This window comes from Mytilus californianus, unplaced genomic scaffold, assembly GCF_021869535.1.
Source record: "Mytilus californianus isolate M0D057914Y unplaced genomic scaffold, xbMytCali1.0.p SCAF_11, whole genome shotgun sequence".
NCBI classification, from domain to species: Eukaryota; Metazoa; Mollusca; class Bivalvia; order Mytilida; family Mytilidae; genus Mytilus; species Mytilus californianus.
Window position 1 is genome coordinate 52,819,960 of NW_026262593.1, and position 144,179 is coordinate 52,964,138.

The window sequence follows — 144,179 nt, forward strand, 5'->3', positions numbered from 1 at the left end:
ATTTATCTTATCAGATATTTTTATTATTATACATTTCATATTATACATTTTATATTCGAATTTCAATTTGAAGGGTGGTGCATTTCTTTTTTGTCGGGTATAATACTAGGTACATTTAAAGTGATAATTATTATTCGAACACACCTACGATGTTCCAAAATTCTAAACAAGTGTATATTATGATACTTTAACGTGGACTACATTGGTGAGTACGATTTTTCATATTAAACGATTAATCGTTTAAATATAATAATCATCATATTTTATTTCAAAAGTTTATTCGAACGATCTATCGAAAAAAAAATATGACTAAACTTAAGCAGTTAAGAGCTCATGTTCCTTGTTATTATGTATATATGCAACCCGAATTTAAACAAGATTACTTTTACTTTACTTTACTTTACTTGCTTTGACTTATTGACCAGGGCTGATATGCATAAAACTACTTAAGTTTAGATTTATCCCGAACGAACGGATTTTTTTGGCATGTCATAAGATAAATTATTACTACGATTGGATATGTTAACTTGAGAGGTTTTATACATATCAGCCCAAAACTTTTAAAATCACAGACCTAGATTTTAATGTTTACAACGGATGCCTAATGAACTTCAAAAAGGGGGTATGTTTTTTTTTTCTAAAAAAAAAATATTCTGGTCCCCAATTTGATGAAAAAAATACTTTGGTCTAGCAGATGGCAAAGAAAATATTCTGAATCTAGATTTCCCCAATACCTTATGGTGTAATATTTAAAAAAAAAACACCAATTTGATTGATAGCGTCGAAAATCTAGAAAAACTGTTAACACAGAGATATGTCTCGCCTATTTGTTATTTTGATAATGGATATGTTGAAATTAAAATAGCAATACTTTAACATGTAAGTTATGCAAATATTTAAAGTCAATGAACCATGACTGAAGGTACAGGGCTAAACAATATCCATGGAAATCAGATGTGCCAATGCTAATACAACTGCATACCAAATACCATTGACTTTTCATGTGTCGTTCTCTTTACACAAACCTAAACACAAACATTAACTTGTAAACTATGCAAAAGTTTCAAAGTCAATAAACCATAATGATGGGGTGGGGTTATATAATCTCAGTGGAAATGAAACTTGCAAATACCTATACCCTTGTATACCAAATATCATTGACTTAATATTAATGGTTCATCTTAAACTGACCTAATCACAAACTAATACATGTAAACTAAGCAAAAGTTTCAAAGTCAATAGACCGTGACTGAGGGGTAAGGACCATATATACTCCATGGAAATGAGATCTGCTAATGATTATACAACTGCATACCAATTATCATTGACCTACCACTAACAGTTCCCCTTAAACTGATCTAATCACAAACTAATACATGAAAACTAAGCAAAAATTTAAAAGTCAATAGACCATGACAGAGGGGGCGTGGCCAAATAATCTCCATGGAAATGAGATAATCCAATGCTTATACAACTGCATACCAAATATCATTGACCTACCACTAGTGGTTAACCAGAAACTGACCTAATCACAAACTAATACATGAAAACTAAGCAAAAATGTCAAAGTCAATAGACGATGACAGAGGGGGTGTGGCCAAATAATCTTCATGGAAATGAGATATGCCAATGCTTATACAACTGCATATCAAATATCATTGACCTACCACTAGTGGTTCCGCAGAAACTGACCTAATCACAAACTAATACATGTAAACTAAGCAAAGTTTCAAAGTCAATAAACCATGACTGAGGGGGCGGGGCCAAATAATCTCCATGGTAATGAGATGTGCCAATGCTTATACAACTGCATACCAAATATCATTGACCTACCACTAGTGGTTCACCATAAACTAGACCTAATCACAAACTGATACATTGTTGACGCCGCCGCCGACGCCGGAAACAGCATACCTATGTCTCGCTTTTTGACTCCGTCAAGGCGAGGCAATAAAAATGTTCTGAATCAGTAATTTCATATACAGTTTAAGGAGCCAAAGGTGTTTACAAAATTTTGAGAAAATCTGACAAATTTGTAGCTTTTGAATCATATCACATCTCCATCTTTTATATCTATTTTTTTTAATTAAAGGACTTTCTCGTTTTCGAATTTTTAAGCTATTTGATTCAACCCGTGGCTTGCTAATATTATTGTTTAAAAATTGACATGTAGAATATGGAAAGGGTCGGATTTCATGTCGGACCCTTTTATAATCAACTATACGGTATAGGTTCTCATTGTTAAAGGTCTAACAGTTACCCATAATTTCCTTACATTCACTTCATTACATTTCTGGAAGATAGTTGTCTCATTGGCAGTCATACCACATTTCCTTATTTTTTATACGGAACGGTGTTAGAATAACAAGTTGAATAGGGTAAATCTTTTTTCGTGTTAAATACAATCATGCATTTCCTTTTGGGCTCGGTTAATGTTACCAATATATTAATCTTGGTTAGAAGTAGTAAAGAATTTATAAGAAGTAGTGGATTCGGAAACGATAATCGAACAATCAAAATCTAATGTTTTGTTTTTTTAGTTATTTGTGGTACTTTGTTAAGTTTTTCCCATAATATCTTTTCATATTTCTTTGTAATTGTTAAGTTAAAAGAAGAGAAAATACAGGTTAAAAATTCAGTTTTAAACGGACTTTGTTTTAGCAAACTTTTCATAACAGTCATGCAACTGGAAACTTATCGAGTGAGTTCTTTCTGTAACTTTTTTTCATCCATTTTCCTTTATTTGTAGACATAAGTATCTTGATAATTTCCCCCCAAAAATGAATGCCAAACATATTATTTCACTTACTCTGGACTCGTTTTCTCAAAAAATTCAATCCTAATCAGGTTTAGTACTGAACGGGGTCTATCAAGCGTAATCTTGTAATTTTTTGTATAAAGGCAAAAAAAAAGGGGGGGTGGTATTTAAAAATAATGTATATAGCACAATACAATTTCGAATAAATATAATACTGACCTCCTAACAGAAAGTTCCTCTATTTTGTTGTCGGACACAATCTTGCTTAACCTTGATGGTCCTGGCTTACTGCGTAAGTCAGAGTCTACACGATCTACTAAAGTACACATTAATTCTTCATCTGACGCAGACGATATATCTTCATAAATCGGCTTTTTGGGAAGAGTGGCTTCATTTTCAGAAGCAGATGATATATCCTCATACATAAGAAGAAAATTTCCACTTATATCCTCATCACTTATCGTAGAATTATCACAAAACTTTGACTGAGTTATAAATATATCCTCATCGTCCGATTCCATTGTCATACAATTTTTGATGAGCTGTTTTTACTCAAACTTATACATTTATACATTTTCTTTTAAGGGGTGAGTTCAAAACTTTTTAATTCCAATTATCTTTACATAGTGATGAATATATTATTACATAGTGATGAATATAGCATCGTTTTTAAATATATTTTTGATATATGCTTATTATTTGTATCTTCAATAAAATAAATATGGTTAATATTCTGTTCTAGAAATTCGTATTTTTTTTAATTCAGACCATAAAATTATTTTGTGAACAGTTTTTTATTTTCAGCTTTGAAATAATCCATCCATGAAAGAAAACAAATCAGTTCGAATAGTGAATATTTAATCACTTTATGTGAAAAATTGATTGAGAATATGTGATTCGTAAGGGATACGTTTTACTAGGTTCCGAGTAAAAAATGTTGAAATAATCGTAGGGGGAGGATACTGTTCCTCATCCTAAAAAAGAATTGTACAAAGAATCCATAGCAATGGTTTAAGTAAGAGAATTGATAAGAAGTAGTGGATTCGGAATCGATAATCAACTCGCGACTGACGTCGCTCGTTGATTATCGTTTCCGAATCCACTACTTCTTATCAATTCTCTACTACATAACCAACCAATTATATTTTAAAAGTTGTTGATTTGTTCTTTGTACGAATACATGAAATATTTGTCACTGGACGTTATGCATGCAATCAATGATCAAATACAAATCTACAGTATTTATAAACATACTGCAATTGTATATATGAAAGAGACTAAATAATATAAATGTTTATTATTTTACACGTATTTGAAGGATCGAAATAATCAGTTCTACAAATGGTTGTTATTGAAAGACTTAATGCAAATTTTACAAATATTACATGCCTCTGTGAAATGTCATATCGACGCACCAAACTATTCCCTTTTATCGTGCATAGCTCATTTTCCGGTTCACTTAAGGTTTTTAACGATCTTCTTACTTGTTCACTACATTCTAAAATTAAAATCCTACACAAATTGCCAAAACTTTTATTTTCAGGCTAGACAGCGTAAAAGATAAATGTTAGTGTACAAACGGTGTTTTGAAGGCCGATATCCATTTGCGCTGAAAAAAGAATTAATTTGCGCCACAACTTAATTACGCCAATTCTTCTTTTGCGTCACTTCATTTTGAAAACTGCAGCATTCATTTGCGCCAATAAAACAAGCATTTAATTGCGCAAATGTTATAGACTTATTTGCAATTTTTTGTTCTTATTGCACTAAGGACAAAAATTTGCACTAAGGACCTGATGGAATGATAGAATTGACACAAAGAACATGGCATATAGAAGGAGCCTTTTTAAAAGTACATAATTTCAAATTTTATAATCATATCTTTAGTCAAGGATTTGTATAGTGAATATATCTCACTATACAAATCCTTGCTTTAGTAATTATAAAGTTATTTAATGTTTTTTAGCACATACTTACAACTTCTCGTCCAATCAAATTGCTTATATTTGCCTTCTAATTTTCATAGTACATACTTTTTCCGTGTACTAAGTAACTACGCATGAATGACCACAAGGGTAAGATTTCATTGTATCGTAATCAAGATATTAAAACAAAAATTGCTACTGGCTATTTTGAAATAAATGCTGTGTTCCAAATTAAACTAAATAGTGTGTAATTAGTTTTCAAATTGATTTATAAACATCCTACTATTTAATCTTTGGATCTAAAAATGTTTTTGACGATTAAAAGTTTCTTTCATTTAAATAAAGAGTAACACATATGTTTTTTTTTATACCTAGAGTACAACGCCATCTGAAAATTGTAATCATTTATCTTCCATGCAATTACTTTGTACACAAAAAAGAGTGAACCATGAAACCTTGTGAAGGAAAATTACAGCAATTTGATATATTTCGTCATGAATTGATTGATTATTGGTTGCTTAATGTCCAGTGACAAATATTTCATGCATGTAAACTATCCACTAGACTACCTATGGGTACATACCAGGGCAGATCCAGTCATTTTTAAAAGGGGTTCCAACCCAAGATAAAAGGGGGGGGGGTCCAACTGTATGTCCTCATTCAAAAGCATTGATCATCACAAAAAGGGCGTTTTCCATCCCCCTCCCCCTTTTTGGATCCGCCAGTGCAAACTATCTATATGTGTAAAATTTATTATAGTTTTTAGTTTTTAGGTGAAATTGAAAAAATGTTTTCAAGAATGTAAAGCTTCCACTGCCTACTTTTGGTCAATTTATTTTGTCATCTTACCATGTGAAGAAGTACATGAATAGTAAAACACCGCTTTATGTCAATAAACATACTTACACCAGCAGCTACCATCTTTTCATTCTGGATTCAATATTTTACAATGATACTAGTGAGTAGATTTACAAAACTACGTACATGAGCTACACCTAGTCAGCCAAAACATATCAATAGACTAATTACAGGATTACTCAAGTTGTAAATATGTGCTAAATTGGATAGTGTATGGAAAGGTATATACTATGAAATTAAGAGCTCGGGGCAAGCCCCTCGCTCTAAATTTCATAGTATATACCTTTCCATACACTAACCGACACATCGACACGCGCCACACTCCGTTGATTGTCACCTGTGTAATCGATAGAAATTCATGTTCGTTTAACCTTGACCCGTTTTGGATACACTTATATACTGATTAAACATGTTTATGGTATTTCAATTGCCTCTGATTTTTTTCGTTTGTTTGTTACTGCCGTATTTTTTTTTTTGTGGCACGCGCTGATTAAATAGTCATTTAACTTCAAAATAATAATATCGATTGACACCAATCTTTATATTTATGAGTTATATACTCATATCTTCTTATATTCATGTTCTTTGTGGTCTTAAAACATCGTGTTAGTGTCCTTAGTGCAAAAACTTTGTGCTCAGTCCTTTGAGGTATTTCTACACACCGTTTTGATATTTAATTAATAACTGGATTCCCTCCTCCTATTTACGGGCTTGTTTCTGAGTTCTGAATTCATATTTAATCTACTGCTCCAAGGAAAGTTTTCTTGTATGGTAAAAGAAGGGGGAAAATAGACCTCTAAGGAGTAAAACTTTAAAATTGGTAACCTTTAAATTGTTTAACTTTTCATATTCAGGCTTTCTCCTCAATTGTTAATATGGAGAATCGCGTTTTAATGCCAGATCTTTTATTATTGTTTCTGTTAAATCAAAGACATGTAATACATGTATTCTATTTTTCTGGATAAACTAATTCACATTGATATATTTGATATATGGAAATTCGGGACGATTTAGAAATTGGCATGTTGTGTATACACCTTTCTATTGGTAAACACTATATATGTTGCCCACTTGATGTCCTTATGTTTTTTTTGTTGTTTGATTGCTGTCTTGTTGTCGTTAAACCCACCGTGATCTCCTACTGTTTAAGTTCTGTTTAATGTACGTTCAAATCGGTTTAAAACAAACTAAGTTTTGCTCAGAGGAAGAGTAATAGAAGAGGTTTGTATATAAATTCTTAGTGCAAAGTAAACAATAAAAAAAAAGTTTCATTTTTCAATTTTCAACTCCCCAAAATTATAAACTGTATTGATTTTGAAGACGTGTCTCATCTAAACGAAGTCTGAATGGTCTCCAACTTACCATTTTATTGTTTCCCTGTTTGGCACATACCTAATTATAAACCTCATCACATTTGATCCAAAAATTATCAATAAAATTGAATGTGTCGTAGTAAATTCCATTGAGCACAAAACAAATCCAAAACCAGATTTGAATTATATGGAAATTAAATTTTTATGCCCCTGCCGTAGCGGAGGGGGCATTAAGTTATACCCTTGTCCGTCTGTACGTACGTCCGTACGTCCGTACGTCCCAAACTTGGTTTCCGTTCTCTAACTTGAGCTTGCCTCAACCAAATGTTATGAAACTTATACACAATGCTTATTACCACAAAACACAGATCAAGTTTGAATTTTGGTGCGTCACTTTAACCGTTCTAGAGTTATGCTCCTTTATGAATGGAAAAATTGCATATTTTTTAGTTTCCGTTCTCTAACTTAAGTTTGCCTCAACCAAATGTTATGAAACTTATACACAATGCTTTTTACCACAAAACACAGATCAAGTTGAATTTTGATAGCGTCATTTTAATCATTATTGAGTTATATGCCCCTTTATAAATCGAAAAATTGCAAAATTTTTAGTTTCGAAACCGTTCTGTAACTTAAGTTTGCCCCAACCAAACATTATGAAACCTATACACAATACTCATTACCTTAAAACTCAAATCAAGTACAAATTTGGGTAGCGTCACTTTTATCGTTCTTGAGTCCCTTTATAATGTTGTATGCAAGCGGGGGCATCATCTGTGTCCCCATGGACACATTCTTCATTTATTTTTTAAGAAATATGAAGAAAAATAATAATTATCTTGTTTGACTTTGAAACACGGAGTTAATACTTTTAATTACATTGTGCAAAAATATCATAAAATATTCCTAGGAATGAGAAACTCTTTCTTCATAGAAATGTATGAAATAGTTTACACTGGACATGAAACAACCAACAATCAGTCAATCAACTAAAATATATCCAAGGGATTATTATTATGCATGTACATGTATATAAATGCCAGGTACCATATAAATATATTGAATAGTCAACAAAATATAGTGCTGTCAAAAAGAAACATTATCATTAGGATATCAAAATAATTCACGTTTTTTTTTCAAAATGATTAGCAAACAATCCGCTTTCCGAAGCATTTTTCAGTTTCCGTACTATCGCTCCGTGTCGGTTAATAATTTTTAGAATGAAGTTAATAAATCGATCTACGTAAAATTGAGAATGGAAATGGGGAATGTGTCAAAGAGACAACAACCCGACCATAGAACAGACAACAGCAGAAGGTCACCAACAGGTCTTCAATGCAGCGAGAAATTCCCGCACCCGGAGGCGTCCTTCAGCTGGCCCCTAAACAAATATATATACTAGTTCAGTGATAATGAACGCCATACTAAACTCCAAATTGTACACAAGAAACTAAAATTAAAAATATTACAAGACTAACAAAGGCCAGAGGCTCCTGACTTGGGACAGGCGCAAAAATGCGGCGGGGTTAAACATGTTTATGAGATCTCAACCCTCCCCCTATGCCTCTAGCCAATGTAGAAAAGTAAACGCATAACAATACGCACATTAAAATTCAGTTCAAGAGAAGTCCGAGTCTGATGTCAGAAGATGTAACCAAAGAAAATAAACAAAATGACAATAATACATAAATAACAACAGACTACTAGCAGTTAACTGACATGCCAGCTCCACACTTCAATTAAACTGATTGAAAGATTAGTGTAACACACTATATAATATATATAGAAGCCACAGTAGATATTAAACTTATGCATGGCGGAAAAGAAATATACGAAAACAATAGGTACAATGTCCATGCAGCCTCGCAAAGGGTGCGTCTAAACACTGCTAAGGAGTCCTTAGTGCACTAAGGACTTTTGATATGCCACTAAGGACTAGATATGGTGCTATTACATGTAATGTCTTTTCATATTATTGTAGATATTGATATTTAATGCATAAATTTCAAGTTTTATAGAAAAATAATCACAAATAAATGAGTTATTCAACATTGTTTAGACACGTGCCTGTTTTTCTATGATATGCCGAAAATCAATGAACCGTTAGACACGTGTCAAATTACATAACTGATTACACGGGAATCCTGCTATCTGTTGTGTTTAATTGACAATATTGGAAAAGTTGGATACCAATAAATGAATAGTTTTTTTCAGATTATATTTCAGTGATCAATTTTGATTTCACTTCGCACTGAATAAGTTGTTAAAATTTTATTCATGTTGTTTTTTATCAGATTCTAAAGAGTATTTTGTAATTATTTCTTGTAAATAATAGATTTGTTTCCAGAGCAATATATCTAAATTTATATTCATATATGAAGACGTTAAGCAATGTATTACTGGACAAAAACGAATTCAATATGATAATAAATTTTTACTACATGCAACCAATATAAGAAAGAAGATGTGGTATGATTGGCGATGAGACAACTCTTCACAAGAGACAAAATGACACAGAAATTAATAACTACAAGTCACCGTACGGCCTTCAACAATGAGTAAAGCACATACAACATAGTCATTATTTCATACAATATCTTAAACAGACAATTTGGTTAAAAAAAGTACAAATCGGATTTCCTTCTGACATACTTGTTCTTCTTAAAGCAAAATAGATTTAAAGAAATTATTTTTGAAAATATTTCTGTTAGTTTTTTCAAGGATTTGTATAGTAATATACTATACAAATCCTTGGTTTTTTTTTCATTTTTACACGTGATACATTTAGGTATAAAGTATTCAAATTATCTTGTATTACAAAAAATGATTATTTTCACATCATGAAAAAGCATATTTTCACATCATGAAAAAGCATATTTTCAAGGCATTCGTACTGTGGAACATTTAAAAAAAAACCATTTGTCTCCTTCATATATTTGAAAATGAAACTTCAAAGTTCGATAATGATATTTAAACTTCTTATACTTTGAGAAAAAAACAAATGTCGAACAATTACAAAAAAAAAATAAGTACGGTATGAAGCCTTTGTAAACAGCTATCAAACTAGTTGAAAACTAGTGGTTTTGAATAACCCCAAGGACGTCACATGATTTTTTTTCAATTCAATCGTAATTCGTACTAAGTATGAAGCAGTAATAGGAAATGGAAAAGCAAATACCAGGTTTTGATATTTTTTTCAGAATTTACTCATAAGTTTTAATGAAACACGCATCTTTGTCGGAATTAAAATTAAAACAAAAAACTTATAAATATATCTATTCTTTTTGTCTTGATATCTCTAAATATTACTTCCATGCTCTTACATAAACATTTAACAAGCTGACCACACTCTTAACTTATTAGTTGGCGCACATCAAAGTCGTGCACAAATGGCAAATAACTTTGTCGAGAAAGAAATAAAAAATAAATAAAATTATTGTCCTTTTAATCATTGCAAATAAGAACAACATATTTAATTATAAATTATTAAGCATTAATCTTTTCGATACAATTGTTAATTACTTAAAATAAAAAGATTATGATTGTTTATTCAGTTGTTAAGTTATATGGCACTTGTCAATCGGTTCACTGATTTTCGGCATATCAAAGAAAAATGGGCACGTGCTTAAACAATGCTTAATAACTCGTTTATTTGTGATTATTTTTCTATAAAACTTTTAATTTATGCATTAAATATCAATCTCTAACTTAATATGGAAAAATAATACATGTAACAGCACCCAATCTAGTCCTTAGTGGCATAGTATACGTCCTTGGACTCCTTAGCAGTGTTTAGACGTACCGGCCTCGCAAATAATATTTAAAAAAATGACATTTAATTTATAAAACTTAGGACTTTAATTTTTGTATTTTTGATGGGATGTTGAAGTTTCTAGAATATAGAAAATACACGAGAAAACCTCTTAGTACACTATCAAAATGTGATTGGAGTCCATTGTACTATATATTGTTTATGCATTTAGTGTATTCTTATTCATTTGGACATCTGTGTCCCTGGCTCTGAACAAGAAATTGCGAGGACGTTATGCTTATCAATTTACCTTTAAAATGATTTTTTAACAGAATGTTATATATATAATTTTTAAATTGGTGTTTTTCTTTGTGAAAACAAAATGGTCCTAAAGCTAAATGTCATCGTCCGATGTCTATTGTCTCATAAGCCTATCTAGGCTGGGTATTTGTCTTATTTTATTATTGTGCAATGTATATTACAAATGTATATAATTTGTATATAACTTGGTAGACAAGTATGTGACACTTTAATAAAATGAATTATCTCTGTATAATGGAAGGCGCTAAACACTTTAGAATATATATCACCTGCTGGTTCTTTTTACCTGGACACAGATCTTATTACGTAACAAGTACGAATGTAAAATTGTCGATATGGTATATTCAGTAGAATATACATGGTATCTATGGACTTGGGTATTTATGATATTTTGATCTGACAATGGATGTACATTTATTTGTGTTTTATGATAAAAAAAAAAATGCACATTACCATAGTATTTTCACAAAATCTTTAAAATGTGTTGACTTGGAGCATTTATATATTTTCAAAACCGGAGACAAATCACTGATTTCCAATTATAGACCAATCTCATTATTATCAGCAGTGGGCAAAGTATTTGAAAGAATTGTATTTGAAAATGTATTTAGACGTTACGCACGTTCCCAATAAAACTACGCTTTTGACGTTGTTCCAAAGAAAGTTTCAAACGTTAAAGCTTACAACCTACTCATGTGAAAATGCCGCTTAAAAAGACCGTAGAATTAACATTCTTCCAACAAGTATTCATTTTGCCGAGATTTTCTAAGTTGCTTCTTTATATGGTTTCATTTTTTAAGCTGGGCATAGCATTAATAAATGCAACAATTTTATGTCTTGCAATATGATTTAAAATCTGTTTTGTTTATTATTAAGCGTCTTTTATTTTCAAAATTCAAAATGTTTTGAAATTTTAAAACTGAATTTGATACTATGAGTGAAACAAATGCCGAAAAATCTGAGGCTACCTCTAAGGACGAGCGTGCTTCCAACACGGTACGTCTAAACACCGCTCAGGACCTCCTGAGTGCACTCAGGACATACAAAGTGCACTCAGGACATGAAATATATGTTTTAGTGAGTGGTGAAGGTATGCATTCGATAGATAATTTAATTCTTCATCTAATAATTTTTGTTTTGATAAAATCATTTTAACATTTGAGGAGTTATTGAAGTGTTCATCGGCACGCGCCGTTTTTGTGAAATATGTCAGGCATGACCGAGGATTATATTGAATGCCAATTATCATGCTGATTAGGTCGTTTGATCTTTAATAATTAGGAGAGATTAATGATGGTGATAACCTCATACAAGTAAGCTTGGCAAACAAACAAAATCAAGATGTCTTTTGAAAAATAAAGAACAATGAAGATATATTGTTTTAGAAAAAAACCGTTAAATAAACATTTTTCTTTTCGTTTGTAATAATTGAAGTCAGTCGAGAAATATGAGAAATCTACATATATAGTTGGGAAATTTTCATTCAATTCATTTCATTTCATTAACTTACTAGATAAAAAAATATCGTTATTATTTTCTTTGTATAGATTTTCGTATTTTATTAACAATTCGTGCAATAAAAAGTTTAGTTTTTTTTCTTATTTCAAAAATTAAGAAGAACAATTCTTTCGTATTTTCATATCTCTAGATATATTATAAAAGACTTTAATTGCATTGTTCCAATGAACATTGTTCGTAAGTTTTTTTTCTTATTTCAAAAATTAAGAAGAACAATTCTTTCGTATTTTCATATCTCTAGATATATTATAATAGACTTTAATTGCATTGTTCCATGGTAAAAAAAAGAATCGGTGAAACACCATTTATAATTTACCTTCAAGCTAACAGTTAATCTGATCACTCACTAAAAATAAAGTTGTTCTTGTCTAGATATAATACAAGCCTTGAACGAATTCTAAAGTGAAAATAAATTCAGAAAAATTAATTTGTCTCTGTTTTCTGAAAATTATCGTATTTGGGTATTATTTCTAAATAATTTGTAAGTCCGTTCAAACCACGACTAACCCCAGAAACTTGCTCGTAAGCCAAACCAAAGGAAAAGACCAAGGACAGCACGTACGCAGCCAAGATATTAGACTTAGCAAATCATATAATTAAATACTGATCTGTCTTATTAAGGTTACATTCTAAATATTGTCATTGAAAATATAGGACCAGTTCATAATTTCAATAAATTTGTTATCTATATCAAGTCTGTGAAAATCTTGAATAAATTTTGAACATTTATGAAAAAGGTTATATCGAATATCGTCATAAAGTGTGCATTCCATAAGAAAATGTTTTTCAGTCTCTACACTGCAACTTTCACAAAACTTAATAACATCGTGTTATTCATTTTAGACGTAACCAGGTAACACAGTACTAACAACACAATGCATAAACAACAATAAAGATAATCCAATCAATTTTGTTGATTGGATAATTCACGGCTCAGTAGTTGTGTAGTAAGTGACACGTGCCCTCATTATTTCATAAGAATTAACATATCTATCCAAGTTCGATTTCAAATTCTACCAAAATTTAACTCTTTAATAAGCAGCGTGTAACGAATATATTCATCCATCCTGTGTGCAAATACGATGACTAGAAAGAGTCCTGAGTGCACATTGTATGTCCTGAGTGCACTCAGGATGTCCTGAGCGGTGTTTAGACGTACCCCTTCCAACATATCACATTGACTGTCTTTGCTTATAACCTTTCATGTCTTATTTTCTTAATTTTCTTTTACTATTTGTGTATTGTCAGTTTCTTCTCTTTCTTAAAATTTAGCAATGTTCTCCTTGCCAGAAGACGTCTCCAATCTTGTCTTGTGAAATTGTTATTATCTAAGAAGTACGTTTTATTTATTTTTTAATAAAATGTGGCTTATATACTAGTATTATAATCCATAGTATTTATTTTATCAGTTAGTACTCGAATAAGTCAACAATCTTAACATCAATTACGATTTTATGGAAAGTGTTAAAAATTGCATTTTTTTTTAATTAATTGTAGGTCCCTATATGTAGTGCATTTCATATATATTGAACGTGTAAAAGACCACCAGTCATATGAAACCACAATTTTGCTCTCCCTTTAGTGGTCTCTTATGACAGTTTTCAATTTATATACACAGCGGATTCAATGTAGTCTATTTATTAGAATTTGAATTCTCTCTTCCTTGTTTTATAGATTGGATATTCATGTAAAAAAAACCAAGCTTCACGCAAAGTATACGCTTTGAAAAAATAAGGAAATGAAGAAATTTTGGAAGATGTGGGGTCCAGTAAATGGGGATTTTTTTTTCGAACGATTTGGGAGTGTCTGTTAATTATATACTGGAGCCTGCTACATGTTTGTGTGCAATCCATCATATTTGTCGGACAACTATACTCTCTCTCTCTCAAATAAATGTAAAAGAAAAGTTTCAATCTTAATATACTAGTCTCATCGCATGCCTATGTAACAGGCAATTCTGTTGGAGATTCGAGAAAATAAACTCCATTCTGCCTTACTACTTCTAGATGTAATAAATTATAACCTTCTCACTTTTGATCGCATTTTCATCTTCAATGTATCTTGCCTTTCTAAAAGTGAGAGTGTGATCATATGAAAACGGTTGACTGCGGATCATTGTCTTTATGCAGCATCCGAGTTAAATATTTCGACATCTTAAATCCTTGATAAAATGCGGATCTATATATTAATGCATATTTGACGAGAAATTTATCTTATATAGATCAGACCATTTCATGAAATTATTTTATGCCAAATATGCAAGGAAAGTCATATACAGTTTAGCGTTATTATAACGCGAACGTTAAATTAAGGCTATGGGGACATGTCATTGGACATCTTAGATCGTTTCAGATTTTCTATCTGCAGCTCAAACAAAAGTACATATCATATCATTTTAGAGGAAATTGAATGTTTTTTCCATCCATATCAGTTAACAGGTGTGAAAAATTTGAGATCTATAGTAGAATTTCGTTTAATAAAAAGCCTCTGAATTATACTTTGTATTATTTTGTCCATCAGGACATTTCATTGGACACGGGGAAAAACTGACGATATTTTTAAAGTAACACCGCAGTTACATAATGATGACTTCAGAGAGCTTCTTTAGGACATGTATATATTTTCTGATATTAATAAAATCCATTTTCAACCGTTAAATCTTATAAAAGTGAAGGCAGAAAGTTTGTGTACGGGTTGAGTAGCTAATTTGGACATTTTTTCTCTTCCTTCTCTAAACTCTTCTGACGATCTTCCTTCTCTAACAGTTAAAAACGTCTAAAACGCCATTTTACGTTTAAGGTATAAAATAGAGTTGTAAAATTATATAATATTCTACTTACTATTTTATCCGCACTGGGATTTCAAAGACGGGCACAAAACAAAATTGTAACAGCGGGACACCCTTAAAATGACGTTATAGGCATCGAAATGAGCAGAATTTTTCATTACATAACGTACAAAGCACAAACTCATCTATGTTATCGATTTCTTTGGTTTATTTCCTTTCGAATGATATGCAGAACATGGATATTTATTGTATAGGAAAAGAGCTTGAATTTGAATAACCCGCCATCTATCGTATATTTCCAAAGAGACACCAATACCGTGCGCAACGTCTTAATCACTTTTAAAATTAGTTATATTTCAAATAGAAAAAAAAGCGTTTCGCCTTTTGAGAATACTAATGCAGGAGTTCCGCAAGGCTCTGTATTGGGTCCCCTACTATTCCTTATTCATGTAAATGACATAGCTGGTAATTTTTCTAACTCGATTGTGTGCTGATGAAATATCCCTTTCTTATTCAAGTAATAGTCCTTACACAATAGAGGATGTCTTAAATAGCGATTTAGAACAAATCTTAGCATGGTCTTAAGATTTGCTTATTGGTTTTAACCCTTACAAGACAAATGCTATGCTATGGGTGTACTCAACAATTTAGAACATGTTTAGTTAGAAGCAGGAATATTAGTTACTGGGTTGCCCGTGTTTGTTAGTCGGGAAGTTATATATTCTAAGTGAGCCAGGCTGACATTTGCTAGTGGACAGAAGAAAGTCCAGAAAGCTCACTATGTTCTATTCTTTATATAATGTGACTGCCTCTACGATTTAATGCCACTTTTTGGTCAAATATCTAATTATAATTTGCGAAACAGTAATGATTATGTGATACCCAGTTATAGATAGATATAACCAGAAAAATCCTTTTTTTTCCATCTACTACTATTGAATGGAATAGCATAAACCCCGACATACGTACGTCCAGAAATAAGAATATATTTAAACGAAAGATGAAGTCTAAATTGATACAGACACCTAAGGTGGCGTATAGCTAGGCATTTTTTTAGTGTACGCCCGAACTTCGAAGAGGCGCCTAGTGGCCACAACATACCCCAGCGTGTCCGTGACAGAGCTAGTGTACATGGGTTCCAGAGATCGAAGCCCCCAGGAAGCTCACGCGTTATCAAGAAAGATATACCGGTATCATCTTTGAAAAAAATCATCAATAGCAACATACTTTGGAGACGTATTTGTTTATTTCTTATCTTTACTGTATGCAAAGTAAAGTAAAAGAGACTACCATAGATTTGTTATTAATCCCAAATGCTTGATGGGTACCAATGCAGTATTCAGGACTTACATTTTTGCATTAAACCACATTTCAGCAGAAATTGGAAAACTGAGCCTGGAAGTATTTCTAAGACACTGATTTTTCCTGTTCTATGTAGCTTTCTTACTGGCAAAAATGAAAATAGATTTTATAAATGCTGTCAGGCACCGACCATTGAAAAACAATCGATCTGTATAAAAAAAGAAATGAAAATAACTGTTTTTTTTTTGACAAATTAGTAAAATGACCGTTTGATTTAGAATCATTTGAAATTATTTTGAAATAGATTAATGATAATAATTTATTTACATGTGAAAAAGCTAGACTTTGTGGCGTAGTGATGTGATTGAGTGGTTTTGTGTGCAATTATTTCCCATTATTTCGGCAGTGAAAATCTGCAAGTATTTCATTATGTTGTTTGATTTCCACATTATAACAAAACTAAGAATATGACGGATAAATCTATAGTTAGCTGTTTAACGTCCAGTGGAAACTATTAGATGTATTATTAGGAGGACATTTAAAATGTTATAAATATGTACAAGGACATCCTTTGTTATGCAAACATGTGTATCACGGCACAATCGATGACCTATAGACCCTGTGTAGCATATGTATATTTAGGGTGGGTTGCTCCGAATAAAGGGGATATAGATACAGGAAAATAAAGTAAAAAATATAGAATAAGAATAGAGTATAACGGGCAAAATAAAGAATAGAGGAAAATGGTCTCAGAAAATTTAAGAATAGAGGGAAACGTTCTAGTTATTGTTGTTGTTAGAAAATACAAAAATGGAGACGCTCAATTATAATTTCACTTAAGAATTCGAAATTTTTCATTTGCCGAACTCGCTCTTTTTTTATGATTGTTTAAAATCAAGTGCATTTGTAGTAAAAATAATACACTATCGTTTGTACATTGGTATGGATTTATGTTTGGTGTTGATGAGGCACATAACGGGTAATTGTTTTTATTTGAAATTTCTCGAATATTTGATTTTTTTCGACTGATTTGATAGATGAATAAAAATATATCTATAATCTATATAATCTTAAAAAAAAGTTTAATTACGATATACAGATGAAACTTATTCAGTCGATGTTTAAATACATGCGATAAAAGAGAATATACAAATATGATTAACAAACTTTTTGAACAAAAGGCAAACCTTAAGACCCCGAATGTGCTTTTGTAAGAACATTAGATTAATTCCGAATTCTATCTAAAATACATTGTTCATTTAGGTCAAAAGAATGTTAATAACTTAGGCTATTTTCAAAAAATGTTGACTGAAAACCCTGCAGACTGCAGTTTACCCGCACATTCACCAAGTACGTATTTCCACGGCTAAAAAAATTCATAAATCGTATCTTTTAATTTGTTTAAATTTATTTCAGCGTTTATTTTTCAAACTGTTTATGTAAATAATTTGGGATCAACATCGAGTCAGATTAAATTATAATTTATTAAATGATTAATTAAAAACTGAAATATGCATCCAATCTAAATTTTACGCATATGATCACCTATATTAAAAGATTTAACAGAACACAATTCATGTTTTATATATTTTAAAAAACCATATACGCTAAACGAAACTATGTATGCCAAGAAACGATGTACGCTAAACGATACGATATACGCTAAACGAAACGATGTACGCTAAACGATACGATATACGCTAAACGAAACGATGTACGCTAAACGATACGATTTACACTAAACGAAAAGATTTACGCAAAACCATACGATGTACGATAAAAGGGTGCTTATGTTATCGTTTATGGTATGGTTTATGGTACATGGTTTCGTTCGTACATCATTCGTTCAGCGTTCGTACAACGTTCGGTCAGCGTTTCGTTTGCATTCGTACACCGTTCGGGAAGCGTACGTACATCGTCCGGGCATCGTCCGTACATGATTCGGGCATCGTTCGTATTGTTAACTTTTACGTTACACGGACTGTATGTGAGTCTACTTTGATGAGTTGTAGATCGAGCTTACGATTTGGTTCCGCTCCGCTGAAAATAGCTTCATTTTTTTTTGCAAGTGGAGCCATTTGTGTCATTCCGACACATTTAGTCTAAAACTACTAAAATAAGGTTTACATTTCATGTAGACTTCTACATACTTACGATGTACATGTATTTCACAAAAAGTTATTTTGTTCTAAAATCCATCCATTTCAATTCCTTACAATTCAGACCAGATTATTTCAGTCAGAACGAATTTCAGAATACGTTATAGTTATAGTAGCAAGCAAACTGGTCTATGTCATTTATTCTGCACGGCTCGATGACACTACCTACGGCGGTGTTCGGGTTAAAGGGCAGATTGTGCAAGGGCTGTATAGCCAGTCAAGGTCGTTAAAAACTTCCATTTGTTGTTGGTTAAAGGGTGATCTCGAACATGCAGGTTAATCAAATATATATATATAATGTTTTACATTTTGCTTTCATAATGAAGTCAAATTGCTCATTTCCGTTTTCACTAAAAACATATATTAAGTATTTTTAGCGGGAGTGTAGTTATAGCTTTTCTTAAAGTTTGACAAAAATCATTCAAATGATGCATATAATTGGTATATATCAGATTCATTAATTCATATACATTCTGTTCTATAACTTGACTTTATTCAGAAAAAAATACAATAACGTAAATTATAACTTGTACTGCACGTGTTTAATATTTATCTTCTCTCAAGTGGGTTAAAAATTGGGTTAAATTATTGTTAATGACATAGACGTTACGCAAAGCGTTAGATATATCTATCATATTTCCAATTACTGATCTGTCTGTGCATATCGAAGTATTTAAGCAACTGGTTTTCAAAGCGTTAACATATATTGCGTTTGAAGAAAGAAAAAAGTAAAATAACAGAAATATCGAACTCCAAAGAAAATTCAAAACGGATAGTATCAAATGGCAAAATCAAAAGCTCAAACACATCAAACTAATTGAAAACAACTGTCAAATTCCTGACTTGGGTACAAGCATTTCCTTATGTTGAAAATGGAGGATTAAACCTGGTTTTATAGCTACCTAAACCTCTCACTTGAAGGTTACCGTTAAGCGTTTGACTAATGACCTTCTTTATGATTTTACTATTTTTCTAATGAAAATAACACTTTATAAATTGAATGCGTCTACAGCGCATTTCTATATTTTCCTTCAGCAGGAACGCTCAAAGCCAAAAAATTGGAAGCCAAGAATGCATAGGTACCGAAACATGTGAAGAGCTATACAGGTATGACCGACAAGAACACAGAATAAAAGCCAAATCCATCTAAGGTGAACTTTGTGTGAGGGAGTTGGAACCTTAGTTTCGTAATAATATCTAAATTGATCGAGCCGATGTGTATTATATAATTAAAATCACTGTGGCTGACTGACTGACCGTCTCTTCATGCAGCGAAATCCATACAAAAGAGGGTGTCCATTTGACTGTAAGATATGTTAAACATATCCAACCACGTGAATGTCTTATAGAAATTGGGACGTTTAATCTCTTGTCCCGAATAAAGAGAATGTCTGTTCTCTACATAATAAAGAAGACTCTTTATATGGTGGGAAGATGATCTTTTGCAAGAGAAAATATACGACCCTATCTTGCTTACCGTCTTTTTCAGTGGAATTTTAAATTTCCCATTGTTCGTCCTGCTCAACTCACTATCCATAACCTTCCAGATTGATTTATGGTTTATTTCATTTTATCTCAAATATTATGCATAGGATGCTAGTATATTTGTTTTTTACATAAATCATGCCGTTACCTTTCTTGTTTGAAGTGTTTTACATTTGTCATGGCTGGGCCTTTTATACCTTACTATGCGGTATGGGTTGTGTTCATTGTTGAAGGCCGTATGGTGACCTATAATTGTTTACACATACGTCATTTTATCTGTGGTGAATAGTTGTCTCATTGGCAATGATACCTCATGTGGAGCAGGATCTGCTTACCCTTCCGGAGCAGCTGAGATTACCTGAGTTTTTGGTGGGATTCGTGTTGCTCAGTCTTAATTTAGTTTCTATGTTGTGTTTTGTGTACTATTGTTTGACTGTTGGTCTTTTTCTTTTTTAGCCATGGCGTTGTCAGTTTATTTTCGACTTATGAGTTTGAATGTCCCTTTGGTATCTTTCGCCTCTTTTCTTATTTTTATAAGAAATAATTTCCATAATAATCATAAACAATCGATCGGTCAATTTATAATTCACTTTCATTGAGTGTGACCGATGGAAATATTGTCTGTAGATGGATTATTGTCTGTAGATGGATTATTGTCATAATTCCAGGATTATGTGTCCCTTGTCGAATCTTTATGATCTTTTATTAATCTGAATTATAAGATGAGTAGTATTGAGAAAAACTAAAACATCACTGTAAATCATGAAAATATTTTGCTAATATAATTTCACAGAAATTAAGGATTTGTTAGTGTGAGGACACGGATATTCAATTGTTTTATTCATAGTTATCGACATTGTGTTGATTAATTTAAGGATGTTCGCTACTCTGTTTCAAAATAACAAGCTTTTTAAAAGACTATTATAAATTGATAGTATATAGATAAAGGAACTGAAAAAGCATAAAACAATGTAGGGTCCGTGTGCTTGTTTTAGAGATATAAGCCATGGAAAATTTGGCGGGAAATAATTCTCTCTAGACTTTTCTTTCATTTAACATAAGCACCCTTTTTCTTTCAAAATTTATGAAAAAATAACAAGAATCTTATAAGATTTTCAAATATGGCTTTTTAAACTATTTGTAATAAAATTATAAAAAGAAAAGTAGGGGTTAGCGGGGAAATTTTTTTAATGACACTACATGGATAAAACCAGAGGATTCCGAATATCTGGCAATAATTTCAAACCCAATAGGAGCGAACATCCTTAAAGCATACTTTTTGCCAAAATGTAGTCCAAAGTAAAACAACAAAAATACCGAATTCCAAGGAAAATTCAAAACGGAAAGTCTCTTATCAAATGGCAAAATCAAAAGCTCAAACACATCAAACATCAAGTCATTAGCATCGGTTAATTTCTGTTACATTTTGTAAAACACCTACATGTATATAATATAAGCTAGTACCACTGCCAACAGTTAAGCAGGAACATCGCTAAGTTTCGTTTAGATTCCTGTGAATCGACATCAACTTTTATATATAGTGTTTTCTGGATATTGCACTCATTTTCTTACATACATGTTTGTTTCATTTTATTTTAATCATAGTTTTGCAGCAGCATTGCATTTGTTAATAATATTCTAATGTTCAAAATGTGTCAATTAACCGAAATGTGTGTGAAAAACTAGTTAAAAAGAGTAAACCTGACAGTGGTAATCACTACATAAAATTAATACTTATCTTGAATCACTTCTAAACAACTAAGAGGTACATATAATTTATCTTAATAATTGTTTATTATTTAGGAACCAATCCATTTTCTTCGCATATGCTTCATATTTATTTTAATCATTTCATTTATTTTATACATTTCATTCGTTAACAATTCAAATAATCAAAATGTATAGCTTAATTAGCATGTATATAGCAAACTGTTTTAATCAAGAAAACCTCATAGCGGTGATCAGTACAAAATAAGACATGTCAAAAAATCAATTGTTTTGAATTAAAAGGTACATGTTTCTAACAAATGTTATTTTTTTAGTCGCCAAACCATTTTCACACATTTGCATCATTTTTATTTTAATCATAACTTTGTACATTGTTTTCCTATACATTCTTATTGTCAAATTGTGTCACTAATAACTGACATGAATGTGAATAACTGCTTTAATCCAGTAAACCTGGCGGCGGTTATCACTACAAATTAGGACATGTCAAAACTCGTGGCAGTTTTGTTTCTTGGTTTTCCCTAAACACATCAAACTTGAAAGCTGAAGTAACTATAAATGACGAAATTGGATACATTTATTATTGATGTATGACAAACAGATGTCTTGTGCTAATTTGGTGGATAGAATGACAAATTTGTATTGTGTAAATTTCGAATCTGAGATGCCAAACAAGTGGTTTGGTTTGCAGATCATATCTAAGACTGATTTTATTTTTGTTTTTTGCAGTAGTTACAAACAAACTGAATTAGTGCACTACGTGTACACTTGTAATCAATTACGAGGAACACGAACATGCAAATGTATCTTCCATGTTTTTGTTCCAATATTTCAATTCCTTACAGTTCATACCAGATAGTCAAAACGAATGCCAGGATATATTTTTTTTCAAGGATGTATAAATTACTCCTTTCTAATCTATTTATCTTTATTTTTTAAATTAGAAGACACGATAGAAAAAAAGCATGTTTGCGTGGATCGTTGCTGCCTAAAAGCACTAATGATATCTAAAAGAGGCGGAAGATACCATGGCGACTGGATATTCAAAACGCATTTTTCGTAAAAAAAAATGACAACGTCTAACCCGAATAATTCAGTTCCTCTCCGTAATCGATCTCTCCTATTTGTGAGGGCCTGAATTCCTAACATGCTAAAAACTTTTCACGAATCCTGAATTTTGATTGGAGCCCTGTAGGAATGATTGATTGACGATTTTTCATTGTCTATGCTTGTAGGCGTTAATGAAGTAACCGTAGAAATATAACAACTGAATTATTCGGGTTAGACAACGTCATGGCAAAAAAAAATCGACAAAATACTTACAAATCCATAACACAAACTACATAGAAAACTCAAGATAGAAAAACACGAACCCCACTTACCACCGGAAGTGAACTCAGATGCCCGGAAGGGTTAAAAGTACCTGCTCTACATGTTGCACCCGTCGTGTTGCTCATACATGTACAAAGTCTCGTTCGCATACAAATGTACATAAACTAATCAATACCTTAATGTAGGCAGTTTCATATAATTCAAACCAGATTGTACTTGCCTGGAATATGGCAACCCAACGCCATAAAATCCCAAGGAGATCAAAACACGGTTTTTCAACAATCTGTTTAAAATTAACTAAGCTCTAAATCGTCCCGATTCTTGAAAATATATTAATGATTTTGTGAGGGGTAATCAGAAGTCTTCCATCAACTTTAAATTCTCTGGATAATTAATTAATCGATTGCTGTTGTTTCACGCAACTTTCAGTACTCATGGCTATATCGTGGTGGCTAGTTTTTATTAGTGGAGGAAGTCATAGTGCCCGCAAAGAACCACCGACCTTCGGCAGGAAAACTGGCAATCCTAATTAAGTAAGGTTAGAGTCGAATGCACTTGCCACATCCGGGTTTCGAACGCAATACCTCAGTGTTGGAAGCCTTGTGATACTGTAGATGAACTACTTAGACAACTCGGCCACCAATACCCACTGAAAGTAAAATATTTGATTTAAGATCCTGGCTATGAACCAAAATAACAGTGATAAACGATCGAAATCTTTAAGGGATTGGTTCTTTTTTTAACACATAGTACGTGAGTTATTGAGAAATAATACTGAAATTATTTTGCTGTTTTTGATGACATTTTGGTACGCTGCCGCCTTCATGTTTTCTTATATGATATGTATTTCGAATCTTAAACAGATTATCTTTTTGATTAACATAAAACAGTACTTTGCCTAATTTTAAAGGTGAATTTTAGGAAGTTATCCGGATATATGTGTGATAAACAAAAGTTCCCCGCAATATGTATGACATTGATGTATACCTCAATGCACTATTCTTATGCCTCAAAACCGCATTAGTTTTTGATTTTCTGTCGAAAAGGAAGCAAGGATCCAAGTCTAAAAATATTTTCATATCAAGTATGGACTAAACGTCTTCTAGTTTATTATATCCGGTGATCGAATTGCTTTATGTACTTCAGTTTTGTGTGATCTTTAATCTGATTGAAAATATTAAACTTTCAATAGGAAATTTATAAGTTGCTTGTAATATGATCAAACAGTTCTGACGGGAGGCGTATGTATAATTTACGTTATATTAAAAGACATAATTGTTTCTGTAGCTCCTGTCTTATTCATCTCGATATATATAACGCCTGCCTTTGTTAACACTTCAGCTCCAAAAGTTATCGTTGGCGTTGATGACTTTCAAAGATTTGATAAATTATATATATTTCTATACTTTGAATTCTATATAAAAACAGACATGATTATGGGTTTTTTACGTACACTTATATAAAATTGTCAGCAACTTAGTTTGTTTGACATATTACGAAAAGAATTAAACAAATTTGAAAAATATCATAAAAAGGGTTTTCAACACAGCATAATCAATCATTTCGTGGGTTCTTGTGTGATTGCAATTTAAATCTCTATTATGTGCTTTGGGGCTTATTTGGAAAATGTTGGCATAAAGCAAAATCAGCTTTTAATAAAATGTTCATTTCCCATTTTCCCCAATTCGAATGTTCGGTATTAAAGACACTATTTATTGCTATTAAAGATTAATAAACGCGTTATCAATGGTGAATTAAAAAAAATAACCATGTTCAAAGGATAATTTTGCATACTTCCTTAATTCTTCCAAGAAATCCTTATTATGTTTTTGTTTAAATATAATATTCATATCGTATCTTTGGCTATAAGTAATTGTAATTGTATATTTGCTTTAAATATAAAATTAAATTAAATTAACAAAGGGTAATGTATTATGAAACAAATCTACCTTTGAAATGATCTTCAAACAACCGTTTCCGTCTTTATTTCTATGCATCTTATCTAAATTATACAGACAATCTTATATAACAGAGGTTAATGAAACGTATCTCTGATATTTGTATCTGAAGCACGATCGCCTTGCAATCCCCATCGAGCAAAACATCCAAGTTCCGAGATAAGATCTAATCTATTTCATGCAGATTATGTTCCAATAGTTCTGTTAATTTCTCATTTGTCTCCATTTTGGCTGACAGTTCTTCAATACACGTTTTCATTTGAATTTGCAGTGATATAATCAAACATCAAATAATTTTCTCAGCTTGAACTGCAGACATTTTATACCAAATTAATCGAGTTGGTCATGAAAAATACGAATATTTTGTCAAAGGTCTCTAAAAATACGCCGCTTTTAATTTCGTTTCCTGTTCAAATCTGGATAATTTTTTACTCACACGACGTGATTTGAAATTGGAAATATAAAACAATTCAATCATGTTTGGGAATTAGAATTTAACATGATATGGTACTCTATATAACCTAGAGAAAGAAAATTGCGCAGAATTCTTAATTATATAGTTGGACAATTAAAACTATATAAGTACAGGTAGTTGTACAAAATAAGTCATATAAGATATAAGTACAGGTAAATGTATATAATATATCATAAGAAAAACATCTTATATATCCACAAGTCGTTGGATAAGTAATATATAGTCTCGCATAACCTCCAATAGATGAAATTAAAATGAATAAATTTACAAACCAGAGAAATTTCAGTAAGTGCTTAACTCTGGAAGGGGAAATGATGAGTTATCCTAATAATCTCACTCGTTAGGAAGCTTATAAGTACATGTATACTATAATGAACAAATGTATACACGAAGACCTGATTAATATATCATTTGCTTGTGTTGTCTACTATACCAATATAAGGCAGTTGAATGGGATTTTTTTTAGCAAAAAAAAAAACTATTCAGAAAATCAAAGGAAACATTGGTTCAAATTATAGTTAATCAAATGGATATTTATCCGGCAGATTTAAAGGACTACAATATTTAATTTTGTTAGCTTTATACAAAATATTAGCTCTAAACTGAATGACAAATACTACTTTTTATTAAATCACTTCACTAGGAATCACAGTTCCACAAGACATCTCTATATTGTTGATAACATTTAGTAAAGTTTTGACCAATTTATGATATCTATATCCCTGTTGTAACAGTTCTTTTTAAGTATATCTACATACGTGTATTATTTTGATAATTTTTATCAAAATAAAACCATATTATAATCTATCTCTATCTGATTGATTGATCGTTTCTTGCATATTTAGGGAGCTACCATTTGATTTTTATGGGGGGGGGGGGGGGGGGGGGGGGGCTAGGATGAAATGTGAAAAAAAATAGGCAGGACAGGAGTTTTGAGGGAAAAAAAAAGGCATGATGAGCAACTTGGCAAAAAAAAAAAGGCAGGATGACAATTTATGTAAAAAAAAGTTAGGATAAACTAATAAAAAAAAATGCAAGACCGAATAGAGTGGAAAAAAAGGCAGGACAGAGATTTCATCCTAACCCCCCCCCCCCCCCCCATAAAAATCAAATGGTAGCTCCCTTAACATCCGGTGGCAAATACTGCATGCATAGTCAGGATGAGAACAAAGTAGTAATTAACGCAAGGTATGTTCTTCAGCAAGGGTCAACCTGTATGACGGTCTGGAAATTTAGACTGCCACTGGCAAATGAGGGCAAGTTGAATATGGGCAATCATTTAGCCTTACACCAGACAACCTACAGATCGGCAAAAAACTGTAGCAATAGTGCATAAATATGCAGGGAGCGTGGCACTATCCTCGTATTATCTGTAACAGAAATCAAGTGTTTCATAATCTTAATAGTATGTTATCTCCTAGATTGGAAATGTTTTAAAATATGAAGTAAAATTGTAGTGGCCTCGCATAACTAATAATAAATTTGCTAAAACCGGGGTCACACATTCACGATTTCAACTGTCGTTTTGTACCATGCGAAAGATACAAATCGGATTAGAATCGGATTAAGAACGGGTTAATCGGGACAAATTCGTTTGGAAACGGCTGAATTTGGACGCTTCCTGAACAATATCTGATTGTTGTGGTGATTCAATAAATGTTTTTACAGATTTTAATTAAAGTTTGAATTTCCAGCCACGATTCACAGGATCTTGATCAGACATTTGACAATTTTTAATCGGGAATGGTCCTGGCAAGGACGGCAGTAAAAATCGTGAATGTGTGACCCCAGTTTAAGCGTGTAAAATCGGTGTTATTAAAAGATAGTACTGAAAATAGTTGCAAAGAAACTTTTAGATTAAGTTAAATGATGTAAAGTAGTTTAGATTAATAGAAATTCACCATGCCAAATGAACGATAAAGGTCTTCAGCAGGTATGTTTGGGCCAAACTCTGAAATGATCTGACAAATGACAATCACAATTAAACGATTTCAAAAGTGTGTGATTTACAACAGAATGGAAGCTCTCAGGTTTGGCTCCTGAAGATTTATATCATTAGGTAATATTATTTATTATTATTGAAAATTATGATTTTTTAGTAGGTGCTTTTTGTCTTAATATGTGCTGCCTATATTTGTCAAAAATATATTGCATGTGTTACTTACATGGCAGACGTTGCTTTAGTGTCTGAAATGATGTAAGTGCTCATAAGAAATATACCTACTTACTGTTTTACCTATGATACATGTATACTATTACTGCTATACAGTGTTATAATTGATTTGATTTTGGTGTTTTAACGCCACTTTTAAGCACCGCTTTTGGGCTATTTCGTGGCGGCCAGTTTTTATTGGTGGAGGAAGCCGGAGTGCCCGGAGAAAACCACCGATCTTCGATAGGAAAACTGACAATCCTAGTCAATTAAGATTGGAGTCGAGTGCACCCGCACGTGCGGGGTTCGAACTCACAACCTCAGTGTTGACTGGCTAGTGATTACAGTAGTAACTACTTAGACCACTCGGCCACCGAGGCCCCTACAGTGTTATATGAAAATGAGAAGATTTGGTATGATTGGCAATGAGACAAATCTCAACCAAAGACCAAATGACGTAGAAGTTAGCAACTATAGGTCACCGAAAGGAACGGTCGTCAACAATGAGCAAAACCCATTACGCAAAGCCAGCTATTAAAAAAGGGCCCGAAATGACAAATGTAAATTTATTTATCGACTTGATTAATGCACAAAATAAAACAAAAAAAATAAATGAAATAAAAATAAATATGACACATGTATACTGCAACAAACGACAACCATTGAATTATAAACTCCTGACTTTGAACAGGCGTATACACAATAATGTGGAGGGTTTAAACATGTTTGCGGACGCCCAACCGTCCTCTAACCTGGTACAGTTGGATAACAGCACAACATTAGAAAAAAATATATAAAAATCAACTTGACAAAAGAGCTTAACTTATCAGATCGATTCAAAGCACAAAAAACAACAAACAAAAACACTTCAAACACTAAGTAAAGATCTTCGAGTACTCGCAGTTACTGAAAGCTAGTTCAAAGCCAATAACAACTAATAAAACAGTCATGTATCTACGACTAAATTATCAATCAGTACACATGTATTATGCATGGTTGCAATGCTGACAGTATTGTATTGTCATTATGTGTCGGTTAAAATCTCTACAAAGCGTATGCAACTTGTAAATTATGCGTATCGACCTTAAATAAAACATCAATGTCTATTTCTATGATAATGTATGTAAAAAGGCATTAATTATCTTTAGACTGATAAATCTGTCTCAAATCTGAGCGTAGGTATCAAGCCAGGGGACAGCACTCATCAGTCTTTAATTATCTTCTCAGTATGTTAATCGACGCGCTGTATTCTTTTGTAACAGAAAAATGAAGTTTGATAGGATTTGTGATTGATTGTTTAAATAACGTTTGATTAACGTCCAGTGGCAAACATTTCAATCATATTTTGTACGAATACAATGAAAACATTGAATGAATAAGAGCAAGAGGTATTTTTAAATGGACAGATTAAGATGAAGGACGGATTGGCCAAGAAGGTTTAATCCACAATGCCTGTACCAAGTCATGAATATGACAATTGTTTTCCATTCGTTTGATGTGTTTGAGCTTTTAATTTTGCCATTTGATAAGGGACTTTCCCTTTTGAATTTTCATTGGAGTTTGGTATTTTTGTCATTTTACTTTTTGGATATAATGCCACTTATTATTCTGAACGTGCAACAGCCCGCCTACTTATTCCAGAAAGAGTTATATAAATGATTCTTTAATGTGCTTAGATGGAACCCTCTCCAAGCATTTGGGCGGATGAACGTAATTATTTCCGTCTAGACCTGAATGCGTATTTATAAATCCCACATAGCTCAACGGACGTCTCTCAATTCAACTCTAACCACTGGACGGAAACAGTTCATTTAGCCATGATGTTTCTAATACTGGTACCTGGCTGTTATTTGACAAGTTTGACTTAATAATTGCATAATGAATATTTTACGGAAGGGGCTAACCTACGTGTTTCTATATTAAAGTCAATTATTCGAATACATGCTTTGTGAGAACGATTTAAATAAAGGGTTGCTGTTGTCGTACATTGTTAAATCATTTTGTTTGTTTTAATATTACCCTGCGTATTTTCCGCAAGGTTAAGCAGGTGCAGGATAGATATGCCAAAGTATGGCGTGTGACACGTCACGTGTCCATTTATACGGTGGTAACTATTCGTCTGATGACACGGAGTTATTACGTATACTCTTTCCGAATGCATATGACAGTTACATTATCAAATTTAAGTCACTTTGGTTGTAGTATATCGCCCGATGAAAGGACGTTTCATTTATCTTGCCAAATGTTAATGACAGCCAAAAAGAAAATATTATTTTAGTTTAGCGTTTTTTACTCAAAACTACTGTCCTGCCTATTTTTTTCTAATTTCATCCTAGCCCACCCCCCCCCCCCCCCCCCCCCCCCCCCCATAAAAAAACAAATGGTAGCTCCCTAAAACTCAAACATGGAAGTTAGAGTGAATAATTGAACCATGTCAGACAGTGATGGTAAAAACCAAGTTGGTATTAAAAATTTGGGCATTAGCGGTTTTGAAAGACATAAACTGGACAGTTTGGATGCTTTTAAGAGCGTGTTCTCAAAACGCTAATTCAGTCATACAAAAATGAAAACTGTTACATTTGTAATTATCAGACAAGAATACAATACAATGTATTATGTATATCACTATTACTGTTTTTATTCGAGCGCCATTGTTAATTCGCATCACTGATATAGATCTGACATACTAAATTGTATCATTATGCCTGCTACAATGTATCTGTAAAGTGTTTTACAATGAATTACATGTATAAATCAGTAGAGCTTATATATGATAACGTGTAAACCCGATCAGTCAGATCAAGTGTTACGTATATGCATAAATTTAACTAACGATTTATATTTTGATGTATCAATTTTGCACAGCTTCTTGTGGATCAATATCCTTACTCACACGAAGGAGAAATAATCCCAGGGTTATATATAAAGCAATGGAAATACGAAAGTCTTCAATATCAATAAATAGCTTCCAAAAATGAAATAAGATAAACCTCATTTGAATAGTAATTTAGAATGATCTGCTTGTTATCTATACAATGTGCTAGAATCTGTGGACCTACTGAAACGACAGTATCTTCTTTCTAGCTCGAATTACAACAAGTGTACGTGTACATGACTTATCAAAAGTAATCTAAGTTTAAGACTTTAGACTTTATATTGTTGTTTGTGCAGCAATATCATTGAATCATCTGCTTCCGGTGAATAAGTAACACAGTTAGGTCACTTCTTTAAAGCTATTGTCCACTTCAAGAATGTATTAAAGGAGCACACACACTGATAGACAGGTTTAATGTCTGAATTGACTAAATATGATTTGCCTGGCCGATAAGTTGTTCATTTACAGTTATCACTATCATGTCAACTTTGATGGTTTGATTTCGAATTCTTGCTCGTGGCGAGGTGTGTTCGACTCCGATATGAATGGAAAAGGATTGCCAGTGGTAACGTTGCCGAAGGTCGTTGGTTCTCGCTTGGTACTCCGGCTTTCTGCACCAATAAAAACTGACCGCAACTGTACATACATGGTTGCTGAAAGTGACGTTCGTTCGACACCAACAAACAAACAGATTATAAAATATTTCAGATTCTGTTATTGGTTTCAATGATAACCAAATTTTACTCATTTCCAAATTTGACATCTTCGGAAGGCTGCATGCTGGCATCACCTCTTTTGTTGGTAATTCACATTGCCAAAGCATCAATGCATGTATGTGTCTGTCAGCTGTGGTACATACATGTACGAATAAAATTATATGTGAGGTAATTGTAAAACAAGAGCAACTCAGCAACTATATATAGAGGTTAACAAACAATTTCCCATAGACAAATAGGAATGAAATAATGTCAAGCACTGAAAAGTAAAACAACAAAAATACCGATCTCCACTGAAAATTCAAAACAGAAAATCCCTTAACAATTGGCAAAACACATCAAACGAATGGAAAACAACTGTCACATTCCTGACTTGGTACAGGCATTTCCTTATGTAGAAAATGGTGGATTAAACCTGGTTTTAAAGCTAGCTAAACTTCACTTGTATGACAGTCGTATAAAAACCTCACCAGAGGCAAATTCCCAAAAGGGGCTATTAAAATCCATACACAGAAAAAACAAACAACGCCATTGCCAAAATAATTCGAAACAAGATAAACAATAGTACCTTCTCTAATTTTTTCACTATTTTCACATTTCTCAACCAATTGTGAAACAATTGTTCTCCTCACTAATGAAGTAACTGTTCTCGACAAATGATTGGTTGAAATTTAATTATGACGTCAATTTTTTTTTGGTTTCTTCAGAATTTTTTATTGTGACGTCATTAAAAAAGGCGACCATGCCTGATGACGTCACATATAAAGAACACAACTTTCTGCAAATCTTTGAAAAAGAAAAATAAAAATCATTAGAGAAACAGATTCCACCACTATTATCAGGCTTATTATGATATTTCTCGGCCTCGCGCTTTAAATAGCAAATTTTAACTGTCTCGAGTGGGGAAATATCGTAACACAGTTGTTACAGTGATGGAATCTATTTCTCCACTATCGAAACTCATCGCGTATCTCCTGTTAAAGTAGATATATGACTCATATCCAGTGACTAAGTCCAGAAGTTTTTGTTATAGACGTTGAGAAATCTTTGGCGACCCCATGCGTAAATGTCCTTTTTTAAAACAACTTAATAAGTGAGATGAACGTTAACCTGATCTGACCCAGCCAATGAATGGTCATGTCCAAGCTGTTATGGCGTTGATAATATATATGATATGATATGAATATGATACTTTATAAGCTTGGTGCGTCCGAAGCGCTTTTCTAGATTAAATTTCATCAGGAATTCCCAAACTTAATATTTGAAAGCCAAGGATTTATAAATACTAGCTGACTACAAGAGGAATCATCTTTAAACGTTTCAATATAATGGATATTGTATAAAATTATCGGTGATTTTGTCGTATCACCAGCTTCGGATGAAATTGCTTATGGTGGTACCAAACACCTTGACTAAAATGAATTTGGCTGGTTTAATTTTCATAAAATTTTGACAAAACATTTACTTTGACCCGTTGACAAAAAAAAAAAAAAAAAAGATGATTTAAAAAATTTGAACCACACACTTTATCGGAAAAATTTCATTGGATATATAGCAGTTTGACAAACATTAATTTTGATCATTGAGAAGCTTAGTATTTCCTTAACAATAGGACGTGATTGAAACGTTCAGCTGACTTTTACAGAGTTATCTCCTTGTAGTGTTATGTACAAATGTATCACCTTAAGACCTGTGTGTGCTGTAATCACCAATACCATAAATCTTGGTAAATCAGCAGTATGTCTCTTTTTGTCATTTTTGGATTGCGGTTGCAAGATCAAACACTCAGTTATTGAAACTTATTTATTTTGAAAGCAAATGAGTAAATACAGACACTGAATTACAACTTTAGGAACACATTCACATTAAAATAGGCATTTCCTATAGGCAAGTAATGTTTCAGTAAGTTCATGAAGATACCTGAAGTAAACTGAAATAAATAAAAAACTTAACTATTTTTTTTTTATTCAAATATATACTGAGTGCCAATAGAAACGCAAAACATCTCGTTCAAAGTCACGTTTGGTCACATTCTAAACCCGTTTGGTCCCTTTTGAATACACATTTTAAAATGTTGGTTCAATGCATTCTTCAAAACATTGGTTACATGTTCGGGAGCTGCCATTTGATTTTATGTCTTGCATTTTTTTAGTTGTAATCTCTGTCCTGCCTTTTTATTTTCCACTCTATTCGGTCCTGCCTTTTTTTTTTAGTTTATCCTGACTTTTTTTTACATAAATTGCCATCCTGCCCTTTTTTTTTGCAAAGTGTCTCATCCTGCCTTTTTTTTACTCAAAACTCCTGTCCTGCCTATTTTTTTCAAATTTCATTCTAGCCCCCCCCCCCCCCCCCCCCTATAAAAATCAAATGGTAGCTCCCTTACTTTACAACTTGAACTTTCATTAATTTGTTTTAATTTTAGAAACTTGCAATTAACCCCATAGGCGTCAAAATAAAACTCACAAATGTTCTTCCAAATGTATATACACTGGACCAGATTCAAGAGAAAATTCTTAAAAACATTACTTTTTTGTTTTTATCAATTTTCATATTTTTGGAGGTGACATGTACTAATATGGAATTTGCAAACGTTAAAATTAACAAGCTCAGGAAATTCAGTGAAATGATCAGTGGGCATATCCTTAGAAATCTTAGAACCATTGATCAACTTCCAAAGAAGATCTGTCGGTTTGAATTTTTCAGTAAATTAATGGGATAGCTTTTCTACATGTGTATTAGTACTCACAATAATACATATGTTTACACAAATCTTTCACATTTTGTACAACGTGTTGCTTCGTTAGATTTGTTCTGAACCATCAAATGGCAACATAAAGTTTGCTTGAAGTACTTCAACTAAATATATTGAATTTTATGTTTATACGCTGAGTAATGATAATACTTGCTTGATGATTTTAACGAAAAATCAATCGAAACTACTCGGCCATTCTCGCTTCGCCCGAGAATGACCGAGTAATTACGATTGAACGAATAGCTTCATCTCATCTGGTATTTCTAATTGTTAGTGCACTATTATAATAATATGACTTTGTTAACACTTTGTTGGACGGTATATTCACAAGGGGTTCTGGTTTTTAGTGTTTATCATTGCATGAACAAAAATGTACATTAAAAGTCTTAAAATGACCTGTTTGTGAGTGCTCAAGTCAGATATATTTAGATTGTCTATGTTTAGATTCAGTTCTATGGTAACTTTAACGAAATATGTTTAAAGTCAGGGTACTTTCCGCCATGTTTTAAATATGTCAATCATCTGCTTCCGAAAATCAGGATTCATAAAAGCATACACGAACGGATTACTGACGTTGTACGTAAAATATAAATAAAATATTGTCACATTAAAATCAATAAGGTCATGCATCATCAACCATGCAGGTAAAAATACAATTATAAAAATAACGGCCACTATTGAAAGCATCAATGCAGTTTTGATATTATTCATTCGGATCTTCTCTAGTTTACTGTGTAAGACACCTTTCGTACGATCGGTAAATCCATTTTTAAATTTTCCGGAGCATGACGATTCGTTCAGATTGATATCTTCCGTTTGTGTTGTAGCATCATTTCCAAGGTACACTATTTCGGTATTGTCGTTTTCTCCAATGGGACTCTGTTTGAAAGTGCAACACGGAAATGACTCATTGCGTAACCGTCGCCTCCGTCGTTTTAGAATAAAGCCGTAAATTATACAGTAAATGAAGATAACGGCAATGACACAGACAGCGTAAAATGCCGAATGGATGGTTTTGAATGTTTGTGCACCTTTCTTTCCAAATGTTAAATAGTTGAAATAGCAATGACCAAACATAACAATGTGTCTCTTTAATTCATCGGTTTTGTTGTGTAATCCAGATTCATTCATATGCAAATTATGGGCTTTCATTAGGTTGTTTTCTATTTCTTCGGGACTCAGATTCGGATCTATTGTTGATGTTTCGTTGAGCAAAGATGTCAAATTAGATTGCCGATCATCAATTTCATAAATATAAACTCCATAACTAAGACATATAAAAATTCCAATAACAAAGGCAATGATTACCGACATGCAAATTAGAACCCCAGCACGCGATACAGTCATAACTCTCATAAATGGACGACAAATGCAGAAATATCTGTCAATTGCAATCATTACCATTGTTAGAGCTGAAAATGAAATAGTACTCGTTGTCAAGAAATGAAAAATTTTGCACAAAATATCATTTTCCATTTCAAATTTATTCAATTCCATTGCAATTGTGGCGGGGATTGTTATCAAACATGTTGTGAAATCCGTCCCGGCGAGCGTAAGAATAAAAATAGTGGATGTGTACTTTGACCTAGCACGTGTAAATCCATAGAGAACTAAGCCGTTTCCAATAACGCCAATTACAGAAAACGCACACATGATCCCGACTGCAATTTTGATGTCAGTTTCAAGTTCTTTCGGCTCCTCCCCCTCCATGTCTTCCGAACAGTAATACGTCACAGATGTAACAAGTGCAGAACGTCACAATATCTGAAGAAGAAAGATGAGAATTTGACAAACTGTCAGTTTTACATTAAACATGACGAACTAATCGTAAATTGATACAAATCTGTTTTAGATCAAGGCTGAAAAAGTATTTGATAGTTTGTTTACTTGATGCTAGGGATCACTATTGGCTATTTTATACGTTTCACGTCCCGTTATTCAAATCTCATAAATTACTATATGATTGGTTGTTGGTAAATGTTCTTGTTGACAACAAGTGCTGGACTTAAGGATCGGACTGAATTTGGTCGACTATAGGCATTATGCCAGGGTTGTTTTTTTTATGTCAACTTAAATTTGCAAAACCTACATTTCTTTTAAACCAACTTCGTCAGGAAAATAACACAAAAATATAAACACGCTCATAGATTAAACATTTTTAACATATAAATATTTTTCTGTTCAATGATATTATGTAATCAGCTTCATATCAGTAGTGGATGTTTTTATTTGGAACCAAACAATGATATACGGCACACATTGAAATGATCCCATAATATTGTAATACTAGGCTTTATTTTTCGCAGATACTAGACATCTCGATTTCAAAGACCAAACTTCTTCGCGAGGTTTTATTTTTAAACTTTTTAATATTTTTGGCAAATTGTCTTGTACAAGTTGAAATATTGAATCAAGGGAAAATTTATCTTTTCAAAGACGTAAGGGAAAATACGATAAAGAATTCATTCGAATTTGTTTTTCGGATCTACATGTCGTTTGTCTAGTTTACGGTTGGAAGGTCGTAAGGCGGTTAAAGATATTTATTAGAATCAAATGTTAGGCGGTTATTTATATAAATACGTTTTTATTAATCATCTCGCACATATCGAATCGAAAAATGTACACTTCTTTAGAAGAAATAGATATAACCTCTCCATAAAGGAAATGAAATTTTACAAAGGGAACGGACAGTCGTCTCGAAGTTCATCAATATTGTGGAAACATCTTAGAAAAGACAACGAGCACTTATAACTGTTCTTTCCATGGCATGGTTAATGTGAAAATATGGAGATACGGTACATTTGCTAATGATACAACTGTCCACCAACGTTCAAATGGAGTGGATGTAAGCAATTATAGGCAACTGTACGGCTTTCAACAATGAGAAAACCCCATACCGTATAGTCGGCTATAAAAGGCACCGACATGAAAAATACGAAACTATTCAATTGAGAAAATTGAATTTGTTTTCAACTTACAAAATGTATGAGTTGGAATGTCCTTTTTGATATCTTTCCCCTGTTTTTGATAACTTCGGATAAATCATACTTAACAACACAAATAACGCATTATATCTTTCAAAATATAGCAGTTTCAAAATTTCTTGTTTTGCCCAAAATTTGTAGAAATTTAGTATATTTGAAGCATATCCTTGAAAAGAATGCTGAGTTTACAGAGAGATTTTCATTTTCATAGCGACAATTTAGATTTATCAACGGTTTATGTAGAAAAATCTGAATTATTTACAGAGATTGTGTCGTCTAAATATTTGTATGTATTAGCAGATGTATTGTTAAAATTTCTATAAAGTATTGTTAAGTTGGGTCTTGATATGCGTGTAATTTAGTCATTATATAAATAACACATAGCTGAGAGGGTGATAGAGCAGATTGTTACCCCGAGAAAACATTGTCAACTGAGACGAAGCCAATTAAAGTTGACAATGTCTTTTCGAGGGGTAACAATCTGCTCTATCACCCTCTCAGATATGTGTTATTTAATTTATACTGAATGTTCTGTTATTACTGTTTATCAAATTTCAAATTCAAATTAAGTAATAAACTATGACGTCTTGTACATAACAACCATCCTTATCTAATAAAGCGCACACTTGATCAAGCATCTCCGTGAAGGATAATAGAGTATTTACCATAGGATAGAGTAAATTGTCTCCCTCGTATCAACCAATCAAAATCTGGCATTTTGACATGAAGTATAATAAAATCTTTTATTCATAAGAGTTAATAAGAAACACAGCTGGTCCGCATTGAATACCAAACACATGACAATAGAATTTATTTCAGGCTAGGGGTTCCTAACTCAGGACAGGCGCAAAAAAGCTAGAAATTTTCGGAAATTAAAGTATCACACAGTCTAAAACATAGCAGAATAAATATTGTTTCATGTTTAGTTTTATGTTGAAAAAAAAATGTTTTAATTGTATTCAGATGTATATTATTGTGTTAATGCCAATTTTCACATAATATTAATAATTAAGATATTGGTAAATTTCATTGATACTTGAATAAAAAGGATGTCCTACTAAAAAGTGAACTTTCTCGATCATGTTAAGAAGTTTAATCTCGTTTCACATTGGTAATCTTTGTTTTTCTTACTGTGTACCTGACAGATATGCACTGTTCAATGTCGTAAATCTCACAATTGTTGCCTAGAATTATTAAACTAATCCGCTTAAACAAAGTTCTTTCAAGTGAACAATAAACAATCATGATTAAGGCGTTTAAGCGTTTATGCAAGATTTTAATGAGTCAGTTTTTCTTCCAAATCTGCGTCTTTAGACTTTATTGCATTTTTATAAAATTGTATAACGTAGAACTAATTTTCACATGTGTTTAAAATAATAAAAAAAAACATTTAAAAGACAAACAAGATGAAGATTTGTCCTCCGTGTTTTTCTTTCTTGGCTTAACAGTCTTGTTGTAAAGTTTATAATCAATACATCTTGTAAAGACTTGTAATGTTTTTTTTATTAATATCGATTCGCTCATTTAAATTTTCCTCTTTATTGTATCAAAATTCTGTATACAAATCGGCCAAGCAAAAGATCGTGTTTTTCGCACTTATTCATGGTGTTGCTTCATAGTACATGAAAATACAGCCAGAGATGTGTGAGTGTAAGAAGTCGAATTCTATTCATCAAATTAATTACTTTGCGGTTGTTTTTCTTGAAATTTTATTCTGCTACATTTTACAACGGTATGCTTTTTTTTATTTGTTGACATTTATAAAACAAAATACGATTTTTCATGTGTTAGCATTTATATAAGTTCGGAAGCTTACCGGTATAATGCCTTTGACAAATTAATTAGTCTTGTCTTATTAATGCAAAATATCAAGGTTTAATCTCTATATATATATTTGTATTTTATGATTGTTTAGCCTTTAGGCATAATCAAAATACTAAGTTGTCGTGTATCTAGATCTAGTCTAAAACCGCAGAGATTGGAATTTGGTTCATCAGATTATTTTTTTATGCTACTGTTTTGTTTGACCACGGCTTTTAAACCATCCAGAATGATTTCTTGTGTATAAGTTGATTTACTCTTCTGTCGATACAAGCAGTATAAATTTGCCATTGAAAATTACATAAAAAGGAATGAAAGGAATCGCTATCAATACCACAACAGGTATAAAAACTAGGACAAACAACAACGAACAACGCATGTTATAAAAAAAAAAAAAAACAGAAGCAGAAGAAATCTAAGAGACCCGATGATAAAAAATGATTGACTCAACACAATGACCAAAAGAAACAAAGACTAACAACATACAACGATTTAGATGGTATTATCGACATTGTGGGACATTCTTGTATATTCTACGTACAGTTATGCAACTCCTGTACTCTCTTAAGGAAATTGAATAATGTCCTGTTACATCTAAGTATGTTTAAAACACTGACTGACCGGAAGTAAATGAAAAAGTATTCGCTTTAGAAATCGGAGAAAAACATGTTACCAATTTCTAATAATGTGGCGATATTTTTGGTATTTTTATATGTGTTCAGACTCTTTTATTGGATATTTTTCATGCGTTTTCTTTTGAAAACTGTTGTGTTTTATATTCACTTAATTTGTGGAATAAATATAGCCAATTCAAGTGAAAGGAAATATTGTTTGTTTTATTTCGAAATAATTTCTTTTATAGATTGATCAAACTAACATCATTAGCTAGCACGCTTGCACCTTTAAGCAACAGGTTCTATTCATACTGACTGTGTGTGGGCGAAGAAGTCGCCATATAAGAGTTAGCTTAGAGTTGGGCCTCTAAAACGTTTATTTCCGTTTTTTATTCACGCATTTTGTAATAAAATAATTCCTTCAAAAACTAATTAGATGAAGAAAATTCCTGAAATAATCGATTACGTCTTCAGTGTACAACAAAAGCGTAATAAAGAAGGCATAAAACTTAAAACAACCCTCAGGTAAAAGCCAAAAAAAGATTTCTGGTAGACTCATGAATTCTATAGGAAGAATTAATTGTTCACGCGGACTGTTGTCCGTACATGTATCATTCCTGGTTTTGTTTTTTTTACGCCATAATAGTCTAGATAACCATAGGTGGTTTGTTCACACGTGAGGCTCATTTAATATAGTCTGGCTCCCGTCCGGTATTTGACTATGTTCGTTTATGTATCATTCAGGGTTTGTATTTTTGTTTTACGCCATATAGATTAGATAACCAAAGGAAGTGATTTGTGCACACATTAGTTTCTTTTAAAGAGTCAAGTTTTCGTCCGGTATTTGACTACTCGCCAACAGTTTTTTGTTAGGCATACTGAATATTTACAGAGGAAACGAACCTAGATAAATCTGATCTTACCAAAGTCAGGCAACCTCTGTCAACATATATTTGAACGTCTAACAGATGTTCACATGGAAACTTTGTTGCCAACAATGCCATAATATCTGTTTATATTGGTAACAAATATTCTATACCCTTTGTGCCGTTCGGAACACATACTGTTCAACAAATATTTGTTCCAGGAGAAATAATATTACATAATATTTCTTCCATTTGGAACTTCTATTATGAAGGAACTTCTATTTCATGACACCCTGACCATGTATTGTTCATTGTTTTTTGTCTTTCTTTAGAAGAGACCTCGGTGACCGAGTTGTCTAACTAGTTTAACAACTGTATCACTAGCATGACAACACTGCTGAAGTAATGAGTTCAAACCCCGCACGTGGCAAATGAATTACACTCCAATCTTAATTGACTTAGATTATCAGTTTTCCTACCGAAGGTCGGTTGTTCTCTACGGACACTCCAGCTTCCTCCGGCAATAAAACTAACCGCCACAATTTAGCCAATTGTGCTGAAAGAGGAGTTAAAAGCACCGACAATCAATCAATCAATCATCTTTCTTTGAATGTGTATTTTCGTTTTACAGTTCGTGGATGTTAGTAACTATAATAGATCAACTGACGGACTTCGATAATGAGCAAAAAGAAGTCATATCGTATAGTAAGCTGTAAAAGAGTCCGACATGACAAAATGTGAAACAACTCAAACGATAAAACTAACGACTCGATTTATCCACTACTGGCCATAAGTGATTCCCGTTTTAAGCTAATGCATCAGGTCTGACAATCAAATGTAAACTATCTTGTTATCCATACATTCTTGTTTGTAATATTTAGTTCTGACTATAAGATAAATTTAAGTTAGAAACCCTTGAAGTTCTTTAAATATGTGACATCTAGGCTGACAATGAGACATTTTTTTGATAGAAACATCTTTTTAATTTGTCGAATCCAGGCCTGAAAATAAGATGTACTACAATGTAGCTAGTATTTAATCAAGTAAAAAACAAACAACGTTTTTTAGTATCTTTATGGGAAAAAAATTATCAAAGATCAAATTTGCGTTTTTTATACATCTGTTTACAAAACAGTTGTACCGATGGTGCTCATTTCTAAGGTAATTAGATTTAAAAAGAATTATTTATTAGATTATGAAAGAGTCTTCGGAGTTCCGTGTTAAAGTATTTGTACATTGTAAAGTATTGGGAGTGAAAAGTTCGTCTATAATCTACGCGTTGTTTTTTTTTCTACAGACGTAAGCACAATATAATTCCATTGCACTCACAATAGCAATGGGATTATGCAGATTAAGCGAAATACGTTTCTTTTCTGGTTTCTTGGAAACAGTATTCTTGACAGACAAGTTTTAATCGATGTATAGGTAATTATGCAGTTCAAAACTAGACGACATATCTCGAAGAAATGTTCAGCAAACAAAATTAATTGAAAACCTGTCATTTAAATAAGTTCTGATAACAATAGATATAAGATAAATGTACAAGAACTGATTCACATGAAAGTAATTCTCACGGCATTTTTTGGATATAACAACGGGTATGTTTGGTCTTGAAGTATGAAGTTTTACCGGCATATTCTATTCCTAGAATTTTGAAAAATTAACTTTACATAGCAAAGGTTTTTTTTTTAAAAAAAAGATAGAAAAATAAAACGAATAGTCAAAAGTACCAAATAAAAAATAACGTCAAGTGGTATGCATGTTCAGGACGATAAGGATGTGTGAAAAAAACTATTCTTTGTATAACCTTTTGTATTTCGTACAAGGCTGTGTGAAGCAACCAATAATCAATCAATCACACAGCATTGTTACCAGGAAGTCTCATTTATACATATACAAACCGATACAGATCTGCAGGCCGTTGGTTTTCTCGTTCGAATTGTTTCATATTTTGTCATCATGTCGGGGACTTTTATAGATTACTATACGGTCTGGGTTTTGGTCATTGTTGAAGGCCTCATGGTGGTCTATAGTTGCCTACTTCCACTTCATTTTGGCCTATGGTGGTAAGTTGTCTCATTGACACTCATACAACATAAACCGCATACAATATTTACGATAGCTTCAACAAATATTGTAATCTTAAGGACTTGAGTCATTTCAAGTTTAGGAATTTTTGTCAGATGTTCGGACTCCTTGGGTTTTTCCCTACGAAACAGGCTTGAATATTTTGCCCCATATCACCTACTTTTCTTTTCATAGAAGATTTCAATAGCTCATAATAGGTCATTACCAAAATTGAAGCAAATTCTTGTTTTCTTTTCTTACGATTTGCTAAATATAAGGAGTTCGATAACTTATCAATATTTTTAGCTTTTTTTGTTCCTGAACTAATGCTCTTCTGATTTAAAGTATCAGTTTTAAATTGCAGATTTTTAGAATTTCACCTGACTTCATCCTTAAAGTAAGATTATTTTAGTATTTAGATGAATTTAAATAAATAATGTGTACTTAGTACTTTCGGATAATAGTTTTCTTAGTATACAAAATCTAGCCAGCAAGTTGCCTCGTTGCCTTAATGGAAGCTACACAATTAGTTCGTAAGCGATTAACAGATGTTTTATCGACTGCAAAACACAGATTAAAGTCACGTGTAAGAAGACCTGCCAATCAACTACTAGCAATAGAAACACATGGCAAAATTAAAAGGTAGCTATGTTACAAACTTTGTAGTTTTTAATCTGATAACTAACTATCAGTAATGTATCAATTTCAGTATTTATGTAAATATATATCTTCATTAGTTATTTGAGATTGAAATGTTAGTTTAGCACTGATAATTCGCGCATTAAATTGTCTCAAACAGTGATAAATTCGAGCATTAATTTTTCGGTATTAGCAGACATGAGTTTAACAGAGATTTGTTTTGTAAATAACAATGCCTTTGTAGATAAGCCTAAGTATAGTGACAGTATGAGAGGATGTTCAACTTCATTTGCATCGTTACTTAAGTACTGTAACTAAAGTTCAAGTATACACGTACATGTAAGACGATGTGACAAACATGTTTCAATAAAATATTTTGGAATTTGAGTCAGCTTTTATGATCTGTCATTGGCTATCGTCTAAAGGTATTTATATACTCGAACACATTTATGAAAAATAATACTGTAGTTTTAAATCCAGATAATTCTTCATTACAAGATTTAAATTTTCTCATCACAAAATACAATTTGACAAAATTATAGCCTCTATTGACACCTCTATGAATCAGGTGAAAACAACAACAATTAGAAAAAATTGTATACAGGTTTAAAATGAATGTTTGAGAAGTTTTTTAATTTCACTTTTGCATTAAAAAAAAAGACCTAAGATACTAGTGCTTTGTGTTTATTAAATCATAAGATAACGCGGTCAGCTTGCATATTCACAAATATATTTCTGAATGAAATTGTGAAGAAATTCATTTAAAAACAGTAAACAGTACTAATTTTGCTGCATTAGATGCGGATTTTGACAACTAATTTCTATTCAGTGATTCTCGACGCCAAAATAAATTGAATTTCGATAATCGAATACAACCAAATTTATAAAAAATAAAGCAAAACCAGGAAATGGAATATGAGCTATGTATCATGAGATCCAATCCTTAATTTCAAAAGTTTTTTAACTTTTCCAACAGCAAATTACAATTTTGATGTATGTTCTTGGTAAAATGCGTACATTTATCCCTATGGCCATGAAAATACTATAGTTACCACTTTTATTCTCTTTTATCTATTTGACGGATTTGTTTTCAACTTTTTGTTATTGTTTTTTTCTATATATTGTGTCCTTTTACACAACTAATGCATCTTCAGTAATGTTAGTGGTCAGAGGCGGATTTAGGGGGGGGCCAAGGGGCCCGCCCCCCCCCCCCCCCCCCTTGTGGGAAAAATTTGGTTGATTATAAAGGGAATCACTGAAGCATGACTGCAGCGGGTCCCCTCTTAGGCAGTCAGTGGGCCCCCGCTTATGAAAATTTCTGGATCCGCCACTGAGTGGTTTAACTAAAACGCCCAAAAATAGAGCATAATCGTCAAAAAGAATATGAGCTATGTGTGAAAGAGATACGTACATCCCATATACTTAATTTCGAATGATTTCCTGAGTTTAATTACAGCAAATTTCAACTTTATTGTAGGTTATTGGTAGAATTGGTACAATTATAAATATCACCAAGAAAATACTAATTCAAATTAATGTTATATATAGTCACAACTATATTCTATTTTATCTATTTGGTAGATTTTTCATCTTTTTCTTACTGTTTTTATTTATATATTTTGTCAATTGACTCTGCGACTGAGTGGGAACTAATTCCAATCGAATTGGAAGAATTATCTCCGGTAATCAGCGGAAATTGCTGGTAACGCAATAACCAGCAACCCTTTGTAATTTTGATCAAGTTTAATGACATACTCACAAGTAACCGACTGATGAGAAGAGGATAAGAAACAATTGATTGTTAAAATGGTCAACTTGATTGACATTTTTATTGTACATCATACAAATTTGATTTACATAAGCCAGACGGGGTTTGTAAACGTCAATTAAACGTAATCGAAAACAACTTGGTGATATGAGAACTAGTATTTAGTATTAATAATATGCCCGGATGTAAAATTATAACAAGAATAAAATTAATAAAGACGCAAATAAAGCGTGCTGTTGCATAGAATACATTGTAGCTGTTGCATAGAACAAATTGTAGCTGTTGCATAGAATACATTGTATTTGTTGCATAGAATACCTTATATGTGTTGTATAGAATACATTGTAGCTGTTGCATAAAATACATTGTAGTTGTTGCATGTAATACATTGTAGCTGTTACTGTGTAGCTGTTACCTAGAATAGATTGTAGTATTTTCCATGTATTTAGAGAATTTAAAGACATTATAGAAAAATAAAAAATGAGATTAAGTGCCATGGATACAGTCTCTTTGGTGACAGTGACCAAACGCCATTTTAACTGCATGTGACAACGTCAACACAATTGTCTATACAAGTCTATTTCAGTCTTGAAAACTTCAGAATACATTGTTTCGGCAAATTCTATAGACTATACAAAAAATGTCTTAAGTAAAGCTGTAAATTCTTTGAAAAAGGTTTAAAAAGAGGCGGAAGATGCTAAGGGGATATTTAAAACTGATAATATTGACTTGTCTGACGAGTGACTGGAAAGAACAGGATTGACTGCAAGCAAAATATCTGAACTATTTTTGATTTAAGTCCAGGAAAATATTAAAATAAACTCTTAACAAGATGTTTATTCTTTTATCCAGAAAATCCAGATTATGAGACAAAACTATAGTAAAAAAAATGTTTTACGAGTGCAATAAATTTCAACTTCTGTACTTGAACGTTATTTCCCAATATTTGATAGATTGATTGATTGATTTTTGGTGTTTTAACGCCACTTTTAAGCACCGCTTTTGGGCTATTTCGTGGCGGCCAGAGAAAACCACCGACCTTCGATAGGAAAACTGGTAATCCTAGTCAATTAAGATTGGAGTCGAGTGCACCCGCACGAGCGGGGTTCGAACTCACAACCTCAGTGTTGACTGGCTAGTGATTACAGTAGTAACTACTTAGACCACTCGGCCACCGAGGCCCCAATATTTGATAGACAGATCACAGAAGATTGTGTACAGTACTGCTAGTTTTTATTGTTTTATTGCCCAAATCTATCAAATTTGCAATCTTGTACTATAGGCATTTATAATTTGGTCAAATATTTAGAAAGATATTGTTGCATCCCCTTAGAACTGTAAACATTCGTACCTTGTCATAGCTTGCTATGCGTATGTGTTTTACTCATTGCTGTAGGCCGTACGGTGACCTATAGTTGCTAACATCTCCATCGCATGGTGTGGTGGATAATAGTATCATTGGCACTCTTATCACGTGTCCTTAATTTATAATGAAGCTGCGGTGCAATGAATATTCATACATCGCCACTACAATCATTTAATCAGTTTTATTCTAAAATGTGAAGTTAATTGAAGTCTGTGTTTCCGCTGTACAATATATGTATATACATGTACATGTATAAGGGTATTAGACATTTCCGAAAACTATTTTAAACTTTTATGTTTAAATTGATGGTGACATTAACAGATATTCTAAAAGGGGCCATCTCAAAATGTACAATTTTGACAATTTGAAAAGCGAATAACGCAAAATATTTATTTCTATTTAAATCAACGAAAAATGTTGACGCCTGCATACAAAAACAGCACAAATATTTACAATTTGACGGAGTTTTCTCCTGGGATACATCCAATAACTCTATTATTCTTCAATTCTACCAAGTCAGGAATATAACAGTTGTTTTCCATTCGTTTAATGTGTTTGAGCTTTTGATTTTGCCATTTGATAAGGGACTTTCCGTTTTGAATTTTCCTTGGAGTTTGGTAATTTTGTAATTTTACTTTTTTCATTCATTTAGAGATGGCCACAGAACCAGATTATGGAAATATTGATAAGACACGGGAATGTAAATGCACAAAAAAAAAAAAAATTAATAACATTTCTCTCAATGTTTTCGTTTTTTTAAGCATGTAGCCACATCTTTCAAGACATTGTGTATTTTGAGATGACCCACATATAAGTTTACCATCAACTTAAAAGTCATAGTGAACTTTAGTTTACGATTTAAAACTTACAAAGACTCCTTACGACAAGGTCATACATGATATTGAGGCGTTAAACAGTAAGAATTAAAAAAAAAAAAACACATTTAGGCTTTTTTTTATAAAGTTTCCGTTCTCTTAGGTCGATCGAAAATTGAAATTATCAAACTATTATATGGAATATCTTCAATATAAAATTCAAAGTCAAGTAATCATGCCATTAAAATGTGCATGTTGCGCTGTAACTATTAGAATTACATGAAAAATTACTTGGGATTAGGTTTTCGTAATCAGAATCAAATAACTCGATGGTTTTCTAATGATGACGCTGCCATGTTGATGAAATAACGTACAATCTAGGTTACTTGATTTCATGAACTGAATAACGCGCATTTGAATATTTCCAAACTCTTTTAAAATACTGTCTACAATACATTATATTGTTTTCCCAGAATAATGTATTATTCATGCATAATAACTTGTCTCTAGTTAATGATTTCCATTGTGTTTAACACAATAGAAGCAAAAGGCTTTGCCGGTGCCTGGATAATATTACAACGATTTTGAAGTGACATGGTTAAACGAACTATTTTCATGTTTTATGTAGTTTTATGTTTTGCATGGTTAAAAGGTTACTTATGCACTTTACCGATGTATCTATATACATAAACCAAATGTCGTTTTGACACATTTTGATTTTTACGGATTTTATATGTATTGATTCGGACTTTCACCTACACACTTAATATTCGCTTTGTGAGTGAGTGAGTTGGCAGATAAATAAATAAATAACCAATAAACACCTTCAAAATAATCTGCATTGCTAAATTGTATCAGATCAAAGGATACGTATATGACTTGCACGCATAGCAAACACATAGATAGGTGATAAAAATGATATACACTTCAACACGCATTATGATTTGAAAATCATTATAATTAAGATGTATAGAAAATTAGCAGTCAAACAAAAGTCACGAAGTAACAGCCAATAGATAAGTATATAGGTACCTGTTGCTAGGTAGATAACAAATATACTATACATTCCAACATGCGTAATTTACTTACGTTTGATGATTATTATTAAGTTGCATATACGAAATAAGAAAATAGATAAATGTAACAAGACAGTAAATAATTATGCTTTGTGGATACATGTAGCTAGATTATTAAACAAAACGAATGTTATAAACATCAATATGGATCACGATTTGTTTACAATTAGTAAGCTGATTATGATCAGGTCTGAACGCACAATGCAAAACAAGGAGATGTGGATTACCAATGGTACAACTATTTGTTTAACTAGGCCAAGGTCAGCTTATTTTAAGAAATCATTATAAGGCAATATTTCTATAAATGGTATTTATAATAACTGTCGGTACTTCATTATTTAAAATCAATTATACAGTTAATGAATTGCGTCAGTTTTCAACAAAACATTTGACACGACATTTACATTATAAATAAGTAAAGAAGTTTTCTGTAATAACAATCATCACAATTCATGAATTTGTGTTCTAGGATTTCTGGCTTATTAATATGAAAAGCAATGCAATTCCATTGAGAGCTACATTTTTGTTCATGAATTATAGCTTTGTGCATTCATAACATTTGTTTCTGATTTGGAATGCCCAGCGGAAATAGCGTGTATGTATTAAATTATGTTTGGTAAATTAGAATTTTTTTAATGAAAATTGAACCGACTATTAAAAAAAGAGTTAAAGAAAACAAATAACTCCTTAGGTTTTTTTGTTTTTTTGTTGTTGTTTTTTTTTTTTTTTTTTAACTTTTGAATTTTTTAAAGATTCGAAAAAAATAAAAAAAAGTCAGTTAGTACTATACTTTGGTACAGTAGACATGAATTTTGATAAAACATTTATCGTATTTGTAAAATTTTGTTTCCGTAACCAAATTTTGAAAAACAGTTCAGAAGCAAAATTAGTACATTTAACTTTCGATATGATTCTACTTTTGACTGGCAGTGTCGTTCATTTTATATTGTTTTTTCGTTCATTAATACTCAAAATTTGCTAAAACCTTAGGCTATCCAAATTACATATGTTTGTTGTCTAGAACGCGTTTATATTCAGAAATGTAAAATAATGTCAGAATCGCGAAGGACCTTAGTCCTGCACGATGCTATAAATGTATTCGTTTAATACGTCATTATACAATTAAAAGATCTAAGAATTAATTTTCATCAAAATAACACTGATGGTAAAATAAAAACAACGATATTGGTGCCATCTATTTAAATATGACCTTAAAGGTGCCATGATGTCACGGAGAGGAACTGTTTACCTTTTTGGAGAAACTGATCTCACTCTCGGTTTTTGGTGAGTTTCGTGTTATTGCATCTGTAGTCTTAAGTGTAGTGTTGTGTGAAATGTTGTTTTTTCTTCCGTCTTTCTTCGTTTAACCATGGTGTTGTCTGCTTTCGTCGACCTTACGGTTTTAATTGGCCCCTTTGTATTTTTTTCACCTTTCTTTTACTTTTTTGGAATACTTTTTTTATATGCAACATCAAATTCTATATACATGATATATTGATATTTCATTGTATCATTGTGACGTTTAAGCACCGGTTCTTATTTAATATATTTAGTTCAAACAGCATTTTATTCAAATAAATTGAATTGGATTGGCCAACACCTATGTAAGCCCTCTCCTCATAGATGACTGGAAGGATGCTTCAAATAGCCCTCTCCATAAAACAAGGTACAATATATTCATTCAAACAAAACAACACATACACAAACATAATGACAACATAGAATTATTTTTCAAAACTACCTCATAACTGACTGGAAGGATGCTTCAAATAGTTAACTCAGAAAAAAAATATTAATATTCTAAGGATGCTTCAAATAGTTAACTCAGAAAAAATAATTAATATTCTAAGTAATAAACTCCAACATTGATTATTTAATATTTGTATGTATACCGCCTTTACAGGAATTTTAGTAAAATGTTTGCTTCTATTTTATTAAAACAACATTTCTCTTGCTTTAAAGAATCTAATAATAAGCTCTCGCTGTGGTAAAGCTATTTCGCACTAAAAGTTTGCAAAGAGAGCACTAATTAGATTATCAATCAACCATTCAACGATTGACATATATCCACAAGAAGTAGAAAAAAAAAACGTCAGCTCTTAAATCTACCACAGTCAGAACTGTCACTGAAGGAATTTAGAAATAATATTTCAAACTTCATTGTGGCATTAACACTTTAAGAGTGATCAGATCTACAGGGGATTTAAATATTCCATTGAAAACTTCATAATCTGACTAAAGATGTGATGAAAAAAAGAGACAGAGGATCCCAAAGGGAGAATCAAAACTCATAAGTCGAATAGAAATCTACAAAATTATGTCAAAAACCAAAAAAACGACAAAAAGACAACGGTCTACAAATTACCACATACAATCTAAAGACTAGCACCACATACTCCTATAAAAAACGATCTGTGATTTCAGGTGCATTGGAAATTAAGTGTTTGATTAAAAAACATATACTGGTTTTATTTCTTGTCACTCGTTTTATTGTATGATTGAGTGAATTCTTATTGTCCTTCAGTTTTTGCCATAATTATGTTCTGTGATGTTCAGTTTCACATGGAAAAATCTGACGATTGATAACGGACACTGACTCGTATGAATGTAATCTTAAATTCGGATCGAATGAAAAGAAAAATCACCACATGCTCTGAATTGTATTCGTAAATTAACTTAAAAATTCAATGTTTTATTTTAACGTGGTGGTTTATTACAGTTAACAATCAACAGTTAATCACATGTACTTAATGTTTTGTTCTTTCTCTGTGCAATTGCGAACTGATATCTGTCCTTTTCATTGCCTAGGAAAAGATCATCTTCGTTCTCCTCACACAGTAAATGCTAGGGTTCTCTTTCAGCAGAAATGAGACACTCTAAATACGCAATGCATTTGATTCTATTTTGCCTTTCTGACTCGATATGGCTTCGTATTCATACTTTCAACACAAGCCTTTTGTTTTGCTTGGAATGTATAAATCCAGCCAAATGTGATCAGATAGACTACTTTAAATCCGATATCTCGTGTTTGAAGATGACCACGCCCTAAAAACATGAAATAACTCCTAAACTCTTGATCCTTTGTAATGCTCACTTTCATGCATACAGATACAGTATACTTCTTTTTCCAGCAGCACTTTTAATTTCTGGCTCTCCATTTCACATTGTTATAGCGATTATGTTACATTCCCGAAAAATTAAAATTGAAATAGATTTTTTTCGATAGTGTTTAGAAGATACATTTACATGTTTACATGCAAAACAATACGTGCAGAAAAAGTATATCTCGTCTCTATCCCCTTCCTGACCCTTTCCAAAAACAACCACCTTCAAAACAATGTGGCGTCCGTCATATACTATTGAAGCACTATTATCATGTAACAATAAATTGAATAAGACCCAACAATGCAATATATATGAAAACAAGAAAATGCAGTAAATTCTTAATTATCATTGATATTATACTTGTTTTGCTTGAATACATCGTTGCCATACACTACTGTTACAACTTGACAATGTGTTAAACAATGGATTTTTCTGGCACTTGGAAGGATTTGTGTTAAAACAATCGACATAGCTTTCGTCTTCGGTCAAATCTGTATCTGATATTGATAGGTTACTCACTCCCCTGATATCTAGATCTTCTCCCATAGGTTACCCACTCCCCTGATATCTAGATCTTCTCACAAAGGTTACTCACTCCCTTGATATTTAGATCTTCTCCCATAGGTTACTCACTCCTTTGATATTTAGATCTTCTCCCATAGGTTACTCACTCCCCTGATATTTAGATCTTCTCCCATAGGTCACTCACTCCCTTGATATTTAGATCTTCTCCCATAGGTTACTCACTTCCTTTATATTTAGATCTTCTCCCATAGGTTACTCACTCCCTTTATATCTAGATCTTCTCCCATAGGTCACTCACTCCCTTGATATTTAGATCTTCTCCCATAGGTGTTGGAAAGATTGATATATTGATTGTTGGTATTAAACGCCACTCTTAGCAAAACTTGACAATATCATGACGACCACTTTTTATTGATGGAGGAAGCCCGACTACCTGGGGAAAACACCACCCTTCTGCAGGATAATTTGAAAATGAAATGGAGATTTGATAGGCTTGCTAACGTTATAGAAATAAGAAGATGTGATATGATTGCCGATGAGAAAACTCTCCACCAGAGACCAAAATGACGTAAAAGTTAACAACTATAGGTTACCGTACGGTCTTCAACGATGAGAAAAATCCATACAGCATAATTAGCTATTAAAGGACTATCCACTGAACTCCAAATAAAAAATTCGAGTCGAACGCACCCATACCACAAGCAGAGTTCAAACTCGCAACCTTATTGTTGACTGCGGCTAGTGATAAGGCCACACAGCCATAGAGGCCATGGTTTGAAAGTATTTATCTCAGCTGAAGAAAAAAATATAGACTTCGAACTCGAGTATCGGGCAAATTTTCGTTGGACTAATGGAGCTACCATTTGAATATTATTGGGGGGGGGGGGGGGGGGAGGGGCTAGGATAAAATTTGAAAAAAGGCAGGACAGAGATTAAAACTAAAAAAAAAACATGCAGGACAAAATTTTTCATCCTAGCCCCCCCCCCTCCCCCTCCAATAAAAATCAAATGGTAGCCCAATAGAAATGTTCATTTACTGAATTAAAATTGAGAATGGAAACGGGGAATGCGTCAAAGAGATAACAACCCGACAAAAAGTAGATAACAGCCAAAGGCCACCAATGGGTCTTCAACTCATAAAAAAAATCCCGCACCCGGAGGCAGGCTTCAGCTGGCCCCTAAACAATAATGTATACTAATTCAGCGAATTGAACGTCACACTAAACTCAGAAACATAAATGAACCAAAATTTAAAAAAAAATACAAGACTAACAAAGGCCAGAGGTTCCTGACTTGGGACATGCGCTAAAATGCTGGGTTAAACATGTTTTGTGAGATATCAACCCTCCCCATGTACATCTAGCCAATTTGGAATAAACAAACGCACAGCAATACGCACAGTAAATTTTTTTTCAAAAGAAGTCCGAGTCCGATGTTAAAATAGGTAAAAGAAGAAACTAAGAAAAATGACAATAGTAATCAACATAAATTAACAAAGGACTACTAGCAGTTACTGACATGTCAGCTCCAGACATCATTTAAACTGATGGAAAGATTATGTCTTCATCATATGAAAATCAAGCACAATCCCTCCCGTTGGGGGTTTAGTATCATACCATAATAAAATATACGAGAAGACATATATATATATATGCAAACAACTGGTTTTAGAATAAATGTGTTTATTTCCGATGCAAAGACCCTAGACCACTTACATAATGTATCATGAATTCTAACATACAGTGACCGGACCAAACGGTTTCTTTAATAAAAAGAGCAGTCATAAGTTTGCTGTATATTTGGGGTTTGGTTTTTTGAAAATAAAATATAGGTTAATATGCATCCATGGGTCAGTCTGGAATGACAAAATCAACGCCAAGCGGTGGCCGCCATTACGTGTTGACAACATCGTCTGGTGAACCGTTTAACCAGCTGACATTTTGATCATAGGCTGGCAATACAACAATTTCAAAGTACAAAATAATATTTTAACCCAGTTACGTAATAAAAATCAATATAATCTGACATGTTCGGTTTTATTCTAACAGGAAGAATAATTACATTCTATTATCTATCAGCCTTGATAACTCTGATTCCCAGGATGTTTAGTTCTCTTGTGACCCTGTGAATAGTTATTTCTTTAGACCTTGCATTGATGGATGTATTTATTCGTGATTTTTTCATATGCGTGTGGGGAGGTCTTTGTCGTAGGCTTTTCTTTTTTGTTACACGTTTCTTCTTACACTAATATGGTGGTATGTACATGGGAGAAATTGAATAGACAAACATACATTGTATCAATACAGCCGAACAATAAGGTTTAAGTGATTGATCACCACTGGTTTAATTATTTTCAATTTAAACATATTGTCAATTTTAATAATCTCATTTTCTGCATTTACAAACCGATTTGAAGTTAAAGAATCTAAAGGAATCCAGATAATTTAATACCAAGAATACAAACTAGTCACGACATAAGAGATGGTCTGGTAAGGATGGGTCCTTCATTTCTGTATTCTTTCATTGTTTAGACCATTTTTCTCTATTCTTTATACTTTTTGCCCATTCTTCTCTATTCTTTATATTTTAGCACCTGATTATTATCTTTTCTTTTATTTTTTTGTTCATTTTTCTCTATTCTTTATATGTTTTGCCCATTATTCTCTATTCTGTAAACCCTCATTGACACCATCATAAGAGTGTCGTTATTACATCATGTAGCCATTAACATCGATATCATTCTGGTGTACACTTTCAAATGTATTACCCATAATGCATTTATTTAGCATCTTAAACAGTTATTTGTTGTTTTTTTTTACATAAATCAGGCCGTTAGTTTTCTCGTTTGAATTGTTTGACATTTGTCATTTCGAGGCCTTTTATAGCTTACTACAAATGTATACGGTATGGGTTTGGCTCATTGTTGAAGGCCATACGGTGACCAATTGTGGCTAACCTTCTACGACATTTGGTCTCTGGTGGAGCGTTGTCTCATTGGCAATCATACCACATCTTCTTAATTTCCTATAAAAAGGCTAGGACATTTTTATGTATAAGATGCCGAGAATTATATTCGTTGAAACATTTATTTTCGCTTAAGCATTTTTTTTTTGCGTTTTGCCGACTTCACAAGAATTTATTTATGTACGTGTTCTGCTATTTGTACCGATGTATTCATTAACATGAAAGAGAAAAGTCAAGTATTTTCGGAACGATTTATGTATCTGTTATTTTGTTTCTCGCGAAAATGCTGTATATAAATCAACTCAATTGCTATAAAGCATTTTTACTTAGCAACAATTTTTTTTCTTATCATCTTTGACTAAATGTTAAGTGAAGTTTAACATTGTCATTCTCTGGTGACAACACATATCGTGCTTGTATCGTTTAAAAAAGACGGGAAACAGAAAATCCAAAATAAAAAGGCAAAACGCAGTAACACCTAGAAATGGTCGACACTGGATGTAAAATCTAAAATCTAAAAATCAACAAGAGGTACGGTACACAGGCGCTAAAATATTTGTGAAAATAGACACGAGGGTCTGGGTGGGGTTTACAGAAAAGAGATTAATGGGCAAAATGTTCAAAATAAATGGCAAAACAAATAAAGAATTATAAAGAAAAATAGGGCAAACAAATAAAGAATTATAGAAAATAATGGGCAAAAAATATAAAGAATAGAAAAAAATGACCTAATAAATTAAGGAAAACAGAAATGAAGGACCCCCATCCAGACCCTCAGAGATGTTTGGAGAATGATTCTTTTAAGGAAAAATTGAACTAAATGTAAAAATAAGGAGATGAGGTATGATTGCCAATGAGACAACTATCCACCAAAGTTCAAATAAAGTGGATGTAAGCAATTATAAGCAACCGTACGGCCTTCACCAATGAAAAAACCCATACCGTATAGTCGGCTATAAAAGTCCCCGACATGGAAAATATAAAACAATTCAATTGAGAAAACCAACGGCCTAATTTATAACAAAACAATTTACGAAAAACAAATATGACAGACATGAACCCACAACAACCACGGAACTACAGGCTCCTGACTTGGGACAGGCACATAAAGAATGTGGCGGGGTTAAACATGTTTGTTACATTGGACAGTGGTGTAACAGCACAACATAAGAACAAACTATAAAAATTAGTTGAAAAAGGCTTTAACTTATCAGATCGATACAAAGCAGAAAAACATCACACATAAACACAGACCGGACGTGGAAGGATTTTTATCCATCCCTCATCCCTAACAACGAAAAGGACACCAAGTACAGATCTGAGAGTACTCGCAGTTATTGACAGCAAGTTCAAAGCCAATAACAACTAATAAAAATCATGTATCTAAGACTAAAATATCAATCAGTACGCATCCAACATCCAATGGATTAAGTGTAAAGATGCCATTAACAGTCAGAGAAAAACATGACCTTGTGCAATGCCAAAATAAAACTAAGTTTAAGTATCGACAGATTGTAGTACCGTTAAAGTGCATATGTGTATAACAAAACTATTTAGTATGATTTTAATTTACGGATCAAAATCAATATTTATACCAATAAAAACAATATTCAAAAATCTAATTACAGTGTTGAATGGTAACCTTTTAGAATAAGTTTATTTAAAGTATTGATAAGTTTACCCGGATCGTATATAAATTTCCGGGCTCGGTAAACAACATCACAGTAAAATGTAAGATGTGCTATTCCGTCTGAGATAAGTTTTTTATAGGTACAGCCAAACTTGCAAACCAAATCTTTGTATCAGTGGAAGAAGTCGGTTTTGGCTGTTTAAATTTGATACCTTTTTTTAATATGCCCAAACATTACGTATGTTTTGGCTTTCAACACTTCTAGTACTGAGCATACTCGATGAAGATAATTGCAAAAGCATGTTTAAAGGAGAAAGTATCATTTGTTTTTTAAAGGTATGCAATAATTTTATTTGAATTGAAATGCATTTGAAGTAATATGGTACCTTCACACTAGCGCTCCCTGGCATATTGACCACCTGTTCTAAACATTTACCTCAACTTTGCTTTAACGTTCCACTTGATAAAAAAGTTATTAGTGTTTTGCGTTTGATTATTATTTTTTTTTTAACGCTGAAAACAAGCTTTTACCACCATGTTTTTCTTTTTTTCTTTTATTGAGTTATCATTATATACACCGAGCGTTACGTCTCGAGAGGTTAATATATCAAAAACGTCACTTTAGAGACTTCAGACAGTCAGTATCTGAAGCCACGAATGATACAGTACTAAACATATTAAATTAAATGATGAAATATGAGAATATCAAATGTAAAATATTTGTACATTAGTGATACAAATTGTGGAATGTTGTTTGGTAGTTACGCGAATGTTAAATTAATTCAAAATTTAAACGATCATAGCTTAAACCACTTATAATTAAACATCTTTAAACTTTGTTTGTTTCTACACTATGTATTCTTCTGTATACCATTGTTACTTCAAATGTTTATCGCAATAACATAATATGTATATAAAAAATGTTTGCAAATATTGAAAGCGTGCTCAAAGTCAGTAAGCAATTGAATTAAAATCGCTCCTTCCTACTCTCTAGTATCGATGGCTGTACACATGTATGTACTGTAAATTCAGAAATTATTGCGATGTTTTTATTATTGCAAAAAATGCGACAGGGTTATTATAATCGCAATAATTTAAACTCGCATTTTGAAATTTTTTATATGAATTAAACAGAATTTTTCTCAATATCGCAAAAATTAAAATCGCATTTTAGTCTAAAATGACAAAATCGCAATAATAAATGCACGCAATAATTTCTGAATTTACAGTACTTTACTTTTGAATATATTTCATATAAAAATGTCGTAAAAATTACCGTAAGACACGTGAATTGCGATGTCAATAGTAAAATCTGAATAAAATTGTAACTAAGAAAAAAAAAGAAAAGTTTATAACAAAAGGAAGATGAGAAAACTCTCCAACAGAGACCAAATGACGCAGAAGTTGATAACTATAGGTCATCGTACGGCCTTCAAAAGTGGGCAATGTATTCTCAAAAAAGTAAATGGATATTGATAACAAGAAAAGAAAAAGAAAGACACCAGACGTAACGAATAAACAACAATAGTATGAAAATACAATTTACCAATAAGTAAAAAAGCAAAATTAAACGTTTAAAGGATTATTCTTACGTTGTTTACTGCGCAAATAATAATAAAATAAAACTAAATGTGATACACTATTTCTGATATATACAAATCAATGTCCAGCCTCAAATCTGTGTCCTATCCTCATATATGTGTCCTATTCTATACTGCGTCATTGACGTCAAAAGTATATGTTCTTTATTTTCTCAAAGCTGTGTCCTTTAATAAGGTATACACTTTCCTATTCATGGACGTCAGAATTGTCAAAACGTCTTAGGGGAAATATTTCTGTTATCAAAGACCACAACAAGACTTTCATATTCGAACTAACACGACATCAGTTAAGGTCATTGAAAAGTTCATGTGTGTTAAACTATGTACATAGAAGGATTCGACAAGGATAAGGGAACATAGGAATGAGGGAGCGGGAAGCGGAAGTCGGGAACCAATGCACACAGATCTGAGGAAAGGACACATAAGTTGATTTTAGGCTTGACAAAGGCCACAAATTTGAGTGTTATGACGTCACAGGTCACAGATCTGAGGAAAGAACAAAGATATGACGTCGGACATAGATTTGACTCTTACAAAATAAAATTCAAGCAGATAGAATCGTATTTCTTCATTAATCTTCATCAAATGTAGTACAAAGATGGAGAAGATACCAGGATGTCAATAAAAAAAATCATAAGTTGAAGAAAAACAGAGAAACCTATGACCACAAGAAGCACCAGGAAAGACAATAAGTAGGATGAAAGACAATTAAAACGCAACACTGAAACTAAAGACCAGAAGTAAACTAAGAAGCTTATTTCGACATTTCGACCATCTATGATACAATGTATTATTCTTGTTTTGTATTATTGTGTTATTGTGTTGAAAAGTTGTTATATCAAATGGCAGTGTTCTATTTGCTTTAATATCAAAATGTGAATTTTCAATGGTATAGTTATACTATTTGTATAGTGATACTACATGCTTTTTCAGTTTGATTTTTTTTAAAAAGGAAAGAACCACAAGGTCACTCTTTAACAGAGATATAAAAGCCTGATTCTTATCATTTGAATATGTATAGAAAAAAAAAACTGTTAATATAATTCTAACTATCTCTTAACTTGAAAATGGTAAAAATCATACGACAGAATTATATTGGAACGTATATCAACTAAATTTTAAAAAGATAGATGTGTCATATAGCGGCATTCTATATTTTTGTTTTTTCCTTCGATGTATTTGTTTAAAAAAATGTTGTTTAATTGAAAATCGTTTCAAGACATGAACTATCTTTACTTTAAAGGAAATATATGTTTAAAAGAATATTCTTTTAAAGGGATTGCCCAAAAAATCCACGCACACAAAGAGCAAAAAACACAAACTGAAAGAAAAAAGAAGAAAGAAAAACACTTAAATTTCTTTTCCTGATAATGTTCAATAGCATTTTATATTGTTCCTTTAACTTCAAAGTACTTGCAAAATTGCTCAAATTCAGAGATGCTGCAAAGAAGTTTCTTAAAAAATATGTTATCAAAACAAAATCCCGTCTCAGTTTGAAGTGACAGTGTGGAAAGCAACAGTACTTGTAAGAAACATTAAAATGTCACAGCCAATCAATTGATTGATTGATGGCCGTCTCGGGACTCACAACGGACATTTATATAGATTTTACTGAAGTTGCAAAATAGCATTTTAAAAGAGAAAATAAAATATAGTTTGCGAATGACGGACGCAAAAGTGATGACAATTGCTCAAACTGTCCTTTTGATTAAGTAGAGCTATTTAAAAAAGCAAATAAAAATAAAATAAACTCTTACCGTACTAGATTAAGATATAATAAATTCCGTTGTAAAAACCAACCAACGAAGCAACAGTGTTAATTTTTCCAATAATTTGCAAAAATAATTTTATCGTAACAGCATACGTTTCCAATGCTTGATACCTGATTGCTTGATTCAGGAATAAGAAGTTGTACGTAAATATTGGTTTATATTGTTGCAGTGATAACGAGTCTTGATACAAACAGATTAACCTGATAGTTCAGGCGATGATGGAATATCGGTTTGGTCTCCATAGTCTTTTACATCTATATATATATATTGACGAATAGTCTAACGCTTGGGAGGATAAATTTAGCTAAAATGCGATAGAATCTGTGAATGCTGCCAAACAACGTTAATCTTCGCTTCACCACAAGCAATTGTAGAAATCCCTGATGTTGTTTTTGTCTATTTTGATTGATTGATTGATTGGTGTTTGAATTACGCCGCATCAACACAAAAGGCTACATAGAGGTGAATGTCCATTATGATTATAGGGATAAAATTGCGAAAGACGATGTGTCGACACAAAGGTTAATTAACCTTTAAAAGAGTTTAGGGGTGTTATTGCTTTTCACAAAACAAACAAACAAATACTTTATTTGCCAATCACGACGCCCAAAATGAGTTGAATAATTACAATATGTTTTTTCAAACATAACATATAAGTAAAATAAAAATAGGTTAAACAAATTATAACATGATTACTTTTGATTTAATTGATTAACATCTAATATCAAAGTAAATGAAAAAGTAGTTTGTAATAATAAAAATATTATAATATAATATGACCCATTGTTTCTTTTTCTGAACCCTTTACTGGACAGCACACCTCTCTGTAGCATCATTATTAATTAAATGTAAACACTGTAAATGCATTTCTGATCTATATTTATAACTCTATACACAGTGATCTAACTTAAATGATTGTATTTCTATTTTTATTTAAAACCTCTAATGATTGACAAATTACTGTCAACATGTTGTTATCTTCATTTCCCATATTTTTCTAGCTTTTGGTCTGATAGATATCAATGGATAAGAATGTCTTGTGGTTTGAACTATTTCATTTTGACAGTTGACATATAGTTTTCTCAAGTATAACGACTTTTGATCCTAAGTACCTGCAGTCAAGTACATGCAGTGATATTGAAATGGAAACTAAGCAATTTAAAGTATAACATGGCTTATATATTAGTTGAAATTGGGCTTTGAACTTTCTATCAGTAATTGCGAATACTCTTAGGTCGAAAGTTTGTGTCTTATCATTTTCATCTGATTTTAACTATTTATTTTTAAAATTGTTCTACTGTTACACCCTGCCAGGGTTAACCGCTCACAAATGTTTAATCCCGTCCCAATCTTTATGTACCCGTCCCAAGCAGGAAATCCAGTGGTTGTCGTTGATGCAGTTTTCCATTGTTGATTTTCATTTATTGTTTTAGCATGAATCAGGCTGCTGGTTTTTTTGTTTAAGTTGTTTAATATTTTGTCATTATGAGGGCCTTTTTTAGCTTACTTTACAGAATGGATTTTGATCATTGTTAAAGGTCGTACGGTATCCATTAGTTGCACACATCTTTGTCATTTGGTCTTTTTGGTTGATAGATATTTTTAGTAAAAAAAAGGTAATTTCTTCCATTTACATTACTAATATAAATAAAACTGAATCTCCATACAGAACTGTAAATCGTAACGATTAACATTGTCTAAAGTTCAAGTGCAGCTGTGAAATGAATTAATTTGCTCATTTTTTTACATCACCCGTGGCGTATAAATGGATTTATTCCATCAACGAGAAAGAAAAAAACTTAATATATACATCGTTAAAAGACAAGCAAGACCTACACGGTGCAATTTATTTTTTGTATTTAAGTCAATGACATTTTCTATAATGAATGCTTTGAATACAAATAACAACTGACAAACAATTTCTTTGAAAGTATTAAAAGTTTGTGAAAATTGAGGTTGTCGGAAATAATCAAGAATTAACGTTTTCTTGGGTTCAAGATTGCCAATTCTTTAAGTTTTATTATCAAACATTATTGGATATTTTGTGCTTAAACCTTGACGGATTTTGTCATAATGAATATTCCATCTGACAGAAAAAAATGTCCACGTCATTGCTTGTGTAAAAAGCGACCAGTGAAATGATTTGATTTGTGTACACATTGCCAGATCTATAAAAAAAAATTCTGATATTTTAGCAAACAATTACAGTTTTACAAAGTTAAGTGTGTTGTTTTTGTCTTCATCCTATAACTAATTAAAAATAATTTGCATATTTTTTCGTTTACCTTATAATTAATTTTTTTTTTTTCAAAGAACTTTCAGTGAAGAAGTAATATTACATGTGACAATCAATAAAACCTCTAAAAACACGACAATGTTTAATACACACTGCATCGTTTCAGAATCTAATGGATTCTGGGTAATATTTTCAAAGGCGTACACCAAAACGTTGTTATTGGTTAAACACGTCCATAACAACGAAAATTCAACCAATGCCGTTACGTAATTTCAATATGGGATTTGAACAATGCAATTACATGTACTCATACTCAGTCATACTCTTTAAGATATTCTGAAACGGCTAAATCAACATTCAGTTTTCTATGTTTGCCTGGACGCCTGAGATTATGCATTCTGCTGAAAGGAAAACTTTATATAAAAAAAAAGTTTCCATTATGATCAGTGTTGCATGTTCTCAAAAAAAAATCTGTACTTATCAAAAGCTTGATTTGCACAGAACCATAACATTTGAAAAACCGGATGCAGAAAATACATCTTTCAAGAATTATGAATATTTTTTTCACCATGATGTTCTAGCGATGTATGTAATCTGAATTTCCTACACTCGCCTGTTTATGGCATATAATTTTATAATATTCAAAGGACTTGTCCTTCTTTTCAACAAGTATTTTTTTCATCTTAAATGACATATGATAAATTCAATGATTTTAACAATTTTTAACATGACCAAAGCTTAGTTTAGTGACAAATATTGTTTCTTGAAAATATAAATCGCTTCAAGAAAGAGGATACTGAAAATTATATCATTTTAATGAAATTGCTTATCAAATATCGATGAACTACTTGGACCAGTCGGCCACCGAGGTCCCTCTTGGTCGGGAATAGCTGCGATGAAATTCAACCGAAGCTATAAAACATTTGTGTATTATTTTTTAATTGAAATAAAGCGCGTGCTGTTCTCTGCTTCTAGAGTTGATAATAATTTATGTTTTTTTTGTAAAGATGACGCAGTGTATGAATTTATTCAGCTTCTGTTTATTAGTGAAGCTGTCATACGTAGTTATAGAATCATTTTATTGCTTTGATATATCACGCAATCTGTCAGAATGATAATGCAAAATGGACAGGTTTTATTTCTGAATGTAACAGAAATAATAAAAATTATTGTTTTGATATAAGAGGGGGGATCATTAAATGTACAACTCTGAATTAATTCATAAGGACAACCATTTCAAATATAAATATTTATACCGGGTATAAAAGAGAGGCGAAAGAAACCAGAGGGACATTCAAACACATAAGTCGAAAATAAACTGACAACACCATGGCAATAAAAGAAAAAGACCAACAGACAAACAATAGTACACAAAACACAACATAGAAAACTAAAGACCCACCAAAACTGGGGGTGATCGCAGGTGCTCCGGAAGGGTTAGCAGATCCTGCTCCACATGTGGCAACCTTCGTGTTGCTCGTGCAAGTTATAAGTTAACAGAATTGTGATATTTTGAATAATTATTTAAGTTGTTTGCCTAACATCCAGTGACAAATATTTCATCCATATTCAGGACGAGAATACATTTACAAATAGTTCCATAGTTAGATACTTGTATTTTTATTATAGCTGCAAACTAGATAATATGTAATTCAGAAAATACCAAACCTGATAACAATGAATTTGAAATTTCAAAATATTAAAACTTTTTTTATTTCAGTGTGCGACCGATATGAAAAAAAGGCCGTATCTAAATATGGTCAACTTTGCCTGAGGAAGTTGGAACCTTTGTTTTTTTTAATAATATCTAAGTTTATAAAGAAGAATTTATAAAAAAGAAGTATAATATAAATCATGTCAGTACTGAAGCACTGACTTCTAAACAGATGATGCCATCGGCAATAACAGTCTTTCATTAACGGTATTGACACAGATCTAGACAATGAAAATAGAACTTAATTTGAAAAAAAAATGTTATTATATGGATTAGAACTTGAATTTTTTTTTTAATAATTAACCAAAGGGTAGTTAAATTTTATAAGCCTCTTTAAAGTGATATCAGGATTAAGAAGGGGGAATACTAATGAGACAGTCCAAAACCATATGTCAAATGAATTAAAACAAAATATGTTATTATATGGATTAGAGTTCAAGAAAGATACCTGAAATAATTATTTCAGAATTAAACGAGGGCTGGTGAAAAAATTTGAACATCTTTCTGGTGTTATAAAGAGAAAATAAGAAGATGAAACTATCAAATGAGACAATAAAAACTAAATGTCAAATAGATTTAAACAACAATACCATTGCAAATAGAAACACGTTGTTAAGACAACCAACAGAAATAAAAGGATAGCTGAAAATAAAGGAAAATAATACTTTATAAAATGTATGCCTCCAAAGCGCTTTTCTGGATTTACCTTCATCGGGGACGCTCAAACCAAAAGATTAAAAGCCAATGATGTTTATGAACTGAAACTCATGAAGAAGTGTATGACAAAAAGAGATGTAAAACGAAAAGCCATATTCATATATAGTCAATTTTGCCTGAGGGAGTTGAGATTACCTAGCTGATGATACCCTAGGCATTAATTGCATGCAGAAGCGGTATCGACCCAGTGCTACAAAATGAAAATAGAACTTAATTTCAATGATAATTTTTTTGTTGTTATTTGGATTAGAACTTGAAAATTTTGTTTATAAGTATAATCCGAAGGATAGTTTAAAATCGTACAAATCTTTTACGTGATATAAGGTTTAAAAAGAGCAGAACAATATTAAATGAGACAATAAAAACTCAATGTCAAATAGATTTAACCAAACATAACATTGCAAATAGAAACACGATTATAATACAACCAACAGAAACATAGGGTTTAGGTTATATAGATACAATGGATAAGCGTTGATTCTTGAAAAAGAAACCATGAGCCCGCAGGGCGAATGGTTTGTTTTTCATGAATTAACGCTTATCCATTGTATCTATAACTTAAACTATTGTGTTAATGTCTTTTTAAAATTGAAGCCTTTTCTTAATTAGAAGGTATTGTAAGTGAGTTTAAATAACCATTTTATCATATTCAACGATGCATTAATAAATCTAAAATCACAATTAATTGGTTAGAAAAATACAAATATAACACAACACGTCTGCTTTTGAATTATCAGGCATCTGAATATTATCTGTGTTTACAAAATAAGACATATATTCGAACTTATTTCTAATTAAATTGAGAATTGAAATTGGAAATGTGTCAAAGAGACATCCACCCCACCAAAGAGCATATATTAAGTATATATTAAGTATGTTACGGAAATTTCTAGCAAGAAGCCTAATTCTAGACAAATCACGATTTACTCGCATAGAAATTTGCGAATAAACATTTGTAAAATATCGAGTAAAACAGATGAAATCATACTACATTTATAAAACAAATAGAATGTAATCATTTTCGTTTCAAATATGTGAAATAGCCAATTATAATCCAAAAATATAGTGGTAAAACTTTCTATTATTAAAAAATGTCCAAAATAACATACAAAATAAAATAAAAAACAGAAATATACTAAAGAATAGTGACAGCAAAAAAAATACAGGGATTCGAACCTAAACCGACAAGTCTGTATCTTTAACTCATTGATATTAATCATGCTAACCTCGCGGTTACCATCTTATACTATACGATTGCCCATTATGTATATATATATAAAGGTGTAAGCCCTGTGTGTCCGTTGTACCGATGTATATCATATGTTCATTTATATATATAAAATAGACTTCTAAATTGTAACCAATTGGTAGCCAAGAGGTTTCGTCGATATGTTGATGTCAGTCACACATAACAGATTTTAAGGACGGGTTCTAATCCCAGTGTAGGGTTATAAAAATTACAAAAAATAAAGGTGTTTTTAAATTAATTCCATTAGTGAACAGAAATCAGTAAATTAGCCAATTCAAACTTAATGAAATTAGGCATACAAAGGAAACAATTGAATATAATTTGATGAATCCATTTCAGCGACAGATTTAGGAAGCGTTGATTCTAGAAAAAGAATCCACGGAAAATGAATAGGCTGACGTCACGACAATGGTTTAACTAAAAATAAAGGAAAATACTACTTTATCAATTGTATGAGACATACAATTGATAAAGCGCTAATCTGGGATGCTCAAACGCAACGATTTGAAAGCCAATGATGATTATTTACTGAAACACGTGAAGAAGTATATTATAGAAAGAGATGTAAAAAGAAAAGCCATATTCATATATGGTCAACCTAGCCCGAGGTAGTTTTCACTTTTGTTTATGAACAGATAATTTATGAAAAGTATTATATAAATCATGTCAGTATCGAAGCTCTGACTACTGAGCTGATGATATCCACTTGCAATAACAGTCAGCAACGGTATCGACCCAGTGCTAAAGAATGAAAATAGAACTCAATTTGAATGATAATTCTTCTGTTATTATATAGATTAGAATTCAAGCAAGATACTTAAAATCATTGTTTAGTATTAACCTAGGGTTAGTGAATAATTAACACCTTTTAAGTTATATCAGGTATAAAATGTAAAGGAAAATACAAACGGGATAACAATTACCATATGTCAAATAAATTAATACATAGTATGTCACCAACATTATTTAGAAAGAGATATAAATAAGAGGAGATAAAGGTATAAATCAACGAGACCGCAATCTAACAACACAAAATAGCTGATGTATTCATTTTAAAAAATCACCAATAGATTAAATGGAGACTATGACAAATTAACCATAAACACTAAACTCACTAAATAATAATAAAAACATTTAAACATGGCAAATGATAACCCTGATAACCACTGGCAAAGTTCGCGGTTGGGGACAGAACTATAAAGATATGTTGAGGTTAAACTTAATAAAAATGTTTTCTTATAGGGAAAAAATACTATTAAAAACAGAAACAAGACGAGAAGACAACTATTAGAAAACTAGATTTAGCACAAATAAAAGAAAATAACATTTTATAAGTTTCATGCCTCCTAATTGCTTCCCTGGATTTACCTTCATCTGATACGCTGAAAGCTAAGTATATGAAATCCAAGGATGTTTAGGAACTGAAACACGTAGAGTTATATGACCAAAAGGGACCTTAAAATAATAGTCTAATCCATCTACGGTTAACTTTGCCTAAGAGAGTTGGAACATTCGTTTCCTTAAAAATTGTAAATTATAAACTGACAATTTCATAAGAAAGGTACAAAAATAGCTAATGAACTGATTATACCCTAAAATGTATAAATAATACAATGATAATGCTAAAAAAAAAAAGATTGAAAACAACACGTTATAGATTTCATGCGTCCGAATCGCTTTTCTGGATTTACCTTCATCAGCAATTATAATAATCTGTTGAAAATCTCCTCAGGCCATACAACAACATAATGTAGATCAACTATTTCAGGTCACTGTTGATGAATTATGCACAATAATTGACCACAAACTCTTAAAAAAGACTCGTAATTCCATGTACAATTTAAAACAGAAATTCGTTTGACGACGGATTTGAGCGGCTAATTTCGAAATTCGGAAACAACGTTTCGTCTAGAGTGCTTACTTTTGAATTATTGATCATGTCAACTATTCTACATGTTCTATGACCTTACCAATGCTTTATATATGATACTAACTAATAACTTGAGAATTTTTGGTTCTATAAATGTTTTCATAAATTTGTAATAATCTAAAAGTTTTAATCCAAATGTTTGAACTTCACTTTGATTAGTTGGTGTCTCATTGGCGTATACCCCAAATCTCTTTTATTTGTATCTGTATAGCTGCGGTCACACCTTTACGGATAGCTCGAACGGACGCCGAAAGGATGAAAAAAAAGTTTCCGTTGACAAAATTTGTATCCGTTGGGAGTCCGTTGGTGTACTGACCATATAAAACGGACGCATAACGAATGGTTAACGGACACACACCGGATATGTAACGTTCGTATAAAACGGACACTTAACGAAAGCGTACCGGATAAAACGGACGAACAAGATAAGCGGAAAATTAAAGGCGGCAATATTAATACATTTAAATCACATAAACGTGACCTTAAAATAATCAAAAAGTTTTCGTGTAACTGGATGTAGTTTATAGTTTAGAAGGTTTATATTTGCCAAATTTAAGTTCAGTCTGGCCTAAATAAAAGCTGTTTTATAGTGAAGACGTGCCCTTACTCAGCGATCCATTATGAATAATAAACATTCACGACATTCAAGAAATCTGACATACCAATACTAGTAATTGGCATTTCTAACGCGAAATTTTCAATTGGCATTTATTCGTTTTACATTCGGTACGTATCAGTTTTATCCGTTATCCTTCCGTTCATGTCCGTTTCACATCCGTTTATCATCCGTCTTATCCGTTATACGTTCGTTATACGTCCGGTAGTAGTCAGTTGGTGAATTGGTCTACCGGACCATCAACGGATGTATAACGGACAAGTAACGGATACAAAACGGAAACGAAACGGACGAGTACCGTTAAAAACGGACGACTACCGGACGTCAAACGGACACTTTATCCGTTGGACGTCCGTTTGAAGTTTTGAACATGCTCAAAATTTTCCACCGCACAGAACGGACGTCGACGGATAAAACGGAAGCTGCACGGACATGAAACGGATATGGACGGAAAAAGTTATCCGTTCGGCGTCCGTTCGCGCTATCAGGTAAGGTGTGACCGGGGCTTAATACAATTTCGAACAATTTTTTATCAATTTTTTTATTTAGTATCATAAAAAAATTCTAGACTGACTACTGGCATCATATTATTCTTTCAATTTATCTGTGGTTTGTTACTGGTATCATGTTTTTATTGAATTTTCATCAGGTATAATTGCACTAGAACGAAGTGTAATCGCCTCAGTGAATGTTCCCCTGCGACGTTTTAAATTAATGTTCCCGCCTTTTTTGGTTTTTGGAGGTTAGATTTAATTTATTTGTTTGACATGCAAAACTTTAAAAAAAAATTTCATATCTTATGTCTGTTGATTCAACACATTGAATACCAGCACCTTATCCCGGCGTCAATGAAATTAGTTAATGATATTTATATTAATATTTTACATAAGAAAATAAACTTTTTAAACATTTAAGACATATCAAGTTAGATGCTTACAGTTATGATAGTCTAACATAGATAACATTTTTGTTCGCTATGGAGATTCCGTATATCGTCAAGTTATTGGAATTCCCATGGGGACTAACTGTGCACCACTTATTGTGGACCTGTTTCTGTATTGTTATGAGTTACAATTTATGACTAAAATCAGCAAAGACCCACCGAAACAAAATCTGATTCAAAAATTTAATAACACTTTTAGATATTTAGATGATATATTGGCTCCCAATAATGACGACTTCAGTATGTACACTTAAGAGATTTATCCTGCCGAACTGACCTTAAATAAAGCTAATACTAACAATGAACACTGCCCTTTCCTGGATCTTGATATCTATATCTTTAACGGGAAGCCTAATACCAAAATTTATGACAAAAGAGATGATTTTTCATTTCCTTGTCACCATCTTATGGTGTTTATATATCTCAACTTGTTCGATTCGCTCGTGTATGTAACAACGTATTTGATTTTAATGAAAGAAATCTCTGTATTACTTAAACATTATTACACCAGGGTTTTCGATATCACAAACTAGTCAAAACATTTACTAATCTGCTCTTTGGCCGGGTTGTTGTCTCTTTGACATATTCCCCATTTCTATTCTCAATATTATCTCTAATATAACACACACACACATATTTTCAAAACTATGTAAAATTATGTAGTTTTGGATGTAAAATATAAAGTTATATATTTGTAGTATCATTTGTCTGTTTGTCTTTTTATTTTTGGCCATGACGTTGTCAGTTTGTTTTCGATCTATGAGTTTGACTGTCCCTCTGGTATCTTTCGTCTCCCTTTTTGAATATGTCGATTAAAACAGATTGAAGCTAATAGTGCCAACAATATTGTCTCGACAGTACCTAACGAGGGTTTCAGGTTACAAAAATCGATATTATATGCTTACATAGCAAAATCAGTTCAGAAGGTTCAATTTCAGTGATTGAATTCTAATTACCTCATTGTTTTCCATTATTCAAATGTTGTCGCTAGTTTTCTTAAGCTCCGAAATAAACCAATAAGTAGAAAGATTCCATTATATTGACAACAATGTGTGAACAAAACAAACAGACATAATAGGAAAAAATGTCAAAAATATTTTGTCTCGACAGTACCTAATGAAGGTTATGCAAGAAGCACGTCATGCATTCCAGTACAAAAATCGATATTATATGCTTACATAGCGAAATCTGTTCAGAAGGTTCTAGTTGAGTGAATAAATTTCAATTACCTCAATTTTTCCATTACTCAAATGTTGTCGACAGTAATCTTAAGCTCCGAAATAAACAAATAAGTAGACACTTTATCGTCTCCATGTATTTTCATGCATTTCAATCATCAACAATTGAATGACAGTTCAGAAAAATGTTGTCTTTATATATACATGCAGCAAGTTCAGGTTTCAACACGCTGGGAAACACAATAACGTTATAGAGCAATATAATTTTTTATGACTAAGTGTCAAATACAGAGTTCAATGGCATGCTTTTAATATATAATATATAAACCCCTATAGATTAATGATACAATCGTTATGTAGCGAATATTGACCCTCTGCTGCAATTATCGTGAAATTACAGTACCAACTGAATACCATGGATTTAGAGTTGACTAGTATTACAGTTCAGATATCAAGTTAAATGTATTAATCACATACAGACTCTTTGTCACATTAGCTGTGGAATGTGGTGGCGAGAAAAGCTAAGAGAATGGAAGATTTTAACTGATTAAACGTGTTTGAAGCAGTTTGAAACACGACTTGATGTTTCTTTTTTAATTTTTTCGGTATTGAAATAATTTTGCACGCAAATTAACTTTAGTGCTTAAAAACTTTCACACGATCGTGTCTTCCTGCACGATCATTGCAACTATTCTTAAAACTCGGCGAATAAAGATTGAATAAGAGAGGTGTATATAGGAATTTCAAAAGCCATATTTTTTCTGTTAGTAGATGTACGTACTATGAGCATGCTTTCACAGACTGCGAGCATTCTGTGAGATGATATATTTTAGTTTTGTGCAACAATTGGTAAACGTATCAAAAAATCACTAATTCGTTTTCGGAAACCACTAGTTCGGATCAATAAACCACTAATTTGCATACTTACCATTCGTTTATTTTCTCGTTTTGTTACATAGGACCTTTGTTTTTTACAAACTTCTCTTGTGTTTCCCTTTTTTAACAGAAGTGGTCCATATAAACTGATATAAAAGACACTTTGCTTTTACAAAAAGGCTTTAATCACATTTTTTGTTTAGTGTGATGGATATTATTGTATGTTACAGGAGTAGATTTAGTACATAACCGAATAGAATTTTTATAAGCGCTTCATGTAATAGAAAATAATTGCTATTTACGATAAAATGCAATTCTGTAATATTCATTCATGAATTAACTGAACCGACCGTGTGAGACTTTCATTAGGACAACCTCGTCTAAATAGCATGGGATCTTGGCAAAATCTATATTTGCCACCACTAAGTCTAGGCGTGTATAAATTCAGCAGACTACTTATCAGCGCTGATCAGGACTTAATTATTGTACGTGCGCGAATACTGAAAAAAATACCTTGATCACGGTTTTAATGAAAAGTTGAGCAACTTTGTTAATGAACAAAGGTTTGATTTTTCGGTTAGGTTTTTAAACCTATATTGATATTTTGATGTTAATTTAAAATATGTGCGTGAGGCTAAATATGTCACACCATTGTTAACAATGGTTGCTTACTCACAATGAATCACTCTTACTAACAATAAACAAAAACACATTGTTTTATTCCGCCTGATTTTACTTTCGATCACTGAACCAGGATCCCAGTCAGACTCCCGTTGTAATAATAGTCTATTATAGCACCGGAAACGTTATCCAGAAGTAATTTTCATTGTCCTCCTCTACTTGAAACAAATTCATTTTCAAATTCAGTGTATCAAAGTCTCGTAAACGGCAACGAAATCACTTTATATTAAGACGAAGTACCAATTAGCTTATTTATGTAATAGAAAATTTTAAGTACACAGTCATATAAGGCTAACGGTTTTCATATTTCAACATAACCAAATGATCTTACATAAGTCGTTAGTATTTATAAAAGAAGGTGTGAGGTTTATTTTAATTGATTGATTGATTGTTGATGTTTAACTCCTCAATCAACACTCTTGGCTTCGTCATGGCAGCCAGTTTTTATTGATGGAGAAAGCTGGAGTACAATTGACCTTTGACAGGAAAATTGGTAATCCTTGTCAACTATGATAGGAGTCGAACGCACCTGTTAGGAGCAGAGGTCGAAATGCTAACTTTCTGTTTTGTTAATCTCATCACAAAGTACTATAAAACCATTGTATTTTTTAGAATTTAAAAAACTTAAACTTAAAAAAGCTTTAAGACACCGAAGAGCTTCCAGTTTTTATTTAATACTGTATATATACCAGCTGAAGGAAAAGCTAAATATAAAAATAAGGACATGTAATATGATTGCCAATGAGAAAAATGTCCACCTAAGTTCAAATGAAGTGGACTTTAGAAACAATAGGCAACCGTACAGCCTTCAACAATGAAAAAAACCTCATACCGCATTGTCGGCTATAAGTCCCGACATGAAAAATGTCAAACAATTCAAACAAAAAAACTTCGGCTTCATAATATTTTACGAAAAACAGATATGACAGATATGAAGCAACAAAACCCCTGAGCTACAGAGTCCTGACTTAGGACAGGCACATAAAGAATGTGGCGGGGTTAAACATGTTTGTGAGCTTAGACCATTTTTGTCCGTGAACGCAGAAATCAATGGTTTATGGAAGCAACATTACTTAAGATTTTAAGCACCTAAAAGATTCTGTCTTTTCTATAATTTTCACCAAATATCGTCCAACGATTTGTTATCGATTTCTTTGATTATTTGTATTTAAGACTGTATATATCTCATTTCACGAGAGACATGATGTGTTCCTGGTCTTGAATCTTAAAATACCAGAATATTCGTCTGATCAGAAATAACTGATGTTGGCCTTTTCCCTTGTCTTGAACAGTATAGATATAATAAAAATAGAGGAAATCCAAACAGAAATATATTTCCTACGCGACCTAGTACTTTAAAAAAATTACTCTAAATACGAGAGGTTGAAAAAATGAATTTTAAAAGCTATAAGTTTACTATCAGTGCATTCAAGTACTATGAGCATGCTTTCATGTACTGCAAGCATTCAGTGAGACGGTCATATTCAGTTAAGTGCAAAATCTGGTTAACATATTCAAAAACCACTTATTCATATTCAACTGCGAAAACTACCATAAGTTTATTTTTGTTTGTTTGTTTGTTTGTTTGTTTTTGTGTGTTGTGTTACATTTGACCATTTTTTCTTTAAATTACTCTTGTGTTTCTTGATTGTTTTTTCGGTATCATTCTTTTTAACAGAGTGTGGTCTTATACAACATATTTACAAGATACTTTGCTTTTATAAAAAAAAAGTTTCTAATCACTTTTATGAAATCAGTGTGATGTATATTATTATATGACACGTGCAGAGACTTTTAAAAAAAAAGGAAAGAGTTATGGTTTTTTTTATTAGTATATAAAGCTATTCAAGATCTATTTCAATTTTGTTTTATTGATTCATAAGTTAACAGAATTAACTGTGTAAAACTATGATGGCGACAGCTTTGTTTAAATAGCGAGGGATTCTAGCAAAATCACCACTTTGCATCACTAGATCCAGGCGTGGAAAATTCACTTGAAGATTTTTCAGAGCTGATCAGGACCTAATAACTGTGCATGGGGAAATAAAGAAAACAAAAAAATACCTTGATCGCTTTTTAATGACAAGTTTATCACATTATTTATGAAGAAAGGTTTGTTTTTTTTGGTCGAGTATTGAATTCTATATTGGTATTTTGACGTTAATTTAAATATGGATGTGAGGCTAAATATGTCACGCCATTGTTAGCTATTGACGCTTACTCTCAATGCATCATCTTACAAACAATATTCGAAGACGAACACATTTTGTTATATTCCGCCTGATTGTACTTTTGATCAGTGAACCAGGATCCTCTTGTAATAGTCGTCTACCAAAGCACCGGAAATGTTTTCCAGAAATAGATTTCTTTGTCTTCTTTTATTTGAAGCACATTCATTTTTAAATTCAATGTATCAAAATCTCGCAAATGGCATCAGAATAACTTTCTATTCAGACGAATTATTGATTGCTTATTTATGTAATAGAAAAGTATACAGTAAGATAAGGTATCTAAGTTTATTGTATCCATAAGCTTCTATATTTTACATAATCTTACATAAATCGGTAGTATTAATAAAGAAGATGAGAGGTATATGTACATTGCTTGTTTGTTGTTTGAGGTTTAATCCCACTTTTAACAGTCTTGGCTTCGTCGTGTCGGACAACTGTTATTCAGGCGAAAGCTGGAGTACCATCGACTTTCGACGGGCAAACTAGCTATCCTGGTCAATATAGATATGATTCAAACGCACCTGCTACGAACGGGTTTCGAACTAACAACTTCAGTGTTGAGTAGCTAGTGAATAATGGACATAACTACTTAGACCTCTTGTTCGCCGAGGCTCCCAGGTACATATTAATGACACATACGCAAACCGAAAGACATATAGAGGTCACCATACCCGTATCTCTTTTACAAAAGACAAGAGTCTTTACAATAGATAAAGCTGTAGATGGTCCTGATTGTAAACAATGTGTGAATAACAGAGACACTCAAACAAATGTCACCAATACCATATTTCATAAAAGACTAAAACATTTAGGTATTCAAAACTTTTTTTGAGCCGTAAGTAGCCTTTCTGTTTTGTTTTATCTCATCACAAAGTACTTATAAAAGCATTATATAGTTGAGACTTAAAAAAAGTTTAAACTTAAAAAGCTTAGAGACACCAAAGAGTTTCCAGTTTTCTTTTAATAGTTAATATATATCAACCAGTCATAATATGCAGGTATTGAGAAGAACTGAAATTTTAATGTCTGTCCGGTGCAATCATATGCTATTCACACTGAATCACAATAAACAAACAGCTTAAACTAGAAATGTCTTACGGGAAACACATTTGTTTATATCATGTCTTTTTGTTTTCTCTGTACTACACTAGTATAAGAAGAATTTGTAATTAGGACACTCTTTTCTATAACCAATCGTTAAAAACTGTCTTGACGTCTTTTTTACTGCTATTGAAGAAACATACTAGCATTAAAGCTTACTTTGTGTTATGGTTTAGATGAAAGTAAGGTAAATCTATGTCATTAATGACGAAATCAATTATTCTAAAATTGCTAATCATTATAAACAAGAATTGTGAAACAATTACTTTTACCATTTATTTTAATTTCAGTTTATTTTGATTCAATACACAAGTTGTTCGAATAAACTTAATTTTCTATTTGTAGTGGTCGATATATTTTGGTATTTGCACTTTCAAATGTTTGGATTTAAGGATGTTCGCTCCTCTTGTTTTTGAATTTTTGCCAGATATTCGGAATCCTCTGGTTTTATCCATGTAGGGCCATTGAATATTTTGCCCCCTACTTTTCTTTTTATAATTTGATAACGTATAGTTTGAAATGTCATTTTTGAAAATCTTATAAAATTCTTGTTATTTTTTCATCGTTTTTGAAAGAAAAAAGGTGCCATTGTCAAGTGTATGAAAAATCTAGAGAGAATTAATTCCCGCCAAATTTTCAATAGCTTATACCTCGAAAACAAGCATACGGACCCTTCATTTTTTTCTCCTTTTTAAGTTTCTTTATTTATATACTATAAATGTATAACAGTCTTTTAAAAAGATTGTTATTTTGAAACAGAGTAGCGAACATCCTTAAGCGTTCGTGATGAAGGTAAATCCAGAAAAGCACATCAGACGGAAAAAATTATAAAGTATCATTAAATTCTTTTTCTCCTGATGAAAGTAAATCAAGAAAAGCGCTTTAGACGCACGACATGTATACATTTTTCATTTTAATTTTACAGATGTATTAGTACTATGTTACAATTGCAATTTAATCAAACTGATCAAATTAATTAAACAAATGTGTCTTCAATGACATTACGTTATATTTAGAAAAAAGATGTATGTGTATTAGTTTCAATCATTGGCTGTTGGGAACCAATAAGCTTCCAGCTATGAAACAAATTTAGAGTTTGGTGAAGGGTTTCATTTTTTATTTCAATTGCGTTGTCTGTTTTTTCCTCGATTTAAAATATTTTCTTCTGCTTTGATAAATTCTTACATTTCAACAAATAAACTTGAAACATTTTGCAACAAGTCAACATTGATTGATCACAATGTCTTTCAAGGATATATGGTTATAACCATTATATTAACTCTTATACTTTGACAAACCTGATGTTTTTTTTTCTGTTTGTTTTTAAACCATTTAAAATCTTTCCAAAGTCAAGGATCTGATTTTGATAATTTTGGACGTTAAGCATATATTTGTTTGACTTTTTAAATAAAATTTCGGAACTCTATTGATCATTTCGAGTCTATGAATCTTAAAATTTTCCTATAACCTCAATATTTCTCAGCATTTTCTTTACTGTAATATAAAAATACGGAGACGTGTTATGATTGCCAAAATATCCATCAATGTCCAATGACATAACTGTATGTATGCAACTTTAAGTCACCGTACGGCCTCCCAACAATTATCAAAACCAATATCTTATAGTCAGCTAAGGTGGCCTTGACACAAAACAAAAAAAATGTAAAACAATTTAAACGAGAAAACTAACGGCCTTATTCATAAAAAAGACCAAACATGAACCAACGACAACAACTTAAATACAGACTTCTGACTTTAGAAAAGTTACAAATAAAATATGGCGGGGTCAAACATATCTGTGAGCGCTCAATCCTCTCCTAACCTGTCCAGTGGTTTAACATCATAACTTAAGAACTAATGTCTGGAAATCGCTCCTTTTTACTAGCTAGACAATTGTTTATAAATGAAGTATTGATCTTCTTTCACTGGCTATGTGATCATCTGGCTGATAGTTCACAATAAGAAATTTGATATGCTTAAAATGTATTACAACAGTAACTTGCCCATTTTATCCGATCTTCTTACGCCCTGATGTTGATTAATACTTAATCTGGTTGGCTTAAAGACATTGAAACGTGATTATGAGTATTTACGGAGCTTTATCAAACAAATAGAATATTTTAGATATTTTTGGTATATTCTGTTACAATCAGCTCTATTTTATAGTTTAAGTTTGATAATTGCGCGTTTGCGTGTCTATACAATTTTATCTTACTGAAAATTAAATACCCCCTTGTGAATTTAGCCTGATGGTGAAATAAAAATGATTGAAACCTCAGATGTTTAATACATGATCTGAATGCAAAATTACAGTAAATGGATGATAGCACGATATGGTACAAAATATTGCAAAAATAATATCGGAAATTTACGTTACAGGATTGTTATTGTATTAATGGAAAAATCATTTAAAATTTTTAAAACAATTACTGGTTTACATATAGATTCTAGACGTACCACTGAATCGAGTTTTATTTCAAATATATAGGCAAACATAGAAATAGAAGCGATTTTTTAATATCGTTTTACGATCCATTGACGCATATATATAAATTCATTATATATCCATAATTTCCCAAAAAATACATAATTCTCCAATTTCTTTTGTATTTTTTTTGCTATTATCCACAGTAATATACATACAACAAATGAAAAAAAAAGCAATAAAACATACGTTAATAGATCATTATTTCATCCTTTTCCCATTTATGAATTTTCACAATGGACCGAAATGCCGAATTATTTTTGTTTAAGATAATTGATAGCGTATTAACGCCTTTTGAAATGAATAGTCTCGACAATTTCCAAAATCATAAACATTAAAGATAGATTGTGCATTTTTCTCTCGATAACGGAAGTGTCGTGCCGGTCATTTGGGAATTAATCTAACGATTATCGGATAAATGGAGATCGGGTGAGGCTGCTAAAATACATTTACTGAATAATAGAACCATTCAACATATTTTCAAGATGAGCGAGACGACTATATACAATGTATTTTCTACTCATAACTCTTTAAGGAGCAGCTTAGATCACTGCCGATTTTTTGGTGGGGTTTGTGTTGCTCAGACTTTAGTTTTTTTGTTGTGTTTCTATACTGATGTTTTTCGTTTCGTTTCGTTTGTTTGTTTTTTTGTTTTTTTTGCCATGGCGTTAACAGTCTATTTTCAACTTATGAGTTTGAATTTCACTTTGGTAACCTTTGCCTCTCGTTAAAAGCAGCCCATATCATTCTAAGCAAAAGTTACAATATCATATTTTAGAGGACCGTTTTTTTTATCAGTTACAATTAAATGGCAAATACTCAAGAAAGGTTTTGACATAGCAAAACTGTGCATTCAAATTGTTTTTTTTTTTTTTTTTTTTTGTGTTATAGTATGTGATATATATCCTTTTCAATTGAACTTTGTCTACACTGTAATAAAGTACCATTACGATGAAGTCCTGTTATAAAATCAGTATATCAGTTATCATTTACAAGCGTTGCCCGATACGATGTGTCTGTGTCTCAACTCACTCGCAACATGTTAATCATATTATCATATGATCTGTAATCTGCCGATTTTGTTCGATCCCGATTCGATTATGACATTTTGACTGAGTTGGAATTCGCACGTTTGGTGATGCATACAGACGTCCATTTTCACTGAACTAGTACACATTTTTAATTAGAAGCCAGCTGAATCCCGCCTCCGGGTGCGGGATTTTCTCGCTGTGTTGAAGGCCCATTGGTGGCCTTCGGCTGTTTTTCTGCTCTTTGGTCGGGTTGTTGTCTCTTTGACATATTCCCCATTTCCATTCTCAATTTTATAGCAAGAGACGCTAACTTATCCTGTCGAAACACTATGTGGTTGATGTTCACAGCGATTCCCTCAGTTTACGAGATTTGAAGATCGGAAAACTACTGTCGTCTTAATTATACACCAACTAGATTTTAATGATCTGAAATTACTTCGACATTAAAGGCATATTAGTTTGCCTAACATTTACAAACATAGTTTAACTGTTTCTGCTAATTATTTCAAGTGAGAATGAAAAGGGCAACCCAAATCACACAATGCGATCAAGTATCATTGTAATTGTAACAAGTTTGAGCTTTCTAAAAAGCTGTGGACTGCTTCGCTCTTTCCTAATTTAAGGTGATATGTGTGCATTTGGTTGTTGATTTAGTATTGGAAATGTGGTATTTTTTAGATTTTGATTGATATAAAATCGATTTACTCTAAGAGTGTGCGTTAAACACTCATGCTTTTAAAATTTTGTTCACTTTACTTGTTGAAAATTAAAACATTTACAAATAGACACGACACTGGAGGTGTGGCTAGATTGGCAGAAATTATAAAATACAGATAATGCATTTTTGTAAACATCGTATAGGAACATTGTTTAGCAAAACAAAGCGTGAATATTGCAGATTAACAAAGCAAATAAACACGTATTAATAATTGATATTTCAATATTGAATTTCAGTGTGCAATATATGCATAATAAAACGAACATGAATTAATGACAGTTGTTAATTTTCCGACATTTGATATCTTATCCTGAGACGAGAAAAATCTGAAATTCTTTATCTCCTTTAAGCCAATAGCTGTTACTGTATCTCAGCCGCACCATCAATTAACCAATCAGAATCTATATGTGATAAGTAATTATTTCAAGATGGCGTGACTGTTGACTGAAACTAATAGCTCCGCATCGTGATGCGAATTAAAAGTCACCAATATTAAGGTTTTAACTTGCATGGTTTCACATGTACATGTTATGTAATTTGAGTGGCTTTCAGTTACTGTGAGCTTTCTTTGAAATTATACTTTATTATATAGATGTGTGTATACTGTTATATTTGTTAACTACAGTGTATTATTTATATAATACGCAATATGTAATATATATATATATTTATAACCATTCATATCAAATTATAATTTGGCCTAGGACATCGTAAACCAAAAACAATATTATGTCGGAAGTAAAACTGTGTATTGTCTTTCGGGAACACATTATTTCATTCTGGTTAGCGATGTCATTTGAGGCAAAAGTTGACAAAAAAGATGTACAATTTTGTATAAAAATGTTTCTCATTGCAACATGTGGAGCTGAATCGCTTTTGATTTTGTGAAAATATGTAAAATTGTGAAACACTATTTTAAGTATAAGATATTAGCAAGCTCAGATTCAATTTTGAGTAGGATATCGTAATATTTCCATCGTCTACCATCTTGATCACAGAGAATGTTGAGCGTATAAATGTAAAAGTACTTTTACCTCCCCCGATATTGACTACCTCAAGCCAGTCTATGTGTCTTAATATGATTTGCTAATTGGTTTCCTGTCTCGTTTGATGATATCAATGTCCCTTCCTTTAAGGCCCAATTTAAATTGAGTGGGCTGATATAATCTGGTTGTATAAGCTTCCAGTGGAAAAACATTTATCATTATACTCAAAAGTCACTTAAATGAATTTTAAAGATTATTTTGTTTTATAAAACAACATTAATAACATTGTTAGGATAAACAAAATGCTGAAAGACCTGAAACTAGAAAGAGATTTTACATCAACAGGTCAATAAAAGAATTTAAAAAATAAAATAAAATGATGACTTTGTTTATCAGTTTTTGTAATTTTCCTTGCTCTTCATAAGAAATTTCATGCAATTTTCTCTCTGTTCGAAAATAATTAATTTAATGGATTTGATTATTCGTTATAACCTAATGGTAGAAATTATTATTGATTACAACTAGAAACATTATTCTCTCTATGAAAGAGAGGCGAAAGATACCAAAAGGACATTAAAAATCAGAAGTCGAAAATAAACTCGCAACGCCATGGCAAAACAGAAAAAGACCAAAAGACAAACAACAGTACACAAATTACAAATAAGGAACTAAAGACTGAGCATCACGAACCCCACCAAAAACCGGGAGGGGGGGGGGGGGGTCTCAGGTACGCGGGAAGGGTAAACAGATCCTGCTCCACATTGTGTTGCTCAAGTACAAACTCGGTAGATCACATTCGGGGAAAAGAGGACGGGATTTTGAATACGACAATTGGAACATATCCGTCGTCATCGGTGAAACAGATATTCCATAACGGTCAACCAACTCGTGATGGCGTCCGTAAATTTTACAAAGGGATTATTAAGACTATTTTCATTTTCCCTTTTTTCTATCTTCTTATTTTGTCCTGTTTTTTGGGGGTCTTGGGTATCTTTTTAAGACGATGTAAATTCAGGCCTCCTAGATACAAACTGTCTGGAATATCTTTTGCATCTTAATTTACTGCTTACTCATCCGACATTGTACATCTTAGAAATAAGCTTGCATATGATATGATAAAAAGACGGGAGAAGGACTTGCTTAACAAACGCTAGTAAAAATGTTTTAACCTGATATACACATCTTGTTCTAGTTCCATCGCAATATGTTGAACAATAGAATAACAAGCCATAGTCAGTCCTTCTGTTAATTTTCAAACATATCAATTGTGGTAATTTTAAAAACTGATCATCACACTAACATCTTAGGGAGTCTTAGTGTCAAGTAAGATTACGACCCGTTTCATGATTTTATTAATCTAGGAGAACCCAATACTGATGTGTCTTGAGATTGACTGAATAGAACAGGAGTCACTGCAAGCAAAAAACAAAAAACCACGATGAGACGCACAAGTCCAAAAAACACTACATAGAAAATTAAAGACTGAACAACCAGATTATCATTCCAATGCCTGTTTTTTTTTTTTTTTTTTTTTTTGGTGTTGCAACAAATGTATACAAATATATATAACCTAAACTGATTGAGTTTATGAATAAGAAATATGTGCAAAAAATGCCAATCATTCCAGAAAAGCATATGGGCCACACTTTCTTTGTACGTACCTTTAACGTTTGGTACTTGGAAGGCGCTAAGAAGGTATGGAAAGTATTTAAAAATGTAATGAATTCGCGTTTACACAATTTTTCATTTTTTTTTTTTTCAAATTATCTGTTACCATGAACATTTCAGTGATTGCTTGCATCTCATATATCCAAATGAACTTTAGAGTAGGAATACTATTGATAGTTGAAAGGTGCTAAATTATAGACGGACGACTTCAAAACTTTAGTTTTTGGTGGGGTTCGTGTTGCTCAGTCTTTGGTTTTCTATGTTGTGTTTTCTGTACTGTTGTTTGTCTCTTTTTATTTTCTAGCCATGGCGTTGTCAGTTTATTTTCTACTTATGAGTTTGAATGTCCCTTTGGGATCCTTCGCCTCTCTTCAGACTTAACTATATGAAACTTAAGACTAAGCAATACTAACCCAATGCTCTCGAAGGTTTATTTATTGTTAGTATCACATATACTTTTGATTTTGTTTTATGATAGCTTTGACTTTGACACTAGTAACACTGGCACGAGTATTTTCACATGTTTTGTTTTGTTTTGTTTCGTTTTATTGATTTTCTTTCGAAAGTAGATTGGTGTCGAGGTCTCGCATTAGAATGTGAAATTATTGCTTTAAAATTTATGTTCTTTCTTGTAACACAGTGGTGTCGGTAATCTTCTAGTACAGTAAAACAACAACAAAATCGGCTCTTATACGATTGAATTTCTCTTGAAATTAGATGAAATAATCATGTAATAAACTTAAAGCATCACCTTAAAAAATATTTGATACATTTATGTTTTCATTTTTTTAAAGCCTGGTACCTTTTAAGATTTGTGATTATTTCAAATCTTCATTTGCATTCATTAGTGTTTCTTTTTTATACAGATTTATATTTAAAGCCAATTGCTTGTAATGCTAAAACTGCATAGAAAGCGAGAATGTCAAATTACCGCGAACTGAAATATAATTTGTATTTGATAAAACTGTTGCAACGTTAAATATAAGAGAGTTTTAGCCGCAGATTTGCGATTTGTTTTAGTTAAATGTCAAGTCTGACATTTTATTCATAGTTTATTAATCGCATTTCTGCATGAAAGCAAATAAGAAATTCTATGTTTTGTACTGAAATATGATATAAACCGGGATCGTTGGTTCTTTACAGATAAGACATGCTTGAAGCCGTATTCTCAGAAATTTCCACGATCTATTGTTTACCTTGACGCGATTAAGCTGCTGATGCATTAAGGACATTGAGTGTGTAATCTACATGTAACCAATAAATCGCGTATGACGTGATTTAGGTTTGGTGTGTGGAGTTGAAAAATGAAGAGGAATGGTTTAAAGAATGTTGTCATTCATTTATATCAGTTACATGTCTAATTTTTTTAAACAGTTAAACATTTTCAGACTTTTATTCAGTGTGTAGGCTAATTCAGCAGAGTTTCTACATTAATAATTTTTAGAGAAAAATGTGTTTAATCTAATAACAGATTTGTACGTTGTTTTTGCACTACCCTTTTTCTAGACGTTTTTGCGTAATAGTTTATTTATTTTTCCATATAAATGTTTATACTAGAAAAAATACACATTTCTTTCTTGTACTGCTTAAACGATCAAGAACCCTGTTTTATTGAACATATTTTTCTTTTTTATTTTCAACTACAGGTTCATCTTCAGCCAATATTGTTTTAATCCAGACCCTCCAAGGATATGTGATTTAGAATTTCTACAATAAAAAAACGATATTTCTCGGAAATAATTATAGTAATCAAATTTCGTCTCATTGTCTTCCTTTCATTGCACCTGGGGCTAGATAATCAGACAATACACACTTCACTATTGTTAATTTATAAGGGAACCGATGAAAAAGCAATACATATGCAATATGTACATGCACTCTTCGAAAAAATATATTGGTACAGGCATTAAGGTGTCACTTACGTCCAATGGCCACTCCATAATTAAAATAAAATAAAGAGATGTGGAATGATTTCCAATGTGACAACTATACACCAGAGACCAAATGACGTTGATTCTAGTAACTATATGTCACCTTAAGACCTTAAACAATGAAGCAAACCCATACCACATAGCATGCTTTAAAAGGCATACATATGACATAATATAAAACAATTCAAATAAGAAAACCAATGGCCTGATTTATAAACAAGACAAGAAACGAAAAACTAATTTGATATAGAGCAACAAGCAACAGCTACTGAAAAACACGCCCCAGACTTAATGGATTATCTTTTTCTAAAAAGCTGGAATTTAAATTTTCTAGAGTGTGCATAAATGCGAATTTCTTATACTTAAATCTTATAGTGTTTACCAGTAATTAATTGTTGACATTGTCAGAATGTACAGATAAAAGAGAGGCGAGGGGTAACAAAGTGATATTCAAACGCATAAGTCAAAACTAAACTGACAACGCCATGGCTAAAAAAAAAAAGACAAACAGACAAACAACAGTACACAAAACAACATAGAAAACCAAAGACTGAGCAACACGAACCCCACCAAAAACTGGGGGTGATCTCTGCAGGTGCATCGGAAGGGTAGGCAGATCCTGCTCCACATGTGACACCCGTCGTGTTGCTCCTGCAAGTACAAACCCGGTAAAAGCTTTTGTATGCTAGACACGCGCGTTTTGCCTACAAAAGACTTATCAGTGACGCTCGAATCAAATTAATTTTTCGTATAGTCAAATCTCTTTGATTTGTTTTCTTTATATGCTCTATATCTAAGTTCGATATAATAGGTTGATGAAGCTCCAGCAAATTACCCCTCCAGAGCATCTGATATCATTATTGGTTTCTGGTGGGTTTCGTGTTGCTCAATCTTTAGTTTTCTATGTAATGTTTTGTTTACTTATTCGTCTTTTCGTCGCTTTTTTGTTTATTTCCACGGCGTTGTCAGTTTTTTTCTCTCCGATTGATGCAATTTAAATGGCCTATGTTGCCTGCACATTAATAGTTTACTCCGCCGTATTTTATTTTTCTATCCCAAGTCAGAATACTATTAACTCAAATAAGATGACAGTATGAAAATTAGAAGATGTGTATGAAAACCAAAAAGACAACTCTTTTCCAGATGACACCGTATGGTCTTCAACAGGTCATACAGCATAGTAAGCTATCATAGGCCCCGCAATGCCATATGTAAAACAATTCAAACGAAAAAAATTACGTCCTGATTTATGTACAAAACAATAAACAAACAAAAAATAATAATAAACAGTAACAAACGGAAATCACTAAATCACAAGCTCCGGACTAGGAAGATTTATAAGTTTGTACGCCAGACGCGCGTTTTTCTACTTAAAACTTATCGGTGACACTAGAATCAAAACTGTTTGGAGGCGAAATCGACGATGAATAGCATTGAAAACCATAAATTCTGAAAAGTAGAGAAATAGTCACTTTAATTTTGATGACTGAATTTCCATAGTCCTGGTTGAATTCTTCCATTACCTTCTACACATGACGTGATTTAAAGTTAAAGTATGTTCGCTGCTATGTTTAAAAAAAACCACACCTTTTAAAAAACTGTAATAAATTGATAGTTTAAAAAAAAACGGAACTTAAAAAGCATAAAAAAGAAAGGGTCATGTCATTGTTTTTGAGGTTTAACTCATCGAAAATTGGCGGGAATTTTCCCTCTAGCTTTTTATACATTTACTATTATCACCTTTTTCTTTCAGAAATTATGAAAAAATAACAAGGATTTTTTTTATATTTTCAAAATTTACTTTTTAAACAATACGTAATAAAATTATGAAAAAAGTAAAATAACAAAAATACCGAACTCCAAGGAAAATTCAAATCGGAAAGTCCCTTATCAAATAGCAAAATCAAAAGCTCAAACACATCAAACGAATGGAAAACAACTGTCATATTCCTGACTTGGTACAGGCATTTCTTAGGTAGCAAAATGGTGGAATAAACCTGGTTTTATAGCTAGCTAAACCTCTCACTTGTATGACAGTCGCATAAAATTCCATTATATTGACAACAATGTGTGACCAAAACAAACAGACATAATAGGTACAAATGTTAAAAATTTTGGTACATCAGTGAACATTGTGACAGAAAAGACAGATAGGAGTTAGTGGGAAAAATGTTACTTCATACAGATAAAACTAGAGAATTCCGAATATCTGACAAAAGTAAAATAATCAAGACTAGCGAACATCCCTAACGGACTGTAAAAGACACTAGTCTATCAGTGATAACTGTTTTATCATCTGTATATGTATATTGTGATTTTATGATGTTTTGATTGCTGGCCTTGACGTTTACTTCAAATTCCCTTTTGTTCATGTAATATCGTTATCAACGTAATTAGTATTATTAGCTTTCTTTTGTGGTAGCTATCAACTTTCGTCTAAGAACGTATGATTCTGAATTTACGAGGGGCTTCGGTGGCTGAATGGTCTGCGAAGTTCATCTACATTGATCACTAGTTTGTGTCGCTCAAGGTGCAATGGCGTTAATCACCAAATAAATAAATAAACACAAGAGCAACACTCCTGAAATGTCTAGCCTGTTATACTGATGATGATTGTTTTTGTGTAATACGTCTTTAAGATAAGGTTTTACTACACATATAACATAAACTTAACATTATCAATGGTTCATGTAACTGAGATCAAGGTCATGGTCAGATGAGCCCTGCCAGAAAGACATGTTCACCCTACAATCATTCCATGCTTTTATAATCTTGGAAATAGACGAGAAAAACTTCACATTGACCAATGATGCTATTGCATGAATATGAGGTCAAGGTCAGATAAAATCTGCCAGTCACACATGTACAACCCTTACAATCATTCCATTTACCAGATATAAGTCCCTTTATTAACTACTTATAGTATTTGAGAAATGGACTTAATAGCGTAATTTAAACCTTAATCACTGATCAATGAAATGAGATCGAGGTCAGGGGAACCCTGTCTGGCGGACATTAAGGCCTTGAAAGATCTCATTAACCACATAAAACTATAATATCATTTATAATGTGTAAGATATTCACCTGACTTTTTTTTAAACAGTCACTAAACCATGAAGAGGTCAATGGTAATGGTCATATGACAGACGAAGACTTCGTAACATAAGATATCTGTATACAAGATAAGGCGAATCCAGGTTGTACAAAGCCCTATACAAATAGTTACGCCGCCATCGCAGGAATATCATTTCTATGTCTCACATTCTGTGACTTTTGTCGCAGGCGAGAGAGAACCGGCGGCACGATCTGATTTTCGCTAGCTACGTTCCGCATCCAAAACCCTGAACAGTAATAAAGATGATAAACCTTTCTGAATTTGGAAATGCTTCGTATTTTATTTCGCCTTTTTAACCTTTTTGATTCGAGCGTAACGTATGAGTCTTTTGTAGAAGAAACGCGCGTCTGGCGTACACAGTTTTAATCCTGATCTCAATGATGAGCTGTTTGTATACTGCATGTTTCCTAGTTCAGTATATCTCATATACATCAATCTAATATGCATTTTTTTTTTCATTATATACTTTTATAAATATTATACTTCCCATATCTTTTAAATCTAAAAACAGCTAAGATGAAAATTATTAATGATATATTTTCATTTTAATATCTTAGCAATACAAAAACAACTAGCACAAGGTGTCCGAATGAAAATTGTAAAATTATAAAGTCTTTATATCGATATTTTTTATGAATTAATGAATGGCTTCAATAGATGGTCCTTTTGAGAAGCTCAATTCTTTTTTCCAATTCATAATACATTTATATTCCGTATAATTGTTTATCTCATATAGTGTTGTAAATGTCAAAAACAAATGTCAAAGTTAAGTATTTAGAAAATGACAGTAGATGACGCAATTTTTCTCTTTTATCCTACGATCTAAATTAATGTAATGCCAATCGGTAGAATTCAAGTTGCGTGTAGAAATATTTGCTCAACAGCTGATAATCTTATTTCATTCGTGATACTTCAAAACTTTCAAATCCAGATTCAATTTAAATCATCGCAATAAAGCTTTTAATTCTCTATTCAGGATGTTTACAGAACTGCCAAATAAAATTATATTCACAACACGTTTTAATGAGATACTTTGAAATGAAATACTGCGATAACTGCATCATCGATAAAACGCAGTAAGTAATTGTTGACGGAATATTTGAAAATAAATTTAATTCAAGTAAAGAATTTTGTAATGTGCTAAAGTCTTAACATAATTTTAGAAAAAAAGTAATAAAAAGACACATCCAAAAAAATTTCCAGCTAAACATGTGACCTATATCAATACCTAAAATTCAATAAACTAAAATAAAATTCTCAGACCACTTTAATGAATTTCAATACGTGATACAATTATCTAGCCTAAAATTTTCAGTCTAACCTTTAATATTCTATACTTAGTTATTTCTTTGTGGTATAGGAATAGTGATTGATTTAAAGTTTTTGTAGATGTTTTATAAGAATGCAACGCGTATATATAAATTCGTGCGGTTAAAAAGTATTGCGGAAAACACGGAAAGAAAAGTACACATTAGTTTCCACTTTGTAAAATGTTAAATTTTATTTTCTAAATTGAAAATAGTTATAGACTCAATTGCAGTATGCAATTGTCGCAGTACAAGTTCAGACCATTATAAATTTGTTACGTGCTAATAGATAATTTACTTACTTTCACAACACAGACCGGAATTATTTCACCGATGCAGATGATAAGTGTTGTATTTTAAAAACTATTTTGACATTCGTACCGTTGCCTATTGACATTTTTTTCCTTTCGTTACGTGGGTTGAGATAGTCTAACGTTTAATGGCATACGATACAGTTACAGGGGAGGTAATGACGTTGCTAACGTAAAATGTTATTTTTGCGACGTCAAACTGTGACATATCGGGAAAAGATGCATTTTTCGACAGATTTTTATCATTCAAACTGATTTCACTTGAAAACGAGTACATGGACCCTTCTTTTTTAAAATGGCATTAGGTTTGATTACGTATGAAAATTATTTGTACCAATTATAATAAAAAAAGTCAATATTGAATTTTTTTTTAATTTGATAAACATACCGCAAAAAGAGCCGTTTTTTTCCTGAAATTCTGAAACTTTGTTAAAAATTAAGTACTTAAAAAGAACTGTTGTACATATTAAGAACATATTTATAAGAAGAAGATTTTCATAATGTTTCTTAAAAAATCCGCTTGTGTTTATCTGTTGAAATAAAAAGTTAGGCGTGTCTATCCAAAAGATAAAAATGTCAAAAGAACCGAAATTTTGAGTAAATATCTAAAATTTCGACCCCTTTTATCTCTAAAAGTAGCACATGAAGGTATTTTTTTATTACACATTTGAATTGCTTAGGTAAAAAATAGCTTGTATGCAAATGTTCGTAAAAAAATCAATGTGGGATCGAAACTGTATCGTATGCCCTTAGTTTTGTCAGGTTTTATCGCTCATTTTGATTTGACCTTGGAGTCCGGTATTTTTGTCATTACTTTTGTTGACGAATGTGTTATGATCTTTGAAAGTCCAATTGGTGTCCTTGTCTACTTAACGTATATTTAACATGTCGTTATGTTTTGTTCATTTTGAATTTGGCTCACAATTGTGTAATCGATTTCCATCGTTCTTCGACAAAAACCTTCTTAATTTGCATAAGAATTTCGATCTTCGAAAATTCTCGAAGAAAACATACCAATATATGACCAAAAGAAAACAAACATAAAAAACAACAGTCGTCAAGACAATACACAACAATTTAGCACATGCGCTACACAAAAATCGGAGATGCTGTGGAAGGGCCACTATTTTCTATTCTACTTGTGACAACCGCGGTGTTACCCCTTTCAAATATGTTGATGTGTCATATCAGGTTATATTCTTTTAGCCATATTTGGCACAATGCTTGTTTTTAGTGCTCTTAAGGATGTTCGCTGCTCTATTTCAAAATAACAAACTTTTTAAAAGACTGTTATAAATTGATAATATATAAATAAAGAAACTAAATCAGCAGAAAAAAATGAAGGGTCCGTGTGCTTGTTTTCGAGATATAAGCCATTGAAAACTTGGCGGGAAATAATTCTCTCTAGATTTTTCATACATTTAACATTGGCATTTTTTTTTCTTTCAAAAGAGATGAAAAAATAACAAGAATTTTATAATATTTTCAAAGATGAAATTTTAAACTATATGTAATCAAATTATGGAAAGAAAAGTAGGGGTTAGTGGGCAAGATTTTTAATGGCACTACATGAATAAAACCAGAAGATTCCGAATATCTGGCAAAGATCAAAAACAAGAGGAGCAAATATCCTTAAGCTACGTATTTGATTTGGTCTTCCAACTGTTTTGATCCGAGCGCACTGATTATTTTTATTTAGACGAAACTCGCATTTGTCGTACAAAATTATAAACCAGGTATCTTCGATGAGCTTTTATTAAGCTTCATGCAATATCAGATTTGTAAAGTTTGTGTAATTCTATGACATCACTTAACTTACTAACTATCAGTACATGGAAATTGTCTTCTTCTAACCTTTAACGAATGTGAAAATCTAAATCATAAAAACAAGGACAAAAGACAGGCAAGACCTTTGACAGTAGAATCAATACGAACATTGAGTCGACCTGAGGAGACAAGAGTTTATTTGATAAATACAAAGTGGAGTTTCAGTGTCGTGTTAAACAAACATTGAACTTAGTTTAATTATACGACCAGGATATTCAAAACAAATATCAGTTAACATGATTCGGTATTTGTTTACTTGTTTTTCCTGTAATTATGTTTGTTTATCTTGTAAGTCTGCTATAAAACAAAACTATAATTTAAACAATTTGATTTAGTCAATATTCTAGATCTTTGATACATAACCGATTTATACTTTCCCTGACCTGTTAAATGTTTTTATATTCAAAACGTGTTGATTGTTGTTAAGTCAAATAAATCAAAAAAAAAAAAAAAAATACAAAAAATACAAAACAATTTCAATTCTCAATTATACAAAATTTAGTTATGACGTGAAATGTATTGGCAATCAACATATCATGTACAGTACGATATTTCTCCATACGCAAAATTCAAAAAAAATATAAAAGACCATATTTTCCTCCATGCACTGGTAGAATCTATATGTATCAAGTTCTTGTAGATTCATTCATTAGTTCATTTAGTGTAAATAATTATACCTACACTCTACGTCTTTAACAAACATCAATCACGTATCATAACATCGTTTTAAACGATTGTTTAGTTATGTCATAGTTTCATTTTGTTGCGTACTTTTGCATATGCATTAAACTTCTTTTTATCTATTACTCTTGTACTATATAGTAAATGAATTTACATCTAATACGTCCATTTGTTTTCTTGACATCATCTGAAAAGTCTGAACCTCAAAATGTTCACTCTTTGTCAGAGTTGAAGTTATATTTATAAATATTTTCATATTGCAAATCCAGCACTCTTCAGACTTTCGCGTTAAGTATAGTCCGTAGCTTTACAGATAGTTCGGAACTCTGGTGTTTTGAACAAGTAAATAAAAAAACTACTAAAACGTCTGAAAATTAATTGCACAAATCTTAATTGACTGCAGGCAATTAGTCCCCCTAAAAAACCCGAAAAAAGAAAATAATCAACAAAAATATGAATAACAGATTTAAAGACATTTAAAAATTCAACAACGTATGCAAATGAAATAAGAAAGAGTAACCAGACAAAAAAATCTTTTTTTTTTCCTTTTTTTTTGTTTGTTTAAATCATGCTTATTACAGTAATGTGATATTCGACTAGACCTAAGTGTTGATCAAGTGACACACATTTTTTTTTTCATTTTCGATTCCTATATCCTAAATTGGTGCACGTTTATTGACGTTGAGACTGATTTTGTGCTATCACAATTCAACTTAAGCAAATTCCTTGAACATGAAGAGAAAAGGGGAAATCCTCTGTATAGTTCAAATTAGACGATTTAAAAGATTTCAGCTTAACTGCTAAGCAAACCCACGTGAGGTTTGTACATGGAAACATTTTATGGTTGCAGTTATTCTTGCATCCAGTAACTTCGTAGACACGTTATTTAATTTCAGCATTTTGGGACATAGTTAGCTTTTTTATAATTATAATTTATATGAACACTTTTCATATAGATAAAAGTAAAATAACAAAAATACCGAACTCCAAGGGAAACTCAAAACCGAAAGTCCTTTATAAAACGGCAAAAATCAAAAGCTCATACACATCTAACGAATTATATTATGTTATCATCGGTACAAGGACATCATTCGTAAATATAAATCATCATGCAGACATCTTATACGTTCATGTATTTCACATCCAATCTTATATGGTAATGTTTTGAAATTCTATGCGACTGTTAAGACGGCGTGCACAAAGCTGAGTCCACAAACGAAACGTCTTCAAATTACTTCAATCATTTACGACGTCGGCATTTTCCCCCAGAAAACAAACGCGTAACAAAAACACTGGACACTTAGTTTATCACATAGCTTTAAACATACACGTTCAACATATTTCGTTTTTTTAACAACAAAGTGCAGCATATGCACATTCTGGAAATATAAATAAATATATGCTAAGAGCAGTGTAATGGAAATAATAAGCGACTATGTCGTGGACCTTATTCAGAAAATAGCGTTAAAACGTCATTTCTTTAAATTGTAACATATTAGCTGGACATTAAACAAATTCAGGTATTCAGCCTGGACTATCGAATCTTTCATATTTTGCAGATTTTTTTAAACCTCTTGTTATGCACATTTGGAATATCAAGCTATTTTGAAATAAAAAAAATAGCAATTAAATATTTTTTCTTACCGATTCTTCCATTTGCGAATATTAATCCTTCCAAATTACTACTTCTTACACATAACGAACTGCATTTCGAACTCATCCACCATGGCCGTTTTAGATTTTTTTTGCGATGAATTTCGTATGACGTCATAGTCCGAATCCGAAAAATTCTATTATACGAAAATGCGCGAAAAAATGTTGAATTTGTATTAATTTTAGGTCAAAAACTCTATTTTATGCTTATTTTATGATACAAGTTTCACATAATTTTACCTTTTTCTCTATGTTCGTTTAATACTTTATATATTTAATTTTGATAACTTTATAAGTAATGTGGATTTTAATGGCTAGCATACATCATTTTATCATATAAAAACCTTCCTATTTAAAAGATATTTTAGACACGGTTGTATAAAACTACTTTTAAAAGCGCATTTTACAGTTGCCTTCAACTTTGTGCACGCCGTCTATACAAGTGAGAGGTTTAGCTAGCTATAAAACCAGGTTTAATCCACCATTTTCTACATAAGAAAATGCCTGTACCAAGTCAGGAATATGACAGTTGTTATCCATTCGTTTGATGTGTTTGAGCTTTTGATTTTGCCATTTGATTAGGGACTTTCCGTTTTGAATTTTCCTCGGAGTTCGGTATTTTCGTGATTTTACTTTTTATTCTATACAAAGCACAAAACTGTCGTCATTCACCTCAAAAACTTTTATCAGTTAGTTTTTCGGAAAAGAGATGATATCGAATTAGGTTTTAAAAGATTACAACGTTTGGACATTATCAAGCATGTTAAATTTATGTTTCGGTGAAGGGTCGGAAGTTGGTTTATTTCTTGTTATTACGGCTTCCTCTACCAAAAAAAAAAACAGAACACCACGAATAAATTGAGTCACTGTTGAAAGTGGCGTTAAACTTTCATATGGAGAAGTTGATTTTATTATTTTTGTGTCAGGAGGATATTTTGAAAATGAAATATTAATTTTCACCTCTTGCAAAACAAAGTCTGCTAACTTATATGTCGGGCATTTTCTTTTCGATTTCCTTCACTTTGTTTTGCCTAATATTCACTATACACTCCGCTTTCTAAATTGGACGGTGTATAGTGATGGGTGAATGGGTCCATCCGTCCGTTCTTTCGTCCCTCTGTCCATCCATTGCATTCATACCAAGATAGTAGTAGACAATACGAATCACATACATGTATAGCTCGTGAAAAGTGGTTTTTATTGAACATTTAAACGATGCGCAGCAAGACAACCTTCTTATGTAGCCCCTGCTTCTTAAAGTTTTATATAGAAATAGCACTGTATCCACGTGTGTCCACTATTTATTTAATTTTTATATATAGATATAACGATGTGTTCAGATTAGTACTGATTTGTTTAAGCCACACATACGTGTCCCTGTATCCCCGGACACAAAATGCAAGCTAACTATATTTTGGACATGTCTACTGTGGAGAGGCAAACCAAGTTATTTAACTATTAAACATATTCTAATCATATCACTTAATGTATATATTTGGACTTATGGCCGTAAAATCTTGTCATTCCCTTTCTTGACTCTTACATATATTTTTGTTCAGTTTCGTTTTGCACTCCTAAATCAAACAAATACAAATGAATGTATGGAGATCTACGTAAGGCCAATGCACGTTTTAAAATTTGGAGTCAACGTAAACCGTTCGCTTCATGTTGTATCAAACACATCACAAAGCTAAACTATACTACGCCGGGATACTTTTCAATGCAATTGCATTTTGAGAAAGTCCACACTTAAATCTTGTATCGGTATTGGTATTTAACATCAGCGCAGTATTTAAATCCCTTTCCTAACACGTCTAATAGTTATTCCATGAGGACGAGGTGTATCAGTGTCAGATCACCCCGACGGCAGGAGGCCGGAGGGTGACCTGACACTGACACACCAAGTCCGAATGGGAAAGCTATTTTACATCCCAGCTCTTCTAGACTATATGAAAAAACATTTACGCTTCATAACATCTAGTTCAGAATGCCATACAATAATTATAATATACTATATATTTTACTATACATTTGCAATCGCCAATGGCAGTCAGCAGGGTTTAAGAACATCTGTTGTTCGACCTGCTAGTCAAATGTGTTTTGTTAAAATATACTTTTTCACTTTTTTGGTCTTTTGGAAAATGTTGTTTGTGCTGTTTTTAGACCCCTCTTACAAGAAATTTGTTTTGCATGCACACGTATAAAAATTGCGGTTTTTATCCAACGCAATCATAGGTTTGAACGTTGTTTTCAATTTAGACTTGTTTATACTACTATATAGTATATACCCTTTGTGAGCACCGGATACAATGTTTAAATATGTTAAATTAACGAGTTTGTAACCAGTCGTCCTGGTGTAGAAGGTCTTGAGTTCGATTTCCCGCTCAGACACTGGAAATTTAATGGATTTTTTCTACATAATTTTGAAAGTTAGTCTTTATTCCGCTTACATATTTCTAAGTTTTATTGTGTGTTCGATATTCCCGCCAAAATGTTACAAAACAAAAGAAATCATGCAGAACAAAGAAAATCAAGGTAGGGTGATCTGGTAGGGGTGATCCGACTCAGATTACCCCTGTTACAACAAAGGAGTTGGGATGTAACTTCATAAAAAGTGTCCGTGTAACACCCGTTATTGTACTGTTTTTGTTTAGCTCTGCTGGAGTCAAAGTCGTACAAAGTGAATTAGTCCGACAATTTACTGAAATACTGAAGTTATGTACCGTTTTATTGTTCAGTCCATACAGTTGAAACCTGTTCAGATCAAAATGTCCGCTTCAATTCAAAATAGATTCTACTTGGAAATTATGTAATTATATATATATAAATATATAGACAGATAACATGGGTTATTATTTATTAAGTGTTTTCAGGAAAATGCCCATTACATGCGTTTCTTATTTAATTAGTACTTGTCTGGTAACGATAGGCCAATTTGATAACATTCGATTGCTATTTCTGAAAATGTGGATATATATATATATTAATTGCAAGCGTCGTCTATGTTTGTTTTCTAGAATAAAAGAGTTCTCTTGACCTTTTCATGAATACCTTCCAAATACAACCAAAAGAAGAATTATTATATGAACTGCGTCGGATGGAAATCGACATTATGCAAAGGAATATTAATACGTCTGTTAACGTATTTCAGTTGAAAAATGTCTATGCAAAGTCTGTAACTGTTTTACAATTGCGTTGATATCAGAACCCCACAAAACAGACAAAATCCAACTTTTATTTCGTATTGGAATACTCCAAAATCAATCAAAGTCTTACACATGTACATGTATACGTACACTTGCACAAGATCAATTTCTATCCGACGCAGCTCATATTTTAGTCAGACTGCTCATGTATAGAAATTGTCATTTTCAAATGTCCACTATTGATTACTATAATATAAGTTCAGTTCATGGTCATTAATTTTTCGATCAGTAAAAATTATATTTGCTTCCAATACAATAAAGCTTTCCGTTACAAAGACAGAGTGTAATAAGGAAGTAAGATTTTTTTTCCTATTTGGCATTATTGCATAAGGAATATAATGATCAGTTTAATATTAACCGATAATGTTGTTTACGTCTAGTGTGTTTTCATTTTATTTAACGACCACATGCACTTTATCATCTCTATATATGCTTCTATTAATCATTCTATTAATCTTGTTCAAAATCTAGAGTCAAGAACATATTATTAAACGCTACCAATTTTGATGCACCAGATGCGCATTTAGACAAAGAATGTCTCTTCGGTGATGCTCGAATCCAAAATATATTGGAACTTATGTTTTATTCATATTTCATATCAAAATTTTGTCTTTTTGTAAGATTTTTAATTCCAATATACATAATTTTGTTGAAGTATATAATATATAGCTCATTTTATTTATGAGCAAAATTGGAATTATATCCTGTCAAAAAGGTTTGATTTTAAAACCTGAGAAAAATATCATTATTATGGTACTCTTTGATCAATTTGCGCTTGATAAAACATGTGATAGTTAGTAGCTTTAGACTATAAAGAGGGATAGAAAAAAAAAGAAAAAAGAAAAAAAAATCGGAATCAACCCGATGGGAAGCTTTCTGATTTACTTGACTTGGTGGAATAATAAAAAAGATTGAGTTAATAATTTTAACTGTACCTGTAGAAAACTTATTACAAACGGGATAGCACGTCCTAATTTTTACGGTTATGTTGCTTACCGAGCCCATAAATTCAGTTACGATCCGTGTTAACTTATCGATCCTTTATATAAACTTATTCTAAAAGGTTACCAATTCAACACTGTTATTAGATCTTTGAACTTGAAACGGACTAAAACCGGATACGTAGACAGACTAAACGTCTCTTGCTATCCATGCCCGAGCCGCATTGCGAATTCACAATCAATCAAAATGCCACAGCAGGGAATAAACAAGAATGTGTCCATAGTACACGGATGTCCCACTCGCACTATCATTTTCTATGTTCAGTGGACCGTGAAATTGGGGTCAAAACTCTAATTTGGCATAAAATTTAGAAAGACCATATCATAGGGAACATATGTACTAAGTTTCAAGTTGATTGGACTTCAACTTCATTAAAAACTACCTTGACAAAAAAATTAACTAAAAACTTTAACCTGAAGCGGGACAGACGGACGGACGAACGAACGGACACACAGACCGAAAAACATAATGCCCCTAGGTGGGGCATAAAAACAAGTTTACAGATCAGAATAGTATTATCTAAGTGAGTAATTTGACAATCCTTATAGACTAAAATAATGATAGTGACAGTGACCGATATAACATTAACAATAGGATATGTAAATATGAGAACAGTTTATAGAAGTCAGATAAATCGTATATTCATTACAAATAATGATATGTTTGCTCTCACTATCATATTTTCCAGTTTGGAAAACCGCGAAAGCTTGGCCAAGTTTCAAATTATTGTGACCACAAGATTATGGTAAACTATCTTGACCACAAACTTGAACCTGATGCACACCAGACGAACGGACGGACGAACAGACCGCTAAATTTAATCCCAATCTTCTAGTGTAGGCAGGACATTTCAATAGTTTTAATCATCGTTATTTTCGTTATGAATTGTGAGGCTTTCTGATTTCTGCGACACACAGTCGTCAAAAACTCCTCTTTTGTATTGTACTTCCCTATTTACCATGAAATAATATAGATTCGTACATTTTTGTCTCCAGTCTAAACAATATAAAACGAAGCTTCTACCAAGACAGAAACAACTGAATAATTTATGTACCTTAAGGAATTATTTTTTTAATAAACAATAACTAATAAATGTGTTTGAAAATATTAAAATTATAAGAGAAAACATTTTGTATTGCGTTAAGTAATGAAATTCTGATTCAAAACGAGTTTGTTCAAAAGAATCGGGAAATATAAAACAAAACGAAAACATATTCAATTAAATGAATTTATTTCTTATTTATTAAATTACTGTACTAGCATTGCCAATTGCTTTGACGATAGACACATGTAGATCGGGATATACACAACCTTGCGGAGCACATGAGAGCAACAGGTTTGTGTGTGGTTCGTGTTTCTAAGTTTTTAGTTATTAAATATTATATGATATGTTTTGTAGACTGTTGATTGTCTTTCGTCGTTTTTAGTTTTTTGTCATAATTGTGTCGGTCTTTCTCTGGCGACTTATGATTTCTGATTCCCCCCCCCCCCCTCTTTTTCTATGTATGAATAATGAATATTTAAACTAGCAAACACAGCAAAATAAAATAACAAAGAAATTAGGACTTTGCATCGGTCAGGTCATTGTCAACGTTGGTCAGGTCACGTTTTCGTAAGCTTTTAATTTTTTTTTCGTTTTTTTTTCTTACATTTATGTATTAAAGGATGAAATCTTATCATATTTGAGATAATTCCTTTGAGAAATAAAAAAAATATTAGCATTTCTCATTTGATCCTGGCATTGTCCTGTCATTTTCTTGTCATCGGTCCAGTCATTAGTGTAACCCATATTTAGATAATACTTTGTCAGAAAGTTTTTGATTGGTTGACAAAAGTGCAAAACTTACGGTATAGAATTGAAAACTAACGCGTTGGAAGTAAAAACCAACGCGTTGAAAGTGAAAACCAATTTCATACGGTATGTTTATACCGCCAATGACACGAACGGCACACTCATACAGGATCTTCCGTGAAAAAAATATATACTAGAGGGATACAATTCACCAATTCGTGCTAAAACTACGTCATCCTTTGAAAACGACCATGCTTTTGCGCAATGCCACGACATATTGCACGTGAACGTTCATTATCACTCCACCAAAAATATAATATTGCTATCCAAAACCATTGGCATGTGCTTTTCAAAAATGCCATGTGACGCAAAGAATCAATATTACAACAATGATACATTAACATTTTTGAACCGTTTTTGCAAATTACAAATATAAATATAAAAATAAGAAGATGTGGTATAATTGCCAACGAGACAACTCTCCACAAGAGACCAAATGACACAGAACTTAACAACTATTATAATAGGTCACCGTACGGCCTTCAACAATGAGCAAAGCCCATACCGCATAGTCAGCTATAAAAGGCCCCGAAATGACAGATGTAAAACAATTCAAACGAGAAAACTAACGGCCTAATTTATGTTTAAAATAATGAACGAAAAACAAATATGATACACAGAAACAAACGACGACCACTGAATTAAAGACATACAGAATGTGGCGGGATTAAACATGTTAGCGGGCGCTCAACCCTCCCCTAACCTGGAACAGGTTGAAACAGTACAACATAAGAACAAACTATAAAAATCAGTCGAAAAGGCTTAACTCATCAGATGCACTTTTGAGTTCAAACCGTATTCATCTAAAAAATCTTTATAACAAAATATAGATCTATATAATATAAAAATTAGGAGATGTGGTTTGATTTGATTGCCAATGAGACAACTATAAACCAAAGTTAAAATGAAGTGGGTGTAAGCAATGATAGACAACCGGCCTTCAACAAGGAGAAAAACCCATACCGTATAGTCGACTATAAAAGGCCCCGACATGAAAAAATATGAAACAATTCAATTGAGGAAACTCACGGCCTAATTTATAACAAAACAATATACGAAAAAATAAGGTTTTTTTTAAATACATTTCAAATATAACAAAATCACTTATCAAGTATCGTCCTCTGTGTCTCTTGATAAGGGACTACCCTTATGCTTTCTGCAGAGACACGGGAAATATCATGGTGGTCCGTCACTCAGACCATGATAATTATAGCTTAGAAAATGCATTGCAATACAACTAACCAGTAATGCATATATGCATTGGTCTTTTACGCGATAATTTTGGTATAGCTTTTAAATTATGGTGGCTGTCCAAGAATATTATGTTGTATTTATAGTTTTTTATTATATTGATTGCAAAGATTTCTAATTACAATATAATACAATAATCTTACATGTGAAATAAACCTGATGATTTCACTCATTATAATTTCATTCATCTGACGTCTTACGACAAAGGGTGTTGACAAGACATTGTTACATTAAAAAGAATTGAGAATGCGAAGACAAAGATATAGTTTCTGGTATCTTCTACTTTATTACCACAAAAAAGCTCAGGGTCAATGTAATAAAAGAAATACTAATCAAAAATCAAAAATCGAAAAATATTCAGCTCGTGACCGAACAACACTGATATCAACTTATGCGCTTCGCGCATTCTTGAATTAATGTGTTGTTCGCGGTCATTCGCTGGAAATTGAATACTTGTATTATTTATTCTAAAGATAATGCATGACGTTGCTCTCCGTGAAGCTCACAGTTGCACAATTAATGCTTCTTCTAATTATAAATATAATAAAACATCCGAGTAATTAAACAAACACCAAACACTTGACTTTTTCAAAAACAAATAAGGAATTAGTTCTGATCTCAATGAGATAAAACTCATCAACACCCAATGATGTGGATGTTACCAACAGTGGGTCACCATACGGCCTTCAACAATGAGCAGAACCCATGAATTACAGACTACTGACATGGAACAGGCACACACGGAATATTGCAAGGTTAACATGTTTGTGACCCTTATATTTATTAATATTCTTATTTTAAATGTAACTGTATAGAAATATAAACATGCATTGTGTACTTTGGATGAAAGTGTATTATGTTATTGACCCTATCAAAATTCTTAACACACAATGAGTACTATTCAGAAGTATAAAAGACAAAAAAGAGGAAGCATATACCATGGGGACATTCAAAACTAATAGTTGAAGAGAAACTGAAAACGCCATGGCAACCACAGAAGATGACGAAAAGATATATACCAATTCACAACACACTACATAGAAAACTAAAACCCGAGCAACACGAACCGCACCAATACTGTTTTCAATAAGAACGCCTTCAAAAATCGATTTGGCTGTCACAGTAGAAATAAGTATGCATGTTTGTTTACTTTTTTCAAAAATAAAGCAATTAAAGGGGCATTCAAATATCATGAATCTAAGAATGGTACATAACACTATCTTTAAAAGAAATAAAAAAGAACAAACAAATTAAAAATAGTCTTTCGAACCTTTAGTTTACAAAGACAGCCATAGATTGAATAACACGATCTCCAAAAAGGAATTGAGGATGAATTACATGTATAATACGTAGTTCCATTATTCTACCTCTGACCTTTACAAGAGAGAGGCGAAAGAGATCAAAGGGATAATCAAACTCATGAGTCGAAAACGAACTGATAATGCCATGGCAACAACAAAACGAAGGGTAAGAAGATCCTGCTCCACATGTGACATCCGTCGTATGTTGCTTATGCACGTACAAAGTACGTACCTTACTTGAGAACTGTTATGCATACCATGTATGCAATTACATTAATGTTTAAAATTTGATTAAACTGATACTGTTTTTTTTTTTGAATGAGGAAAATATTTTCGTAAATACTTTATTTCACGGGTTTTGACAAATGCATTGACCGCTTACATTTTGGATTAACTTTTATCCCGTCTTGGATTGAGGAAAACATATATTTTCGTAAATATTTTGTTTCATGGATTTTGACAAATTCATTAAATTCTGACGATTGTGGTCTCACGTTTACCCGCAAAACCACTAAAATGTAATAATACCCGACTATTTTGTTTATGAATCTACATTATATACAAACATAATAATAATACGAAAATAAATTACTTACCTAATTTGTTCAGAAATAAATCCTGTAAAACTAGAACCGTCACATAACCACAGCAAGTACTTTATCAATGTATTCAATTCAACAGACAGGATTCCACGAAATCGTAAATATTTGAAAAAAAAATCAAAGCTCGACACTTGATTGGTTCAGTACAATAACAGCATTCGGAATTACCTTTAAATAAAATAGAGCACGCCCATATTGCTAATTGTTAAATATATTGAAAGATAGGTAGAACGTATGTGCATTCATTGCTTTTTATTTGTATAATCAAGCATCTGTTATTTAACACTTAGTTAGCCAAATGCAATTAATCGAGGAACTATATCAAAAGAAGTATTAACATTTATCAATACTAATCGATTGGCCTGTTTTCAATAACAGCTATAACCTTCTCATTTTATTTCAGCTTCTTGTATTTCAGGGAAATATAATGCGCTTGTACAACAGTAATTTAGTGAATTAATCAAACATTTTTTTTTCAGGTTTTACGGTTTCCATTTAATCGAAATAACTTTTTAAAAGTAACCTTATACATGTAACTGTAATCATAGAACCATAGAAATTTTGCGAATATAATAGGTTGTGAAAAATATAATAAAAGATGTCTATTTGAGTATTGATTGTGATGAGTCTAATCAGTGGTTGTTGTCGTTAGTGTACTATGTTTATTTCGGAATTTTGGCCATGGTTCGTGATATCAATAGACTATTTCGGTATTACCGACTTTGGACTCCGGAGTATATATTTTTTTTCTTCAGGTTACCTACTCAGTCAAGGAAGAGCAACTGAAAGAAGTAAAGTCAAGCTTATACAATTGGGGAAATTTGGGGAAAATTAACTGTTTTATGTTTTCTATACACGACAAAGTCATCGTAAAACAGTTATTTTTTTCCCCAAATTACATCGATTTGTATGCATGATTTTTATAATTTTAGAAATATACTCCGGAGTCAAAAGTTGGTAATATGAAAATATTCCATTGGTCGTATTTCACTAAATTTCGTTTCATGCACGATTTACTGTACTGCATTTTGTGAAAAACATATTCATCGTTAGACCGTATGACGACTTTTAAAAATCTTTTGCTGTTGGATTGTTATTTCAATATTGTGGATTTTCGAATGTTGACATCCCAGAAATGAATTTCTCATTTCATGAAAAAACATACCAGTAACTAATACTCATAAACACTGCGGGTTTACATTAAGTAATGCTGCTAAATGGAATGTTCATATTGATAATATTATATTTTAAGTGTATCTAAACATATAAATATGCTTACCTATTCTAATATCGGACTCGGACTTCTTTTAAACTGAGTTTTACTGTGCTTATTGCTGTATGTTTGTTTATTCTACATTGGCTAGAGGTATAAGGGGAGGGTTGAGATCTCACAAAATTTTTTTAACCACGCCGCATTTTTGTGCCTGTCACAAGTCAGGAGCCTCTGGCCTTTATTAGTCTTGTATGTTTTTTAATTTTAGTTCATTTATATGTTTTGAAGTTTAATGTGACGTCCATTTTCACTGAACTAGTACACATTTTTTAGGGGCCAGCTGAAGCCCGCCTGCGGGTGCGTGATTTTCTCGCTGTGTTGAAGACCCGTTGTTGACCTTCGGCAGTTTTCTGTTGTTTTGTCGGGTTGTTGTCTCTATAACACATTCACCATTTCCATTCTCAATTTTATTAGGAAACTGAAACATAGACTAAGTAGAAAACATTAAGAAAAACTATATCTAGTTTTTATAAGACCTTTATTTGAATATGCCAGTTGACTTTGGAATAATATGGGGTTGGGTAATGTAAATAAGCTAGAGCAATTACAGCTTCAAGCTGCATGAATAGTAACGGGTTTACTGGCCTATTTTTACAAGTTAAATGATATTGTACAAGGAACTTGGGTAGGAAACGTTAGCTGAAAGAAGAGGAGAAAAAAAAATCAAATTTTATATAACATTAAACAAAATAATCAATAATGTTCAAGAATATTTGAGTAATTAAATTCCACCAACAATCCAAAGTATGACTAATATTATTTATCCACTACGCAATGGTAACGATATGATACTTCCATTCTGCAGACTTGCATTAACTAATTACATCATCTAAGTTCAGTAGTTGTTTTTTTCTTTTGTGCCACTTAATTTTTCTGTCAAATTTATACAAATGTTGAAATAATATGTAATGTTTGCATGCTCTTAAGCTTATATATTGTATTGTTAAATAATGTTAAATGGAGAAGACATCATAAGTCTGTTTGACTTTTGTCTTATCCAATTTTTGTTTATGCAAATACAATATGTTTTAACTAATTCATCCATGACACAAAATCAGTACATGTACAGCAAAAAAAACAAAACAAAACAAAAACACACACAAAAAGCAAAGGAACAGCATTTGTATGGAATTTCTAGTTCATTTAAGACATTGCAGTGTATAAAGATTTTATTTTCTGATTTCACCACGATAGACATTTACTTATAATTTCGCATACGTGTTGTTAATTATATGTATTATTGCAACCAACTTTAACACAGGATTAACTCGTTTATCTGATTTTTATAGCCCTTTTTAGCGAGAACTTCCCACGTTGGAAAATACTTATCTGTTAGAAAAAAATATCGTTTAAGGGGTACAGAAAACCTAATGTAGCTAACTGTTTAAAGATATATCAACTGGACGTTTAATCACATAAGAGAAAACATGCTTCTCAATGATCAAAATTAGAGTTTGTCCAACTGCTATATATCCAATGAAATTATTCCTGTAAATTATGTGGTTCAAATTTCTTGAAATTTTTATATTTATGTCAACAGATTAGGGAGCTACCATTTGATTTTTATGGAAAGGGGGGGGGGGGGGGGGGGGGGGGCGGGGGGCTAGGATGAAAAATGTTGTCCTGGTTTTTTTTTTAATTGTAATATCTGTCCTCCTTTTTATTTTTCGCTCAATTCGGTCCTGCCTTTTTTTTTTAGTTTATCCTGACTTTTTTTACATAAATTGTCATCCTGCCTTTTTGTTTTTGCAAAGTTGCTCATTCTGCCTTTCTTTTTTACTCAAAACTCTGTCCTGCCTTTTTTTTCAAATTCCATCCTAGACCCCCATAAAAAAAATCAAATGATAGCTCCCTTATAGCAACTATTTTGTCAACATTTTATGAAAATTAAACTAGCCAAATCTAATTTAATCAAAGTGTTGGGTACCCCCTTAAACAAACAAAAGAAACAAAAGTGCAATATTTGACGGAATCTGTTATTGCATCGACAAAGTATCAAAAGACTAAGAAATTCAGACACACTGTCAAGACAAAAAGAATGGAACAGTTCTTAATGCAATTTTAAGATTTATATTGTAGAGGGGGATATACCAAGAGCTTACTATGAACGATCCCTGGGATATTCTGTCTAGGACATTCCAAGCTAGATAGTATTTGTAATATTTGTATTCAGAGACAGATGGTTTGAATGAGATCATTGCTTTTTAATATTGTGCGAAGTATAATAACTTTTTCTTCTGTCTTTTATTTTAGTTCTTTTTTTTTCTATTTAAAAAAAAATAAGATTAAAAAAAAAGTACACTGACATTTTTATATTATTATGGTTTGACAATTGAAAACATCATTCTACTATGTTATATTAAAAATGTGAAACAACTGAGATCAAGTAACTTTAAAATGGACACTGCTAATTTTAGTCTTCGCTTAGATAGATGGATATATTTTATTTTAAAGCAAACTGTAAACTTTTTACAAGTACATGAAATAACAATACATTACAATTTTAAACATACGTATATATGTCAATAAAAGTTAACATGTAGATTAATACCAACCAGCCTTTGTAGGATTATGATGCACTGTCGTTCAAAAGTAAAATCACAAAGATACCGAACTCCAAGGGAAATTCAAAACGGAAAGTCCCTTATCAAATGGTAAAATTAAAAGCTTAAACACGTCAAACGAATGGAAAACAACCTGACTTGGGACATGCATTTCCTTATGTAGCAAAATGGTGGATTAAACCTGCTTTTATAGCTAGCTAAACATCTCACTTGTATGACAGTCACATAAAATTCCATTATATCGACAACAATGTGTGATCAAAACAAACAGACATAATAGGTGAAAATGTCAAAATAGTGGTACAGCAGTCAACATTGTATTATAATCTTAATCACTATAAAAACAAACAAATATGTCAACAAAGAAAAGCAAAAAGGCATATAGACAGAGCTCATAAGCAAAAATGAAAGACAAAAGTACAAAAAGTAAAGGTTGATATATTAATATATACAAAACTTTTTTAACTAAACTAAAGATGGTAAAACATTTGTCTATCTTAAGAACACTTTTGCCCGACGGTCTCGACACATAAAAATTAAATTAGGAATATTATACATTTTTGTAGCTTGATAATTTTCAATTTTTTCACTTTCTTGTGTATGAAGAATCATAATTTCCTGTCGAATTGCACATCTACACAGTTGTTTTTATTATCTACAAAGTTTCAAGATATTCTGATGTGTGGTTTGAGAGGAGTTGCGATGACGAGAACAGGATTGACAAACTAACGGACGGACGGACAGACAGTTAACGGACGGGTAGGGTAAAATAAATTAAACCCTACGCAACTTTGTTTTAAAAATCTTTTTTCAAAAATTAAATTTTAAACTCAAATTTTCTAGCAATCATTTCTTAATGATGTGTCAAATTATTGTACAAATACAGAAATTTTATATAAAAAATTCTCTCATCATTTTAGTATAAAATTCTCAAAAGTACATCAGTCTAATTGTATTGGTCCGAAATTGCTATAGATATAATAAAATAGTCAAATTGTCAGCCAAATTGTAGGTAATGAGATTTATTGCTGAAGTATGATTCCACAAGCAGCAATATCACAAAATGTGCAATTTCGCATCCACCGTTTTACAGTAACATTAAACATAAAACTTACCAGTTGAAGAATTGTCCTTTAAATCTTTTTTGTTAGCTGTACAGACTAAATGACAGTCATAATTATACTTTAGTATCCCATGTTGGGAAATTCTTCACCTCGTTGCTGAATACAATATAAAAATAAGAAGATGTGGTATGATTGCAAATGAGACAACTCTCCGCAAGATACTAAATGACATATATATATATAGAAGTTAACAACTATATGTCAACGTACGGCCTTCAACAATGAGCAAAACACATTCCGTATAGTCAGCTATAAAAGGCCCCGAAATGACAAATGTAAAACAAATCAAACCAGAAAAATAACGGCCTAATTTATATACAAATTAATGAAGGATATATAGCAGCAAACGACAACCACTGAATTACAGGCTCCTGACTTTGTACAGGCACTTACAGAATGTGGCGAGGTTAAACTAGTTTGAAGGCGTCAACCCTCCCCTAACCTGGGACAGTGGTGTAACAGTACAACATAAGAACATATAAAACTCAGTTGAAAAGGGCTTAACTCATCAGATCGATACTACGCAGAAAACATCTAACAAAAACACAGATCGCACATCGCAGGGTATTCATACATCCCCACAACAACAAACAAAACCAAACAAAACACTAAGTACAGATCTGAGAGTATTCGCAGTTACTGACAGCTAGTTCAAAGCCAATAATAACCAATAAAAAAATCATGCATCCAAAACTAAAATATCAATCAGTACATATCCAACAAGGTTGCTGCTGTGAAGTGAAAAGAATAATGTGTTGACAGATGCGCAATTTGGTTTCCGTCCTGAATTTGGTAGATTCGATGCCATCTTTGCCTTTTACTACCTTATCACAAATTCATTTAGTAACGATTAAACTGTTGCTATGTTGATTACACTATGACTATTAATAGTGTCATACATTAAACGTTATGGCAAAGGTTAGTAAGATGTTGAATACCTAGAAGGTTATTAAATGTCATTACATCTATACATAGCAAATTAAAAACTTGTATAAAACTTGATGGTAAATTACTTTCACTGAATAAGACCCTTATTATCATCAATATAAAAAAAGGAGATGAGGTATGATTGCCAATGAGACAACTATCCACCAAAGTTCAAATAATGTGGATGTAAGCATTTATAGGCAACCGTACTGCATTCAACAATGAGAAAACCCCATACCGTATTGTCGGCTATAAAAGGCCCCGACATGAAAAATATGAAACAATTCAATTAGGAAAACTAACGGCCTAACGCTCCTGACTTGGGACAGGCACATAAAGAGATGTGGCGGGTCTAAACATGTTTGTGAGCGCTCAATCCTCCCCTAACCTGTGACAGTGGTGTAACAGTACAACATAAGAACAAGCTATAAAAATCAGTTGAAAAAGGCTTAACTCATCAGATGGATACAAACAGAAATACATATAACAAAAACACAGAGTGGACGTGGCAGGGTACTTGTACATCCCCAAAAGAAAAAAAAGGACACTAAGTACAGATCTGAGAGAACTCGCAGTTACTGACAGCTAGTTCAAAGCCAATAACAACTAATAAAAAAAAATCATGCATCTAAGACTAAAATATCAATCAGTACACATCCAACATCCAATGGATTTAGTGTAAAGACGTCATTAACATGCAGTCAGAAAAAAACATGACCTCGTGCAATGCCAAGATACAGGTATCGGCAGATTGTAGAGCCATGATTGTGTATACAAATAATATTTAGTTTGATTTTAATTTACTGATAATAAAATCAATATTAATACCAATAAAAACAATATTCAAAGATCTAATTACAGTGTGGAATTGTAAACTTTTAAAATAACTTTATTTAAAGGATCGATAAGTAGTTTAGTTATGGTATTTTTTAAATTCATTAATATTTTCCACTTGTATCATATGGTTTGGAAATAATTCCCAAACGAGATTTCAACGAGACTGAAACATCAGAAGAATACATCCTCAAGTGTAGTTTGTATAGATATTTTTCTATTGAAAGAAAGAAATGAATGCTTGATGTATTCGTTAGTGAAGTAACATCATGTTGTGGATATTCAAGTAAATGTCATTTTTATAGTAGACATGCTTGTCTTTTATTTGGTCGTTTCTCGTTTTCTACTGATATTTTCCGCCTCTCTGATTTATGACATTAACCGACAAGGTTTCTGATTTTGGACAGTCTTATAAAAAATTTCTGACGGGGTTGAACAATTTTTCTTTCATTTCTTCGATTAACATTATTTCGATAATTAAAAGTTATAAGCGACACTAAAATTTTGTTACTGTATGTTTATTTCCATTTTTCTTTTTTTTTGAAGTGGTGGTGTTCCAGGTATTTCGGTACGACTTGGCATTTCACAATATCGTGTTTTCCTGTATTTTTTAAAGATTTTGCGAAATGAAATATTCTTTCAAGTACAGTAACCAATATTAGAGTGTATTATTGGCCTGATTAACAGCAGATTCAGTATTTTGAGCTTGCTTCCAGTATGTCCGAGTATTCTTTGATACATCTATCATTTTCTTTTTTTAACCTGTGTTTTGTTATATATCATACCTATATTCTAGAGTTAGAATGTACGTGCTTTTTAAGTGTAGTATTTTATTGGATTTTTTTAGTATCTACCTTTTAATAGCATTGTGATCGAAATTAAAACGTGAGATTTGGCATCTCAAATAAAAAAAATAGTTAAACCCCAAGTGTCTGTCCAAAGTCAGGAATCTCGTTAGTGGTTCTCTAATGTTATATTTTAAACTTATTGTTTATTTTGGGAATTGGATGTCTATGGCAGATCATTGATAAATTCGGCTTACTCCACTGTCATCCGTATTAGAAACGGGAACGATTTTGAGCTTTACAACTATATTGACAAATGTCTAATGTTGAAAACTGTATGTTGAGTTCAAATTTTTTGGTTTAAGTGTCGTTTGGTTGCTGTTATAATGACGTATATCTCGGATCTCATTTTATTCCTATTAAAATACAAAAGCTAAAAAAAATGATAACAACAATCAATTTGAAACGAAAACTCTATTAAAAAGTCCAGTTCTTGATGACAATTAAAATTTCCATTTAATTGGTATCAAAATCCTTTTGTGTACTGAAAATGCTCAGTAGAACGTAGGAAGATGGATGTTTGACTACTTCCTGGTATATGCATTACATAAATTGTACGATATAGTGATTACCAGAGAACATATTGGGGTCACTGTTATTGGTAAATAACTGTATTTTTCTGTCATAAACTGAATCAAACAAAGCCACAAGCGTCTTAATTTGTCGTTTGCTGAAAAGAAGCCAATGTGTGTCCGTATTTTGGTATCGGCTGACAATATGATTTAATGACATATCCTTTTCATAAGATAAAGAACTTTTTTCGAAAAGCTTGTCTGACAACAACAGTTATCTATTATTGTTGTTGTGTCTGTGGCATTATAGAAAGAATATATATATAGTCATTCCCTATGGCTATTTTAAATGCTGAAAAATTGTTCTAAGAAAACAGAGAAAACTCATGGACAAGAAATATAATATAATGCAGGAAATACAAAGTCATATCCGAGGGTCTGGATAGAGAGTCCTTCATTCCTTTATTCTTTAATTTTTTATACCTTTTTTTCTATTTTTTCTCGTCCTGAACATGCATGAAATATTTGCCACTGGACGTTAAGCAACTTACTTTATGAGTTTGAATTTCTCTTTGATATCTTTCGCCTCACTTCTACAAGTAACTAAGTTAATGCATTTTGTAATTTACAAACAAATGGCTTATTAATTACATTCCCATCGAAGAAAAAGGCAAACGTTAAAAGGCAAAATGCAAAATGTAAAAGGCAAAATGCAAAATGTAAAAGGCAAAATGCAAAATGCGAAAGAACAGTTATAAGGAACAACATGTTTACTGAAAATATACCAACTTATATATTTAATCACGACAGACATACGTATTTAAACATTAAAACCTACGACAAAAAAAAACAAGAAAAAAAAAACCACAAACTTATGTGGGATGACCTTTCAAAAGGTAAACCGCATGCAATGTCTACTGCAAAAAAAAAAGAATTCAAAGTAATGTAAGCCCTTAATATATGATCAGCAGTACAAGATGTAATCTTATATAGTTAACAAAGATGTCTTGATTGGCTTAACTTTAGTAAGGATTCTTTAGCTCGGAAGTATATGGTGCTGAGAAACAGCATATCATGAAGCCATTATTTTTTATTCTTTATATCTTAACACCATATTTTTCTCTGTTCTTTGACCTATTTTTCTTTCTTCTTTATTTTTTTCGCTCTTTAATCTGCAGCTTTTCCCCATAATTCTCTATCTGTTAACTCCACCCAGACCTCATTTAAATAAAATGCAGGAAATACAAAATCATATCCTGTCAAGTATTTGTTAATGACTTACCTGTTAATTACTTGGTCAATATAGCGTTTTATATGAGTATTGTGAAAATCTACATGTTCGACCTGGAGTTCCTTGTATGGCATTACTGCAAAAAACTAAAAAGTGACTTGAATGAATAGCGAAAATGATGGTCAATGTGGAATCACAAAAATATATGGGTTCAGGGAACAACTGAGGCATAGGTGCTCGCCAAAAAATATATGCTCATGGACCAAATATCTTCATATATACTCCCCTTGATAGTGATTATGTTAATTGATGTTTTGACAGTGTACATGTATATTTGTATTATTTCCTTTTGTATTAATTAATTGAAGGCTTTTTCCAAGAATACACACATGTAATCAAATCTTCCAAATATTTGACACTGAACGTTAGGAAAACAACAATCAATCATAAAAATCACTATTGGAAAATATGAAGTTCATTCTACAAGTAAATTAGTTAATGCATTTTGTAATTTACAAACAAATGGCTCAAGAACTACATTCCCATCGAAGAAAGAGGCAAAAGGCAAAAGGCAAAATGCAAAATGCAAAAGAACAGTTATAAGGATCAACAAGTTCATTGAAAATATACCAACTTATATATTTTATCACGACAGACATATGTATTTATACATTAAAACCTACGGCAAAAAAAAAAACAGAAACTTTTGTGTGATGACCTTCTAAAAGGTAAATCCAATGCAATTTCTACTGCGAAAAAAAAAGAATTCAAAGTGATGTAAGCCCTTAATATATGATCAGCACCACAAGATTATAGTTAATAAAGTTGTCTTAATTGGCTTAACTTTAGTAAGGATTCTTTAGCTCGGAAGTATATGGCGCTGAGAAACAGCATATCATTAAGCCTTTCAAAGGTAATGCTGTTTTAGATAACAATTGAAGTCTTACTGTAACAATGTAATCGAGGCGAATGAATCTGAAGATGAAATATAAATGCAAGTGTAGAAGACTGGGAAGTAAAAAAAAGTCAAAACATTTACTAGATTTTATCATCGGTATAAGGACATCATTCGTAAATATAACTCAACATGCAGACATCTTATACGTTCGGGTATTTCACATCCAATCTTTTATGGTAATATTCTTTACAAAGCACAAAAATGTCAGTATTCACCTCAAAAGCTAACAAAACCTTTAAACAGACTTATTAAGAAGGGATATAGTTACGACACTGTTGTCAGGTCATTAAAGATTGCATATTTTGGCTTTAATATTGATTCACTTATAGGGTCTTTGCATCGGAATTAAAGATATTTATTCTAAAACCAGTTGTTGGCATGACACGGGTTATGTTGTTCTCATATATTTTATGATGGTATAATACTAAACCCCTAACAGGAGGGATTGTGCCTGATATTCATATGATGAAGACATAATCTTTCAATCAGTTTAATTGAGGTCTGGAGCTGGCATGTCAGTAACTGCTAGTAGTCTGTTGTTATTTATGTATTATTGTCATTTTGTTTATTTTCTATTGTTTCCTATTCTGACATCGGACTCGGACTTCTCTTAAACTGAGTTTTACTGTGCGTACTGTTGTGCGTTTGTTTTTTCTACATTGGCTAGAGGTATAGGGGGAGGGTTGAGATCTCAAAAAACATGTTTAACCCCGCCGCATTTTTGCGCCTGTCCCAATGTGACAATATGATGGGCTTAAAATATATATATATATATATATATATATATATATATATATATATATATATATATTATATATATATATATTTATATTTATATTTATGATTATATATTCTCAAAATGTTTATTAAATTGAATAAAATAAATACAGGGGAATATCTATTAAGAAAATCATGACCTTGGGAAAGGTTGTTTTAATTGACCACTACGTTGCATATAACTTTAAAAACATGTTTACATGCAAACCAGATGGTGACATGTTGTAATAACAATTAGTTAAAAGACTGGACATACGTGTATTCTACAACTATCAATTTCCAGCTTGGTCAAAACATGTCAATTAGAGTCAACTTAATAGATATTCATCCATGTACCTTTAGAATTAAAACTATTATTGTCAAATTAATAGAAACTTTGACAAACTGTTATATTCTGTATATATACCTATGTATTTACTGTATGGGACACATCGGCTCATTTGGCGTAAATAAATAAACTGTTAACTAACTATCTTGTTGTGTTACACAGTCTTTGTAATCTTGTTGTGTTACACAGTCTTTGTGGTGCCGTGACCAGGATGAATTCTAAAGAAAGGTACAGTGAAATTTTATTTGATAATCTTAATTATTATATTCTCAAAAATGGCTGAACAAGAATTTAATGTAGGGTTAGTTTTTCAAAATTTAGCAACACAAGTTCAAAGTCTTACTCAAAAATTAACTGCAAACGGTGTCAATTCGATAGTTGAAGGCTTTGATGGTTCAAATTCAGAAAAATATTCTCAATGGATTCGATCCATAGAAAAATATGCAATGATTACCAATTTAAATCCGAACGATTGTAAAATGGTATGTTATCAAACTTCTGTAGGGCCAGTAAGTGATTTCATTTCTAGGTGGTTAAGAGAAACAGATGCCGGAAATAACAGTTGGGATAATCTAAAAACTCAATTGAATTTTCGTTATGGGCATATTCCTGATGCATCATATGCATTTGAACTTCTGAATAAGGTTCATCAGAAAGTTGGCGAAAATGTTCCCATATTTGGAGAACGAATTTTAACTTTAGCAACAGATGCTTTTAGAGGGCAAGATATCAATCAACCAATTGTTCAACTTCAATTAGTTAACTTTTTCATAAACGGGTTGTATCAAGATTATTTGAGAATGAAAATAATGCGTGAAAATCCACAAACTTTGGCTCAAGCAGTAAACTCGGCAATGGCTGAAACGCAATTAAGACAAAAATTTGACTTGAAAAAAAGTAACGGTAATGAGCGTAATATTACACCAATGGACGTATCACATTACCGAGAAATAGGTGTAAAATGTAAATATTGTAAGCGATTTGGCCATAAGGCAAAATATTGTAGGGATAATAATGCAAAATTTCATGTAAACACAGTAAGTTCGCGTGCCGAATTACATGTGCCCCGAAGGAATTTTAATGACAACACGCTAAGTAATAATGTAAATTCATATCCTCCTAGAAGGTTTAATTCTGTCCAAAATAGACCTGACTTAACAGGACAATCAAGAGGAACATTCTTCTGTTGGAATTGTGGTAAACCAGGTCATTATCAAAGAAATTGTAGAGCAAGACCAAATGAGCAATTCGGAAAACCAAGGGAAAATTTAAACTAAGACGGTCTCTTTATGCTGAAGCCAATAGGGAGACTTTTAAGGGAATAAGGGGAAATAAGATGTTTGAGAGAAAAATTAATTATGGAAATACAAAACCTGTATATAATATATATGAATCATGGTTAAAAAAATTAAATAACAAATCAACAAACTTTAATAATGCATGTTCTAACAATTTTACCTATCACTGGAATCAAAGTTATTATAAACATTCTAAAGATCGTAATTCAAAACCGGAAGTAAACAAAGTACAAATGGCGCGAAATTTTAATTCAAAACCGGAAGTAAACAAAGTAAATATGGCGCGAAATTTTAATTCAAAACCGGAAGTAAACAAAGTAAATATGGCGCGAAATTTTAATTCAAAACCGGAAGTAAACGAAGTACAAATGGCGCGAAATTCAAAATTTAACAGAAATAAAGTAGTTAGAGCGCGAAATTCAAACGTACAAAATAGAAACATTGAACCTTATCATGAACAAATACCTTTGGGTAACATAACCGAAAACATAACTCAAAGTGAAACTGATCAAGTCGAAACTTATGAAATTAATTTGGCGGGAAATCCAAATTCTTGTTTGATTAAAATAGCACATATGAAAGTTAGAAGTTTAATTGACAGTGGAGCTTCAGTATCTTTATTGCATAATAAAATTTACAATTCAATTAAAGGATTACCAAAATTAGAAAAAAGAAAAGTCAATTTACAAGGAGTTAACGGGGCTTCTTTAAATGTTTTGGGAAGTATAAATTTAGACTTTAACATGAAAGGAAACAAAATGAATCATACCTTTTATGTGGTATCTGACATGAACAGAAATGCAATTTTGGGCCGTGATTGGTTAGTTAAATTTGGTGTTAGAGTTTATTTTGATTTGGGGTGTTTAAGGGTAAATAAAACTTATGTACCATTAGTAGAAGATATTCACATAGCTTCAATTGTTAGACTTGCTCGTACCACTGTCTTTAAACCTCAGACTAGCAATATCTGTTATGTAAAAGGTAATAAAAATTATACCTTTTCAAGTTCTAAATCTTTTGAAATTTCACCAATTACTAAGGGGCATTTGAGTTCTCAACCAGGTTTAATGGTTGCTAATTCAGTTGCAAAAATTAATGAAAAACGTCAAATGCCAGTTCTTATAGTTAATACTACGAACAGAACTTATAAATTTAGAAGGGGCATAGCAATAGGTAGGGCTTCACCGGTTTTAGAAGAAAATGTTGTCTCACTTGAATCTACTCAAGAACACTCTGAAATTGAGAATGTTTTTGAAACTGATCTTAATGTTCCTGATGCTTATAGGGGTAGGGTGTTACAAATATTGAACAATAATAGAGATGTTTTTGCTTTTAAGGATACTGAATTAGGTCAAACTGACACTGTAAAAATGAGGATTGACACGGGTGATAATCCCCCGGTTAAATTGAAACCATATAGAACTCCATTACATAAAAGGGAAATAGTCAATAAGGCAATAACTGACATGTTAGAAGCAAACATTATTCGAAGGTCTAACAGTAATTATTCGTCACCAGTAGTATTAGTGGATAAAAAGGATAAAACCACACGTTTCTGCATTGATTTCAGAAATTTAAACTCTAATACATTAGCGATCCGATATCCGTTACCGGTTATCGACGATATATTGACCCTTTTAGGGGCTGCAAAGTTCTACAGCCTAATTGATCTTCGCAGTGGATTTTGGCAAGTCCAGATGGCAGACGAAGATAAATCAAAAACAGCATTTGTTTGTCATCAAGGATTGTTTGAATTTAATGTTATGCCATTTGGGTTACAAAATAGTCCTGCTGTATTTAGTCAATTGATGGAGATAGTCTTACAAGACCTAAAATTTGCTATCTCGTATATAGATGATATTTTGATATTTTCTGAAACTCTAGAAGAACATTTTGATCATATTCAGCAAGTATTTGACAGATTAAGGCAACATAATTTGAAGTTGAAATTAAAGAAATGTCAATTTTTACAGAAAGAAACCAATTATTTAGGATTTAAAATCAATATCGACGGTGTAAAACCGGACGATGGCAAAGTTGAAGCAATAAAAACTTTACCAAACCCTGTTACTGTTAAGGAAGTAAGAAGTTTTATAGGGGCGTGTTCATACTATAGACGATTTATTCCAAATTTTTCAAAAATTTCTATACCTTTAGTTGCTCTAACAAAAAAGTATGCTAAGTTTCAATGGGATGAGGAATGTCAAAAAGCTTTTGATTTTTTAAAATATAGTTTAACTGTGACTCCTTTATTAGCATACCCAGACTTGAAGAAACCTTATGTTTTATATACTGATGCGTCTAATGATACCATAGGTGCATGTCTTACGCAACCTTGCGAGGAGGAAGAAACTCATTTACCATGTTTAAGAAAAGAAAAACCTATTTATTTTTTATCTCATAAATTGTCTGATACACAGTCTAGATGGTCTACTATCGAAAAAGAAGCATTTAGCATTCATTATGCATTACAGAAATTAGATCATTATCTTCATGGGGCTGAATTTATTATCAGAACTGACCACAAACCTTTAAAGTACCTTTTGCTCTCGCCACAATGTAACAAGAAATTACAGCTTTGGGCTTTATGTATTGCAAGTTATAATTGCAAGATTGAATGGCTTGCGGGTACTGATAACACTATTGCTGACTATCTTTCAAGACGACCTCCGGGTCAAGAAAACAATCAAAACCAAAATGAAACAATTGAAGTAGATATAAGTGACAAGGCTTTTCAGATCAATACTTTGAACTCAAATCAGTTCAATCCAAAAGATTTTGCAAGTTGTGACTATAAGGAAGATGACCAATTAAGCGTTAAGAAATGCACGATTCCTGGTTATGACATGAAAATTGAACAATCTTTAGACATAGAACTTTCGGAAATTATTAATCAAATTAACACAGGTAAAGCTTCAAGGAGTGTTGATAATAAACATATTATTATCAATGATATACTTTATTACATTTCTCACCCTGATGATGATTTAAAATTAAGGCTTTACATTCCATTACAATTAAGAAATGAGGTCATTAAAAGTTATCATGACAACCTAAGTCATTTAGGCATCGACAAATGTCACGATTCAATTAGGCAAAAATATTTTTGGCCAAAGTTATATAAAGAACTAAATTCATATATTAATTCCTGTGTTATCTGTCAATCTCAAAGTGCAGGTAAAACAAAACCTTTATTACAAATATCTGATGTACCACCATTTCCATTTGCTAAGATAGGGGTAGATCTATCTGGACCTTATCCTACATCATTGTCAGGAAATAAGTATATTGCTAGCTTTGTTTGTCATTACAGCGGGTGGCCTTTGGCTTTTCCTGTTCCAAATAAAACTTCGGAAAATGTTTTTCATTTATTAATTGAAGAAATAATTCCAAACTTTTCCGTGCCTTTGGTTATAGTGTCAGACAATGGCGGTGAATTCACCTCCAAAATATTTGAAGAAACTTTAAAAGAATTGAATATAAGTCACATAACAACTTCTTTTTATCATCCACAGGGAAACGCGAAAGTAGAAAGATTTCACAGGACGCTTCATGACGTCATGGCAAAGAAATTGCAAAGTGACGCGTCTACTTGGGACGTATGCTTAAATCAAACAATAGCAGCTATTAGGTTTCAAAAAAATGAATCAACAAAATTTTCTCCATTTTTTCTTTTATACAATAGAGATCCTGTTCTTCCAATTGATAATCTGTTAAAACCTAGAAGGAAATATGTAGGTGAAGATCCGCACAAGATTTTGTTAGAACAACAACATAAATCTTTCGTTTTAGTTCATAGAAATTTGAAGAAATCTAAAGAAAAACAAAAACAAAACGCAGATAAAAATAGACAAGAAATAAATTTAGAAATTGGTGATCCAGTATATTACAAAAATCATTTAAGAAAAAGTAAATTAGACACTAAGTGGAAACCTTATTACAGAATAATTGAGAAAACTTCTCCGGTAACTTTTGTCCTTAAAAACCAATTAGATGGGTCTGTCGCTAGAAAAGTCCATTTAGAACACCTTAAAAAAGCTAAGATTGATGAATGGGTTATTCCAACAAATATAGAAGGTAGGCAATTAAGGAAAACAAATTATGTTGTACCTCCCGAGGACAGTGACGGTAGTGAAAGTGAACTTCCGGACGCTAATCCTCGAGAAAGACTCATAAATCGTTACCGACAAGAACGAGAAACATCGTCCGACGAGGACAATATTCCGCTCGCTGAATTAAAACAGAAAATAGCAAACAGAAACCGACGCGAAAAGGAGGATGAAAATTCTTCCGTTACTTCCGGTTCCGGTTATAGAATGTCAGATAATAATAGTTCCGATGGGTATAATTCAGAAAGTAGTCAAAAAATGTCTGTTGATGAAATTAGAATACCAAAGAAAACTAAACGAATTGTTAAAAAGTCTGCAAAGAAAGACGAATTAATTTTAAGTTTTCTCTCAAACATTTCTTGTTATCTTAATAAAATGCACGACTAACACGACGTAGACGTAGGCTTCGTGATGATTGTTTTTAAATAAATATATGTGTATATAAAATAATTTTGTTTTGATTAATCATTCTAATTCTCGCTTCAGATGGATCGCTGAAAAAATGTTGATTGTTTAGAAATCCTATTAATATCAGTAATCTCTGAATCACAGCTTTGTTTATGAAAAAGGAAGGAAAGTGTTGGTTGAATATCAAATCTTATTCAAACCATTTTCAGTCCTTCCGAGAGAAAAAAATATTTTTAATTTTTTTCCATAAAATTTAGAGTTTTTTTTTTTTTTTTTTCTTATTTAAAATAGATAACACATTGATAATTTCATTTGCCAAATTAAAGCAGTAAGAACTTATTGAGGACGACATTGAACTATCAAATTTATTAAATGCATTAATCTATTTTTTGTTGCTTTCACTATAAGAATTATGTTATATTTATTTTATAAATATCGTCAAAATATTAAGAATAGGTGTTTAGCCAAGAGAATGAATAATAATAAAGAGGTTCAAATAGTCACAAGATACCTTGGTGGCGATCAAGTGGTGTCAACTAATGTTGAGGGCGATGGTACTGCCTCCAGAGATGTTAAAATAGCTTCTGCACCACTATTAGAATCAGCCACTAAGAACCATTATCCAGTACTGGATATTGGCTTTGATTATTGGACACAACGCAGACGTTTAGATGTAAATAAAACTATACGATCACATAACTTTTGGTAGAGGGAATCGTTCTACAACATCACAGGTAGATTTGCCTGAATTGTTTCAGCCGGTGATAACTGAGCAACCTAGTCAGGGACCCTGAATCAACAGGGTAGGTAAACTAGGTCAGTTAGGAGTAATATCAACGACTAATGGTGGATCACATGGAGGTCGGAGTATATCAACGACTGATGGTGGATCATATGGAGGTCGGAGTATATCAACGACTGATGGTGGATCACATGGAGGTCGGAGTATATCAACGACTGATGGTGGATCACATGGAGGTCGGAGTATATCGACGACTAATGGTGGATCATATGGAAGTCGGAGTTATCAACGACTGATGGTGGATCACATGGAGGTTGGAGTTACCAACGACCGATGGTGGATCACGTAGAGGTCGGAGTTAACAACGATAGTCGGGAGTAGTTGCAGTACTTCTGAATGACGGGAATTGGCGTTGCAGATAAACAAACGGATTGTTGGAGTTGACAACGACGATCGGAGGAGCAGTTCACCGGAGTCGGGGTTATGAAGATAGTCTGCAGTTGATGGTTGCGCCTTTTTCTAGAATTAAGAAGTTCCGATATTTGATGTTACGAGGAGTGTTATGATAGAACTATAACAACTTAATTATTCACACAAGAATTGTATGAACTATACATTGCTGGACATTTAGATGTTGTTGAACTTTTGAAATGATTTTGTTTATGAATATTGTTTTTTTCTTTTTTGTGGAATTTGTAAGCATTCATATTGTCACCGATTTTAACTAAAATATAAAATTATATTTCTTAAGAAAGGGAGGAATGTGACAATATGATGGGCTTAAAATATATATATATATATATATATATATATATATATATATATATATATATATTATATATATATATATATTTATATTTATATTTATGATTATATATTCTCAAAATGTTTATTAAATTGAATAAAATAAATACAGGGGAATATCTATTAAGAAAATCATGACCTTGGGAAAGGTTGTTTTAATTGACCACTACGTTGCATATAACTTTAAAAACATGTTTACATGCAAACCAGATGGTGACATGTTGTAATAACAATTAGTTAAAAGACTGGACATACGTGTATTCTACAACTATCAATTTCCAGCTTGGTCAAAACATGTCAATTAGAGTCAACTTAATAGATATTCATCCATGTACCTTTAGAATTAAAACTATTATTGTCAAATTAATAGAAACTTTGACAAACTGTTATATTCTGTATATATACCTATGTATTTACTGTATGGGACACATCGGCTCATTTGGCGTAAATAAATAAACTGTTAACTAAGTATCTTGTTGTGTTACACCAAGTCAGGAGCCTCTGGCCTTTGTTAGTCTTGTATCATTTTTAATTTTAGTTTCTTGTGTATAATTTGGAGTTTAGTATGACGTCCATTATCACTGAACTAGTATACATATTTGTTTAGGGGCCAGCTGAAGGACGCCTCCGGGTGCGGGAGTTTCTTGCTGCATTGAAGACCCATTGGTGGCCTTCGGCTGTTGTCTGCTCTATGGTCGGGTTGTTGTCTCTTTGACACATTCCCCATTTCCATTCTCAATTTTACATAAGTCGAAAATAAACTGACAATGCCATGGCTAAAAAAGAAAAAGAAAAACAACACACAAAACAATATAGAAAACCAAAGACTGAGCAACACGAACCCCACCAAAAACTGGGGTGATCTCAGGTGCTCCGAAAGGGTAAGCAGATCCTGCTTCACATGTGGCACCCGTCGTGTTGCTCATGAAAGGACAAACCCGGTGATATGTCTAATTCGGTAGTTCACATTCGGGGGAACTGGGCAAGATTGTAGTTACGACAACTGGAACATATCCGTCGTCATCTGTGAAACAGATATTCCATAACGGTCAACCAACTCGTGGTGGCGTCCGTAAAATTTACGAAGGGATGATTTCAACTTCACCACTTGGAACTCTTGGTGTAATAGCTTCCTTGTGAACAGCAACCCTCTAGTGAAATGAATATTCGTGCATACACGTGATTTGTTAGCACACAAACTCAAAATAGTTACGTAAAAGCATATGCAGTTATATATTCTTGATAAGAAAATACATTCGTTCACACGAATTATATTTATTCTAGACTCAGAGTTTAAAGTAATTTGACTCCATATTTACAGATACGCATTTAATCCGGGATATGTGTGAACAATGCTGAACGCGAACCCTTATTGTTGTCAAATCGGATTTGAAATTAGACTTAGTTGTGTCGTGTGAATGGGGTATGAAATATAGGAAATAATAAATCGGCACTTCTATTATAATACAATTGTATTGAATTGAAGAGGGAAATAACTAAGCTCCTCATTTCAATAAAAAATTTACAGGCTGTACATTTCAGTAGCATGCGTTTATTGATATCAACAAAATGTAATAAAAGACTATTTATGTGCCCTTTGCCAAAATGCTACACTTATTTTAGGACCTCAAAAGCAAGACTAATATCAACCATCTAACTATACAACTGAAGTGTATGTAAAACAAGTCTAAAATGCGATATTGTGCTGTTATCCATCTATTTTTATAACTAATGATCAAAAAGAAAAAAAAACAAAAATACCGAACTCCAAGAGAAATTCAAAAACGGAAAGTCCTTTATAAAATGGCAAAATCAAAAGCTCAAACACATCAAACAAATGGAAGAAAACTGTCAAATTTCTGACTTGGTACAGGCATTTCCTTATGTAGAAAATAGTAAATATAATGTTTATGTTTAATAGAACTATTTACCTCATAGTCTATTGTCACAATGGTGTCCTTTTTGCAGTCCGCGTACCTGAAAACACAAAAGATGGGAATTTAGAATTTTAACATAAAGCGTCGGTATTATTTTGCAGGATAAAACCATTGAATATCTGTCTTTATTTATATTTAATACTTAAATTACTATCTACGACAGAGTTCATTGTCTTCTTTGCAGTCCGCTCCCTAAAACACATGTATTGAAATTTTAAATATCAACATAAAGCGTCGATATTATATTGCAGGATAAAACCATTGAATATCTGTCTATTTTCATATTCAATAATTAAATAAATGTCTACGACAGAGTTCATTGTCTTCTTTGCAGTCCGCGTCCCTAAAACACAAGTATTGAAATTTAAAATGTTTACATCGATATTATATTGCAGGATAAAACACTGAAAGTTGTGGCGACAGAATCTTGGAGACTGCAGTATCTTATTTCTGTCTTTTAATAGACACACCCAAATCACTACGAAGCAATTGATAGCACAAAGCAATTAATTGAAAGTTTATATCCATGAAAGATAAATTTCCGTTCAAATATTCTTATCGGACTATAAATAATATTTATCTGAGTTTGATTTACTACCGATTAATTCATTTATTAAAAGATAGTATCTACTATACATGATACTTTCATTATCTTTCATTGTAGAGACAAGATTTCTATCCATTCGGCGCAATTGATTTCGCATCTATTGATCATAATAATCAAATTTGATTAAATATAAACGATGTACTGCCACGAGTCTTCACTGGTGTTATAAATTGACGTACAACAAACGTGTTTCTATATAATTAAGTGCAGTATTTCGTAATAAATCTCTCTGGCACTTACCAACGTAATAACACTGTTTTGATTGCGAGGTTTGGTATATAATTTGATAATTACATAACTACATGACACGACATTACTCAAACATTGACCTTTTGTAAGTTAACGCGCGGTCGTCTGCTCTGACATTTTACTGATTGAGTTTATATTCGCTTATGACGGGTGATGCATCCAAAGCCGGAGACAATTGTACTGTTAACAGACAAGGTCTTGCTTTGTATTTAATAACTTCGTGCAATATCCACATATTCTCTTCGTTGATATATTCTTGACTGATTTACGATTTTAGAACGCACATAAAGTACTGTTGCCTCTGGTTTAAATGAAAATGAAACAGCATTAACACTCGCAAAAATTTATCATTTTGTGTAAAAAAAGATAACATAATTTAGATTGGTTTCTCTTAATAAATATTATTATATAGATGAAGGTTATTCATATGAATTTCCCACTGTGATACATTCCGATAATCTCGCATGTGAAATAATTCGTTTATTTTAATTTACTCGATCGAGACTCCCCACCCCCTCTTTTTTTTTACCGGATCCTCACTTGACCCTTCCAACTGAAGATTTGCGCCTTGCAACATGTACTTAAGAAAAGACTTATTGATTTAGTGTGTCACATATCAATAAATAATAGTCCTTGTGCATTTAAAACATTTCTTGCTATTATTTGAACAAATCTGCCGATGATGCGTCAATCTTCTCGAAGACGATCTTTCAGTTTGACAACTACTGCGCACTCGTTAAATTCATGCGTCGTTTGGTCACGGGTTGTCTTATTTTTGATATTCAGTACGGCGATAAGTTGCACTATTAATATTTTTATATTAAGTAAAGTGATTAAGTGTAGAATTATGGTAATTAAATGTTTGGATCAAATTAAATAAAGGTAAACATTAAATTTAAGTTAAATGTAGGATAAATATAAGCTCAAGAAATCGACGTACATGTATGTTGTTTAAAATATTGCTATCTATTATCCAAACATCTTTTGATCTCACGTGCTTCTACCCTAGCCAGGTCAGAAACAACATGCATGACACCGTCATCATGGCCGAGATAAAGACATTGATTATATGTAACGGTACTGCTCAATAAACCAACAAAATCGTTTTTACTACCCTGTCCTAAAGTATATTCAATTTAGTATTGTGAGTGTTTGGATCACTTGGACTTTGTGATTCAAAACATATGGTACATTAACCGGAAGAAAATAACTTAAACAAATTAAATGTATTGTTTTCGTATCGTTGCTATCATTATTATTGCCGAATCTTTTGAAACAGGCGCACTTGCACAAATATAAATAGTTCGCACAAAAATAAAAAAAAAACAAAACAAACGTCTTAATCTGCTGTGTTACTTAGTTATGCAATAAGTGATTTTCAATCTTTTAAAGGTATTTACAAACCTGTTCGGGCATTTTTCATTGTTATTCATCGCAAAATAATTATCTAAGATACCTGGGACGATCTCATTTCATAAAGAATATGTTTTGTTTACTTCGGGCTCGAGGATCTCAACATCCCTTTTTGTTCGAATGTCTTTCAATATTAATATTAACTTATCATTGAACTTTTACTATTACATACATAAGTAATGTTTGGTGTTTTATCTATTTCATTTTAGATCCTCAAATATTTAAATACAGTTTTCCAACTTTTTAAAATGCAAAGGACCAGTGTTATTTTTTTTGTTTTTTTTTGTTGTTGAAAAAAGTAAAGTTTTTATTTTCAGCAGCAATATTTGCTGAATTCCGTATGTTCAACAGGTTAGGATACAAATCAAAAACCATGTTTTTACTGAAGCCGTATGCTACATTTGTACTTTAAATTTTAGAAACGCCTATATAATAGCTTTTAGATGTTATTCCACTAGTAATGTCTTTTTATGGGAAAAATATACTTCAAGTGCAATTCTATTGTGACAATACTACTTTATCTTTTTGAAAATCAAAGAAAACATGCAATAGTCATTATTTGACATTAAAGCTTCTTTGATGCTTCTTTTTCTCGATCTTTATCTTCCTTCGTCTTCTATTGAAAAAGACGTGAGGGAGAAATTTAGAAAATCTGTTGTAATTTTTTCAATAGATATTAATGCTTATTAAATTAAATTGGTTTTCTGAAAATAATAAGCATGTCTTTATTTGCAATCGCATGTCTTTGAAATATATTTTTTTTTTTAATTTTTATATCCTGTCGTTTATGAGGGCCTAGATGGGTGGTCATTCAACTCTGTATTCTTGAATATCTTTAGCAATTTTTCTCTATTATTCATAAACTTTTCCTTGTATTCTCTATTCTTTATATTTCAGCACCCCATTATTCTCTATTCTTTATCTTTTTGGCCTATTTTTCTCTATTCTTTATATTTTTTGCCCTTTGTTCTGCAAGTTTTGTCCATTATTCTATATTCTGTAAACCCCATCAAGACCCTCATTTATAAACCTCTTTGAAGTCGTCATGCATGCTATTACACAATAATCAAAGAAATAGTATAAATAGAATAAAAAAGGAAATTGTAGTTCTTTTTTGTTTCCTGTTATTTTTTCTCTTCAATTTTTCATATACATGTACTTTGCACGACATCGCGTGTAACTCATTGTTTATGAATAGATATGATTCGAAATACGAGAATTTAAGTGATACATTATGTTTAGTACTCCAAACAATTATAATTGAACACTAAACTTTCGAGAGTTGATAAATGTCAATATTAAATGTTGAGTGGCGGTATAATTTGTTCCGTTAATAATTTAAGATAATCTTAAGAGTGTGATATTCCGCAACAATTATAAATTAACACACACGCGACAATTGAATCAATTGCAAAATGTATCCAGCTGGTCGACAGAACCAGTTTAAATAAACGAAAAAAAAAGAGAAGACATTCGTGCAAGTATTCTGTGATTATGCTTGCTTTGTCGTTTTGGTTATACATGTACTAAAATTCAGCTCAATATGTGAAAGCATTAGAAAAAAAAAATAACTGTTCGTTGCTGAAAGACGGAATGACGGATAAGGGTAAAACTATATAGCCAACACCACTTTGTGCCAGGGCCATAGCAATTAATTCTTTTTTACAAATGATGAACAAGATCAAAGTCTTCGACACGGCCTGCAGCCTAAAATTAGAGTTTTACATAGTACACATTTTTTTATGCTATTCATCATATTACGTGTAGCACAAGACATTTGTCATTTCATCAATATCTAATGTATCCAATTTCGTCATGTATAGTTGCTGCAGCTGTCAATTGCAAGTATGGTGTGTTTAGGGAAAACAATGATTCAGAAACAAAATGCCACCATATATTTACATGTCCTTAATTGTAGTAATATCCGCCTTCAGTTTCAACATTAATCCAGTTTTTCACATACATGTAGGTTTGGTAATTAAGTAGTACATTTTAATTATAAAAAAATTAACAAATGCAAATAGCAAATCTATGATTAAAATACAAATGAGGCAAATGTCAAACAATGGTTTATCTCCTACAAAATAAACATTTGGTAGATACATGTACCTTGTAATTTAATAGAAATGTTTTTGACATGTCTTAATTTATAGTTCTCATCACTATCAGGTTTACTCATTCAACCAGTTATGTACATAAATTTAGATTAATTGACACATTTTGTATATTAGAATATTTTTAACAAATGAAATGATATAATCAATGATTAAAATAAAAATGAAACATATGTATGAAAATGAGTGTAGTAAGCGGCTGTTTTTGTCAAAACTAGTGTAAACACATAACAAGACAATGCAGAAAAAAAACTTAACTTGAAGGAAGACGAACAACACACAATGATAAAGAGAAAAAAGACGAAAAGACAAACAGAAAATGTTACAGAAGTAAATCTGGACTACAATGAAGCAAACGAGTAAGCTAGCTTCTTTATCAAGTATAAGCATCACAAATATCAGTAATAATGCTAACTGAATATTCTTGTTGTAACACTAACGAATCCTGAATTTCTGTAAAAACTGCAATGAATCTTATCTATTATATATTTACGAAATATTGCTGACTAATTTCATCATTTTTAGTTATGTTTTTATGTCTTAATACTATTCATCATAAATTTGAGATTGACAAAGATTTGACAAGGGACGTATATAACCTGGAAAAAATGAGACTATTCCATCAACATACAACATTTCCAAAGGTCGGAATTTGGTCACACTTTATGAAAATGAATAATAAATTGATTGTTTGATCTTTATTGGTATACTTAATTCCTGTGTAAATCACTTCTTGCATTTATTCCAGATAAAAATAGATGAACCATAAATGGAATTGGGAGGTTCTGGAAAATCCAGAATGAAAAATCTAAAAGAATTTCTACTGGAAAAAAATAGTATGCCAGAAATATGATATTTATATCTAACGCTGAGCGTAACGTCTGTGCCATTAACAATAGTTTGACCCAATTTCTAAATCCACCTGAGAGTAGAAATATATAAAACACGTGCACTACAAACTATAAAATTCCATTTTTGTACATTTCTGAATAAAGTCAAATCAAAGACCGGAATGTAGGTAAATATAGATATAAATCCCGGAGAGAATCACTGACCTTCGGTAGGAAAACTGGCAATCCTAGTCAACTTAAATCGGATTTGAACGCTGCACCTGCCACGTGCGGGATTGAACTCACAAAGTTAGTTCTGACATGTTAGTGATTTCAGTAGATAAACTATTTAGACTATCTTATTCTCAAGATTAAAACATCCGTGGCTTACACATTTTTGAATTTGAGCGTTCCTGATGAAGGTAAATCCATAAAAGCGCTTCGTCGCGCCATAAAGACTAGTGTTTTTTTTCCATTTCTTAACACCGAGAAGATATTGCTGCATGTAGACTCTTAGTCTTGTATGTTTCGTCAACTCAGAAGTCAGTGCTTCTGCACTGAAATGTTTGATAACATACATGTACCTTTCATAAAATTTACCGTTGATAAATTTACAAATTATTTGGAAACTAAGGAATCAATGCCTTTTATCAATGTTGACATCTGGTGGATTTGGCTATGCTTTTTATTACCCTTTCAGTCAAACAGTTTCTTCAACGATCATTATACATACATCTAATTCTCTTTTTTCAAATTTTGTGTTTGAACGTTCCTGATGATGATAAAACACAAAAATGTTCTTAAGGCGCTTCACATATTTAAAGTTTTAATATTACGTGATAAGCTAGTTTAAAAAAGAGGGACGAAAGATACCAGAGGAACAGTCAAACTCATAGATCGAAAACAAACTGACAACGCCATGGCCAAAAATAAAAAGACAAACAAACAAATAATAGTACAGATAACACAACATAGAAAATTAAAGACTAAGCAACACGAACCCCACCAACAACTGGGGGTGATCCGGAAGGGTAAGCAGATCCTGCTCCACATGTGGCATACTCAAAAGTATCCTGATCAAATGTCTATATATATATATATATATATTGCCTAGTTATTTTTTGAACAATTTTTGCAAAACTTCTTTGTGATTTGACGATGTTGATAATTTGGTATACGTTATATTGATGTTTCCATAATCCTTTTATCATTCTACAAAATTACCAATTGATATTGAAACGTCGACTCATAAAAATGACAACATAGATAAATCAGTACTATGCAACAACACGGTTATATGTATTTATTACAAGCAAATGTTCACATTTTCTATGATTTAGATACCCCTGACACTCAATTGTCAATAAATATAATATATATAAGTAAGCAGATACGATGCAACAATTGTAAACACCACTCTATATGCAAATAGATTTCCGCTGTTATTTATTCATTTTATGTCTTGCGTGACCATAAATATTCCTGAGCTTGTCATTCATTTCTTCTGACTTGAGAATAAAAGGCTACTCTCCTAAGAAGTTTGATTTTTAAGGGCATTGTTATCATACCTTTTACAAAATGTCGACACGTCTCGGAAATAATTTTTTTTTTCATTTTCATAGAGATTCTTAAAAATTGATTTTGACGTGCTTGCCATTTCGAATTTATATAGATAGCATTGGAAGCAGTCAAATTAATATTGTTCAAATGGTTCATTTAGTTCTATGCTATGATCTTCTTATCACCCTCACATATCAAACTGTCAATTCGAAAAGTTTATCGTTCTGAATATGCATGAACTATTGCAAATGGACATTAAGCAAATAAAAGCAATGGAAAATGAGAAAGTATGATTTGGGGCAAAATTTTGTCTTAAGGATGTTTGCTCCTCTTGTTTTTGAATTTTTGCCAGATTTCCGGAATCCTCTGGTTTTATCCATGTATTGCCATTCAAAAAATTTTCCCACTAACCCCAAATTTTTTTCATAATTTTATTACATATAGTTTAAAAAGCCATATTTGAAAATCTTATAAATTCCTTGTTATTTTTTCACAGTTTTTGAAACAAAAAAACGGCCAATGTTAAAAGTATGAAAAGTCTAGAGAGAATCATTTCCCGCCAAATTTTCAATAGCTAATATCTCGAAAACGAGCACACGGACCCTTCATTTTTTTCAGCTTTTTTATTTCCTTTATTTATATACTTTCATTTTAGAACAGTCTTTTCAAGAGTTTGTTATTTTGAACCAGAGTAGCGAACATCCTTAAATCAAGAGTATGTATTTAATTAGAAGGCAGACATAATATTGACTTAAATGAAATATACGGTTATGCTATACGTATGTATGTTATAACTAACAAAGCCATAAAATATTTAGAAATGTATTCCCAACCTTTCTATAGACTCGTTTGTTGACCTCTTCATGTTTCAAGGATTAACTTTTAACATTTATTTGATAACAATGATTTTTGTAACATCTCCTACAGAGAATCTTTGGAATAAAAATAGTTTCCATTGCTTGAACGGATGCAAAGTATAGTGACTCGAAAGCATTCACTTGCTATGTTGTTAAAATGCTTATAATCCGCTTTGATCAGTAATGATGTTTTAGAGATTTAATAGGATTAGTTCATATTGAATATTTCCATTCAATATCCTTCCTTGTTATTGTGTATGCTATAATACATAATACATAAATGATTTGTGCAGCAAAGAGTTCGTATATTTTTATTTTTCCCCTTTCATTAATGTCCACCTTAACATTGTATCCGTTTTACTGTTGTTTGAAGTTAAACACTAAAAGTAAATTCGACAAGTGATAGTGATTATTCGTGTGAGACAAGTCAATTGTGATATAACGGTGTAACAGTGTGTTAGGACTCGATCAAAGTTTGACATTGGATGCACTAGATTCGGGTAAAGTATTTATGCCATTAGTCTTGTTCATTATTTTAGCTATTGTCGAAACATCATCTTATGAAATATCTTGTTGGGGATGGTGCTACTTACATCTAAATATTATTCAAACGAAACGCTCATGGTATTCTGTAGTTGTTCAATTAATTTTTCGTATACCACTAGCCGGTTTTGATTGCAATTAAAGAAAGGGCAAAACTCAAAAATGAAAACAAAATTATGTAGTTTTATTTATTATAAGTTATTTTGTTTCTTTTATTACTGATATTTAATACACGTACGTACTGAATACATACACACACCAATATAGATCATCGGTTGATTGTGGTTGCCAAGAAACCGTTTTTATTGCCTTTATTACTTTTTAAATCCTAATAGCGTCTCATTAAACTGTAGATAATAGATATAAAAAGATGTGGTATGATTGCCAATGAGACAACTCTCCATCCAAGTACCAATTTGTAAAAGTAAACCATTATAGGTCAAAGTACGGCCGTTACCCTGGTAATGGAGGACGAGGGTGCCATCCGTTATTGCTCGCAATTACAAATCTAGTTATTATTATTTTTCTTCCACCTTTATTGTCCGGGAGTTGTCTCAGAGCCATTGGAACCAATTTAAATGATTGTTCACTATAACAAGGAACACCAGATTTAGAGATGCAGTGCAACATTGGCCGCTGTTACCATAGAAACCAAAAAAGCTTAAAATACAATTTTGGAGTTTTGTGAATTTTTAAGTATCCTTAAACTTAAAAACATTAAATTTTAATACAATGTAGGTGTCCACTACATACAGGTTTTGGATGATTTTGACACTCATCGGAACTACTAACGGTATGTTGTCTTGGAAACAACAGCAAAAATTTCAAAAAAATCAAAATGCCTCAAACTTGATAAAACTTCACAGTAATGTTGACTGACATGTGTAGATACGGCATTTGGCTTTGGAGTTCCCAAAATGGCTGCAGTTACTATGGAAACAATACAAAAACGGTCAAAATCCCCCAAAAATGCTCTAAAAACCTTTCAAAAAACCTATAAGTAGCAATTCCTATCTTAAAATGGTAGGTAAAACCCAGTGAAACTTTGATGGTATGTTCCCTCTCATGTACCAATGTTGCATCTTTCATTAAAATTTTGGAAACGGTCAACGTTACCATGGAAACAGCAAACATGTCCAAAATTTCAAAATGCTCAAAAGTTAATGAAGCTTAATATGAATGTTAACTGGCAAGTATAAATGAGACTTCTTACTTTGGATTTTCCAAAATGAACGCCGTTGCCATGGAAACAGCAAAAATGTGTTAATATTTCAAAATGCTCCAAATATTCAGAAAATTTACAGAAAGATGTATAGCCATGTATATATGTGCATTCATTGTTTGAATTTTTCGAAATGACTGCCGCTTAGTGCCAATAGGGGAAAGGTGACATCCGCTATGGCAAATCTAGTTATTATGTCACCCGTACGACAATGTCGGTTGACATCATATAAATAACACATAGTTGAGAGGGTGATAGAGTAGATTATTACCCCGTAAAAAACATTGTCAACTGAGGCGAACCCAAGGTTGACAATGTCTTTTCGAGGGGGTAACAATCTGCTCTATCACCCTCTCAGATATGTGCTATTTAATTTATTTTACTAAATGTTCTGTTATTTCTGTCTATTAAATTTCAAGTTCAAAGTAATAAACTATGTCGTTTTGTACATAACAATTATCCGTATTTATTAAAGCGCACACTCGAGCAAACGTCTCCGTGAAGGGTAATAGAGTATTTGCCATGGGACAGAGTAAATTGTCTCCCTCGTATTAACCGATCAAAATCTGGCATTTTGACATGAAGTAAAATAAATTGCTATTCCTCCGTTTCTTTATTATTATCATTGTTATTATTGTTATTATCATTATTTTTTGTCCTAGAGTTTTTTTCATATATTAGTGGACCAATGATAATGAATGGGTACCAACTCTAGTTATGCAGGACACCTTTGGAATGTTTTAAATGGCCACCGTTTCCATAGAAACTGCAAAAATGTGAAAAATTTTAAAAAACCAATTTTGACCAAACCAAATGAAACTTTATGGAAATGTTGCCTGTTATGTGTGAAAGCACCAACAATATTTAGAAAAATCCAAAATGGCTGCCATTGCTTTGGAAACTAGGCAAAAGTTTAACATTGATCCTATGGGAAAACTTTGAAGGAGCATTTTCCTAAAGAATATAAGATTAAACCCAAAGAAACTTCAATCACATGTAAAATGTCATCAGTCAGTGTGGCATGTTCTTTGAAATTTTGGAAATGGTCACCGTTATCATGGAAACAGCAAAATTTCAAAATGCTTCAAATCTAATGAAACTTGATATAAATGTTAACTGGCAAGTAAAGATGACCTTTTTTTAATTTGGAATTTCCAAAATGGATGCCGTTGCCATGGAAACAGCAAACATGTGAAAAATTTCAAAATGCTCCAAACTCAACGAAACTTTACAGAAATGGTAACGGGCATACATAAATCTGACATTCAACTTTGGAATTTTCAAAATGGCTGCCATTTAGTGGCAATAGGGACGGGTGACATCCGCTATTGCTTGCAATAGCAATTCTAGCTATTATTATTTTTCTTTCACCTAATTTTGTCCTGGAGTTTTCTCAGAGCCAATGCAATCAATCTAAATGATTGTTCACTATAACAAGGAACACCAACTTTGCAGTACAGCTCTGGAACTAAAAAATGGCTGCCGTTACCATGGAAACCGAAAAGGTGAAAAAATAAAATTTTGGGGTTTAATGAATTATTTGAATATGCCTGTACTTATAATCATTAAATTTTTATAAAATGAAGATTTCCACAATATACATGATATACAGGTTTTGGATGATTTTGACAAGCATCGGAACTACTATGTTGCCATGGAAACTACAGCAAAAATTTCCAAAAATTACGAAATGCTCTAAACGTAATGAAACTTCACAGAAATGTTGGCTGGCATGTGAAGACGTGGCATTTGGCTATGGAATTTCCAAAATGGCTTCCGTTACCATGGAAACAATGCAAAAATGGTCAATGCTCCAAAAACCTCAAAATAGAATTTCTTCTTTTAAGGTCAAGTTACAGTAAATGAACGCCGTCTAGCGGATTCCGCGAACTTTTGCGACGTTTGTACGAGTTACGTCCCTTTGACCAGATTTTGCAATGTTGCAACAAGCGATTTTCCGACGGGAGAATGGTAAATTTGATGGGAAGTATGTATCTTCTCGGAGAAATAACTGGTTTGCTGAAATTGAAGATGAAGAAATGTTAGAGGATTTTGAAAATGAGTATGACATTAATTATGAAGACTCTCTTTAAAATGAATATCAGGAAACCGACTGGCGTCAGGAACTTAGCCAGGATAATAAATCATAGACTTAGGGTGGAAGAGCTTTGATATCTAGCTATAGCCTAACAGTTAGAATACTGTTAAAACTGTAGCTCCCCACTATTTCTTCATAATTGTGTAGAGGAAAAACAATGTGATCTCGGGAGTATACTTTATGCAGTATGCCCAAACTGTCCCTACAGAAACCCTATATTCACTTGGAAAAGACTTTGTCTTGCAGAAAATAAGAAGGGGGTGCTAGTTTGGGACATTGATACTAAACTTAGTCTTGGGAAAATTACCACACACAAGTAAAAATATTCTCAAATTCAAGAAAAGGAAATGAACCTCATAAAATTCTTAGCTGCGTCAGTCAGTGAACAAAAAACACAAAACCAGTTTATATTTACATTAACCTTCTCCACGGTTGCAACAATCGTTTTATTAATATTTATACATCATAATTTTCAAGACTATAACACATAAATAATAAATAAAAGTGATGTTTCAGAACCATTGGGATCATCGCTACATTTTGTATTTTTACGTTTTTTGTAATGGTGTTTTCTTTTACGTCCGCAATTTTGTAGAAAGTTTTGAAGCTAAAAATAGAACAGAAATCCTTAAATAGACACATGTATAAATAGTATATGGTTTGAAGAGTCATATATGATATATTTTCTTAATTTATAATAAAAGAACATTCAGCGGATCCTAAAAGGATTTTCCTAGTGTTGATTCGTATGGTTGTCTTCTCAAAGGAAATTTTTATATATATGATTTAAAAAATTAACTTTGAAAATTATGGACCCTGAAAGTCGTATCTCAAATATAGAATAGAACTGTTCTCAATTTTATTTAACCCATAAAACTTCAAAGGTCGAGAACGATCATGTCGATATCATACTACTAGTATTCTACTACAAAAATTAAATATAAGAACAAGAAGATGTTGTATAAATGCCAATGAGACAACTCTCCACAAGAGACCACACAGAAATTAACAACCGGTCACCTTACGGCCTTCATGCACATACACTTTCAGTACCCAAAGTAAAATGAAATCACGTAGGGATTCAGTGTTTCAATAAGACAGCAACCAAACAAAAACATCAGGCCACAAAAAGGAAAAGGAAAAGACATCTGGTGATATACGTTTGTGCATACGTACTTTAACAACAGACAAGTGTTTATGTCATGTCTCAACCTCCGTATGTTTGGTCTCCTTGGAATTTTTGTACGCATATAAAAATATAAAAACTAATTGTGTATTTCATTCTGCTATAGTCGAAATAAAACTTGTTGTGTAGGGGACATTTAAGAAAGAGTTAATGATGATCTTTTATGGCTAGCCGAGTAAAAATCGAAATCGGAGAAACAAACGGGCAAAAGATATAACCAGGAGAGTAGTATTCGATATTATTCGTGTCAAATACGACGCACATAATGCCGTTGGATATGTTCAATCATTACAGCGATTAGTAGAACATCAGTCTCGCTTGCCGCTGAGAATATAGCACCACATTCATTCTCAATGGAATATGTTTCACAGTCCGTCAGACAGTTGAATTCGATGAATAAGAGAATGACTTCGTTCACTTTACTGGCGTCAGTTTTATCTTTTGTTTACGTCATTTAATTTGTTAGACAAAGAGGAAGAAAATATCAGTTTTTAAAAAAATTCTATATACTGAGTCACATTATTTATGCAGGAAACCGAAAAGTGTAGAAGAAAAATAAGGATTTTCCCTATATATTCAATGTAATTCAGTACCCTCTTTGACCATTTTAAACATGGCTTTTTCTCGAAAACAAAATCGGTGACATATACTTTTTTTTACATTTTTCGATGTACATTTTCAATATCTAATTGAGTACTAAATTTAAAAAAAATCTATGTACTGGTCATTTTCTGATCCTTGACCTTAAAATGGTAGGTCAAATCTATTGAAACTTTGATGGTATACTCCCTCCCATGTACCAATGTGGCATCTGTCATTAAAATTTTGGGAATGGTCTCTGTTACCATGGAAACCAGCAAAAATGTCTAAAATTTCAAAATGCTCCAAACTTAATGAAACTTAATATAAATATTAATTGGCAAGTAAAGATGAGACTTTTGACTTTGGAATTTCCCAAAAGGCCACCGTTGTCATGGAAACTGCAAAAAAGTTTATAAATGCTCCAAACTTACTGAAACTTTACAGAAATGTTAACTGGCAAGTATATATATCTGGCATTCGACTTTGGAATTTTCAAAATGGCTGCCGTAACCTTGGCAATGGGGATGGGTGACTTCTTCTATTGCTTGCGATATCAATTCTACTTGTTATTTTACTTTTTTCTATATATTGATTTGTGGACTTGTCTTTTCTTTTTTCTATACAAAATGTCGATTTTCTTCAACTTGTGATATTAGATTTTACTGCATCATTTTAGTTGGCTATGAATGAATGATAAAAAATATATACAAAATCCCAGATAATTCTTTTATAAACAACAGTGCTCAACAACTGACAGTTGTCCTTTCAATATGTCACACTCTATATTACTCCGGGTATAACAATTTTGAATGAATTAAACAGAGACTACACTCTCTCATTCTCTCAAAATTTGGTGACTATGTTGAACGCATCTATACTATCGAACTTGAAATTAAAGGATTCAACAGATACAGTTAAGTCTGCCTCATATCTTGACTTACATCTAGAAATTGACAATGAGGGTCGGTTGAAAACAAAACTTTATGACAAAAGAGATGATTTCAGCTTCTCAATTGTGAACTTTCAATTTTTATGTAGCAACATTCCAGCAGCGCCTGCATACGGAGTATATATCTCCCAGTTGATACGATACTCCAGGGCTTGTATTTCCTATCATGATTTCCTTGATAAAAGGTTGCTGCTCACAAGGAAGCTATTAAACCAAGAGTTCCAAGTGGAGAAGTTGAAGTCATCCCTTCGTAAATTTTACGGACGCCATCACGAGTTGGTTGACCGTTACGGAATATCCGTTTCACAGATGATAGCGGATAATTTCCTAGTGTTGTAACTACAATCGCGTCCCCTTTTCCAGAATGTGACCTACCGAATTAGACTTATTACCGGGTTTGTACAAACATGAGCAACACGACGGGTACCACATGTGGAGAAGTGCTTACCCTTCTTTAAGCCATGGCGTTTATTTTCGACTTATGAGTTAGGTTGAATGTCCCTTTGGTATCTTTCGCCTCTCTTTAACAAAGATCGGCCATCTCATACCAAATTCTACGATGACGGTAAGAATAAGGTGTATAAATAAAGGCAACAGTAGTATACCGCTGTTCGAAATTCATAAATCGATTGAGAAAAAACAAATCCGGGTTACAAACTAAAACTGAGGGAAACACATTAAATATAAGAGGAGAACTACGGCACAACAGAAACACAACATTAAAATGTAACACACACAGAAACGAACTATAATATAACAATGGCCATTTTCCTGACTTGGTACAGGACATTTTAAGAAAAAAAATGGTGGGTTGAACCTGGTTTTGTGGCTAGCCAAACCTCCCGCTTTTATGGCAATGTTAAATATAACATTAAAATGACAACGTTACATGACAGGACTACAATATAAATAAATGGGAGAACATATAGGACAGAGAAACATACGAATAATAGCTAACAAAAGGTACCAGGTTTTAAATTAAATACACAAGACGCGCGTTTCGTCCACACAAGACTGACCAGTGACGCTCAGATCAAAAAAGTTCGAAAGCCAAAACAAGTATAAAGTTGAAGAGCATTGAGGACCAAAAGTTGCAAAAAGTTGTGCCAAATACGGCTAAGGTTATATGTCTGGGATAAGAAAATCCTTAGTATTTAGAATAATTCATACTTTTGTAAACAGTAAATTTATAAAAAAAAAATGACTATATAAAATAAACTAACGACTGGAGGTTCCTGACCTTGAAATTGACGTGATTGAACTAGATTTTAGTAAGAATTCCACCCTCGTTCATTGATCTCGATTAGTTGGAAATCTATTATACTTTTCTCCATAAAGCTGGATTGAATGCCCACCGCTGTTGGTATAATTGTCGGACGTAGAGTTTCAATTCAAAAGAACTACAATTGTATAAGATTCAAAACCTTAGAAGTAAACGAAGTAAAAAAAAAAATTCCGAATAAAATGGTGGGTTAATAGATATAAGAAGATGTGGTATGAGTGCCAATGAGACAACTCTCCATCCAAGTCAAAATTTATAAAAGTATACCATTATAGGTCAAAGTACGGTCTTCAACACGGAGTCTTGGCTCACACCGAACAGCAAGCTATAAAGGGCCCCAAAAAATCCTAGTGTAAAACCATTCAAACGGGAAAACCAACGGTCTAATCTAAGCATGGTTTTATAGCAAAATAAACCTCCCGATTGTATGACAGTTGGTTTTTTTTCTCTCTGATATCCTTAGATATTTTTTTCTTATCGGTGACTGTTGATGTATGCTCAATCACCCTTATCGTTCTTCCATTGCGTTTTGATGACAATCTCTAAGAGAAATATTCACACATAATGCATTTCTATTTTAATGAATCTCTACAAATATCGAAGCTTTTAAGATATTGTTTTTATAGTGTGGGAAATCGATCATCAAGCTTGGTGGTTGTTAAAGTCATTTGTTTGTCTATTAACATATGAATTTATCTTTTTTGTACTAGTGTTCTTATTATATGTAATATATATGGTGGATGACATTTTACTTCATTGTTTTAACTATAGAAATACAAAACGGACTAACTGTCTTTAATTAGTAAATGAAGTCAGGAATTGCCTTCTCAAACGTCAAAAGACTAAATCATTACGTAATTTTGTCTTCCTGGTTTCCACCAGGAAAATTGCCTAAAAATGATGAAACATGAATCCGTGAGACGGAAGTGAACATATTGATTCAAAATCATTTAAACTTTCTAGCTATTTCTTATAATCCTGTAGTGCTTTTATGGCCAGAACACAAAGTGGTCGGGCTATATATGTTTACCCTTATCCATTATTCCGTCATTCCGCAACAAACAGTTATACAGACTTTTTGTCTACGCGCTAAACTGGAATCCGCTTGTATTACGCTACACTCAAACAAAGTGTAGTAGTCAGCCGAGAACCAGCGTATTTAAACGCCTTCATATATTAAGCTTAGTTTTAGTATGTGAGTCTGCTATGATGAGTTACAGATCGAGTTTACGTTTGGTTCCGCTCCGCTGATTTATGCCGAATTTACAGGCTTTGGACTTTAAAAATTTTGTGAAAAAAATAGTTAAACAGAATTTTTTTTCTAAACGCCTTCACATATTGGGCTGAATCTTAGTATTTGAGTCTACTATGATGAGTAACAGTTCGAGTTTAAGTTTGGTTCCGCACGTCACATATTGAGCTGATTTTTAGTATGTTAGTCGACTATGATGAGTTACAGGTTGAGTTTACGTTTGGATCTGCATCACTGATTTATGCCAAAATTACGGGCTTTTGAGTACGAAAATATCGGAAAAAAGTTGTTCTACAGACTTTTATTCTCCAATTTCCACTCCTAAAATGGCTTCAAGCTATTTTTTTTGCGAGCTGGGCCCTTCCTGACACATCTAGTTTCTATTACCAATACAAAAGATATGATGTAATTTCATAAAATTCATTCTTTCTTATCTGTCGTGTAGCCAAAATGTTCTGAAAAAGACCCAACACGTCTCAAATTGTATGTCAACAATTCCAAGTCAACAATTATTCAAACTCATCAGTGGAAAACAGACTGACCCTGGCATGGCAAGAAAAAAAAACCGACCAAGAGACAAATAACATTATACAAAACAGAATATAGAAAACAAAAGACGGAGCAACACCAACCCTACCGACTCAGGTGCTCTGAAAAAGTAAGCAAATCCTGCTCCACATATGACATATTTTCCGCCAGACGTTACATGACCCTCCATCATCATCCACAAGTGACCACCGGTCTGTTACTTCTATAAAGTACGTTGATAAGCTATATCAAGTGATAAGACATCACACGATAGCGGATTGGTGATTGATTGTCACCAGTATAAACAACACATACATTGAAAATTAAAAAAGTGCAAAGAACAACACTAACAAAGTATAGCGAGAGCAAAACAAACCCCTTTAAGATAAAACTAGAGGTGATCCTACTCCATTCGAAGAGTGAATATATTGATATTTTTTATTATAGATAATAAAAAATCTGAATGAATGTTTTCTTTTGGCCTTGAATTATGAAAATAAGTCCGAGAACATATATAATGCCTTTTAGATATTTATATAAACAGACATACGTTTTACCTCTGGTTTCTATTAAACATAATGAAAATGAAACATTACAACGCCGCTACAATATACAAGGTTGATCTCGTAGCCAGCAACCGTTATATCTCAATTTCGTTTACCAATGTCTTATGTTTGAATCATTACAATGCCGCTACACTATTTTAGGTTTATCTCATATCCAGCAACCATTACATCTAAATGTTGTTTACCAATGGCTTCTGTTTGAGCCATTGACAGTTTTATCTGTCCTGAAAGTTCTTTTTCATATGATTCGATTTCAGCATTAAGAGTTATATAGTCTTCTCAAATACGGTGCTAATCACTACTACAAAAAAGATAAACCTACGTCTGCAAGTAAACGATAAAGCGGACTAAAATACTATAACTTCATTTGTAACACTACCCGAGATTCTAATTTCCTTTCAGAGACGCTGCTAATTTCCGAATTTAAAATTCAATCACCGAGTCTTTTGTTTTGTCGCTATTCTTTGAGTTTGATTTATATTATAAAGCCTTAGAAGTCTTTGGAGAACAAATTAGAAATTATAAAAGTATTATTATTACGAAGACATACGCCAATAGTAGTTCCGTAAGTGTGATGTACTTCTTTAGATCAATGAACAGATAACATACAATTACCGTTCTAGATTTAACTTTAAGACAGGAGAGTATTATTTATCACTTTTTGTAAACAATCATATAAGAATAAATTGTTTGTCTATTAAAATCAACCGCCTTGGTGGTCTCGTGGTAGCGTGTTCACCGCGAGTGCGGGAGGTCGTGGGTTCGAACCCCGGCCGAGTCAAACCAAAGACTTTAAAATTGGTATTTGCTGCTTCTCCGCCAAGCACGCCGCGGCATTAAGGAGTAAGAGCAAAGACTGGCCGGCTCGGAGTCAGACTAATGTGTCCGGGTAAGGTGATAGTCTTCCTGCGGACTGTTATTTTGTGAACTAGCACGTTAAAAATCCGGTTTAGCGTGTCGGTCTAGTACAAAGCAGGGTTCATATTCATATTACATTAACATGTTCTCGTCCTGAATATGCATATAAATTTGCTACTGGACGTTAATTAAGTAGCCATCCATCATCATCATCATCATGTATCAAAGTCTACTCAATAAACAACCATTTCTATATTCTTTCGAAAGAGATATTTATTAATATCAAAAGTATTTTAAAAGATGCGGAAGATACCAAGGGGGGGGGGGGGGGGGTCATGCAAAACTCAGAGGTCGAAAACAAAGTGACGTCATAGTAAAAGACTAAAAACGAAGAAAGACGGACAAGTTCACAAAACACTATATCGAAAACATGAACTCCACCAAACCCAATACCATTTAGCACGATTTTAGATACACCAGTTCAACGTTTTTTTTGTTTTATGATTTATATTAATTTTTTTATGTTTAAAATATTGTCTTTAAAACAGTGTTTGTCTGAATTTGAAATAACTCTTTTACTATAAAATATTAGTGATGAGGGTCTGGATGGGGTTTGCAGAATATAGAATAATTGGTGAAAAGTGCAGAATCAAGTCAAAACTATAAAGAGTAGAGACAAATAGGTCAAAAGAAATAAAGAATAGTGAATAATGGGTACTGAAATATAAATAAAAAAAGAGAGAGAATAAGGATAAAAAAGAATAATGAATAAAGAAAAATGATATTAAAATTTAAGGAATAAATAAACGAAAGACCTCCATCTAGGCCCAAAGAAAGGAGCTCTTGTCGCGGTATTGCCGTTTTGCTCTCATTGAAGTCATGACTAATTAAACAACAAATCAGTCCTTCGTTTAAATTTAAATCCTTGAAAAGCCAAAACAAACAAATGGCATTAGGCGATATTTTCATCTTTTAGACTGTTTAGAGTGGAACAGGGTGTGCATACTAATAAGGTGCAAGTGAGATCACTTTTTATTTTTTGGTGCCGTTCGTATTGCTCAGTCTACGTTAATTTTTGTATACTGTTGCTTGTCTTTCGGTTATTTTTTGTTTGCAATGCCATTTGTCAGTTCTTTTTCGATTTAGAAGTTTTATTGTCCTTTTGGTATATTTCGCGTCTCTTTTTTGACTCACTGTAAACTCAAAAGTAATTTATTTCTGAGCACTAACGGCGTCTCTGTTTTCGATTTATACGACTAAAAAAGTAATAAAAGGTAATATGGGAACCACGCAAAAACAGAATGCACTTCGACGGAAAAAATATATATATCAAGAGGTCTTCATACGGTCTTGAACATTAAACGATGTCTTCACAATATCGCATGCTCTTAAGCGTTCACTTTAAAAAGGTAACTACGTACTTTGCTATCATTAATAAAGACCTTCGGCAATTACCAGTGACAATATATGAACATTATTACGACTCGTATAAAGTCTTAGTTTGTTAGCTAACAAAAGCTGCATTTTTCATAAATACTATATTCAGTACAGTCTATCTTACATTATCACAGGTTTGGTAATGAACTTTGCCTGAAACATGCTTCTGGGTGTGAACTTTTCGACACTCATGATTTATCTATATCTGGAGTACATGCGATTTTGGCTGGTTTAATTTCTCCAATGTTTGTCTGTTTATACTTTTATAAATAGTATTTCAACTGACATTTAAATATATTCTTCATTTAAGCGTGCAGTTTAAGTAATTAAAAAATCCTAATGGTATTGAAATAAAGAGATGTTGCATAATTGCTAATAATTTAATTTTGGATGTAACACGTCTTCTGATTGGCTGAAAGTGTTTTGTTTATCAGCTCATAGACATAATTTTGTCATGTGACCGTGACGTCACAAACGTTTTTTTCAAAATTTACTCCTTAAAAATGGACTTTAGAATTAAATCATAAGGAATGACTGTGATATTTTTTCTGTCTATTCGAAATAACCTAGAAAATGTGGTGCACAATTTTAAATAACCTGCTACGCGGGTTATTCAGCGTGCACTACATTTTTGATGTTATTTCTTCATAGACAGAAAAAATATTACAGTCATTCCTTAAATAAAAAAAACTATAATCGACCAAAGATTAAAAGACAAGGAAATGAACAATTACAGATCCCGCATCGACTTTAACAAATGTAAGCTTTTTTTCAAAATAGATTATTATATCTTTAAAATTCCCTGTTTTTATCTGAGTTTGACATATACTTCAAACTATAACTGTCATAAAAATCAGACAAACAAAGTTCGTTGGTCTGAATTACTTTGATAACAATCCTTTAGAATATATATAAAACCCCAAAAAGTCTAATAATAACCATTACGTAATAAGAGATGTTGCTTGTAAACAGTTTGTATTTACATGCGCAACACGACGGGCACTACATATGGAGCATGATCTGCTCACCCTTCCGGAGTTTTCTATGTTGTGTTTGTGTACTGTTGTTTGTCTGTTTGACTGTTTTTTCTTGTTTAGCTATGGGTTTTCAGTTTTTTATTCGAGTTTGAATGTCCATTTGGTATCTTTCGTCTCCCTTTTAAAGGTATACGTACTAATAAAAAAAACTATACTATTT

At 32.2% G+C, this 144,179-nt stretch overlaps 1 protein-coding gene across 2 annotated transcripts; it reads right to left on the reverse strand.

Moving 5' to 3' along the window:
- Positions 1-33,203: 33,203 nt before the first annotated feature.
- On the reverse strand, positions 33,204-102,246 carry LOC127720309 (cholecystokinin receptor type A-like). 2 transcript variants are annotated; one of them, XM_052226878.1, is made up of 2 exons: positions 102,173-102,246; positions 33,204-35,930 (listed from the first exon to the last, which is right to left on the reverse strand). In XM_052226878.1, the coding sequence occupies exon 2, from the start codon at positions 35,874-35,876 to the stop codon at positions 34,650-34,652; it is 1,227 nt and encodes a 408-aa protein (XP_052082838.1). In that variant the 5' UTR covers positions 35,877-35,930; positions 102,173-102,246; the 3' UTR covers positions 33,204-34,649. The 2 variants fall into 2 exon arrangements, with proteins under 2 accessions (XP_052082838.1, XP_052082839.1); XM_052226879.1 differs by lacking the exon at positions 102,173-102,246 and adding an exon at positions 59,765-59,908.
- Positions 102,247-144,179: the final 41,933 nt, after the last annotated feature.

Excerpts from the sequence above, each read along its gene's own strand:
- LOC127720309 (XM_052226878.1), bottom strand. The coding sequence starts at position 35,876 with ATGGAGGGGGAGGAGCCGAAAGAACTTGAAACTGACATCAAAATTGCA.